The sequence below is a fragment of the Musca domestica genome, unplaced genomic scaffold (assembly GCF_030504385.1).
Source record: "Musca domestica strain aabys unplaced genomic scaffold, Musca_domestica.polishedcontigs.V.1.1 18, whole genome shotgun sequence".
Taxonomy (NCBI): domain Eukaryota; kingdom Metazoa; phylum Arthropoda; class Insecta; order Diptera; family Muscidae; genus Musca; species Musca domestica.
In genome coordinates, this window is record NW_026712238.1 from 1,762,945 (window position 1) to 1,907,123 (window position 144,179).

General features: G+C 33.6%; 1 protein-coding gene and 1 long non-coding RNA gene across 8 annotated transcripts; one reads left to right on the forward strand and one right to left on the reverse strand.

Moving 5' to 3' along the window:
- Nucleotides 1-7,126: 7,126 nt before the first annotated feature.
- LOC101901604 (BTB/POZ domain-containing protein 9) lies at nt 7,127-11,580 on the reverse strand. 2 transcript variants are annotated; one of them, XM_005190134.4, is made up of 5 exons: nt 11,106-11,578; nt 10,552-11,036; nt 10,381-10,488; nt 9,558-10,320; nt 7,127-7,748 (listed from the first exon to the last, which is right to left on the reverse strand). In XM_005190134.4, exons 1-5 carry the CDS (start codon nt 11,179-11,181, stop codon nt 7,255-7,257), a joined length of 1,926 nt encoding a protein of 641 aa, XP_005190191.2. In that variant the 5' UTR covers nt 11,182-11,578; the 3' UTR covers nt 7,127-7,254. The 2 variants fall into 2 exon arrangements, with proteins under 2 accessions (XP_005190191.2, XP_058976840.1); XM_059120857.1 differs by having other exon boundaries at nt 9,558-10,488; nt 11,106-11,580.
- A 2,291-nt stretch (nt 11,581-13,871) lies between these two features.
- LOC105262025 (protein yippee-like) lies at nt 13,872-90,427 on the forward strand. 6 transcript variants are annotated; one of them, XR_009341932.1, is made up of 6 exons: nt 13,872-14,156; nt 15,311-15,689; nt 74,639-74,908; nt 77,651-78,331; nt 83,311-83,481; nt 89,455-90,427. It is a non-coding gene; the product is annotated as a protein yippee-like (long non-coding RNA). The 6 variants fall into 6 exon arrangements; XR_009341931.1 differs by lacking the exon at nt 13,872-14,156 and adding an exon at nt 14,409-14,553; XR_009341933.1 differs by lacking the exon at nt 15,311-15,689.
- The last annotated feature ends 53,752 nt before the right edge of the window (nt 90,428-144,179 follow it).

Genomic DNA, 144,179 nt, shown 5'->3' on the forward strand with positions numbered 1-144,179 from the left:
AAAATTAAAAAAAATTATAATAATAAAAAATTAAAGGTTGAATAAAATCGGATGAAATTTTTGAAATTTTCTGAGGGAAGTACTAGAAAAAATGGAGCGATATTGTTAATTTTTTAACTTGACCTAAGTTTGATAATAATATTAAGATATAGCAACTTTGAACGAAATCGGAACGAAATCCCTTCGATACCTCATTATGCATATGTAATGAAAAGAGGGGGTCTTTTAGTTATAAAGGTCTAAAGAAAGTTCGCTATTACGATTTCTAAGGAACTGAGAGAACTATAAGACCATCTTGTTATATAAAATCAATGTGTTCTTTTTTGAAGACATCCAGATGATACTTCAGGAACACTTCAAAGCAAGCGATTTACTTTAGAACGAAGATTTCTCCTATAAATGGACAATAGTCTTTTTTCATAGAAGACCTATGAAATATCTTTTTATACCTTCAGCTTATCAATTGTGAAAACGTGAACTTCCGAAAATCTTGAAAATCTTAAGTTCCATTAAAATTTGGTTGGTGTAAACTTCGAATAACACAACATTTCTTAAACAGTGAGGAAAAGTCAAAAGTCGGGCGGGGCCGAATATGGGATAACCTACACCACTTTGCATATTTAGTAGAGCTTCCGTAACAAAAGAATTTATTTGAAGTAGATCATACCACCTCTCAACATTTGGTTTTAGAGCAGTTATAATTTGGCTTCAGAGCGGGAGAAAATCCAAGAGAAAAAATGGGAGAAATGTCCAATTCTGAATCGACTTTCACTAAATTTGATGTAGACATTTTAATCGTTTATACCAAATAACACTGCTATAGAGTGCATGATATCACTTCGAGAAGAATTATATTAAAAACAAGTAAAAAAAACATTAAGTTCGGCCGGGACAAACTTTTAATACCCTCCACCTTAGGGTAAAGGAAATATTAGAGCCCATTATGACCCACATATACCAATTTTTAGACATATTCATGGGAAAATGTGCCAAAAATCATCAAAATACAAAAACGTGGACCTATACATACAGCGTTTCGCCAAAAGAGCTAAAACCCATTAAGACCAACAAATACCAATTTCTATACAAATCCGTGAAAAAATGTGGCAAAAATCATCAAAATACCGAATATCGGGAGGTACTGTTATATAAGGGCTATACCATAATAATATAATTACAATGATTCGCCACACGAACTGGGACTCATTATGACCTACAACTACCAATTTTCAGAGAAATCCGTGAAAAATGTGTCATAAATCATCAAAATACCGAACATCGGGAAATACCGATATATGCGAACAATACCAAAACGTGGTCCTACACATACAATGTTTCGCCACATGAATTATGACCTACAAATACCAATTTTTAGACAAATCAGTGAAAAAAATGTGGCAAAAATCATCAAAATACCGAAAATCGGGAGGTACCGTTATATGGGGGCTATACCAAAGCGTACACCTATACATGCAATGTCTCGCCACACGAACTAGGACCCGTTATGACTTACAAATACCAATTTTCAGACAAATCCGCAAAAAAATGTGGCAAAAATCATCAAAATGCCGAATATACGGAGGTACCGTTATATGGGGGCTATACCAAAACGTGCTCCAATATATTTCATTTTCAATACCAACCATCCTAGACGCAATAAAAATTGTTCTGCTAATTTTTCTATTTTGGCGCTCTACGTCAAATAATGTGGGCTGTATCGTGATTGCAACAGACAGACGGTCATCGTTAAATCGACTTAGAATTTTATACTGATTATGAATATATATATACTTTAAGGATGTTACAAACAGAACGACAATATTAATATACCCTCCTTTCCAAGGTGGAGGGTATAAAAAATATGTATCGGAGCCGAGTTCCGCCAAATGGAAACGTACGTTCCGAAATTCGCTCAATTTGGACTGATATTAGCCATTATTTGCACAATAAATCTGAAATCGGATTAAGGATATATATGGGAGCTACATCCAAATCTTGGCCGTTCTCGATAAAATTTGGCAAAGGTGTTTCTGAGTTCTATAAAATATCTGGTACCAAATATCCTTGTTGTCGAATGCATATTACGAATATGAGGGACTTAAAAACCAAATCGGATGAAACATATATATGGAAGATATAGCTATATCTGGACCGATTTTTACAAAAAATTTAAGCACTAGTTTTCAGTCTGAATTCCGTCGAAAGTGCCAAAATCAGTCCATTTGGGCAGATATCAGCCATTTGGTGCACAAAAAATGTATTTCTATCCTGATCTGATATTTGGTACCAAAGATTATTGTTGTGGAGTGCATATTACGCATGTGAGAAACTTAAAACCTCAAATCGGTTGAAACATATATATGGGAGCTATAGCTATATCGGAACCGATTTTCTCCAAATTTGATGTAATTGCTTCTAGACTGAATTTGGTGGGATGTACCAAAATTCAGGTCATTAGGACTTATATTGACCATTTGGTGCACAATTAACCCAAATCGTGTAAAGATATATGGGAGCTATATCCAAATCCGAACCAATCTTAATAAAATTTGGCTGAAGTATTTCTAGGCTGGTACCAGATATCATTTTTGTCGAATGTATATTAAAAATGTGAGGGACTTAAACACGAAATCGGTGCACAATTTACCCGAAATCGGTTGAAGATATATGGGAGCTATATCTAAATCTGGAATCACCAATTTCAATAGGGTTCGTCCTTGGTACAAACAAATATGGTTTCCAAAATTTCATCTCAATCGGATAATAATTGCGACCTGCATTGTTGTTCACAAGAATACATGCACGGACGGGCGATCCTCAAAAGTAACTATGGGTCTATCTCGCTTCCTTTCCCATGTTACAAATAAATGCACAAAGACACAATACCCTCACCAAAATGTGGTGTAGGGTATCAATGTGTAGCAGTAGAGTTAAAATGACACATACGCCTATCAAATTTCTTAAATTCAAAGAAGATTTTAAAACGGGATCAATTGAAAATCTTTTAACTTAAAATTATGCGGCTTCTCTAAAACATTAAAGGCGTCAGAAGTTGACTTGTCTTCTTAAGAATTGTTATTCTTCAAATCAACATAAGCTTCGTCGTGCTTCAATGAACACGAATTCAATGCAAACACAGATAGACAGACGGACGGACAATGCATGGTGAACGAGAGGAATTGTGGTCTTATATGGCATACCCCATCCAGCTATGCAATCATTTCCAGCTATGGCATTCAACTTATCATCGTCCTTTTTGTTTTCGTTTTCCCTATATTTGAAGAAGGTATGCTGCTGGTAGTGGTGCAGATACGACCAGCTGGTCGTGTTCGGTGTTCAAATAGTAAATAATGGATGTTAGTCCATTGTGGCCTTGAAATTGATTTAGTCACATCCAGTCAGTGTGTGTGCGTTTGTTGAAGTTAAATGGAATCACGGAAGTTGAAGAGCGTAAAGAAATGGTACTTATTTGCAATGGTACAGGCAGTTTTGCGAGGATCGCAATTAAAGGGAATTGTTTTCAAAAAATTGATTTCAAAAAAATATATGGATAGATGTAGTAGAACTTACAGTGGAGACCTCTTGCGGCCTCTTTTTTTTAAATATTCACCAAATCTGGAAAAAGAAAATATAAAAAATAAGATTTCGTTAAAAATAATTCTCAAAATAATTTATATAAATTTTTAATGGCTATATTAGTTTTTTTTGGATTTAGTTAATCTGAATCACTCCAAGCACTTTTTACGAATTTTTTTCTAAACACTTAAAGGCTTATATTCTAGTTGTGTTGTCATTTTTCCAAATCCACTTTTCCCACCACCCTCGCATGCGAATGGAATAGCTTCGATTTCATTCCAAATCCGCAATGTTTACGAACGAAACCATTGTAGAAAGTAAGTTTGCCATTGTGATTGATTTAACCAATCACAAAAATAAACGGAAACGAGAAAACCTTAAGACAATTCAAGTTTTCCCCTGCTATCGAATGCAAACAGAAGACAGCAAATATGGCTATGGCCCAAAAGTCTCAAGGGATTGTTCACGCAGCCATGTGGCTAATGCCAATACAAAGCGATGTAATCGAAAAACTATTAAAGGATTTATGGTAAAGGATAAAGGCAATTTATGGCACAATTAATTAAGGCGAAGTGGTAACATTAATTCAATCAGAAGAAATATGAAATTTGAAAAAGAAAACAACTTTGAAATTGAAGAGTAGTTAAAATAGAACAATTAAAAAGCAGACAAGCCAAACGTTTAAAAACCTTCAAAAAATTCCATAATATGGGGGCTATACGACGACGTAGTCCTGCATATTTAATTTTTTGTCATGGGCTGTATCACCCATTAATATCTCCAAATACGAAATTTGAAACAATTCCGGTGACTAATGTCGTTGAAATCATCAAAATACCGAATATAGGAAGGTACCGATATATAGGGGCTAGATGAAGACGTGGACCTGCACAGACAATTTTCTGTCTTAAGCTGTAGTATCCATTACGAACTTCAAATACCAAATTTGAAAGAATTCCGGTGAAGAATGTCGCAAAAATCATCAAAATACGAAATATCGGGAGGCACCATTATATGGGGGCTATGCGAAGATATGGACCTGCACAGGCAATTTTCTGTCTTAGGCTGTAGTATCCCTTTCGAACTTCAAATACCAAATTTGAAACAATTCCGATGAATATTGTTGCTAAAATCATCAAAATACCGAAAATCGGGAGGTACCGTTATATGGAGGCAATACCAAAACGTGGACCTACATTTCCCATTTTCAATACCAACAGTCCTGCAAACATAATATACGTTTGAAAAAAATTTTATCAATCTACTTCAATTCGTTCGGAAGATAGAGTGATTTCCACAGGGGTAGGCGGATAGACGGACGGACATCGCAAAATCGACATAGAATTTTATGCTGATCAAGAATACATATGCTTTGTGGGGTCCAGAATGTATATTTCGAGGTGTTACAAACGGAATGACAAACTTTATATACCCTACATACTACGGTGGAGTGGACCGACATGTACCATTTACAAACCTAACCTGCCTACTGGCACATGTGTGCAAAATTTTAGCCTTCTATCTCAATTTGTTCGAAAGATAGCGTGACTACAACAGACGGACAGACAGCCGTATAGTTGCAGCTAAGTGAATCAGCCAATTTTTATGTTCGTCCTCAAAAAAAAAAAACAGCAGGAAGTTGTACCCACTGCGATTTGAGAAAATTCTGTTGTGGGTAAAATGATCAATTATCGGAATATCTTGCGGTAGCGTTGTATGTGTCCTATGCGAAAACGTGAAACTCTTCAGGCAGACATTATTTAAATGTCCATAATGAACCATCTACGTCGTCAGAATTGTTTTTGCCTTGGGTTGCTGCACCTCAGTTGACGGCATCCGCTTCACAGACACTGGCACTGACACTTGGTCTCCTTTGATGTTTCTGCCTTCGGCGAGATAGGTAAATGGGCAGATAAGACGCTGTTACATCCGCTCGCTAAAGCCTTATTTTCCGTTGACTCTGCCACATCCATATGCTGTATCACCACGTTTTCCGCTGTAATGGGTTTTGTTCATGAATTAACTGATGGGCTTGGCTGAGCCGGACTTCGATTTCTTCTTCTCTTTTCAATGATCTTTTTTGGTCCGGTCTCTTACGACACCACCTATACAGATGAGCAGGGATTTTCTGGTTTCATCACTGTTCTGCAAATCCAGTATCCAGTTTGTCGGAAGTTCCCTTAGTGTTGTGTTAGTGTATTTCCTCTCGAACTTCGTAACGAACTTCAATTTCGTCCTAACCTACAACTTCGTATCGACTACAATAATTTACTTCTCTCTGATATGCCTTTTTATACGTTGAGTCCATTTTATCAATGGACGTCACTTTGTCCTGCTTCCACCTAAATTGCATCCTGTCTTGATAGAGAGGGCTATTCAGATCGACTTGCTTGGGAGTCAACCCCTATCTTGAGGTCGAGACATGGACTATCGTAATATCCATTTCCTCTTCCCACTCATACGAAGGGCTTTCCCAAAAGTCTACAGGAATGCGGTCCTGACTTTGCCTTAACGATTCATATCCGCAAAAATTGTAGGACAAGATTTGATGGCGTCTTGTAACGCAACATCGGTAATTCGTTGAGATCCCTATGCATCAACGAAGCTACGTTAGAATACAGTCGGTATCCTCAATGCAAACATGTAACGGTAATGAGCACATGGTCATATAACACCCCAGCGTTAGGGAGTCCTCTTTATGTGGGGATAAGTATATAGGTTTGCCTATTTCAGGCCTGAGTCTAAGAATTATTGGTACTCGGGTAATTTAGCCGAGACTCTCCCCCCAGACCCGCTGACTGTCCACGACTGTTTATTCAATTCGCAACTACCCAGTATATCTACTGGAGCTTCCACTATCATGAATATTAGATTATAAGGACCATCGGGATATATTGTAAGTTTTATACAGAAAATTTGTTCGGGGCTACAACCTCTATATTCATTCAGGCAATTCAGCTGATTCTACTGAAAAAAATCATTTCAAACTACTATGAATACAATATTCTGATATTTTATGGAATTATTGCATTATTTTTATACAACACTAAAAATGTGTGTACTTCTTTATTGTTTTTTAGAGAAAAAAATTAAACCAATAACATCTAAATACTACCACTACTGAACTATCAAACCAAAATACTGTACACAAAAAAATTAACAAATACACAAATTTACATAATTTAAACATAACGACACAAACATACCTGCAACACAATTTCACATATGGTCTGTTCCAGAATCTGCAAGAATCTACCAATTTTCGGTTATCGTAGTAAAAAGTTTTATATTCTTTCAGTTCTAGAACAGATCAATAATTTTATAAAATGAACACTCTTAAATATTTTCCAAGTTAGTCTAATATTACCAATTGAATTGTATCACGATTGCAAAACATTCCGAACGTTTGGAATTTAATTTTATTTTCTTATTTTTGAGAAATACTTTTTTTACTATATTATCGTAACATATCACTGATTACACTTCAATTAGTACTACACTGTGACATATATATATATATATTAAATTGTGGTACCGTCTATTGCCCAAATATAATTTATGTTAATTTTTATTCGATTCGATTTTGTTTACAACGAATTATGTGCTATTATTATTATTTAGTGTATTATGAAAGAATGGGGTTGTATGTACTATGTGTAACAAATAAAATTAAATTACTTAAACATTATGCTGTCCGCCGGCAACATTGCCAAGTTGCACCAGGATATTATCCTCCACTTCTCTTAGCTGTACATTTGCTGGTGCTATGGCACGTAAATTATTAACACTTCGACGTGGTGTAGATGCCCTGCTACCCGCACTGGTACTCGCTTGATTATCATTCACAATTCGCAATTGTTCTTTTGCTTTCTCCTCCATCAGTTTTTGTTTTTCTTTTTCGGCTAATAAAAAATTTGGATCTTGCGATGGGCACTCCAAGTGGACACAATGGAAAATTTCATTGGCCGTATTGCGAGTACCGATAATGCGTATAAACACCACGGGTAGGGGATTGAAAGAGAAATTTTGCCAAGATCGAGCATGTTCGTTACGTTTATCGACGACCATAACCCAATCCTTTTGATTTACCGATGTTTCAATGTAAAAACTGTATGTACGATCGTCGCAGTCCCACAATAGCAGGCGCATTGAGCCAATGATGTAGGGTTGGCCTGAAATAAATAATAACAATTAGTTTGGGTAGACATTTTTCAAAATTTTATACAAGTTAAGAGAGTAGTATTCAAAAAGTAAGGAAAGAGTGGAGGAAGTACAGGATTATTATCTTTTCAAATAGCGGATTTTGTTTTTTTTTCTCCGTGACTATGACTAAATCGACATAGGGACATAACGGGGAAATAATTCTTATAAGGAAACTCAAAATATAGCAATTTTATCCATGAACAAGAAAATAAGCAGTAAGTTCGACCGTGCCGAACTTTGAATACCCTTCACCAATTTGAACGAATTTGGAAATTTTCAAAAAGAAAACAAAAAACAATACCGAATATAGCCGTTATATAAAAACAGCCGCTAAAAATTTTGTTAAAATCTTAAAAATACCGAATATAGCCGTTATATATACGAAGACGTGGATCTGAATAAAAATATTTGTCATAAACCGTTACAATATTGAAATCCGAACATAAAAAATCCGGTGAGTTATGTAGCTAAAATCATCAAAATACAGAATATAGGGAGGTACTAATATATGGGGCCTACACGAAGGCCCGGACCTGCATAGACAATTTTCTGTGATAGACTGCAGTTTTTTAGTTCTCAATACGAAATGTAAAACAACTCTGGTGAATAATGTCATCGGAATATTGGAATCTACCGTTATATGGAGGCTATACGATATCGTTGATCTATATGGACATTTCTCTTCCAAGGAGTAAAATGCTTGGGAAGAACTTCTAGTATGGATTTTTAGACAATTTCATTGAAAAATGTAGCTAAAATCATCAAAATACCGAATATAAAAAGGTATCGTAATATGGGGAATATACGATATCTTGGACATATAGACAATAATCTTCCAGTGGATAAAGTACTCAAAAGGAACTCCTTGTGTGGATTTTCAGAAAATTCCATTGGAAAATGTAGCTAAAATCATTAAAATACCGAATATCGGGGGGTAACATTGTATGGGAGATAAACGATATCGTGGACCGATATAACCCATCTTCGAACTTGACCTGCCGGCAGACAAAAGACTGAACTGTGCAAAATTTCAAAGACAGGAACTTTGTTCGTTTTGACTCTAGCGTGATAACAACAGACGGACAGACGGACGGACGGACAGGGCTAAATCTCTTAGAATTTTACGCTGATCAAGAATATGTATTTGTTATGTCTAAAATTTACAAACATAATGACGAACTTAATATACCCTCCATACTATGTATGGTGGAGGGTATAAAAAGGCGTGCTGGATTTCCAAATGTTCATCTCTTCAAGTCATAAAAATCTGATCGGAAAAGGAATATAGACTTGAGGATCGAAGCTAGAGGAAAAAATAAACATAGTATCAGTTACCCCATGAAAATATTTAGTCTCCCGATTGACGGAATTACCCTCTACAAACCGAAATCCAGTATCTTAAAAGACCAAGTTACCTCGTACACAAGCCAAAAGTCATAGATTTTTAAGAAAAACCATCGGTGGGGCACAGAGACTATGCCTCACAAATATCTGGGGGAAAGATAAGAAAACTCAAGAGATTTCAAAATCATCCCTAAAGAAAATTTGTCTGATTTTATCAGGTTTTTCTCTTCTGGTCATAAAAATCTGGTCGGAGAATGAATATAAAATTGAAAATCGAGGCTTACGGGTATAGAAGGATAGAAGCTATGACCTCATAAAAATATTTAGCCTCCCAATCTACTAATGCCGACGATCATTCCACTACAAACCGAAGATCTGGGTATTACTGACAATGGAAAAGGACTCAAAAATGATACGATGTGGTGATAACTTACCCAATCTCACTAAAATCTCTCCACTATCCAATTGGTGGCACGTATAGCCCGAATCCCAATCATAATCAGTGTAATTTCCATTAATTAGACAATTTCGCGTACGACTTACTCCATCCACGACCACAGCACTCATTTCTATGGTAGCCACATTTGCTGTCGGTGCCACAATGTCATTGATCACTTTGGGTAAATTTGTCGTATACATAGCCTCCAAGGCCACCACATGAAATAGTCGATTGACGGTATTATATGTGCCAACCAATTTTATATAACGCACAGGTCTGGCCGGGAAATATAGAAATTGCCATGATCGGCAATGATATTTTGAATAGTCTATAACACGATCCCACTGCGTTTGATTTGGCGATACTTCAATGAAATACGAATAGGCACGATTATCACGATCCCATAGCAATATTTTAATGTGATTTATAATGCAAATTGTTCCTAGTTCAACGACAATACCCGTTTCATTTGTATCCGATATGCAGTGGCGGGTATAACCCTTTTCCATATCATATGAAGTAACATCGCCGTTCAGTAGTTCGGCACGACACTCTCCCATAATGGTGCGTGATACAAATTTAGCTGTGGCAACATTTTCTTCGGGCCACAATGCAGCACGATATGGTAAATATTTCGATGTGTTTTGTTCTTCGATGGCATCCAAAAGTTTATCCGGATTTAGAATGCCAGATGGGCGGACCACGTGTAACAGGTCTTCCAGATTCATGAGAGGCAAACGGACGAACGAAACAACAGACTGCAGGGATACAAATAAAATATTGAAAATGTAGTTTGAAATTGTAATCCTTATACTAACCTTGATATCAACATTGGGATTGTGTTTGCACCAGTCCCATACGGCAATAAAAATCTGTACTTCTGGAGCGAAAAATGAATCACGACGCAGAACTTCTTCCAAAGATTCCTGTGATATAGAAGTATAAATTAGAATAAAATTGTTCAAATTTAAATCTCATTCCCCCCTTACCTTTGATAAACTCTTGAAAGAATCATGTTGCAAAATGTCGGCTGCATTGCGATCCATAAAGGTCAAACAAACCTTTGTCAACTTCTCCAGATTATACAAACGTGCTGCGTCCAAAATTGCACAAACATTTCCCAAGGCCAAATACTGGCGTAAATAATCCGATATGGATAACTCTAATTCCGATAAACCATATTGATTTGCCAAACCCAGGGTATCCAATATATTATCCTCGTCCATTTGAGCCAATGACATATGACCGGAATATATGTAGCGCAGTAAAGATTTGAAGGCTTCAACCGGTACTTTAAGATGTATTTCTGTTTGTGTGGACTCGGAAAGGCCACCGTAGAGAAGGGCCCGAAAATATTCACTACGAGCAGCCAGCATAACACGATGGGCTGGTAACCTTTGATTCTCTACAATAAAGCAAACATCGGAATAGTCTTCATTGAGGCATAGCTGGGACATTTGTGAGGAGAAAAGTTCTGCAAAATTAAGAGATAAATACACACTGCCATTAACAATTCACCATCCCAAGTTCACTAATAACTTACCTGTCAATTCTATTTCATCTGTTCTTGGCTTATTGGGTCGTATACCCGACATCTTTCGATGACTTTGACTGCTCATGGCTATTCTTTTATTTTTAAAAGATATTTTTTAACCAAAAATTTACATACGAAATATTTCTGGTATTCTCTATTTGTTATTGCTTTTTTTTGTGTGTCAATGAGTATTTTTAATTGTTTTCAATTTGTCTATGTATTTTTGTTTATCACTTTGCGCGTCGTCTTCTATGGTATACTTTTGATTGTTTAATGAGTTTTGCTTATTTTGGTATTCTCTCGATTTTGGTTTGCTCACATTTCCTTTTTTAGTTTGTTGTTGTAACAGAATTTATTGTTTATTGTCTTGCCATTTTCTTTTGTTTAAACAAAAACAAAAGAATTCGATGTTTTGCAACCACTTTCCGGCAGAATTTTTTACAGAATGAGATGGGTATCAGACAACGTAGCGGAATGATTTTTTCGACGGCGTAGGTTTATCTTGTATGTGTACTCTGCACACAAACACATTAACAACCACTGCACATGTACACATCAAAACACCGAGAGTTGCGAATGAAGGAAGAGACAACCCACCAAATACCCAGCATGTATAGAAAGTGGAAGAGGCAAAACGACGCAACAGCTGTTTTCTCAATTGGAATGGAAGCAGTGCAAATTGTTCTCTTCTTCTTCATTATACTAATACAAAAGTGATATCCGTTACACAAAATATATGTTCCAGTTACTTTCAAACTATAATGTAAAGGGATTATTAGTTTGAATCTCTTATTTGAAGAACAATCAGTCAACATTGCAGCTTTGTATAAAAACAACACCAATATTTTTTTATTTTTTAACATGGCACAAAAATTAACAAGGGGAGTCATAGAAAATTACAGTAATACAATTTTACGTTGTATGTAAAATAAGTGTTTTATTTAACACTTTTACAAATATTCAAAACAATTTTTTATATTATTCGAAATACTACACACAAAAAACAGCGTTTGTTCCAGCACGAAAACAAAAATTTTTAAACATTCCTAATCAGTGCGGAAACAAGAAGAAAAGCTGTCAAGTTTTCCCTGGCCGAACTTTATTTTCCCTCCGCCATTTTTAAGGAACTTGAAATTTTCAAAAAAAAAAAAAAAAAAATCCGTAAAAAATACATCTCAAATGATGAACCTTTTTCCATTATTATTTTTTTTTTCATAGTCTTTAGTACCTATTACGAACTTCAATTACGAAATTTGAAACAAATCTGGTGCATAATACCGCAAAATGTGGACCTGCATATGCAATATCTTGTTATAGGTTGTAGTACCCATTAGTAGGTACCGTTATATGGGGGTTAAGGACAACTATTTGTCATACATTGTAGTAGAATACTGTGGGGTGCCGTTGTATGGGGGCTATATGAAAACGTGGACCTACATGGCCCATTTTCGAACTTAACGCCAAAATACACATGTGTGCAATTCAATTCGTTCAAAATATAGCGTTATTGCAACAGACAGATGGACATCGCTAAATCGACTTAGAAATTTACGCTGATCGAAAACAAATATACTTTATTCGGATCTGACATGAGCATTTCGAGAAGTTATAAACGGAATGACAAAGATAATATACTTTCATAGTATGGTGGAGGGTATGAAAATTGGGGAAAATTTTCAAAACTACTTTTATAAGTTCTGGAACAGAACAACTTTGCATATGTTTTGGCAAAATGGGTAATTCATCTTGCAAAAAATAAATTGTTGGACAAATTGGAACTAATAAGGTCAAAGCCCGTACACGTCCCTCAGGAACAACAGAGATTATTGCTGATATATTTGTCCATTCTTTATCGTTTACTTGCAGATTATCTGCGAAGCCAAAGGTGTCTACCTTGTACAAATAATTACATAAAAATGTTCAAAAAATGGAACGAGAATTGAACCCCTGATTTAGAGTATGTCATTGTCATTATTGGTCTGTTCCAGAACTGCAGGAAAGTACAAGTTTTTAATACAATTACCGATTTTCCCTTTATGATATCGAAAAATTTGCAAGGCTAGTAGATTCTTGCAGGTTTCGGAATATAGCATATATTTTGTAAAAATATAAGCATTTTGTTATACATCTGCGTCGTACCCATTGTGTCAGAAATTATTTTCTTAATATTTCAATTTTATCACAAAATTTTGTTACTTAAAAAAATAGGTCGATTGAATATCCGGGAAACAAAAGAAAACCTCAGTAGGTTTATATATTAAAATCAAACACATTTGTTTTTGGTCTAAAGACACCTTTATATCAATTGAATAAAGTGGAAGTCATGCAGAAGAATACAGGTAGATGCATCAACGCGTGGGAGCATTGATATGTCAAAAAAAAATTGAAATGTTTTTTAAAATATAAGTAGATTTTTATATGTTTTCTTATTCTAAGTTAGAAGGAGGCTATTATAATTAGCGTTTTCCAAAAATTTTTGCAAATTAAAATAATTTTTCATTCAACATTTTCAATTCCAAAATTGGTTTGACAGTTCATTGTCCCAGCAGCTGTGTCGACGCGACTACCTATATTCCTCTACCATGGTGGAAGTCTAAAACAGAAATGAAAAACAATATTGGAGAAAAATCGATCTATGTGAACAGTTCCTATGTTTCCAAAAAGAAATTCCACCTGCTTGTTTTGCAAAAATTCCATTATCGATTGGTCAGAACTCGACCTACCTGTCCCTAATGTCATCAAAACAATAACACAAACAGTTACGAGATACACGGAGAGAGTGTGTCTTGTTTTTTTGTGTAGTTCTCATTGGTTGTGAAATAAGAAACAATTATTAAACGGAAAAAAGCCACAGATTAAAAAAAAAATAACAGAAATGAATGAAAATACCAATAATTTATGAAAAAATAAAATAAATCACGATGAGATGTGCAATATAAAAAGTTGAATGTCTTATGCTCAGAGAAAAACAATAGAGAGCATTTACATTAACAACACAATGCCGTTTAAATGTTAGTGTACGTGAAGCCGTCGCATCTTTTGGGAGGAAAAAATTAAAGGGTAAATTGTTATCTATGAATTTACTTAATAAAGGGGATTCTCTATTTGGAAAATCTCTGAAGTGTTCCTAACACCTTTACGATTGTATTCGGATTTTGAACCGGATGTAAATTACATTGTTTGCCACCTATTCTCCTGTGGAATAATAAAACAACGCCGTCGACATAGAAAACGAATGGCGCTAACGCCGACCTACTTTACATTTTCTTAACTGCGTAATTTTGTGTGTCAAACAAGAACAAAAATTGCAGTGCTATTTTGTTATGGATTGAAGCAATTGGAAAATTTAAATTCTTGTTCTAAATATTTAGAATACTGATTGGAAAATACAAAATAGATCATCTGATATCCGGAAAATCAAATTGACGGACACTAAAGAAGATTGTGGTTTGTTTTTGTACGTTTAAATGTGAAAAATCGAAGTGTTTACAATTATCTGGCAGAAAAAAAGAAAAACAACTTCGTATCTATGTCGTTAACATTTGTCGTTTTCCAATTCATTCTTGTTGTTTTTGTGTAAAAAGCAAAATAAAAAGTGCAATTTTGCTGGCATTTCACATAGTGCATTATTTCCTTCTGCCATGGGTGCCCTTCATCAACATTTGTTTGTGTTTTTTTGCTTTCGTATTGTTTGAGAGGTGGAGAGTGGGCGCAATTCGTGTGTGTTGCTTTTGCTCTAATGATTGTTGCTATTCTATTTGCTCAGTGAGAGTGTGTTTGTGTACGTCATTAAATGAAAGAGCGAACAAATAATTTTCTGCAGTATTTCGTATATTTGTGTTCTAGAGTTTGCTGCTTTGAAAAGCAAAATAAAAAAGAAGAATAATTTATAAACATTCATTGTTATTATCACCTATGAATTAGCCAGAAACAATAGTGCCTCCCCCCTTGGGACCACAAAGAAATTCAATGTGGTAGTTGTAATGTATCGTGTTAACGCCGTCATAGCTTTGTTTTTGCCAATTTTTTCTAAGTTTTTGTTTGGTATTTGCTTTTTGTTAATTATACTTTTCGTTCGATGCAGTGGGCCAAATCATATGCACCATATGCTGGTCCGTCCGTCCATTCGGTCAGGCAATACCTGGTGTATACCTTTCGCCAGCTGTGGCAGCAGCTAACCAATACACAATCATTATTATTTATATATATTATAGGGAAAATTGTTCAGGCATTGTCGATTACGCTAATTATTCAAATGTTTATTGCGGATATTAAAAGACAAGATACAAAACTGGCTTTTTTGCAAAGTTGAAATTTTATCTTGGTTGGAAAGGCAACAACAGCAACAAAAATATCACTAACATTCAACATTTAGAGATAAAAGAAAACAACAACAACAAAACCTTGTGTTTTATTTTTTTCTGTAAACCAACAAAGATACTAGCCACAGAAGGCCAAAACCAACAACACAAACCCTCTACCAACCAACCAATCAACCATCCAACAACAACAGCAGCAACCATAACAATTACCCAAACAACTGCAACAACAGCAGCAAACATTAGCAAAAAGAATCAGTTCAAGGTCTCGTTGGTAAGTTTTTATGTACATGCATACATACAAACACACCATCATGCATATATACATACATACATATTTAGTACATGACATTTTGGGAAGTGGGGGTCCATATAGTAAAACATTGTGTAAATGTATACAAACACGAGCAGATAGATAGATGGTGTCTATCTAAGAACCAACTTGGTTTCCAATATTTTGTTTATATCCTGCCAATTTTATGCTTGCAGATAAAATATTTAACAAATCGGGAAATATTTTTAGCAATATAAGGTAGCATCGTGAAGAAAATGAGTCAAAGCATTTGGTTTTTGGCATACATTCAATTTATGTGTTTTATAAATTTTGGTTTGTATTTGTGTTATTGAATAATGCAATGAGAATTTATACTATTGGCACATATGCAACCATTGGAGATACAAATTTGAAATTGTGTTTAAAATGTGTTCGGCAATTAAAATTTAATAACACCAAGTAAAATAAGTAAGCAAAGGCTACAGTCGAGCGGGGCCGACAGTTGAATACCCTACAACACTATAATAAACGATACAGTTTATATAGGCGGGATACTCGAAAGAATTCCACAAGATATTGTGACAAATAATAAAAGAAAACCATCATGTTTCGTTCTCTAATGTTCAAATAATAGCAACTTAAACTAATTTGCTCATTTCCAATTTATTGGTAGATGTTGCACTTAAATGGTCTCTGGAACCAATATTTCCCAAAGACCTATAATTTCTTAGGAGTGGCAAAAGATTAACATTTATTATTGGTTTTTGACTGAAACGCATCTATATGAGATACAGACATTTGACTATATTCCTTAATGAAATCAGCGTTAACGAAATAGTCAGAAGTGCGTCTTTCCTGTATTTGTGAATTCTCGAAAAAGTCTCTGGAATGGACATTTTCGTATTTTGTCTACAAAAGTTGGCAAACTATTTCACACATAGAATATTTTTGGATGGCCATCCAAAACTGCTTGGCTTTTGCAATGTCCGGTAACCCCCATTCAAATGTGCGTGAGGATCGGGCGATAATTACGACCTGCCGACAATTTTGCAGTTTTTTGGTCCATTTCAACCCCTAAATATATGGCGATCATCTCCAAAAAGAGTATGCTTCTATTCTGACCCTCATCTTATCCCCATGCAAAATTTCGTAAGGATCGGGCCATAAATGCGATCTGTATATGGTATCCTGATATCCTAATAACTTAGTTATGTTAGCTGTAGAAATATTAGCAAATGTTTAATTCAAAATGAAAATATGCCAAAAATATGACAAAATTGAAAAAATATGAGAAAATTTTACAAAATCAATATTTTCATCTTTAGAGAGATATTTTTATGCGATTTTTTAGACGTTTTTTCTTTCCTGCCAAGAGGCCATTCTGAATTAAACACAACTGTCGAAATCAGTTCAGCCGTTCTCGACATATAAGAGATCTTTCAAGCATATCTTCTTTGATAAACATATATATCGCACATATTTTGCTATATATCCGATTTGTTGGATGTTAACATCAATGTAAAGGTCAGAAGTAACCTTGTCATAACTTTGTGATTTCGCCGGGATTTAAAATATTCGCGGTTTAATGAAAAATTTTGAATTTTTTCAACACAAAATATATGGTCTATTTTACCCGCTAAATATTATCCGATGACCACCCAATTTGGTAGGCTTCTTTCCCGTCCTAAACTCTAGCTACATGCGAAATTCCGCGTCGATTGGTCTATAATTGCGACCTGTATAGCTACTGCAAAATCCGAAATTTTTTCAGTATTTGGTCCATTTCAACCCCTAAACATTTGGCGATCATCTCAAAAAGAAATAGGGTTCTATTCTGGCCCGACCCCGACCTCCATTCCAAATTTCGTGAAGATCGGGCCATAATTGCGACCTGTAGAGTGATTACAAATTAACATGGACAGACGGACAGACGGACGGATGGACATACATAGCTAGATCGACTCAGCTCGGCGAGCTAGGATGATCCATATATACTTTCCTATGTGGGAAACCAATATTTCGTGGTGTTACATAATTTTTGGCCCAATCAAACTTATAATACCCCCAACACATAGTGTTGTAGGGTATAAAAATTCAATAGGCAATGAACTGATAATATTTATCTTCCACTGAAAGAAAATAAAAACATTTGAATGTACCCATTCCAATTTATTTTTGCAATGCAGATCTGTGTCTTTTAAATGAATTCAGAAATTATTGTAAAATGTATTTGAAGTTCTCAAAAAAATTGAATATCAGGTGGTACCGTAACAACAAGGCTATTCCATTAGAATAAAAAATACCATACCAAATATAATATTTAAATATAAGAAAAATCGGAATCATCCCGAATGGGATTTGGGTTATAATAAAATTTGGACTGATTTTTGAAAGGTTTGTACGGAACAACTAATTCTTTGTAAAGTCCAAAGATCCAAATAAAACCCGTCAAAAACAGTGTCGTTATACAGGGTGAGATAAAACACTGCAAAAACGTCAAACGCCATATTTTTTACATTTATTTTTAATTTTTTTAATGAAAGCAAGCAGTCGGAAATAGCATCAAATTTTAGAATAAGTTTAGATTTGTTCGAATTTGTCACCTTTTGCACTAATTATGAACTTCAAACGGCCAATGAAAAACACGCTGCCCCAATGTTGCTCTGCGGTATTTTGTCCCATTCCCGGCGACACTTTGGTATAATTTTGGTGCCAACCTTGCTTTCCAAAATACTACAGACACAATAGTCCAACTGATTGGTAGCCGGAGATTTTGGTGGCCATTGTGCGCTGGAAATGAAGCGAGGAACCTCATTTTGTAACCATTCTTGGGCGGAGCGGGCTGAGTGCGATGATGTTGAGTCCTGTTGGACTGTCCAAGGTCTGCGGCCAAAATGTTTTCGTGCCCAAGGCTTTAATACATCCTCCAGAATATTTTCGCGATAATATTCGGCATTTATTCTGATGCCACGGTCGATTAATACGAGCGGAGAGCGACCATGGCGGCCCACACCATCATCATGGCCGGCGCTTGAGTTCTGGTGGCCAACCGAAGGTGCACATTTTCAGCTGACCTCTTTGGCAAGTAAACACGATCATTTTGTTTGTTTACAAACTGCTGGACAAAGGTTTTACCCCGAGTTCATTTTTCAATATTTACCGAATGGAATATTGTGATATGTTCAGTTCTCGAGCCATTTTTCAGCCACTGCGACGCGTGTTTCGATCAAGTCGCTTCTTTACTTTTCGTACCATTTCTGCTGAGGTTGTTGTTTTCTTCCGTCCACTTCCGTGACGTCGGGCTACGCTACAAGTATAACGGTAATGAGCGATGGTACGGGACACAAATGATTTATCCACATTTAAATGCTGGAGTTCTCTAATCATAGCCACTTGTGGGTTTCCAGCAAAATATAAATAATAACTTTTTTTTCTGGAAAATTCTCACCAAAATGATTTTGTACGTTTGTAAACAATATAATGAGCTTTCACTGGAATAATTTTAACAGTTGTCGGACGAGGGGCTTGGAAATGACAGCAGTCTGAAGTTGTTTGCAGTTTTTCATCTCACCCTGTATATATATTCATAATCAGCATAGAATTCTAAGCCGATATAACGATGTCCGTCTGTTTGTAGAAATCACGATACAGCCCACATTATTCGACATATGGCTTCAAATTTTGGCCAGGAAGTTTGGTAATGATAATGAGATATATCGGTCCACGTTTTGATATAACCGCCATATATCGGTACATTCCGATGTTGGGTATTTTGATGATTTTTGCTACATTTTTTAACGGATTTGTCTAAAAATTGGTATTTGTAGTTCGCAATGGTTTTAGCTTTGGTGGCGGAACATAGTACATATAGATAGGTCCACGTTTTGGTATATCCCCCATAAAACGGTACCTCCCGATTTTCGGTATTTTGATGATTTTTGCGACGTTTTTTCACGAAATTGTCTGAAAATTGGTATTTGTTGGTCATAAAGGGCTCTAGCTCCGGTAGCGCAAAATTATATAAAAGTAAAAAATTCGGCGCAATTGTTCTAAAAGGATTTCAAAAGCAAGAGCATATTAAAACTGAAAGGACAATTTCCCAACTTTATTTTAATTTTTAACGAAAATATATGCCTCAATCAACTTTAAACATAACGTTACAATTTTTTTTTAATTTGTTATCTTCCATCGCATCATTGCATTACTTTTTTGATATTGCATTTGACCTGGATATATTCTTCATATAATTAAATCATTGAATATTCAATTTTCAAATGAAAACATTATGCTACTTTTACCTTCATACGATCATCCATAACATGATCGTTGATCGCTGGAGAATAAATTATCATAACACTATCTCATTGCGATTACTAATAATAATTTCTTTGTTACCATTTTTGGAGGTTTTCTTGCTAAACCAGTTTAAGTTGGACAACCGTTACTCGGTTGATGAGGATAAGAACCAGTTGTTTATTTTTTTGCGCCAGCGTTCAAGTCAAGCTTTAATGTGTTTTTGTTTTGTTTGTTTTTTATTTGTTTATCTTTTACATTTATTTCGTATTCTATTGAAGTCGTTGCCTTGCCTTGTTGGCTATTCTTGGCGTTTGCTTGCTGCCATTTATTTTCGTTAGTTAAAAGAACTTTTATGGAATGTTTATTTTTTTCAGACCACATATCGTTTGAAGAATCACCTGGTACGTTATCACCTCATTTACAATTAGTATTCGATGTGCATTCGCTTGATTCTTTTTGTGAGCTGTTTTTTGGTTTCACATGCAAATTTTTTTCTTCGAGTGTTTTTTTAGCCATAAGCTTTTATTTTTATATTACCCGATGGCTACTAAAAAACTATATTGGCTTTTTAAATGCACTCAATTGAAATATCAGGATCTTTTGACAAATTGACAAACTAGACTGAATATGTAATTAAACTTATCTGCTACTTATTCATCCCTAGGGACACTAAATAAAACAAATGTGTTAGCTTTATCATATGTTCTTTTTAAAAACCTGTAAGAATCTACTCGCAATTTTTTCAATATCATAAATATGTTTGACAAAGTATATATACGGGCTGAGATAAAAAACTGCAACAAAGTCAAACGCAATAATTTTTACAATTTTTCTCAAATTTTATTGAATGAAAGCAAGAAATGTCGGAAATAGCATCAAATTTTAGAATAAGTTTAGATTTGTTCGAATTGATCACCTTTGGCGCGAAATATGGCCTTTAAACGTCCAATGAAACCGTCACACGCCGCCCGAATGTTGCTCTGCGGTATTTTGGCCCATTCTCGGCGAAGCGCTTGCTTGAGGTGATCGACTCTTTGGTATTTTTTAGTGCCAACTTTGTTTTTCAAAATTCTTCAGGCACGATTGTCCAACGGATTGGTATCCGGAGATTTTGGTGGCTATTGTGCGCTGGAAATGAAGCGAGGAACCTCATTTGGTAACCATACTTGGGTGGCGCGTGCTGAGTGCAATGGTGCTGAGTCCTGTTGGAATGTCCAAGGTCTGCGACCAAAATGTTTGCGTGCGCAAGGCTTTAATACACCCTCCAGAATATTTTCGCGATAATATTCGGCATTTATTCTGATACCACGGTCGAGTAATACGAGCGGAGAGCAAACATCGGCTGTTATGGCGGCTCTCACCATCACCATGGCGGGCGCTTGAGTTTTGGTGGCCAACCGAAGGTGCACATTTCAGCTGACCTCTTTGGCAAGTAAACACGATAATTTTGTTTGTTTACAAATTGCTGTACAACGAATGTTTTCTCATCGGAGAAAACCAAATTCGGCAGTTCACCACTTTCGGCCAAGCTGAGCCTATTTTCTTTCTGTTGCGGTGCAAGTTCTTGCACTTTTTGGTATTTAAATGGCTTTACCCCGATCTCATTTTCAATATTTGCCGAATGGAATATTGTGATATGTTCAGTTCACGAGCCATTTTTCGGCCACTACGACGCGGGTTTCGATCTAGTTGCTTCTTTACTTTTCAAACTATTTCTGCTGATGTTGCTGTTTTCTTCTGCCTCTTGCTTGACGTCGGGCTGCGCTACAAGTATCACAGTAACGAGTGATGGTACGAGACACAAAAGATTTATTCACATTTAAATGCTGGAGAGCTCTAACGAAGCCACTTTTGGTTTTCCAACCAAATATAAAGAAATCACACTATCACGCTTGAATTCCATCACGAATAACTTTTTTTCTGGAAAATTCTCACCAAAATGCTTTTGTACGCTTGTAAACAATATAATGACCTGTCAGTGGAATAATTTTAACAGCTGTCGGACGAGTGGCTTAGAAATGACAGCAGTCTGAAGTTGGTTGCAGTTTTTTCATCTCACCCTGTATTTTGCCATGATCAAATAGCGGTATTAAAAAACCACTAAAAGTACATCCACATTAAGGATGTTCTAATATTTCAATATGGAAAAATATATTCCACGAAAAAATATATCAAGGGTCTAAGTAGTAACGTCCGATCTTTTAAAAACAAAATTTCGACTTTTACACCAACAGCAAATAATTTTGATAATTATTTATTCCCCAGACATAGGCCACTTCTCCCACCACCCCCAAAAAGGAAAATAATTTTACTTATTTTGGCAGAGAATAGGTCAAAAACTTGGCGTGCGCCTTTACTGTCGTCAATATTTGTTTTGGTCTTTTTGCGCACTTTTGAAATAAAAAAATGAATAAGAAATATCAATTCGCACTTCGTGAGAGTATCGACTGCCACCAAAAACAAATGTTTATAACCCATCGAGAAAAAAGAAAAACAAAAAAAAAAAAGCGAAAAAACATAAACAAAAATTTTATAAACATAAACAAATGATAAGAAAACTCTCACCCAATTATAATGGTGGCTCGCTTTTTGGGGGAGCATTATCAACAATGTCGAGTCGTTTTGGCGTCGATGAGATACGCCACGTAGGAAGCCCCTCCCCCCTCCTTCGCATTAAGTAGTGTAAACAATAGAAAAGAAAATGAAACAAATGCTTTAGATACAAATAAATGTATGTCTGTGGGTACATATTTTTTATAATTTGCATGTTTTGATAATGACACGATTGTTGTATTTTGTTTTTTTTTTTTTTAATGTAGAAAGGTATTTGTTTGTGCATTAAAGCTGTTAAATGCTTTTAAATTCCATTGTAATTGCTTTTAGCCACTTCTAGGTCTATCAATCACATGCGAAAGCAAGAATTAAGACGCATTATGTTTTGTCGATCGGCTGTGAAATGATTGAAAGTGTGCGATAAAGAAAAGTACATTTGCCCCAAATTTTTGTTGTTGGCTGTGGCGTGTGTTCGATTTCTGTGGAGTTGATAATGTTGATGATGACTTGATTTGCCGTAGATTTCATGCAGTTAGATGAATTTGTATATGATTTACCAACATAGTATGGAGAGTATTTCTCTATTCCAGAACGAGCAAGAATCTACTAGTTTTGCAATTTTTATTGATATCATAAAAGGAAAATTGGTTATATGAATTCTTATAAAAGATTAATCTGTTGTGATTTAAATTTCAAATAAAATAAAATCCCAATAGCGCCTAAGTTTATTGTAAAACTTTTGTCTTCTTCTCTGACCTTATATAGGCATTGGAACCAACCTTATATTTAAATATCGTGTTCACAACCCATTGAAACCGATGTAGCCATTGTCAGTCTGTCTGCTGTGATCAATTTAGCATTGAAAAAACTTGAAATAAGTAGCGAATCAGTCGCATTGGCCATTCCAACAAGATTTGTTATTTGGAATTATCCTGTAGCATCTATAGTAATTTGGAAAGTAGAACCTACTCCGTTATTAAAAACTGGAATGATGCATTGAATTTTTTAAAATTAACTAGAAAAATCTGCTGCAACCCGAAATGTTTTAGAAAATGTAAATGGGTATTAAAGCCGGCCTTATCAATAATATCGTGCCGCTGCTAATTGGGTCCTTGGAGAAATCTTATCTTTGAGGTCCAAGTTTTACCTCGGTGGATACACCACGAAGAAGAGTTTCGAAAAGCTTTATTAGGATTCAGTCGCATTTCTAATATGAGATATGCGCAATTTTTTGGAAAATATGGAAATACGCGTGAGGTACCAGATATAGTGGACCGAAATATTCTACTTCATCTAGTACATATAAAATTTTGGTATGTGCAAAATTTATAGGAAATCGAACATTTATATCCAATTTTATACGAAATCTTAATTTCCGATGAATTATATATTCATATCAAATTTATGGTTAAGAGAAATATTTTTATGTAGCAAGTTGCATCGAATCGCCGACTTGTTTCGCAAGTTATAACAGATACAACCATTGGAAATGGTGACCCTTGGTGGGTAAGGTACCAGAAGGGGTTTGCTAGATATCTAGCATCTTGACAACTGATCTTGTGTTAGCAAAAAATGTTTGGATGTGTGAAATTATTAATCCTATGTGGGGGAAGTACCAGAAGAAGTTGGCCGGTATGCGCCATTTTCAGAGCAGATTTTGTGTTAGTAGAAATAATGGGATGTGTGAAATTTGAAGAGAACCAGATGCTTATTTAGGATCGTTTTGGTTATTCAAAATTTGGACCCTTAGTGGATGAGGTACCAAAAGAAATGGCCCGATCTCTATCATCTCTATAACAGATCTTGTTGTGAGAGAAATATGGAGATGTGCAAAGTCCGAATGAAGTCGAATGTTAATTTCGTGTTTTATGAGCTTCATGGATATTCAAAAAGTTGACCCTCTGTGGGGGATGTACCAGAAGGATTGGACCGATATATTCCATCTTCACAGCAGATCTTGTGTTAGTAGAAATAATGGGATGTGTGAAATATGAAGATCGTTTATGATCGTTTTGGTTATTCAAAATTTTCACCTTTTGTGGAGAGGTACCAGAATAAATGGTCCGATCTCTACCGTCTTCATAACAGATCCTGTGTCGATAGAAATATTCAGATGTGCCAAGTCCAAATGAAATCGGATGTTAGTGTCGTGTTTTATGAGCTTCATGGATATTTAAAATGAGGTACCAGAAGGAGTGGATATATTCCATCTTCACACCAAACCTTCTGTTAATAAAAATAATGTGATGTTTGTAATTTGTAGACAAACGGACACTTACATTACATTTTATAATGGTTATAATTATTCAAAATCTTGACCCTTTGTGGGGTAGTTCCTTGATGGAGTGGACCGCATCTGGGATTTGCAAAGTTGAAGCAAAATCGGATAATCCATTCTTTTTCTCTCCAGTAAATTATTTTCTTTGAAAATGGTGACATTTTGTGGGGGAGGTACCAGAAGGAGTGGACCAATATTGCCTATCTCCGAACTCGATCTAAGTTTGACAATAATATTACGATGTACCAAGTTTGGATAACATCGAGAGTTATCGTGCGCACCAGTCAGCCAGACGGACGAACATCTCTAGATCGCCTCCAAATGTCCTGAAAGGGATTTGCTCCAAAAAAACCTAGGGTCTAAAACCGTTATTTTGATGAGGTACGTTTTGGCCGTATGAAATTATATATGTACTCTTATTAGCCATATGACTGAGGGTATAATTAAATTAAAGCTCTTGCCAATTGCTCAATAACAATGTTATACCACGTTGTACTTTTTAGGACTTTTCGTTAACTTAAATGATCTGTTCCAGAACCTGCCAGAATCTACTAGTTTTGCAATTTTTTTGACATAATAAAGGGAAAATCGGTTATCGTTGTAAGAGCTTTTTAATTCTTTCAGTTTTGGAACAGACCTAAAGTACGAAGTTCCACATTCCAATGTTCCAGTTTGAACCAATTTCAATGCTGTGCCATGTTGTACCTTTTAGTACTTTTCGTACCCTGAAGTAAGAATTTCAAAATATCCCGCCTTATCCTACCTCCTTCATGCCTTAATGCAAGAGTAACGTGATTGACTTACTAACTGGCTGATTGACCTACTAAAGCATAGGTGACATGGTGAGGTACTGAAGGCTAAAATGTATCTTTTTTCGTACACTTTAAGTACACAAATCCCGCTTTATCCGTCAGTGATTCAGTATTTTCGCCTGTGCGTTTATGGGACAATCAGGCAGTCATAGAGCCAATCACTTGCCTCTTTTATTGATATCGGTTTTAAATAGATTTCATTTTCAATCTTAGAATTCAATATTTTTCGGTGATGGCAACTCTGGTGCCGAAGCAAACTAAAAGTTTATTGCTCTTTCTTTCAACTCATCTGTTATCTGTTTGTTTGCATTTATACGCTGGAGATTGGGTGTCTGTGTGTGTAAGTTTGTTTTTGATTTGCTAGTGTGTCGAGGGGATATTGGTTTTAAAAAAAATTATTGCGCTGGTCAGAATACTACAACAAAAACGACCTAGCAAAAACATTAAAAAAACTACAACAAATAAAAACAAAACAAAGCATAAAACAAGCAAGCATGCGAACAACAGACGGCCAAAGGTCTTTCCACTGACTCTTATCGAAGGGGGCCAGATGTACTGTGGCGGTTCTGGTGGCGACGTAGATACACATTTACTGCGTGTCTTTATCGAATATCAGCCATCAACAAAATGATGGATGCAAGTTTGTGAACATGGACAATATTTGGCGACTTGCATTTTCACCCCTGAGATGAGAAAAGTTCTTCAAATTTGTATTTTTCCAATTTTTATTAATTTTTAAGAAATATCTCGGAAACTTTCCAAATCCAGATTATTATGTCTATTGTGAAAATATATGTTTTTTTTTTTTTTATGGAAATCAAAAAATAAGGAAATCTGACTTCCCTTCTAGGGTCAATCAACCACTCGTTGCTTCTTATCCTCGTAACGCACATCCATAGATGGCTATACCTATATACTTATTTCCAATATGGTTAAATTCATTTACACCGCAAAACAGAGTGACTGAACCTCCAACCGAAAAAGTAAAAAAAAAACACAGCAACAACAACAGAATAACCAGCAGAGAAGAGCCACCAACCTGTTGTTGTTACTTCGTTTGTTGTGCTTTTTTGTTTTTTTTTTCTTTTCACGAAAGTTTATTGACATTATAATTCGGTAATTCTTGTATCACCGAAGAGAAGAACCAGACAGAGTGTACATATAAAAAAACATATATACATACGCTTCTTTTCCATTAAAAATTCGACCTAATTTTATTCTGATTTCCGTTTGTGGTTGGCGTGTTAAATGACTGATAATTGTGAATTTGCAAAATGCGCAATACGGGTTTAATCATCAGCAAAAATAAATGGAAGAAAGGATTCTAATGAACTCTTTTTTTATCTATTTATGTATGTGGGTATATATTTGTACATTTTGAAATTATACATTTATAAGGGGGAGATCAGTCCTTTACATAAAGGTAGATAAACTTACATTAAGGAAGGTAGTGGAATCAGGTATAGCATTGATCTGGGGTTATTTGAAGATGCAGCCATATTGAACTTAAGAATAACTTCACATTGATCAGATTTATTTGCAGAATAGAACATGTATCTAATTCGAATATGAAATGTAATTTTTGTGTAACAATATTAATGCTATTGACACGGCAAAAATGTACTTCATCGCAATATCCATCAAGAGTATCCAATTGTGATCAAACTTTGCACTTCCTGATATTCTTTTTAAAACTAGAACAATTTCGAGGATGTGTTATATCGACCTACTCCTTCCCCTTTTGGTACGCCAACAATTATAACCAGTAAGGAAAAGTCAAAAGTTTGGCGCGGCCGACTATATGATACCCTACACCACTATACATATTTAGTAGAGCTCCGTGACAAAATAATTTATTTGAAGTAGATCATACCCACCTATCAAAATTTGACTTTAGATCAGTTATAGTTTAATTTCAGAGGGAAAAAATATATGTGGGAGGCATATCCAATTCTGGATAGATGTTCACTAAATTTGACGGAGACAATTTAATCTTTTGTACCAAATAACATTGAGAAGTATTATATTAAAAAATATATATCGGAGCCGAGTTCCGAAATTCACTCCATTTGGGCTTATACTAGCCATTATTTGCACAATAAACCTGAAATCAGATTAACAACATATATGGGAGCTATATCCATATCTTAGCCGATTTCGATAAAATTTGGCAAAGGTATTAAAGCTGTCTGGTAGCAAATATCATTGTTGTCGAATGAATATTACGAATGAGAGAAACTTAAACACCAAATCAGATGAAACATATATATGGGAGCTAGGGCTATATCTGATCCGATTTTCACCAAATTTGATGTACTTGCTTCTAGATTGAATTCGGCCAGATGTGGCATAATTCAGGTCATTTGGACTTATATTGGTCATTTGGTGCACAATTAACCCAAAATCGGTTGAAAATATATGGGAGCTATATTAAAATCTGATCCGATTATCATCAATTTCAATAGGGTTCGTCCTGGGGCGAAATATACATTGTTTGGAAAATTTCATCTCAATCGGATAATAAATGCGATCTGCATTTTGTTCACAAGAATACATGGACAGACGGACTGACATGCATAAATCGACTCAAAAAGTGATCCTATGAAGATCCTAAATAACAATGAATCTCGCTTCCTTCCTCATATTACAAATAAATGCACAAGTACATAGTACCCTACCACTATGTGGTGTTGTATCGTATAAAAATTAGGTGTCTAGCAGAAAACGAATGGAGAACCCGATTTCGTTGAAACTTGGTACATCTTAATATTTTTGTCAGGCTTATATAAGGTTGCAATATGTATAACATTAGATAAATAGTTTGAGTAAACCAGATGCATAACCGCTATTTTCCCCATATCTCGTATTCAAATGTTTCTATAAACATCAGATATAAAATTAATAATTTTAAAAGAATTATAAATCTATATGTATAAAAACATAGTGAAATAACTGACTGATTGGCCGAGGATCAACGCCCAGACGACACGGCTGAAGGTAGACATATGCATGAGAGCCAGTCTTGGTGCGTAGACGTGTGATAAGGGTGGGTTTTTGGAAATTCGTACTAAAAGGATATGAAAAGTACTAAAAATGGAATACTCTGTATTGGAAAAACGGAATGAGATAGAATTCGGAAACTTGAAAAGAGAGTAACTGACGGAGTGCAAAATAAATGTACCTGATGGTTTTTGGAAATTCGAAATTTAAGGTTACGAAAAGTTCTAAAATAGAACCTCTAAAATGTTACCAATTTATATTATGTGAACGGATAGAGCTAATAACATGAAACTTGGTAGGAGAATCAAAATTGGAAACTAAGTTTGATGTATGAATATGGTTTGAGGAATGTGTACTAAGTGTGCGAACTTTACTAAATGGTACTAAATTTAGAACGGATGAAGCTGGAATTTTGAAATTTTATATTGAGGCATCTGTTAGTGGTAGGTTTGTGATAAAGAGGTGGTTTTGAAAAAGTGCACGAAAAATACTTAATTGTACTAACTTTGATACAGTTTGGTATTGGATTAACAGACGGGGCTTACATTTTTAAAATTTTATATATGGGTCATTGTGGTTGACCGGAGAGAGATACAATTCTTAAATATGTTATTTACATAACTGTTGGTATATAAGGTTAAGATTTGGAGATGGGTTTGGAAATGTGTTCTATATTTGAACGAAAAGTATTAAATGGTAATAAATTGGGTATTGGAGGTGGTTTGGAAATGTGTATTATACTTGTTCAAATTTGGCACTGAAAGAAAGGATAGAGCTGGAATCCCGCAATTTGATATTGAGGTCTCTAGTATTGAGATAAATGTGTACTATAATTGTACGAAAAGTACTAGATAATACTAAATTTGCGATTGGTGAAGAAATCCATCAATTTGATGTGGAGGTCACTGTTTGCATCTGAGTTTGAGATATGGAGATTGTTTTTAAAATACGTATTATAATTGTTCGAGAAGTACTAAATGCTACTAAATTTTGTATTGGGTGAAGGGATAAAGCTAAAATTCTGTAATTTGATATTGAAGTTCCCTTTCACGGTTGATTTCTAAGGTTTTCATATGGAGACGTTGTGAATAAGGATTTCCCTACTTTATAACCTTAATTCTTATACGAAATGTCAAGATGTTACCAAATTAAGTGCATTTTAGTAAATTTGATACACTTATTGTTTGAATTTCCCATCATCAGCGACCCTTAAGAATTCTAGCTGACCAATATAATGGGTAAAGTTCTTCGTACCTTTTAGAACTTTTAGTACACTTACACCAACATTGACTCTCATGCAAAGTTCCAAGATTTTGGCTTTAGCCGTTCCGTCTGGTCATTGATGAATCGGTCAGCCGCACATCACTCTAGTCGTTTATGTATAGATAGAAACGTTAAGTATTGGGTTTATTCTTAATGCGACCAAAATTAAAGAATATTTTTAGCAAATATTCACTTACCCTTGATTCTTGGTCCTTTTAAGGTACCTATTAAAAGAAAAAAAAAAACCATTAGATAAAGTAATTTTATTTTTATTATTCAAAAACAGTTTTATAAATGTGAATATTAATCAAAAACTAAAAAGCATGAGCCATATGAGCAAGGGCTCATCACTACTAAAATAATTGCCAATTTTTAAAAATTTATTTTTAGCAGTAAGTCGATATAATTGATTTCCCGAGAAAATCTGTTAATTTCCTCCCCATTTCATCCAAATTATTTCAAAATATTTTCGCAATTCCTACCAAATACCAAGTTTTTCTAAATTTTTTCTTCCATATGAAACCGAGTCAATTTCGTACATAAAGTCCCAAACAAATATTTACTATGGTAAATATCTTTAAGTTTTTGTAGCTTCTTTTTAAGAGTTTAAATTACCAAGATTTTTTTGTGTGATTCGTTCGTTCATATCACATTCACTTCTTTGTACTTGTGCTCTTACTCAACGTTATTATTACCTACAGTCTCTGTCTCGAAGTGTTGCGTTCTTTGTCTTTGTCTGTTGCGGATTACTTCCTAAAAAGAATCAGCAGAAATACTAAATTTGATATTTTACTTGATATCATCATCGCCGTCATCATCCGCGACATCAACATGTCGCCACATTACTGCTGCAAGATGATACAACATTGTTTTCTAACATTTTTATGGTGTCTTGTCTTGTAGTTTTATGCAGCTATTTTTTGTTTTTTTTTTTTTTTTTTTTTTTTTTTGGTTGGCTTGTTGTCGCTTATTTTGCTTTGATTTGTCGTTGGTTCTTTAAGCCATAATAAAACCCCATTTTGGTCTCATATTTGCACACTCACAGACCATGGAAATAATAAAGAAAAAACAAAAATTTGACGCCATAATAGAAACCCTCCTTTTGGGTAATAAGCACTGGACTCTTTTGAGTCATCGCCATTTTCGTCAACAGCAGCAGCAGCTATCAGTCAGCTGTATAAATATTTGAGCTTTGCGATATTATTTTTTTACACTGAAAACTGATTAGTGGACGAAATTGGATTCTCGTGTCACATAAAAGCAACAAATAATGTAACTTGGCATTTTCAAGGTTGCAAGGGGAGAATAAATATTGGATTGTATTTCCGAACGTAATTTATGCTGTGTTGTGGAAAGGGAAGAAATCGAAGACGAAAATGTATTTTTTCTCAGAAATACTAAAACCTTTGAGAAGGCAAAATTACAATATTTTATATAAACAATTTTTTCGGCGGAGTTTTGCACACGTTTAGGAGATAATCGAAAATATTTATTTTTTCGAGAATATCTTTTGAAAAGAATATTCTGAATTTAATTTTTTTTAATTATCTGATGGACAGAACATCATAGATTTTTATTAACATCTTTTGGGGAGATTTTCGTAGATTTTTATGACTTCCCTTTTTGGAGAGAATATAGACGATACATTTTTTGGAGAGAATATCGTGGATTCTATAAACATTTATTGGGGAGATTGTTATTGACTTTTATGAGCATCTATTGGAGAGGGTATTATGGGAGAGAGAACTTTTGGGAGAGTATTGTGGATTTTTATGAATATATAGTGCACTTTTATGAATAAGTTTTAGAGAGAATATCTCGATTTTTATGAATGTTGTTTGGAAATAATAAGGTGGAATTCACGAATGTCTTTTGGAGATAATATTGCTGACTTTACGACTAACTTTTCTAAAGAATATCTTGGATTTTTAAAATATATATTTTGAATCCTCATGAACATCTTTTGTTATCAAGTGTTGATTTTATAAATGTTTTTTGATAGAAACACCAACGATTTATAAATATTTTTTCCGAGAGAATATAATTCATTTTTCTATTCTATTTTCGTGGGAAATTTGTGGAATTTTATAAATATTTTTGGAGAAAATATCGTAAATAATCAGATTTAAATGTGGAGAGAATGTCGTGGATTTTTATGAAAATCTTTTGAATAGATTATGGTGGATTACATACATAACCTGGAATTTTGTGAATATGTTTCGACGAAAATTTCATGGCGTTTTATGAATATTTTTTGGAGCGAATAAGTTGGATGTTTTTAATTTTTGTTTGTTTTTATGAATATCGTTTGGTAGGAATATCGTGAATTGTTCTGATAATTTTTTGGAGAAGATATTATGAAATTTCAGGATCTTGGGGTGTCCATCCGTCTCTCTGTCTAGCTGGTGACACGATAACTCTCGAAGTTAGTATCCGATATGAAACACAGATCGAATTCGGAGATGGGAAATATTGGTCCAAAAAACTTCGCTCATCCTAGTATTTGTATAAGTGCTGGTTCAGGTGCGAAAATGGACCATATCGCTACACTCTATCAAGTCGCTTCTTTACTTTTCGAATCATTTTTGAAGATTTATACACATTTAAATGCTGGAGTGCTCTAACGATAGCCTCTTGTGGTTTTCCAGCCAAATATAAAGAAATCACACTATCACGCTTGAATTCCATCACGAATAATTTTTTTTCTGGAAAATTCTCATCAATATGCTTTTGTACGCTGTACGCTTGTAAACAATATAATGAGCTGTCATTGGAATAATTTCAACAGCTGTCGGACTAGGGGCTTAGAAATGGCAGCAGTTTGAAGTTGGTTTTCATTTTCATCTCACCCTGTATGTCTACCCTTTGGTATAGCCCCTCCTGATTTTCGATACGTTAGAGGTTTCTACCCCAATTTCCAACAAAATCAAGTGTAATTTGAAATTTTGGCTTCTCTCCCACGGAAATTTTTCAATGTAGGTCTACTGTACTATACAACCTCCTGAAACCTCCGGTATTTTAAATATTTATGTTTCAAATTTGACATTTCGGTTTCTCCGCGGGTAGTTTAATTCCTGGCATATATTACAATAAAATGCATTTTTTGGTCCAGTACCTCTCGCTTTGCGATATTTAAATATTTTAACCCCAATTTGAAATAAAATCAGCTGTATTTAAAAAAATAATCTATATGGGTATTGATTAATGATATCTCCAAATACAACACCATAATACATTGAAAAATCCCCTTAGGTCCAACACCGTTTTGATCGATTTCGTTTTTGAAATAATGTCATACAGTCCTGCCAACGATTTTACCTTTAGTTATTTGACCGTTGGAATTTGCAACCACATAGGTATTCAAAAAAATTTTACACAAAAGTTGTGGTCCATTTTACCCCCTAAATATTATCCGATTGCCATCCAAAATGTTAGGCTTCTACCCTGTCCTAAACTTTGACCTTATGCGAAACTCCGTGCCGATTGGTCCTTACTTGTGATCTGTAGAGCGAATACTGGACTGGAAAATTTCTCTAAACATTTTGCGATCATCTTCAAAAACCATAGGCTTCTATTTTGACCCTTACACAACCCTACAAGTGTCAATTATCTTCCGATCCCAATGCATGAGGATCAGAAGATAATTGACACTTGTATGTAATACTCACCACACGTAGTGTTGTAGGGTGCAATCAGGTGGATTATAATTGCTAACTGTAGCGTGATTACAAATGATCATGGATAGACAGACGGACGTACACATTCACTTTGGTTCAATCAAACTTACAAAACTCCCAACGCATAGTTTTGTAGGGTATAAAAAGTTCGTCCCGAACGTAACTTCGTTTTACATGTTTTTAGTATAAAGATGAATATTTAAAGACCTATACGCTTCGTGTTATGGGACACAATAAAATAGTAATGTTATATTTTGCAGCCACTGACCTTTGTATTTATTTTGAAATTATACAATAATTTTTTAATTGTTATTGCCAATATTTACCAATTTATTATTAAATTCAATTAATTTCCATTAAATTGTTTTGATAATTTCATTCAAAACATTTCCACACACACATAACTTGCATTTTATTTATATTGTTTCATTCACATCCGTTGTCTGTTAGTGATCACATCCTGCATATTACTTGTCTTCTGTATGTGCGTTATAGATACCAACAACAACAAAAAATCGACCCACGTAAATCATCATGTCTGATTGTTATATGCAAACAAACTTTTTGTTCTCTTCTCCCCCAACCCTCCCCAGACATTTGTTCGTTAAAAACTGTCTTCTTCCTATTTGTCCACATCCCGAATATATTTATATTTTTTGTTGTTGCTTCTGACAAACCAAACTAACAGTTGTTGCTGTTGTTGTTTTTACACGTTTCATAGTGTTTTGCGTGCTTCTGGTTTTTTATTGTTTTTTTCTTTTTTGATATGATCTGCGTAAGTGTAGTATACGTACGTAAATCCATTCATCCATCTATCTATCCATCCATCCATCCTCTATGTAGGTATGTTAATTTGTCTGTAATACAAAATTGGCTTAGAATATATAAATAGTTCCCCTATTGTGTGTGTTTGTTTGTGTGTTTTTCTTCGTTGTTAACATGACAACATTTGCTTTCTTTGTTCTTCTGCTGTTGCCGTTTGGTGAAATTCTTCGTTTTCTTCTTCTGACATGTTCCCCTTGAGGCAGAGCCAAGCTATTCCCGATTTGCATGTCATACAAAACTCATCTGCATCCGTGTATTGTGGCAGGCTAATAACCTTCGGTTAGGTTTGTCAGTTGTAGGTGGGTGGGGAATGAGTTATGACTCAATCCATTAACAGGTAATCGCACTTTTATGGGCAGAACGTTACTTTTACAAAGTTTTCCATTTCTAAAAAAATCAGATTTTAGAAAAATTTATAAAAATCTAGAGTTTTCTTCAGGGTCGATACGGTCATCAAACACATTTTTTTAAATTCTAATTCAAAGTATGTTCGAATGCTTCCTCAAAATATATTTTAAAAGCGAGACTTTGTCTATGAAGGTTTTCCGAAAAGCCAAAGTAATAATAATTTCTGAAAAAAAATCTAATCATGGCCTGATTTTTACCAGGGATTCGAGGAAAAATCCATAGTTTTTAACTCAGAAATCTTAAAAAAAAACTTGATAAATTAATTATTTTTCGTCAGAAGGTGTTTGAATATTTTTATTAAAAACCAACAAAGACCTTGTTGTTAAAACATTTATACATGCTCAGAATTTTTCAAAATTCTCTCGAATAGGAGAAGTACTTGGAAAATATAGTTTAATATCCACAATTTATGATCAGGATGGACACCGCTAGATTGACACCAAATGTTCTGAAACGGATATGCTTCATAGAAATGTTGTATATAAACCCGTTATGATGAGCCATGTTTTGGCCGACTTTTTTAAATCCATGATGTCTATGAAAAAAATTTTTTTTTTAAATCCACAGTTTATAATCAGGATGGACACCTCTAGATTGACACCAAATGTTCTGAAATGGATTTGGTCCAAAGATATTTTGGGTCTAAAACCGTTATTTCGATGAGGCACGTTTTTGCCGATACACTCTGTAGCCATATGGCTGAGGGTATGAAAACCCACGATTACCTGGTCCAGACTCAAACAAGTATTTTTAAAAATCGACCATTCTTGGTCAGGAGGTCCTAGGTAAATATTGTTAAAAATCCTTTTCTTTTTTAAATTCACGATTCTTAGCCAGGATGTCCCGAAAAGAAAATTACAAATCCATAATTTTTGGGCAGGAATTTCTTGAAAAATATTCTTTTTTTTAAATCCATGATTTATGGTCAAGAAATCCTCGGAAAAAATGTAAATCCACGATCCTTGGAAAAAATAATCCTTGAAATGGTTTTGTAAAATCCACGATTCTTGGCCAGGAAGTCCTTAAACAATATTTTTTAAAAATCCATGAATAAAATCCTTAAATTATATTTTCTTAAAATGCCCGATTCTTGGTCAGGATTTTTTTCTTTCACGGTTCTTGCCCAGGATGTCCCGGAAAAAAATTAAAAAATCTAAAATTTTTGGTATTTTTTAAAAAGCCATGATTCTTAGGATGTCTTTGAAAAGGATTTGTTTAATGTCCACAATTTATGGCCAAGTTATCTTCGAAAAAAATTTCCTTTAGAAAAGGATTCCTTGAAAAAAGGCTTTAAAAATCCACAATGTTTAAATCTAAGATCCTTGAAAAATGGTTTTAAAAAATCCACAATTCTTGGTTAGGAAGTCCTTGAAAAATATGTTTTAAAAATCCATAATTTCTAGTTAGGATGGCCTTAAAATATATTTTTTTAATCCAATATTCTCGGTCACGATGTGCATGAAAAATATGTTTAAAAATCCATGTTTTTGTGTCAGGAAATCTTTGAAAAGTATTTTTAAAAAATCCATAATTAGTGATCAGGAAGTCCTTTAAAATTATTTTTAAAAATCCTCGATTTCTGGTCAGGAAGTTCCTAAAAAATATATATTTGTTTTTAATTCGCGATTCTTGGAAGTCTTTGAAAAAGTATTTATAAAAATCTTTTCAGCTAGAAATCGTTTAAAATAGTTCTAAAAATCCCTGATTTTCCTTGAAAATTTGTTTTTAAGATCTACTATTCTTGTTCAAGAAGTTATTGGAAAGTATTTTTAAAGTTCCAATATTTTTGGTCAAGAAGTCTTTGAAAAATATTTCTAAAAATTGTCTAATTGATGAAATTTTTTTACAATAATCTACGACTTCGACTGGAATTTTCAGAAAATAATCTCTGAGAATACATTGAAAAAAAAAATACAATTATTGTTAAAGTAGATGTTTACTAACATTTTAAATTAAATTATCTACGATATTTAATCAGAAGTATTTGAAAAATATCTTTTAGAAATCCACGAATCTTGGCCAGGAACACAATACTGCTGTGACCTTTTATGGAGAATTCTCCAGAAGGAGCATGTGGAATTTTCAATTATCGCACCTGTCTTTTAAATAAAGGTTCGACTTTTGGAACTAGGCGTAGAGTGTAAGAACCCAATTTCAATGAGGCCATATCCAATGACATATACAAGTCGAGAGTAAAATATCACCATATTTCTAATACTGACATCCCTATCCCTACTAGTTTCACATCGTCTTTTTGCTGCTTCTAAAGACAATTTCCTCATTGTTTTGTTATGCCTTCATGTAAATGTTTACACAACGCAACAAATCATTGTTATGGAAATAATCGTACAAGCGCTGTCAGAATGCCTAATGTCAAAAGGTTATGAATGAGTTTGTATGTTGGATATAAAGGTGAAAGAGAATCGCATGAATAAGGTATAATAGAGTTTGACAACTTTTTTCGATAATGATGGATTGTCAAAATGCATGCTATTACTATTTTTGTTCTGGAAATATATTACACTGTTAAAGGTCAATAAGTTAAGTTATTAATTGTTATTATATTACGCAAAAAACAAATTTGGTAATAGGAAATAAAGCAATTAAAAAAACAGGTAAGTGAGGCCAGGCCTCCACCATATTGAAGGAACTTGAAACATTTCAAAAAAAAAAAAACTCTCAAGTAAAACTCGTTATATATACGAAGACGTGGTCCGGCATAATAATTTTTTGTCATAGGCTGTAGTACCGATTTCGAACTTCAAATACGAAACAATTCCGGTGAATAATGTCGCTTAAATCATCAAAATGCCGGATAAGGAGGTATCGTTATATGGGGCCTACTGGAGTTGGTTATCATAAAGTCACGCCACCCGAATTTTGTCCTTGCAGGTTATAAAGCTTTTTGAGAATGTATCGGTATTTTTATGAATATTTTTATGAATCTTTATGACTGAGATTATAGTGGATTTTTATTAGTTGCCACATATTTTTAAATTATCATATTTTTATTACTTATATTTATACGTATTTTATTGTTTTTTTTTTATTCTTTTTTAGATTTTTTACGAGGAGAGTAGGAGAATATGAAAACCTTTTTTGCGAGCTTTCGTAGATTTTTATAAACATGAATACATTTTAAGAGATTGTTATGAAATATTTTAGAAATTATCGATACTTTCTAAAAAATATTCAAAACAAGATTTTTGTAAGAATATCGAAAACTTTATTTGTGTGTAAGTACTTCTGGGAATTCAGTTTGAGTCGTATGATTTTTTGGGATGATTATACTATACTATATAATGATTATACCACGTAGTAGCCCAAAAAGTTAAAAAAATACGAATCTCATATTGAACGATGGGAAATCTCGATAAAGTTTGTTAATAGATAATATATAGAGAAGACTTAGGTCAGGAGCGAAAATAGGCAATATTGACCCACTCCTCTTTGTATTCCCTACACAAACGACTAAATTTTGAATAAAACGTGAAATCACTGTTCAATTTTCATCTAACTTAGACCATCCAATATCGGTCCAATCCTTGTTTATCTACCATAAAAAAGTATATAAAAACATCAAAATATCATATTGAGCAAAGGGAGCACCTGACGTTATTCCAGTTATGACATATGTCCGAATAAATACAGGGTGAGATAAAATAAAACTATAAAAAAGTCAAACGGCATAATTTTTACATTTTTTTTTAAAAAATTCCATTGAATGAAAACAAAATATGTCGGAAATAACATCAAATTTTAGAATAAGTTTAGATTTGTTCGAATTGGTCGCCTTTGGCACCAATTATGGCCTTCAATCGGCCAATGAAACCGTTACACGCTGCCCAAATGCTGCTCTGGGTATTTTGGCCCATTCCCGGCGAATCGCTTGCTTGAGGTGATCGACACTTAGGTTTTTTTTTAGTGCCAACCGGAGATTTTGGTGGCCATTGTGCTCTGGAAACCTCAGAAACCTCATTTGGTAACAATTTTTTGGTGGCGCGTGCTGAGCGCAATGTTTCTGAGTCCTGTTGGAATGTCCAAGGTCTGCGGCCAAAATGTTTGCGTGCCCAAGCCTTTAATACACCCTCCAGAATAATATTCGGCATTTATTCTGATGCCACGGTCGATTAATACGAGCGGAGAGCGACCATCGGCTGTTATGGCGGCCCACACCATCACCATGCTGGCGCTTGAGTTCTGGTGGCCAACCGATGGTGCACATTTTCAGCTGACCTCTTTGGCAAGTAAACACGATCATTTTGTTTGTTTACAAACTGCTGGACAACGAATGTTTTTTTTTTATCGGAGAAAATCAAATTCGGCAGTTCACCATTTTCGGCCAAGCGAAGCAACTCTTTAGCTCTTCTGAGTCTTTTTTCTTGCAGTTGCGGTGTAAGTTCTAGCAATTTTTGGAATTTCAATGGCTCATTTTTCAATATTTGCCGAATGGGAAATTGCGATATGTTCAGCTCACAAGCCATTTTTCGGCCTCTGCGGCGCGGGGTTCGATCAAGTCGCTTTTTTACTTTTCGCACCATTTCTGCTGATGTTGCTGTTTTCTTCCGTCCACTTCCTTGACGTCGGGCTACGCTACGAGTATCACGGTAACGGGCAATGGTACGAGACACAAAAGATTTATTCGCATTTAAATGCTGGGGTGCTCTAACGATAACCACTTGAGGTTTTCCAGCCAAAGGTAAAGAAATCACTGTAGCACGCTTGAATTCCATCACGAATAACTTTTGTTCTGGAAAATTCTCACCAAAATGCTTTTATACGCTTGCAAACAATTGAATGAGCTGTCACTGGAATAATTTTAACAGCTGTCAGACGAGTGGCTTAGAAATGACAGCAGTCTAAAGTTGGTTGCAGTTTTTTCATCTCACCCTTTATATAGACAATATTGTGCCATAGGAGATAGAATCCATTGCGAACTCTAAATACCGAATTTTAGTTATTCCATTAGAAACTGAGACTGAGATCGTCAAAATATCGAATATGGCAAGATAGAATTATATGCTTTGGGAAAACGTGGACCTAAGTATACAATATTGTGCCACAGGAGGTAAAATCCATTACAAATACCAAATTTTAAATTATTACGTTATAACATGTCGCTAAAATCATCAAAATTTCGAATATTGGTAGGAGAATATATATAGAAAATATATAGAAAAAATTCTGCCACATAAGGTAGATCCCATTACAAACTCTAAATACCGTACTTGAAACTATTTCGTTCGAAAGTGTGGCTAAAATCGTCAAAATACCCAATAAGGGGAGGTACAATTATATGGGGGTTATACGAAAACTTTGACTGATATAACATATTTTCGAACATGACCTGACTGCAGGCAAAAAAACAACTCTATGCAAAATTTGACGGACATGGCTAAATCAACTTAGAATTTATATTCATCAGAATTTATATCCAAAGTTATTATTTCTATGAGTTACAAACGGAATGACAAACTTAATATACTTATGTATGCGGAGGGTAAATAATATGTCGATAATTGCCTTAAAACATTTTGAAAAAATATTTAAAAAAATATATGATTATTTCCTTTCATGGTCTTTGAAAAACATTTTAAAGTTGTTTTTTCCTCATTCTCCATATGATTTTACGTACTTCCTTGAAAAATGCATACATTCTCTAAAAATTCTTTGTTTGTTCATATGTTTTAACTCTCTCCATGACCACTCCTGAATTACTTAATCTAATCCATCAACTGTGATTAATTCCTTTGTCTTCCTTTTGTCTTTCTTTTACATAAGGTTACACAAGCGACTGCCATTTCAATTTCCTTCTTTGTGTTTATGACATACCTTCTTTTTTTTCAAATCAGCGTTAACTTCCCTCCACATACACAGGCTCCGCACAAAGGAGTATTCACATGAAACTTTCCTCTATCATTATGCATTTGAGTGCATTCACTTTCTTTTGATGCTGCAAGAATGAATTACAAAACACCAACAACAACGACAAAAAAAAAAAACGAAAACCAAAAGAATATTTCTATTCAAAGCGTTTGCGCTTTCCAGCTCATTTCACTCGGCACCCACAACATTGCTTTCGTTCGCTCGTTCGTTCATCCTTTGGTATGGTCAGGTTCAAGTTCAATATACTCATAATATAAATGGTGGTGGTGGTGATGGCGGTGGCATCCGTCGCAGTTGCCGCCGCCGACGTTGGTGATAGTGTCGCCAAGTGTTGTTGATGGAAGCTACTGTATACATACATACTGTATGGGGTTTAATGTTAATGCTGCTCACGGCAAGCAGTGAAACCTAGAAAGATTGCATGTCCTTTTTTATTGCATTTTTCCCTCTGTTTTCTTTGTAACCACAAATAAGCTTATTTTTGCTTCTGTTCGACTGTTATGAACAAAGAAGTCTGTTTTACGATCTTCTTTTTTAGTATTGCACCATAAAAACTATGGTGAAGCAAATTGTAAGAGTTATGAATAAAGCGGATTTGTGTAGTATGCTTATGAAAATTGAAAATTTTATAGGCCCAGCGTTAATGTAAAAGGGGCTACATATTATTTAAAGGTTTTGCCGAAATAACAATGTAGACTCTATCGCTCTTTGGAGACAAAATTCGTTTAGGACATTTGGAATCGATTTCGATTTCACGAACTCAATGGAAGGGAGTAACCCACTTGATTCAAATTTGATACGTCTTAAAATTTTTGTTGAAATTCAAAAATGTTTTTTATTGATCCACTTCTCTTAGGAGGTGCCAGGTTATGTTCAATATTAAAAGGAATAATAATATTTATATCAGATAGCCATAATATTTATACGCGACTTAAGTCAAATCCAAAAATCGAAAATATAGTTCCTCTCCCCCAAAAAAGCCAAAATTTTAAAGCGTCATAACTTTCGTAAATTTTGAAATAAGTTTCGATATATTTGTTAATAATTTTGTGAATTGTATTATTTCTGTCAACACTGGATGTGGGGTGAAGTGTAAAGATTTTTAAAAATTCACGAAATTTACGATCATTGAATTAAAAAATATTTTTAAAAATCCACGAAATTTACGATCATTGACTTAAAAAATATTTTTAAAAATCCACGAAATTTACGATCATTGACTTAAAAAATATTTTTAAAAATCCACGAAATTTACGATCATTGACTTAAAAAATATTTTTAAAAATCCACGAAATTTGCGATCATTGACTTAAAAAATATTTTTAAAAATCCACGAAATTTACGATCATTGACTTAAAAAATATTTTTAAAAATCCACGAAATTTACGATCATTGACTTGAAAAATATTTTTAAAAATCCACGATTATTGACTTGAAAAAATATTTTTAAAAATCCACGATTATTGACTGAAAAAATATTTTTAAAAATCCACGATTATTGACTTGAAAAAATATTTTTAAAAATCCACGATTATTGACTTGAAAAAATATTTTTAAAAAATCCACGATTATTGTCTCAAAAAATATTTTTAAAAATCCACGATTATTGACTTGAAAAAATAGTTTTAAAAATCCACGATTATTGACTTGAAAAAATAGTTTTAAAAATCCACGATTATTGACTTGAAAAAATAGTTTTAAAAATCCACGATTATTGACTTGAAAAAAATTTTTAAAAATCCACGATTATTGACTTGAAAAAATATTTAAAAAAATCCACGATTATTGACTTGAAAAAATATTTAAAAAATCCACGATTATTGACTTGAAAAAATATTTTTAAAAATCCACGATTATTGACTTGAAAAAATATTTTTAAAAATCCACGATTATAGACTTGAAAAATATAAAAAATATTTTTAAAAAATCCACGATTAGTAACTTAAAAAATTATGCAAAAAAATCCACGATTATTACTTGAAAAAATATTTTTAAAAAATCCACAATTATTGCCTTGAAAAGTATTTTTACAAAATTAGCAATTGACTTGAAAAAAATATTTTTAAAAATTCAATATTATTGACTAGATTTTTTTTTAAATCCACGCCTTGATAGTCGTTGGAAAATTATCAAGAAATCTACTATTCTTGACTTGGACAACATATTTTAAGAAGTCCCCAATTTTTGATTTCCATTGATTTAGAAAAATATATTTAAAAAATCCATATTGACTTTATAATATATATTAAAAAATCCATGCTTCTTGACTTGGAAAACCAATTCTTCGTCTGTCAGATTCGCTCGTTTTTACACGCGAGTCAAACATGCTTCCAAGTAGGGGTGCCCCAAGAGTTCGTGTTTTGTACGAAGATAACCCTCCACTCGTTTGTTCGTTTAAAATGTCAAAATATGTAGAAGAGGGGGAACTTGCTAATTGTATTTACGTTATTTGCGAGTAAACTTTCAAAACGCCGATACACATGTGTCCTCGTTTTATACCCCCACCATTATATGCAGGGGTTTGTAACATCTCAAAATATCCGTTTTAAACGCCACAAAGTATATATATTTTTAATCAGCATACCATTCTTTGTCGATTCAGCCAAGTCTGCTCATCCGTCTGTAGAAATCGCTCCAGGAGACCGCTGGATTTTTGGTATTGAAAATGGGTCGTATGGGTCCACCTTTTGTTATAGCCTCCCATATAACTGTACAAAACGTTTAAAGTTATTTTCTTTGTTATATCCTCAGTCATATGGCTAAAGAGGTCATATATAGAGGGCTAAATCATTTCTCATCGAAATAATGGTTTTATGCCCAAGATCTCTTGTATGTCTAAACTTGGTACATCGTAATATTAATATAAAACTTAGATGGATTTTGGAAATGGACAATATTGGTCCACTCTTTCCGTACCTTCTCTACAAAAATCAATATTTCCAAAGAAAATAATTAACTTAGATAACAAGAAAATATCATCAGTGTTGATTCAGGTTCGAAAACTAACGCACCTCCCTCATAAAGGGTCACAATTTTCAATAGTAATGTCTCTTATAACTTGTGAAACAGGTCAGCGTTATTCCAATCAAACTTGGTATATTTAAATATTTCTTTCGACCAGAGATCTGATATGAATATGGAATTTACGGACCACTCCTTCTTATACCTCCCACATAAAAAGTTAAAAATTTAATAAAAATTATTGTCATAAAATTTAAAATAAATATTCGATTTTCGTTTTTTTTTCATCTCATTATTTTTTATCTATATTAGAAGAAGTGGTATACTTAAGTCCACTATTTCTGGTATCTCACGTACATTTAAACATTTTACAAATATCTCATATAAGGTGTAAGAAGTAGACGATATAGGTGTATTTTTTATATTAGTTTTATGTCAGATACGGCTCCTTTGGAACCGCCCCCATAAAGGGTCAATAGTTTGAATAATCATAATGCTAGTCAAAATATATTTAAATAAACGAACATTGGCTAAGGGTATATATCTGTCGGCAAAACCGACTGATACATTTTTTCCTGCTGTAGTCCAAATTTTATCTCGAATTTGCTGTAAATTAGCAGTTTATGTTCCCAGTATTTAGGAATCATCCGGGCATATAACTGTATGTATGGGTCTGAGTTTTGTTATAGTTCCCATATAACTGTGTCTCAAGATATCCGGTACTTTGATGTTTTTGTGTCACACATGAATTGATTCAAATTTGGTATTTGGAGTTCGTAATGGGTAATGCCTCGTATAGCAAAAAATTGCTTCTACAGGTCAACATCTATGCAGAGGAACCTCTACAGGTCCACATCTATGCACTTGATGGATTTCGCCTTACTTGTCACAAAAATTATTGAAAATTTGTAATTTGGAGTACGCAGAGGGTACTGCCTCCCATGACAATAAATCGCCTCATTATACAGAACCACGTCGTATTACGGTACCTTCCATATTCGGTATTATAGCTAAAATTTTCAACAGAATTATCTCAAGCTTGGTGTTTGAAGTTCGTAGAGGTCCCTTTTTCGTGTGGTCCCATATAACTATAATATTCGACATTTTTACATCAGCATTTTTGAGGGAAATTTTTTTATATTCGATGAGTTTCTTCCAAATGGTACGGATACGGACAAACGAGTTATTTTTATACCTTCCACCATTCTATGGTCATTCCGTTTGTAACTCCTCGAAATATTTATAATAGACCCTACAAAGTATATATATTATGGATCAGCGTGAAATTCTAAGACGATCTAGCTATGTCCGTTGTAATTGCGCTATCTTTCGAACGAATTGAGATAGAAGTCTTAAAATTTTGCATACATGCATAGTTTACCAGTAGGCAGGTAAAGTTCGTAAATGGGCCATGTCGGTCGTACATCCCCATATAACGGTACCTCCGTTATATGATTTCAGCAACGTTTCAAATTTCGTATTGGGAGATGTTAATGGTTACTAAAACATATGGGAAAAATCGTATGCAAGTCCAAGTCTTCGTGTAGCCCCATTATGAAGGTACCTCCCGATATTCGGTATTTTCATGAATTTAGCGACATTATTTACCGGAATTATTTCAAATTTCTTATTTTAAGTTCGTAATGGGTGCTGCAGCCTATGACAAAAATTTTTTATGGAGGTCCACGTCTTCGTATAGCCCCCATATGACAGTACCCCCCAATACTCGGTATTTAATGATTTGTGCGACATTGTTCAACGGAATTGTAACAAATTTCGTATTTAAAGTTCGTAAAGGGTACTACAGCCTATGACAAAAAAAATCGTATGTAGGTTCACGTTTTCGTATATCCCCCATATAACAGTACATCCCTATATTGGGTTTTTTGGTGATTTTAGCAACATTATTCACAGGAATTGTCTCAAATTTGGTATTTGAAGATCGCAATGGGTACTACGGCCTATGAAAAAATTTCGTAAGCAGGCCCACGTCCTCAAGTTTTTTTTTTTAATTTTTCAAGTTCCTTCCAGATGGTGGATGGCATTAAAAGTTGGGCCGGTCGAACTTAGCTGCTTTTTTTACTGGTTCTAATGAGTTTTTAGTGTTATTAAAAAATGATAGTTTGTCGGATAGTATTATGAGCTAAATATGAGAGATCTAGGTCGATCTCTTGAAAAGTTAAAGTGACTACCACAAACCGACAAAGAGCTGTCATGTCCAAATCGTCCTAAAATTTTAACCTGGTTAAGAATATCTAGTTTCCATAAGGTTTCAAATATTTCCGTGAAGTGCAAACCTTATACATATACCCTCCATTACATCACATATTATTCCTCTGGCTGAAAACAAAACTTCTGTCAATATTATCCCAGACCGTAAGAGCCTCACTCCATAACTCAAACATTTTTGCGCCATAAACTAAATTCAAACAGACAACAGACTGAGCAACGAACCCATCACAACACGATGAACGTTGTCTTTGTCAAACACAGCACAAAAATATACGCGATCCCCCTAACAGCAACACCGAAAAACGCCAAGCTCAGCAACTCCTTGTTTTGTTGTTGGTGATGGTAATGTTGATGACTTTGTCTCGTTGTTGTTAGCATTTTTGACGGGTGTTGCTGTTTACTTGCAGTTTATGTAGATTTCTGTTTTTTTTTTTTTTTTTGGTTGGGAATCTTGTCTTCTATTTTGGTTTGATGCAACAGTGAACCAGTTGCTAGATAAGCGAGCGAGAGAGGAGTCTGTGTTGTCTTTAAATTGTAATAGACAACAGCAGCAGATAAATTGCAAACAACTATAAATACAACACACAGCAACAGCATGTTGGCAAAAGGTACTTTAAACGCACTCGCACACACACACACACTAATGCCATAGAACATCAATATGTAACAGCACAGGGGAAAAATGGGACCGGACCAGCAACGTCATTGCTGTAATAGTACTAACACTTTTCCAAAAACGACATCGTCGGAAAACAATCCAACCGTACCGAAACGAACCAAACCAAACGACCATCAAGTAAACTCATTCCTCCATTACACCCAAGAAAACCAAAACGAACCGAACCAAACAAACAGAAAAAAAGAATGCCAAAGAAATCCAAACAGGCAACCAAGCAACTAAACAATCCAACACCAAAGTGGCATGAAGTGAAACAGTTCACTTCGAGACGTTCTGGTGTGCAGTCATCGTCGTCGTTGTCATCATTGCCGTCTTAGGACCGACCTCGCGACCAATTTGATGTTTTTCTTTTCAATTAAGACCAGAGCAGATACCAAATGATGCGGATATTCGCGAATTCGCCAGGTTCCAAACACACGTAACATTATCGTCAAAATTGTAAATGTAGTTTCGTGTTGTCAGTCTAGAATCTCGTGAGTGTTTGTTGTTGTTGTTGTACACAATTTAATTGTCAGTGATTTACGGTGTTTCGAATTTGATATTTGCCAATTCACGGAATAAAACGATTAACTTGTCATTTACCCTGTCTGTCCACTAGACGGCTAGTTAGACAGTCGGCCAGCCAGCAACAGCATTGTTAATGCTCAGATCGATTAGAGATCTCTCAACACGAAATATTAAAAATCCATTATCGATTTTCGCTTAATTGAATGCGTAAGTTTCCATCGTAAATAGATTTTGTAATCATATTTTTAGAAACTTGTCTTCTAACTAGTATTTGTATAACCTCCGATATTACATGGGGGTATATTAATATTATCGGTCAGTTTGCAACAGCACAAATTATTCTAAGCAGACCTTTCACTTTGAAAAGGAGGGTATATTAACTTTGTCACTCCGTTTGTAACATCCCTAAATATTAGTCGTAGACCCCATAAAGTATATATATATTCATGATCAGCATAAAATCCTGTCCTGTGATCAGTATAAAGTTTGTCCGTCTGTCTATCTATTATCACGATACAGGTCACATCATTTGACGTAGAGCTTTTTTAGGCACAAGAATTTGTCTAGGATGGTTGCTATTGAAAATGAAATATATCGGTCCACATTTCGGTATAGCCCCCATATAACAGTACCTTCCGATATTCGATATTTTGATGATTTTTGCCACATTTTTCCACGGATTTGTCTAAAAATGGTGTTTGTAGTTCGTGAAGGGTTCTAGCTCCGGTAGCGCATCATTACGTATAGCCTCGTGTTTGTATGGCCCCTATATAACAGTACTTTCCGATATTCTATATTTTGATTATTTTCGCCACATTTTTGCACGGATTTGTCTGAAAATTGATATTTGTAGGTAAAAATGGGTTCTAACTGTGGTGGCGGAACATTGTAAGTATAGATCTACGTTTTCGTATAGCTTTCATATAATAGTATCATCCGATATTCGATATTTTGATGATTTTTGCCATATTTTTCCACGGATTTGTGTAAAAATCGGCATTTGTAGTTCGTAATGGTTCTAGCTGTGGTGGCGGGACATTGTAAGTATAGGCCCACGTTTTCGTATAGTCCACGTATAACAATACCTTTTGATATTCGATATTTTGACGATTTTTGCCATATTTTTTCACGACTTTGTCTAAAAATCGGCATTTGTAGTTCGTAATGGGTTTTAGCTCCGGTGGAGGAATATTGTATGTATAAGTGCACGTATATTAGGTATTTTAATGATTTGTGCAACACGTATTTGTCTAAAAATCGGCATTTGTAGTTCGTAATGGGTTCTAGTTCCGGTGGAGGAACATGTATGTATTGGTCCACGTTTTTGTATAGCCCCCATATAACAGCATTTTCCAAGAATTTGTCTAAATTCGGTTGTAGCTCCGGTGGCAGAACGTTTTCCCATAGCGCATATATAACGGCATCCATCTATATTCGGTATTTTGATAATCCTAGTCACATTTACCCACGAAATTGTCTCAAATTTGGCATTTAAGAAAACGGCACGACCGGACATTTGATGATTTGATTGATTTTTATACCCTACACCACATAGTAATAAGGGTATTATGTCTTTGTGCATTTGTATGTAATATTTTTGAGGATCTTCATAAAATCACTTTCTGAGTCGATTTATGCATGTCAGTCCGTCTGTCCGGGCAGGTCGCATTTATTATCTGATTAAGAAGAGATTTTACAAACAATATTTGTTTGGCCCAATGACGAACCCTATTGTAATTGGTGAGAATCGGTTCAGATTTGGATATATCTCCCATATATATCTTTAAAGGATTTCGGGTTAATTGTGCACCAAGTGTCCAATATCACTCCAAATGACCTGAATTTTGGTAGATCCGACCGAATTCAGTCTAGAAGAAAGTACAGCCCAGAAACACCTCTACCAAATTGTTTCAAGATAGGTTTAGATTTGGATAAAGCTACCATATATACATTTTCAACCGATTTCGGGATAATTGTGAACCAAGTGGCCAATATCAGTTCAAATGACCAGAATTTTGGCACATACGACTGAATTCTGTCTAGAAGCAAGTAAACCAAATTTAGAGAAAATCAGTTCAGATATGGCTATAGCTCCTATATATATGTTTCATCCGAATTGATGTTTAAGTCCATCACATTCGTAATATACAACCCAAAATAATGATATTTGCTGCCAGATATCAAATACAGCCCAGAAACACCTCTGCTAAATTGTATCAAAATCGGTTCAGATTTGGATATAGCTCCCATATATACATCTTTAACCGATTTCGTGATAATTGTGCACCAAGTGACCAATATCAGTTCAAATGACCTGAATTTTGGCACATCCGACCGGATTCAGTCTAGAAGCTAGTACATCAAATTTAGCTATAGCTCCCATATACATGTTTCATCCGATTTGATGTTTAAGTCCCTCACATTCGTAATATGCATTCGACACCAATGATATTTAGTACCAGATATCTTATAGAGCTTGGAAATGCCTTTGCCAAATTTTATCGAGATCGGTTAAGATTTGGATATAGCTCCCATATATATTCTTAATCAGATTTCAGGTTTATTGTGCAAATAATTGCTAATATCTGCCCAAATTGAGCGAATTTCGGGACGTACGTTTCCATTTGGCGGAACTCGGCTCCCATATATGTTATTTTTATATAATCCTTCTCGAAGTGATATCATGCACTCTAAGCAGTGTTATTTCGTATAACAGATAAAAATGTCTCCGTCAAATTTAGTGAAAATCGATTCAGAATTGGATATGCCTCCCCTCTGAAACCAAATTATAACTGCTCTAAAGCCAAATGCAGATAGGTGGTATGATCTGCTTAAAATAAATAATTTTGTTACGGGAGCTCTACTAAATATGCGTAGTTGTGTAGGGTATCATATTGTAGGCCTCGGCCGACTTTTGACTTTTCCTTAGTGGTTTTTGTTGAAATTCTTACAATAACTCCCAAGAATACAGAAAGTACAGATTTTTGTACTATTAGTATTTAGTGATCGCGAATGCTACAGTCTATATTCACACATTCGTATCCCCACCCACACAACACCTCTGTCTTTTTCCATATCTTTTAAGTTGCATGCATTTGTCGTGTGTGTTGACTACACCATTGTCTTTATTTGCTGTTGATATTAACTTAATTCCAATTATCCTACAATGTTGGGAAATTAACTGGCTTTCTTTTAGAAGAGTGCAATGACCTTACTCCTTCGTTGGCTCGTTCGTTCGTTCAACACAATGCACATGACAACTTTGTGTTAATTTGTAATTGTCTTTCATGTCAATTTCACAGCAATAAATATTCATTTATTTTAACGGTTACTTGAAAAAAAAAGAAACCAAGAGAATCAAATGGTGAACAGATGCAATCAACCGTCCATTTGGTGGCTTTCCGGCATGTGATCGTTGATATTAAACAAATGAAAGAAATGAACTAATATTTTGAATTCAATTCGATTGCGAAATATTTCCAATAAACAATATTGAACATGAAATATATTGTATATATTTAAAATTGCCCAATTGTCGGAACGTTTCTTCTGTGTAATAGTGACCCGTGGCATTCCAGAAATATTTTTGAAGTGGATATTTTTGATTTAGTTTTATTTGAGGAAAGTAAATTAAATGCACATGCCCTGCAAAAGAAATGTCGTAAAATGATGGGTTTTGTGCCGGTTTTTGTGCAACATTAAGAAATGATCATATATACCTGCCTATTTTCCTTCCCCAGAGATATTTAGCTTTAGATTTCTGTTCTAATATACAGGGTGAGATAAAAAAAACTGCATTAAATTTTATTTAATGAAAGCAAAAAAAAGTCGGAAATAGCATCAACTTTTTGACTAAGTTAAGATTTGTTCGAATTGGTCACTTTTGGCACGAATTATGACCTTCAAACGGCCAATGAAACCGTCTGCGGTATTTTGAGCCATTACCGGCGAAGCGCTTGCTTGAGGTGATCGACACTTTGGTATTTTTTAGTGCCAACAGTGCCTTCCAAAATACTCCAGACACAATAGTCCAACGGATTGGTATCCGGAGATTTTGGTGGCCATTGTACGCTGTAGCAAGGAACCTCATTTTGCAACCATTCTTCGGTGGCGCGTGCAGAGTGCGATGGTGTAGAGTCATGTTGGAATGTCCAAGGTCTGCGGCAAAAATGTTTGCGTGCCCAAGGCTTTAATACATCCTACAGAATATTTTCGCTATAATATTTGGTATTTATTCTGATACTACGGTCGATTAATACGAGCGGGAAGCTACTATCGGCTGTTATGGCGGCCCACACCATTACCATGGCCGGCGCTTGAGTTCTGGTGGCCAACTGAAGGTGGACATTTTCAGCTGACCTCTTTGGCAATTAACACGATCATTTTGTTTGTTTACAAACTGCTGGACAACGAATGTTTTCTCGTCGGAGAAAAGCAAATTCGGCAGTTTGCCACTTTCGGCCAAGCAAAGCAACTCTTTAGCTCTTTTGAGTCTATTTTCTTTCTGTTGCGGTGTAAGTTCTTGCACTTTTTGTAATTCAATGACTTTACCCCGAGCTTATTTTTCAATATTTGCCGAATGGAATATTGCGATATGTTCAGATCACGAGCCATTTTTCGGCCAATGCGATGCGGGTTTTGATCAAGTCGCTTCTTTACTTTTCGAACCATTTCTGCTGATGTTGCTGTTATCTTCCGTCCACTTCCTTGACGTCAACCTACGCAACCTGTATCACGGTAACGAGCAATGGTGTTCACATTTAAATGCTGGAGTGCTCTAACGATAGCCACTTGTGATCACAACACACACTTGATTTCCATGTCGAATAACTCTTTTTTTTGGAAAATTCTCACCAAAATGCTTTTGTACGCTTGTGAACAATATAATGAGCTGTCACTGGAATAATTTTGAGAGCTGTCGGACGATTGGCTTAGAAATGACTGCAGTCTGAAGTTGGTTGCAGTTTTATCATCTCACCCGTATATATGCCTATTTTTCTTCAGTAGTTTTCGATATCTCTTCGAAATATGTAGTATAAATAATTTGTTTGTTTTCATCGTTTCACTTGATTTACATTTGAATTGAGCTCTGTTTTTTTTTGCAAACTACAATCATCTGTTGTCGTAATAATAAAATTTTTGCAAAAAAAAAATATGTGAATACCCTTCTGTGTGTGTCACACACATTTATTCCAGTCATTATCCCCTGGACATAGAAATCATTGCCCTGTTGTTGATGATGATGGTGTGGCAGAGAATTAAATATTTCTGCTGCTGTCTATCTTCTACAGCAACAAATGTGTCGATGACTGATGTTGTTATTCGCACGTTTTGTTCTTTTCCCGTTGCCGTTACGATAATGATGATAGACGGTTTGGGTGTTAGCTCAGGCCTATGCTCTGCTGGTGATGAATGAATAGATAATTCCATTTGAATCGAAAAAAACAAGACGAAAATCATACGCAAGTGGTTCTATTAACACCCTAGCCAAATTCAGTGGCGGTGGTGAAGTTAAGAAAAATAATTATATGGACGAAACCTATAAGTCATATAATCAATCTTATTAATTATCGCTATGACGGAAATCTTTCTCATATTTTGCCAAAAAAAAAAAAAAAACTGTAATCCGATTCTATTTTTAACTCAGTGATATTGTACCTTTATATATTTGCCAAGTCCAAACTATGCACAGTGGTTCAGAATCCTTTTTTATGGAAAGAGATATTAATGTATTAAAAACCTTTTCTTTATTTAATAGGGTCATTTTTGATAGCTATATAGAAATTCCCAAAAAAAAAAAATATAAATAAAAGCATAACATTCAAAATAATTCAAGAAATAGTTACTTTAATTAAAAGTCCTTTGAATTTAAAGTTTGAAGATTATTTCATGCAACTATTGACTGCAACTGCGCCTTAAAGCGTCCATCCGCTTGATCTAATTTTAAATACTCTTTCCAACATATCGGTCAGTATCTCAAGAATAATTGATTCAATGTTGTCTTGCAATGCGTCAATTGAAGCGGTCTCGTCTATATGGACATGAGGTTTAACATAGTCGGACAAAAAAATTTTCTAAATGCGTTAAATCCCGCAAACTAAGCGGCTGACTATTTGATACCCTACAGCACCATGTAAATATACATGAGCTACCGTAAATAAAGAATTTATTTGAAGTAGATCATACCAGCTATCAACATTTCGCTTTAGAGCAGTTATAGTTAGGTTTAAGAGGGAACTAATATATGGGAGCCTATCCAATTCTGAATCGTTTTGACGGACACATTTTAATCTTTGCAACATTGCTATAGAGTGCATGATATCACCTCAAGAAGAATTTTATTAAAAAAATATATATCGGAGCCGAATTCCACAAAATGGAAACGCACGTCCTGAAATTCACTCCTTTTGGGCTGATATTAGCCATTATTTGCACAATAAACTTGAAATCGGATTAAGGATATACATGGGAGCTATATCCAAATCTTAGCCGATCTCGATAAAATTTGACAAATGTATTTTCGAGCTCTATAAGATATCTGATACAAAATATCATTGTTGTCGAATGTATATTACGAATGTGAGGGACTTAAACATCAAATCGGATGAAACATTTATATGGGAGCTATAGCTATATCTGAACCGATTTTCCCAAAACTTGCTCAAAGACCGAATTCGGTCGGATGTGCCAAAATGCAGGTCATTTGGGTTGATATTTGCCATTTGATGCACAATTAACCCGAAATCGGTTGAAGATATATATGGGAGCTGTATACAGATCTCATCCGATCTTGATAACATCTGACAGGGGTATTTCTGGACTGTATCTGACATCTGGTAACAAATATCATTGTTGTCGAATGCATATTACGAATATGAGGGACTTTAAAACCAAATCGGATGAAACATATATATGGGAGCTATAGCTATATCTGAACAGATTTTCACCAAATTTGATGTATTTGTTTCTATACTAAAGTCGGTCGGATGTGCCAAAATTCAGGCCATTTGGATTGATATTGGCCAGTTGGTGCACAATTAACACGAAATCGGTTAAAGATATATATGGGAGCTATATCTAAAACAGATTGGATAATCGCTAATTTTAATTGGGCTTGTCCTTGGGCCAAACAAATATTGTTTCCAAAATTTCATCTCAATCGGATGATAAATGCGATCTGCATTTTGTTCACAAGAATACTTGTACAGACGGACGGACGGACTGACATGCATAAATCGACTCAGAAAGTGATTCTATGAAGATCCTCAAAAGTAACTATGGGTGTATCTCGCTTCCTTCTCCATGTTACAAGCAAATGCACAATGGCGTAATAATTAATGAAAAACAGATACGAATTTAGTAATCCAGAATGCGTAAAATCTGCTAAATATACATCATACGAACATAGTTACAGTAGAACTTCTCTAGTATACACCTGACTATTTTTGTAAAATAGAGATGTTGACATTTCCCCCCTCAATGAATATATCTTCAAAGAGTCTCTCTATAACATCGTAGCTCACTAAACATCGCCATTGGTATTTCATGGAATAATAAAATTAATAATAATGATTAAAAAGTGCACACAAACTTTGCCGCATATTGTTTGCAATAAACAGATAATTTCGTGAATGATCTGAAAACCCCGCAATGACGTTGGTGAGAAAAACAATGAAAAATTCCCATGAATTTCACCTCTGGGTAAAATTGTTTAGCAGGAAAATTATAAAGGAAAACACAGAATTTGTTACTAATGAAAACAAAGAAGAAAAAAAAAACACGAATGGCATTTGCAAACATTTGATATGTAGACGTTATACACTACGAGTCTGTCAGTCTGCGACCGCTAACAATGTTAATGGTTCATTAACATACATGATATGAGTGTCTATAATTAAAATAATATTAACATAATTTTTTGCTACTATAACAAAAAATGTTTTAGGAATTAAAATTTCGTGATTCATGTGGAATTTATTTCAGATTTGTTTTATACCTGATTTTATTAACACATATACAACTCCATTACTTCTACATTTTTCTTTGTGGGCGTTAACATTCTCCCCATGAGTTTCCATTTAAAGTTTTCACTTTTGTTTTAATTTTGTTTCTTATAAAAAAACACAAAATATATTTATTACGCCGCACACAACAATATTATCTATACAAACTTTTGACCTACACTGTTTTTGCGAAAAAGTATCTCAAAAACTCACAAACACACACACACACTCGCATAGAAATATAAACAATGCAAAACAATTGTTGTGTTTCTGAAAGATATTGACTCTCGTGTCGTCGTTTGTTTTGTTTTTTTGCCCCCCAAACAGCTGTTGCTTGCGTTCGACGTCGCTGTTGCTGCTATTGTTGTTGCTGTAGATTTTTTATTTATGTTTTGTTATGTTTTTTTTCTGCTTTTGGTGAATATGGGTTGTTTGGTAGGTTATTTGCCTGTTACGACAACAAACGTTTAATGAACTCTTCTTGTTGGGGAATCTCGCGCTCTCTCTCTCTCTCTCTCTTTATTCTCACGGAAATGAGAATATTTTAAGCTGTAGGGTTGCCAAGGGCCTTGGGAAATTTGTTTACTTTTTAAGAAATTATAAATAGGTACTAAATGAATATTTATTTCAAGTCAATTTTGAACCGACAACACTAACTCAGAAAAATTGTCGTAATTAATAACAAAAAAAGTTTGGTGATTAACTATAGAGGCTAATTGATTTTTTAATTCATTAAAAAAGAATAAAGTGTAATTTTTGAAGAGCCAAAGGAAAGTTCTTAAAAAAATAAAAATTAGAGCCAGTGAAGAAAGTCTTTGCATATTAAATAGAGCTTTGCATAACAAATAAAAGTTCTTATGGCGAATTTGTGATCATTAAATCATACCAACTATAACTCTGTTATAATTTAAAGTCCAAAGGAACTAATATATGAAAGGAATATTCTGCTCTGATTCGATTTCTACTAAATTTGCCGAGGCATTTGTTCCTTTTCAATTCGGGCTTATATTACTCACTTGGAGCACAATTAACTCGAAATCGGATAAATATATATATATATATATGACAGCTATATCTAAATCTGAACCGATCTGGATAAAATGTAGCAAAGGCATTTCTGAGCTGTAGTTGATATATTTCCCCGAATATCATTGTTATGGAGGGCATATTATGACTGTGGGGGACAAACATAACAAATCAGGTGAACAATATTTATGGGAGCTATAGCTATACCGATTTCAACAAATTTGACATATTTCATTCTAGGCTCAATTTAATCGTAACTCCATCCCATTGGGATAATATCACACGTTTGGTGCACAATAAAAGGCAAATCGGACGAAGATATATATGGGAGCTATATCTAAATTTTGACCGATTTTCTCCAATTTCAATAGGGTTTGTCCAGCAAATGACTTGTGGAAAATTTCATCTGGATAGGGCAGAAAAAGCCTATTGTACGGAAGGGCCGTCATAAATCGACTCGGAGCGTGATTCTAGATAATCAAAAGGAACTATGGGTTCATCTCGTTTCCTTTTTCCACTTTGTGGTGTAGGGTATAAAAATGTGTAACGTAGTTTTCTCTATGGCTGGGGTAACCCAGTCGCTGCCAGGACCTAATAAACCTTATAAAAAGAGTAGAATTCTATATTTCCTGGGGGTAAAAATTAATTTAAATACTAAATTACAATCTAATCGTGATTAAATGTGATATTGTGGATTTATTAGGCGAATTGGCTTCAAATATACTCGATATTTCAATATATAGCTGTTCAGGTGCAATTGATGATTGGAAGTTCGATGTTTACAACGGTAGGGAATGCTGGTGTTGCGATTCGATTTCTTGACGATTTGTAGATAAACGTCGGGTGTCCGGGAATTACGATGATGATGTTCAGGTTGTTGATTGGAAGATGATCAGGAAGTCAGATAAGTGGACGTTGGGTGTTCGGATATTGCGATGAAGATGTTCGGATTGTAGAAGACTTAAAGATAATCGGGAACTCTGATGAATTGACGTCGGGTATATGGGGATTACGATGATGATGTTCAGGTTGTAGATTAGAAGATATTCGAGAACTCTGATGAATGGACGTCGGATGTCAGGGGTTTACGATGATAATCTTCGGCTTGTAGACGATTGGAAGATAGTCGACAACTCTAATGGATAGACGTCGGCTGTCCAGGGATTGCCACCATCATGTTCGGACTACAAATGACTGCTGCTTGCGTTGTTATCTTGAACTCTGGCGAAAATCATTCGGTTCACAGCTGTTCGGATCGTGTACGATGATTAATTGATCGGGAACTCGTATCGGAGCTCGAAGGTTAGTTACTTAGGTTATGCTACGGTATACGACTACCTCTACGTTACTACTCTAGATTTCGGTTGGAACTGAGAGACTCAGACTCGCTGTCCCAACTGAAGCTAAAGCGTCAATTGAAGCACGCTAGTGTGTATAGACATAAGCTTTAAAATAACCCCACAAAAAAATAGTCTAATCTTCAACGAACTCGCCTCTCGATAAGTCCATATTTACGCGAGCTGTGTGACACCATTTTGTTAATGGCAAATGTGATGCAAGCCAAACTTTTGCTTTTTCACCACAAAAAAAAAAAAATGGATATCAACCCACGGTAGCGCTCATTCATTCACATCTACATTACCATTCGCAATATCTTTGGAGAAGTATGGCCTAATGACCACACCCGACCATAAATCACACCAAATTGTGACAATTTCCGGATGCATTGGTAGCTTTTGCTTCTGCCTGATCTTCTCTCCAAAATCAACAATTTTCTTATTTACGTACACATAGAATAATAGATGAGGTTCGACGCAATGAAAGAAGCACCCGAAGAACTTTCTGGAGAGCATGCATTTTGATAACGAAATTCAATGATTTGCAATCGTTGTTCGATTGTAAGACGATTCATGGTTAAATGATAGACCAAACTGAAGATGTTTGACAGTGAAGCAAAACACGCTTTTGCCAAAAAAAAAGTTAATAGCTATAAAATCAGCCTTTATATGCATTATGGGGTGGGTCTGCTATAAATACTTAGAGTTTTTTTCAAAATATGTCGGAGAGTATTCAATTAACCACTACAAGTCATTTTTAGTAGCTTTCATCTAAAGTTCATCAGGTCCCAAAAAGGCCTACCAACATTTACATTACAACCACAATAATTTCTTCTTTACGGAACCGTGTGAAAGAAACACTTCAAGTCGCCACTCTTGCCATTTGAGGTTTTGTAAACAAATCACGGCTGTCTGCATGAAATGCGTATTATCCCCCCGCCGACAACCACATTATATCGTTTAAAAGAAATTACATTTTTTTTTGCAGCAGCTACATTTTACTTATTGCCCTCAAAAAGAAATATTTTGCGGTTCTTTGCCTTCTTGTTTTCTTTTTTTTCGTTTTTTGTCTGTGCGAAGGAACATTAAAAATGGAGACTTCCACTGTTTTATTTGCCACAACACTTTGTGGTTAAAATGTTTACCAGCAGCAATTAAAATAACTGCAAGGGCATGACGACTATACCCGTAGATGGAGGATGATGATGGTTGGTGTGGCCAAGCATCGATATTTACATAGAAAAACATGTAGCCATAGTCGGCCAGACATTGCATTTCATCAATTTTTATTGGTGAAAGACTCATCGCCTTTGTTCGCCGACTGGAGTATTCATTTTTTGTAGGCAAATTATATTTATTTACTTTTCATACAATTTAAACATAAAAAGATGAATGTTGCTAAGGTGAATGAATGGCCTTCGTAAAAAATGGTCATTATCTGCAATATCCCTTTCATCTGCATATTGATCACAAACATAATTTTTATTGCCTTAGCCTTATGATTAATAAAAATAATAATTGTAATATTTTTGTTAAACTTAAATCTATACAGAATTTTCCCCAAACAAAATTAAAAATTTTCAGAAACAAAAACATACAAAACGTAGTTCAGATGCAAACATCAATATCAGCCCACACCTTCTGCAAACTTACTCCCCGCTTTATACCACCTGTTCAGTTTTTATACCCTCCACCATACATATGGAGGGTATATTAAGTTCGTCATTCCGTTTGTAACTCATCGAAATAATAATTCTAGACTCAACAAAGTGTATATATTCTAGATCGTCGTAAATTTCTAATACTATTAAGCCCTGTCCGTACGTCTGATGTAATCATGCTGAGTCAAAACGAATAAAGATAGGAAACTAAAATGTTGCACAGATCTGTCTTTTGTCTGCAGGCAGCTCAAGTATCAGTCCACGATATCGTATATCCCCCATATAACTGCACCGGTTATATTCGGTATTTTGATGATTTTAGCCACGTTTTTTAATAGAATTTTCTGAAATTCTACACAACGAGTTCCATGTGAGTGTTTTACCTCCTGAAAGAGAATTTTCTATATAGGTCCACGATATTGAATCGGTATCGGTATTTTTATGATTTTAGTCACATTTTTAAATGGAATAGTCTGAAAATCTACACAATTCTGAAAATCCACAACTTTACCCCCTGGAAGAGAGTTGTCTATATAGGTCTACGTTTTAGTATAGCACTGATATAACACTACTCCAGAGATATTCGGTATTTACAGGATTTTTCGCTACTTTATTCACTGGAATTGCGTCAAATATCGTATTTGAAGTTCGTAATGGGTACTGCAACCTATGGCGGAAAATTGTCTATATTAGCGACATTATTCCCCGGAATTTCGTATTCGAAATTCAGAATCGTTATTACAGCCTGTGACAAAAAATTAATTGTCCAGCAACACGTCTACCTATAGACTATATTTGAGGGGTCTTTTTCGACGGATTTTTTTTAATTTTCAAGTTCCTTTCGCCAAATCTCAAACACAGATTGTAACTCTATTCCTGCATCCAATACCAAATATAGTACCCAATATCAAATTTAGTACTTTTCGTACAAATATAGGATGCATTTCCATACCACAGCCAAATCTCACACAAATATATCAGCAGTAATCTAAATATAAAAGTTCAGAATTTTATCTCTATCCCTTCACCCAATACCAAATTTAGTACCATTTTGCACATTTCGTACAAATATAGTTCACATTTCCAAAACTACCTCCGTATATTAATTCCAAATACAAACAGAGATTTTAATAATACATTTCTAGCTCTATTTCTTCACCCTATACCAAATTTAGTACAATTGGTACTTTCCGTACAATTAAAGTACACATTTCCGAAAACACCTCCACAAGTCCAGATTACATATGAATCTGACTCTAAAATCGAATTGCACTTTTCAAGCACTATCTTTTTACTCACCAAATATGGTACTATTTAGATACCAAATTTAGTACCATTAAGTACGTATTTCCAAAACCACCTCCAAATCTCAATCTCAATAATGTCAAATTTAAGATTTGAAGCAGTATCTGTTTACACAATACCAAATTTAGTACCAATTAGTACTTTTCGCACGTTTACTGAACGCATTTCCAAAGCCAACTCTTAATCTTGACTCTACCCAAATTAGATAACCTGATTAATTATGTTTATTAAAAAAAAAAAATTGTTTTTTTTTTTTTTTTTTTTTTTTTTTTTCTTTCTTTTATTTATTTATTCGTCGACTTGCGATTAAGAGGATGGAACTAAGACTAACTTTTACATTTTTAATTTACTTATTCTACAGGTATTATTTGTTAATTAATTATTGCAGTGTTAGCATAAGTTTATTTTAAATGAAATTTGATTAACACACTTTTGTAAATAATTGTATACTCAGCTCCAGACAGTTTTAACTGGAAAAATAAAATAAAGTCAAACTAAAGAATGTCAAATTCACTTATGCTTACAGTGCAATAATTGTACACGTTTTATTGGCTAATTGTTTCCAAGAACTTATCAATTTTATCAGGGGTAGTATGATTATACGTAACTACTCCCCCCTTTAGACTAGAATTCTCCTGAATTCTTTTATTTAATTTTACAGTTATATATTTATGTTTTGTTATGATTATGAAAATTAAAATAATTATTACAATTACTATAGAAATATTACATACATATGTTATTTTAGTGTGGTATTTTAATTTTCCGATATTTCTTACATTGTATTGATGTTCTTTTTCAATTTGTTCGAACGATATCTTATGTTTAAAATTTTGAGTTTTGTTTGTATTTTCAATTATTTGTCTTTCTTTTGTAATTTCTGCAATATTTGAAAAATAATAATCTTTTATCCTAACTGAACAATTATTAAAATTAATTAAATAATTTCCATTTAACAAAATTTTTTCAAAGTTACAAGTTTGATTTACAGTCGTGTTTATTGCATTTTTAATTATAATTGTGTCTATATCTAACTGTATAATTTCAAAGTCTTTATTTTTTATCAATTGACAATTATTCTTTATTAAACAATGATGACTTAACTTTAAATCTTTTAAATGTTTATTCTCTTCAAATTTATAAGTTTTATTTTGAAATTCAAAAAATCTTTCCATATTAGATTCTATTTCATTATTTTCATTATCTGGTATTGGTACAATAAATCTTAATTTTACTGTTATAAATTGTTTAGGTATTTTTATTCCAAACACAAGATAAGAGTTGTTAAGAAATGTTGTTCCAAACTGAATATATTTAAGTTTGTTATAATCTATTTCATATTTTCTTATTTCTCTACTTGTTAAAATACTTGGGTGTACAATCCCGTATTTTGCAGAAATTACGTTGTCTTGCAAATGCTCTATCTTATTCTTAATTAATTGTATATTAGTCAATTGTTCTAAGTATAAACTTTTATTATTTTCTTCCTCTAAAAATTTGTTTATAGAGTTTAATTCTTGTTCTATTTTCTTTCTATCATTCTTAATTACCATCTTTAAATGACTTAAAGTTATATTGAAATAATCATTAATTACAATCTGTTGATTATTATTTTCCTTAATTTCATTAATATTAAGAAGATGTTCTTGTATGTTCCGTCTGTCTTCATCGTCCATCGTCCCAAATAACCATTTGGTCATACTTCCTATACCGTTAATTAGTCCACGTCTTTTTCTATTTTGTTTGGGTATCAACGTCATTAATTTATTTCTGGCATCTAATAGTTCTAACTCAAGTAATTCTTTGTTTTCGATTTTCATTAGAATAATGTTATCTGTTATGTCATCTAAAATTGTTTCAATTTCGTGAAGATTGATTATATGTAAAATTATGTCCGATTCATTAACAATTTTCTGATTTCCCATGCAAATGTCCATATATCCTCTTTGTTCTGTCAGAAATTTTGTAGTAATTATCCCTCTAGTCTGTGGTATCCATATTAGTATCATCAGTATTGTCCAAATCCGCAAATTTCAAAGGTCTTTTAATATTGCACGGATGTATTCGCTCCAGTTTTGTCTTTTTATATTTCGGTTGTTCCTTATGTCGGATGGCCTTATAATTTTTTATAAACCCTTCTTTTCTATTTTCCTTATAATCTTCTCTAGAGTTATTTATTTTATCTATTATTTTTCTTTTACTGTCCTCTAAATACTTTCTAACTTTATTTTCATCCATTTTTCCTTGTTGAACCTCTTTAGGAGTACATTTAATAGTTGAGTGATATCGTTCGTTGTAATTTCTAATTGATCTCTGAATTAATTGTTTCACCGGTATTTCCTTATTTGCTTTATACATTATCCTAAACTTTTCCGCAATTGTGTTGTGAAATCGTTCTATGTCGGCGTTTCCCGTGTGACTATTAGGTTTGGTCAGATGCAATTCTATATTTTCATTGTCTAAGAATTCCTTTAGTCTAGTGGCTTTAAATTCATTATCGGCTATTATTTTCCTTGGCTTCCCTACCTTTGTAAAATGATCATCTAATTGCTCCATTATTGTTAAATGATTTCTATCATTCAATGGATACGCTGCACCGAATTTAGAAAATTTATCAATTATTGTCAAAAAATGAAATCTTTTAATCACATATGTGTCAATATGTATTATTTCGTTTTTCGTCGACGGTGTTTCTGTGTATGAGAATTTCAATTTAATTGGATTTCTATCATATTTTATCTCCTGACAAACTTCACATTGATTTATAACTAATTGAATTAGTTCCATTAATCTTGGGTAATAAATTTTATTTTTTATTTGGTTATAGGTTTCCTGTATGCCCGAGTGCATACTTTCTTTTACATGATATAATGATATCTGTTTCACCGCCTCCACTTCTGTTTCTATATCTTGAGCCCTGATAGTGCATTTAATAAATTCCACTTGTTTCTCATTAGAGTACATTTCTATTAGTTTTTCCTGAACAGTATTATAGCTTCTCTCCGATACTTCCGAAAATATACCTATTTTTCCTTTGGTAATATACTTTCTAAATATTTCCCCCATTTCGTGAAAATCACTTTCCGCTATGAAAATTATCCTTTTATTATGTAAATGTTTTATTTCCTGAACTTTATCATTTGTAAGTATAATCTGTGTCCTGTACTTATTCACTATTTCTTCTTTTATAAAGAAATGATCTTGTAAATTTTCATCAGCTGAATGAATTGTAATCATTGATACATCATCATCATCCTCAATATTATTTATTATTCTCAATTCTGAATTATTCTCCGAATTTTGTACCTTATCTGAAATGGTATCATCTTCATTATCTTTCTCAATTCTACTTAGAAAATCTGCCACCTTGTTTTCCTTGCCTTTTATGTATTCTATATTAAAATCGTATTCTCCTAATTTCAAAAACCATCGCTGGTGCCTGGGTGACATGTCTTTCCCTCTATATTTTGTGTGTAAAAATCTGATGGGTTGGTGATCCGTAAGTATTTTAAATTTTCGACCATAGAGGTATGGTCTCAAATAATTAACGCTCCATAATATTGCTAGAAATTCTTTGTCCGTTGCCGAATAATTTCTTTCGTGATTGTTAAGCGTTCTTGATGCAAAACAAATTGGATGTCCCTCCTGTGACAGGACAGCACCGATTGCGTAATTCGACGCATCTGTAGTTAATGTAAATTGTCTTTCATAATTTGGGTATCTTAAAATTGGATGAGAGCTAATTAAAGATTTTAATTTTTCAAAAGCTTCTATGTATGTAGGGTCCCTTAAATTTATTTTTACACCTTTCTTTAAGTATTTTGTTATTGGCTGTGCGACTTTAGCATAATCTCTCACAAATTTTCTATAATATCCCGTTAATCCCAGGAAACTTTTGATTTGTTTTTCTGTTTTAGGTAAATCTAATTCTTGAATAACCTTAATTTTATTGGGGTTTGGTTTTAGTCCTTCCTTTGTCAGAATATGCCCCAAAAATTCTGTCTCTCTTTTCATGAAATTACATTTGTCGATTTGTATTTTTAAATTTGCCCGTTCCAATACCGTGAAAATGTCCGTTATGGCTTTAACGTGTTCCTTAAGAGAAGTACTAAAAATAAGTATATCGTCCAGATAAACTACACATGTTTTATTAATGAAATCTCTTAGTGTTTCATTCATTAATCGTTGGAATGTCGCTGGGGCATTTTTTAACCCAAACGGCATTCTTATGAATTCATATAATCCGTGAGGTGTCACAAAAGCTGTTTTCTCTCTGTCCTGTTCTCTTATTAGAATTTGATGGTATCCCTTAGCTAGATCCAAGGTAGTAAAATATTGTGCTCGTCCTAGTTTATCTAAAATTGAATCTATGTTCGGTAGTGGATATTTATCATCGATCGTCACTTCATTAAGCTTCCTATAATCTACCACTAATCTATATTTACGCTCTCCAGAATTATCTATTTTCTTGGGTACTACTATTAATGGGCTTGAATATCTTGAACAACTTTTCCTAATTATGCCCTGTTCCTCCATTTCCCTGATCTGTCGTCGTACTTCTTCTTCATGTTGTGGCGGATATCTGTATAATTTGGAATTTATCTGTTCATTTGTTGTCGTTCTTATTTCATGTTTTATTGTCATTGTACTTGTCAATTGGTCCCCTTCTTTAAAAAATATTTTGTCGAATCTTCTTAAAATTCTCGTAACTTCTAAATGCTCCTCTGCATTTAAATGATTCAACTGAATTCTGTCCAAGTCAACTTCCAGTTTTTCCAATGAACATATTTCCAAATCCTTATATGGATTAATTAAAAATTTTGTAATCTTGTTATTAAATGTTATGTGTCCGTCTATTAAATTTATCATCGTGTTAAAATGGTTTAGTAAATCAACTCCTATAATAAAATTGTACTTTCTTCCTTTTAACTCTTGCATTTTCCACTTAATTTTTGTATAATTTGGTAAGTTAAATTCCATAGGTGCGTCAGTTATAACTTCAAATTTAATTATGTCCTTCCTAGTTATGGTGCTAAATTCTATAGGTTGTTTTAGTAAAACTCGTTCAAAATCTTTTACCTTACTGTCAATCAGGCTTAAGTTTGCGCCTGTATCAATCAAAGCTTTATATTTCCTTTTATTAATCGTAATGGTTATGGTAGGTAAACAATCGGAGGTTGTTTCCGAAAAAAATTATTTTGTCTTTGGTCTTGTCCGTTATCCTGATGTAAATTTGGTTCAGAGTTTCCTACTACTCGATAATTATCTACTTCTATATTGTCTATTTCCATAGGTTCCTGCTGGTCTTGCCTAGGTTGATTCAAGCGATTTTGGCTGAAATTTGGCCTAGGGTTTCCTACCTGTTGCTGAAACCTTCTGAAATTTCCCGACATATTATTATAGTTACTTTGTTGGACTCTATACTGTCCTGAATGATTAAAATTTCCATTTTGATTCCTATTATTATAGTTATTATTATAACTGTTATTTTGTTGGACTCTATACTGTCCTGAATGATTAAAGTTTCTATTCCTATTATAGTTATCGTTATTATTATTATTATAGGTTTTATTATTATCATTATTATTTCGTTCTTGTCTAATATCCGACCTAAAATTATTTTGTCCTAACCAATTCCGTTGATTATATCCCTGGTTATTACTGTTAATCTGCGGATTAAAATTATTCCTATTTTGCGACCGATTTTGTCTAAATGTTACGTCGTCTTTAGTCCTAAACTTCCTATATTCTGGCCTAATGCATGTGTCTTCAAATCTCCTTCTTGTCAATATTTTTAATATATCATTAATGTTTCTTTCTTCGTAAATTTTGTCTAACAGTGTACCTTGTGTCATTTCCTTAACTGTATTTACTAAAAGACTGTCCACGTTTGATAAGTCAATATAGTGGTCATTTCGGTAATAAACTATTAACTCATCTGCCTTATATTTTAGATTCTGCAACTCTATTATTAATTCACTTACCGAATTTACTTTTAAGTTGGCTATCATCCTATATATATTGTGTGGTTCCACGTTCGGTCTATACCTTAGTTTTAAAGTCTCCTTGATTAGTTGCCAGTTGTCCGGTGTGGGTATGTTTATTATGACGTCTTTAGCTTGTCCCTGGATTATTTTATAGAATATTGTTCTTATGGCCTCCTTCTTAATATTTTCATCTTGTATAGTTGACAGCAAGTACTCAGTGCTACTAAAAAAGCTGTTCACCGTTACTTCTCCGGTGCCGGTGAAAATGGGTAGATGATTTATCGTTTTTAAAATGTTGTCTTTTGCATTATTTGATTGTGTATCATATAACACCGGGTTACGCTGTTGTTGTTGTAGTTCTTGTGTTTGCTGTTGCAATTCTAGATATGCTTGGCGTAACCGTTCCAATTGTTGATCCTTTCTGGCTAGTTCTTCTGCCACATTTACGGATGCGATGTGAGCTTGTTCCTCCATTCTTCTTCGTTTGTCGAAGACTTTTTGCCTTTGCGAATACACTTTTAAAAGAAAAAAAAAAGGATTGACTTCCTTTATCTAGTGGTGTCCACTTAACTTAAATGTTCACTGCACTATTGTTTATTTTAGTGGTGTTCAATTTTTTGAATTATTCACTGCACTATTGTTTATTTTAGTGGTGTTCAATTTTTTGAATTATTCACTGCACTATTGTTTATTTTAGTGGTGTTTAATTTTTTTTTTTTTTTTAATTATTCACTGCACTAATGTTTATTTTATAATCCTGGAGGGTCCCGTAGGATTCGCAGAATTTATTTAATTATTTATAATTTAGGTACGTTTCACTGGATCCTTTTTAATTCCTAAAGGATCCTACCGACTGCGCCAATTAGATAACCTGATTAATTATGTTTATTAAAAAAAAAAAATTGTTTTTTTTTTTTTTTTTTTTTTTTTTTTTTTCTTTCTTTTATTTATTTATTCGTCGACTTGCGATTAAGAGGATGGAACTAAGACTAACTTTTACATTTTTAATTTACTTATTCTACAGGTATTATTTGTTAATTAATTATTGCAGTGTTAGCATAAGTTTATTTTAAATGAAATTTGATTAACACACTTTTGTAAATAATTGTATACTCAGCTCCAGACAGTTTTAACTGGAAAAATAAAATAAAGTCAAACTAAAGAATGTCAAATTCACTTATGCTTACAGTGCAATAATTGTACACGTTTTATTGGCTAATTGTTTCCAAGAACTTATCAATTTTATCAGGGGTAGTATGATTATACGTAACTCCCATGGTACAATGAAGAGAAGGTAGGCCAACTTTGAAAAAATTGCAAGTATAGAGATCTACCTGTTTGGCTTGTAATGTCAGAATTAGTATCAAAACAATAAAAAATCAAACAACTTGTTGCATTTATTTTGAATAAATAATTGAAAAATGCGATATCTGAATGAAAGGTCAACACTTCTTTTCAAAATCATGTACTATATATTATTTCGCTACAAAAACTCTAGATTTTGTCGATGCATACGTTGAAATAAACATTTTGAAAACACCCGAATTTGAATATTTTCTGGACAATTTTTTTGTTATTGAAAAGAAAACACACACATAAACATATAAAGATGACATATTAAGCCAAGAAAATAAAAAAATTAAAATCATATGTTATCATAGCCCTACCTTGATATCATTGTACCATGACTCTACCAATTCTACTAAAACCAAATTTTACTAAAACCAATTAGTACAATTCTAGTCCAAATTTTCAAAAACCCAGCCTTATATTACCCCTTCCCACCAACATTGACACACATGCAAAACTTTCAAGACCCTAGCTTCAGCCGTTTCTCCTGGACGTTGATGAATTAGTCAGTCAGTCACTCATTTTTAACTGGTTTAGAAGATGAGCGTAAAATCCTAGTGGACTTAGCCACATATGTTCGCCCATCTTTTGAATTCACGATAAAACGTATAGCTTTGAAATTTTGCACAGGCATTGATATTGTTCCAAGGATGAATGAATGGTATTGAAAATAGGCCTACGTTTAGGTATAGCCTATATAGCGCCTCCTGATTATGGGTATTTTAGTGTAAGCTTCGCCCCAAATTTCCAACTAAATCAGGTATTTCAGGTTCACTGTGTATTGGTTAATCCTTCACGAAAAATATTCAATACCCGTATATGTCCCATTTAACTGAACACAAAATTTAGGATATTGTTTAAATTCGAATTGGGTGCACTTTAAAGAAATGAAGATGAAATATTATTTACAAAAAATAATTCATCTAAAACTCGTAATCATTAGAATTTCTATCACACCATCCCCTCATTGTTGTAATATGTAATTAACATTGAACACTCGCACAAAAAGGTAAAACATTGTCACTATTATGACGGTTTCTTCAATTCAAATTATCCGCCATTTCGGTCTTGATCACAGGCGGCTAATGCTGTCAATCTCCCTCAATATTCATAAATTTCAATCAGATATCCACAATAGTCGATTGTCAATCTTGTTGTGGCAGGTTTATAGTTTTCCCCGGGATCTTGTGTTTCTACCCCCTCGCTCCATTTATGTACTTTGAACTGTTTAATAATGCAACAAACATATTTCTGTCAAACGACATAGCAAAAAAAGCTGAATATAATGTTCTGTCTTTGTTCTGTTTTTGCTTTCAATTATCAATGAATTCAATCTTGAAAAAAAGCATTTATCACACTCTGAACATTGAAAGCATATCAACTACACAATAGCGCTGACATCCATGCGTTTTTGTCCGTTACATTTGCGATTGGAGTGGACTATCGCCAATGAATTTTAAATGCATTTGATTTTGTTTTCTGTTCTATTGCCTCTTAACAACATGTGTCAATCGATTATGGCCACAATTGAATTCAACAAAGTTATGGTGATTGTTGTTAATATGATTATTTTTTTTTTCATCAATATGTATATTTTCTATTCTTTTTTGAGAAATTGAAATGACCTTGGAAAATATGTTATGCGGGCATCGTTTTGAAGCTCTCTTGTGAATCAATCAATTTTATAGACAAATTGAATTCAAGATAAGTTAGTATCAGTATTTAGATTGTATAACCCATTACAAGGTAATGTAAACAAACTGCATTTTACATTACTAGTAGATTGAAAACAATTGGGCTTTCCTTAATAAATCTCAAAGCAATAGATCTTTTTTTCATTACAAAGTAATTAGTAAGGGTTGCATAGAAAGTTTGTGTCCCATTAGAAAAGGTTGTGAGTTGGAGACTCAGCGACAGCAAATGAAGGAAAAAGCAAGTAAAAAAGTATCAGTCCGTTTTGTCTTGTTTCGCAAGTTATGACATATATAAGTATTGGGAATTGTGACCCTTTGTGATTGAGGTACCAGAAGGGTTTGGCAGATATCTATCGTTTTCACAACAGATTTTGTCTTAGCAAAAATGTTTGGATGTGTGAAACAGAGGGCTGCAACGAGTATGCAAAAATTTAAGCATACTCGGTTTCTTACATGATTTTTGTTGATGCAGTCGTTTAGTTTGATCTGAATGAAATGACCGTTTTCGCTTTTGATCGAATCGAACGCTCAGTTTGAATCACTTCACTCACAATCAAACATGAGCGTTCGAGACGGTTTGATGTGTTCAGCAACATGAGTTGATCGAACACATGAATGTAAATGAGCAATCACAACCGTGATTGCCTTCTTTGAATCGAGTTCAGCGTCATTGTTTATTCAACCATTTAATCAAGTTGGGACAGTTTATTTTGACTTTTTTATTATTTGAAATGGAAGAATATTGTGATAGTGCGACCGAAATTATTGCAAGTAGAAACTACACAGGTGAAGGTAAATCTTGACCAATATTGTAAAATAAAAAAATATTTAAACATTTGTAGTTTTCTAAATACCAATGGTGTGTTTCTTTATTAAAAAATTTAATTTTGTTTTTTTTTTTTAAATAAGGTACTGAAGTCTAGCATACCAAAAACACAAATAAAATGAAAAATTGTATGCTTATTAAATATAATTTGTACCAATTTCTTTAATGGGGACATCTTTTAGTTATGAAATCCTTAGTAAAATTACAATCATGATTTCGCTCAAATTCGAACATTTGTGTTTTAATCAAATCAAATCACTCACTTAACTAGGATAAATAAAACCGATCAGACTCATCATAGATGATCGACCAGTTATGAACAATTCAACATAAGTTCGTAAACAAATAACTCACATGAGCTGTTTGAATGCGATCATAAAAATTCGATCAATACATGTTTGATCACAACTTTTTCGTTTGGCTTGAGTAACTCGAATGAACATGTTGCATCTGACCGACTGATTGAGTTTGATTGTATTTCCACTGTGTGTGATCAAGCCTACTCAATCATACTCATTGCAGCCCTCTGGTGTGAAATTTGGAGAGATGGATAATTATTTCGGGTTTTTTAAAATTTTGAACCCTTTGTGGGGTGGTACCAGAAGGACTGCGCCGATATATCCCATTTCCACAGCAAAACTTGTGTAAGTAAAGATAATGTGTGTAAAACTTGAGGAGATCCGGATGCTTATTTCAGCTTTTTTGATCGTTTTGGTTATTCAAATTTTGACCCTTTGTGGGAGAAGTACCAAAAGAAATGCTCCGACCTCTACCATCTTTATAGCAGTTTTTGTTTTGATGGAAGTATTGAGATGTACCAAGTCTGAATAGAATCGTATGTTAATTTCACGTTTTATGAGTTTCATGGATACCCACAATTTTGACCCTCTGTGGAGGAGGTACTAGAAGGAGTGGATCGATACATTTCATCTTCACACCAGACCTTGGGATAATAGAAAAACTGGGATGTGTGAAATATGAAGAGAATTGGATGCTTATTTCGGATTTTATAATCGTGTTGGTTATTCACAACTTTGAACATTGGTGGGAGAGGAACCAGAAGGAATGGTCCAATCACAACCATCTTTATAACAGATTTTGTGGCGATAAAAATATTGAGATGAGCCAAGTCTGAATGAAGTACTAAGTTAATTTCGCGTTTAATGAGCATCATGGATACACAACATTTTGATCGTTTGTGGGGGAGGTACCAGAAGGAGTGGACCGATACATTCCATCTGTACACCAGACCTTGGGTTAACAAAAATATTGTGATGTGTGAATTAAGACAATCGGAAGCTTACATCACATTTTATAAGAGTTATAATTTTTCAAATTTTTGAACCTTTGTGAGGTACTTGATGGAGTGGACCGATATTGACCATTTTCGCACCTGACTTAGCACTGATGCAAATATTAGAATTTGCAAAATATATTAATATATGGGGAGGTACCAGAAGGAGTGAACCGGTTTGCCCATCTCCGAACAAAAATATGACGATATACCAAGTTTGGATCAAATAGGATACTCCCTTCGTGAGTTATCGTGCGCACCAGCCAGACAGACAGATAGACGGATCGACTCCAAATGTCCAGAAATGGACCTAGGGTCTAAAACCGTTATCTCGAAGAGGCACGTTTTGGCTGTATCAAATGTTATATACCCTCTCTAGCCATATGGCTGAGGGTATAATCAATCAATTATTTATTTTCATCACATGAAGGTCTATTTAATACCACCAATAGACCGTCATGCTCATCCACTGTTACGAATATTAATTTTTGTCTAACGACTTGTATACGCATCTGTCATCGGCATCTTTACGCAAAATCTACGCTTTTGTGGAGGAGGTACCAGATCAAATTCAAGATTATTTAAGCTTTAAGTTTCTCAAAAAAAAAAAAAAAAAAAAAAAAAAAAAAACAAGTAAAGATGTAGGCTTGAAAAATCCGCTCTATAATGTTTTTTTTTTTGCCTCTTTTACTTGTTGCTGACACAATTTCAATATTTATAAATACTATATTTGAACATTTGGTAATAATCCTATACAAATATGCCACTATCTACACCAAAAGTAATATGCAATTCAACGTTATATCAGTTGAAAGATAAATGGCACTTTCATTTCATTTTACCCCAGCACTATCGCTAGTGGTTCCATATTGCCCAAGTATGAGACCGCACCAGCATAATAAATATTGGTAAACGCTTTCGCCCCTCAATATTGTCGTTCACCGTTAATAGTGCATTATTTACAATCCTTTGTTCCACTTTTTATGGTAGTTTTGTTGTCAGTGATGGTTTCCATTAATGTCTCCTTTCCTCTCTCTCTCTTCACCTTCTCACGTTGTCTTTTTAAGTATTTCACCAAAATGTCGTGAATTGTTGATAATGAAGCTGTTGAAAAGCTGTTGCGTCTGCTGTTGCTGCCGTCTGGTTTTGTTGTGATGGTGGTGGTGGTTCCACTTTTTTGCATTTGACTCTTCTCCTTTTTTCCAATCAATTGATTTTAATACGGGCGAATGACTGAATATACTCCAAATAATAAAAAAAAATAAAAAACTGCAAATCCAATTATAAACAATCTTATTGTATTTATGTGTGTAATTTTATACATCCAATGTTTATGGGGAGTGTGTGTGTGTGTTTTGAATGCACATTGCAAAAAAATAATATAAAATGCACTGGGGCAACACTATCTCTGTTGGGGATCCATGTCATTTTGCGATTAAATGCACGCTGAACAATGTCTTATTGGCGTGGCTATTTATTTTCTTGCCAAACATAATAATCACCCGACACTATCGTACAGATTAAGTGCAGGCTTTGTGAATGAGATAAAACGATTTGTTCGAATTATATTTGTAAAGAACGTGAAATGAATTTTTCATTAAAAACGTGCGACTGCAAACTATAGTCGCCGCATTTTATGTGGAAACGTTTCGAATTTCTATAAGGAGTTTTTCGTTGTTAGTTCTGAATGCTATGATTTTTTTAACGAAACATTTTTGGCTGGCTCACTATCTCAAATGTAAAATACACTTGTAAAATATTATTAAAATTCTTAAATTACCAAAAAGTAGGGTAGTTCCGATAATGAGTTCAATACAAAAACCATGCAATGGTTGCAATTTATATAGAATCTGCACGAGATCGTGAACCTATATATGCAATTTTTATCGAGAGGAACTGGTACCTAATGTGAACTCCAAATTTTAATAATTCTATCGTCAAATGTGGCCTCAGTCATCCAAGTTCCGAAAATAGATTGGCATGGGCATATGTATGGGGTCTTGGGAACGGGGAACTTTTTTCGGATAGAGGTGTTGGTATCAAATGCAAAAACAAACTATTTATTTGTAAATTGCATCTGAAATATTAAAAATGCCTCAAATCGGCAAGTATTTTCGTGATTGGTTTAAATGATTGAAAATATATATTTATGGGGTCTAAAAAGATCATTTGAAGGGGTTACGAAATTCCTTAAAAAAATTTCGTAACGTGTAGACAAATGTAAATTTAACCTAAGTCACAATCCAAGCGAATTTTTCTCGAGTTCAGAAAGCGTGATAGAGTGAAAGAAAGGGAATGAAAGTGAGAGAAGAGAGAGTAAAAAGTAAAAAAGAAGGTAGAAAAATATAGGGCATTTTAAACCAAGTTTAAAGGTATCAGACGGTTTGAGAACAGGTTGGATATACCCATCCCATATTGACCCTTTGTGGAGAAGGCACAAAAAGTATTGCAAGAAAAGTTCCATATTCACACTAGATATTATGTTACAGGATGTAAAGCATTTAAAAGAAGTATTGGTGAATTATTTAGCGTTATTTTTACCGTTTGTGGGGAGGTATAAAATATATATTTTTGCAGAAAATTGGTGACATGATGCGTATGTTGTAAGAGTTATAATTATTAAATATGATCCAGATCCAGAATTGTTAAAAATATTGTGAGGTGACAAGTTTGGAAAGAATCGGATGCTCATTTCGCATTTTATGAGGGGTCTGTACTATCAAATCTCTCGGTTAAACTGCTTAAGAAATGCCAACTAGTTTTTAATAGCGCTTGAGGGTAATAACAGATGCTACTTCATTGAAAAATTCTTCCACCTACGAGTATATGTTTGAGAAGAACAGAAAGTCTAGTGCTGAGAATAGTTCTCAAATTACTGTCATTTTTATCCTCTAATCCTGCCCAACACAAAAATACTGCTACCTCCTTCCCTTGTATCCCCATTTTCGTTCTTGTAATATAGTGTAATTATCATAGCAACAAATAAAAATGAAACCTTTTTTGCCTTCTTCTCCTGTTTTTTTTCTTTGCTTATCTTTCAAATATTGACAAATGTAATCTCTTTGTCTTTCTGTGTCATTATATTTCAGGAAATTCAATATATATGTATATAGTCAACAACACACAACAACAACAACGGTGATAGAGCGAACGAACGAACCAACGACTGTGAAGTGTTTCAGTTCATTGTTTGGTTTTCACCGTATTTGTCTATAAAAGAAGGAAGAGGAGCAGCCAAGGCAAAATAGATTGCACATCAGCGTATTTTCGCAAAGAAATAATAACAAGAAAGAAACAAAAACTACAACAGAACTGCAACGCCACCGCAATTGGTGGGGACCCAAACAAATGACGAGAAGGTAAGAAAATACGTATATAGGTAGGTTAGGTATAAACGAAATTATAATCGGTTTTTGCATTTGCAAAATAGAAAAAAATAATAAAAAAAAAACAAAAGGCGAAATTCTCATTATCGTATCACGGTGTAATGGTCACACATTGTGTGCGGAAAATATGTGAATTTTAATAGACATATAAATAATAGTGAAGGGATTATAAATATAATATTCGTACAGATAGTTAGATGGATTCGAAACATTTCAGTAGATCACCTATTTTCAAACTTGAAATAAGGGTTTCTTTAGGATTCTACACTTGAAGTATTTGATAGACCTGAGAGTAAAAATCCATGGGATCCAAACGGTATTAGACACAAATAGATGGCCCAATTTGGCAGAAGCCTCTCTATGTACCAATATGCATATTAAAACATACAAATATAGGACACATTTCCAAACCACCCCCATATCTCAAATATGGATACCATCAGTAATCTAAATATCAAATTTCGGAATTTTATATCTATCAGTTTACACAATATTCATTCAGTACTTTTCGTACAATTATGGTACACATTTCCGAAACCACCTGCATATACCCAGGCTACACATGAATTTCGACCCTTATGCCAATTTTCAAGCACTATTTGTTGGCCAAACACCAATTGTACCAAATATAGGACGCATTTCCAAACCACCTCCAAACACAGATTTCATCAGAATTCTAAATATCAAATTTCAAATTTTTTCTCTATCCCTTCACCCAATAGTAAAAATATAGTACCGTGCAAATTGGTACTACACTTATATATACATTTCCGAAACCACCTCCATGGTGAGATAGAAAACTGCAACAAAGTCAAACGGCATTTTTTTACATCTTTTTTTTAATTTTATTGAATAAAAGCAAAAAATGTCGAAAATAGCATCAAATTTTAGAATAAGTATAGATTTGTTCGAATTGGTCACCTTTGGCACGAATTATGGGCTTCAAACGGCCAATGACACCGTCACACGCTGCCCGAATTTTGTCTGCGGTATTTTGGTGCATTCCCGGCGAAGTGCTTGCTTGAGGTGATCGACACTTCGGTATTTTTTAGTGGCAACCTTGCTTTTCAAAATACTCCAGACGCAATAGTCCAACGGATTGGTATCCGGAGATTTTGGTGGCCAATGTGCACTGGAAATGAAGCGAGGAACCTTATTTTGTAATCATTCTTGGTGTTGAGTGCGGCCATAATGTTTGCGTGCCCAAGGCTTTAATACACCCTCCAGAATATTTTCCCGATAACTTTCGGCATTTATTCTGATGCCACGGTCTATTAATACGAGCGGAGACCGACCATCGGCTGTTATGGCGGCCCACACCCTCACCATGGCCGGCGCTTGAGTTCTGGTGGCCAACCGAAAGTGCACATTTTTAGCTGACCTCTTTGACAAGTAAACACGATCATTTTGTTTGTTTACAAACTGCAAGACAACGAATGTTTTCTCATCGGAGAAAAACCAAATTCGGCAGTTCTTTCGGCCAAGCGAAGCAACTCTTTAGCTCTTTTGAGTCTATTTTCTTTCTGTTGCGGTGTAAGTTCTTGCACTTTTTGGAATTTCAATGGCCTTACCCCGAGCTCATTTTTCAATATTTGCCTAATGGAATATTGCGATATGTTCGGCTCACAAGCCATTTTTCGGCCACTGCTGCGCGGGTTTCGATCAAGTCGCTTCTTTACTTTTTGAACCATTTCAGCTGATGTTTCTGTTTTCTTCCGTCCACTTCCTTGACGTCGGGCTACTCTACCTGCATCACGATAACGAGTTATGGTACGAGACACAAAAGATTTATTCACATTTAAATGCTGGAGTGCTCTAACGATAGCCACTTGTGGTTTTCCAGCTAAATACAAAGAAATCACACTATCACGCTTGAATTCCATCACGAATAACTTCTCACTAAAATGCTTTTGTACGATTGTAAACATTATAATGAGCTGTCACTGGAACAATTTTAACAGCTGTCGGACGATTGGCTTAGAAATGACAGCAGCCTGAAGTTGATTGCAGGTTTTTCATCTCAGCTAAAAGCGCTAACTACAGTAGAACTCCAATTATCCGAATCACAAAAAATTGTCCAAAAAAAGTCTAAGTGCGCTATATTCTTCCCCCCGCCAAGGCAGTGTTTGCGCGTCAAGTCTTGACTTCGCGGGGGGAAGTCAGTGTAGGCACAACGGCAAGTTAAGACAACTTCCAGCGCATTGCAATCACGGCGCACCTGTCATTGTTTGTTTTTATTAGCCAGTATATATTTGAAACATGTGAAAATTTCATGTTTCTTTCATTTAATTCAATAAAAATATCAAAACGTAGCTTTTATTCTCTCCAATGCCAATTTTTAAAAAAAAAAAAATCCGATTATCCGAATATTTGATTATCCGAATGGGTTTCGGTCCCCATTAATTCGGATAATTGGAGTTCTACTGTACTCATTCGAATTAGTAGCTATTTTTCAAGACTCCTACCATTTTCTGATGATTTTAGAATAAAGTTACATTGGCAGCAGCTGATATCTTCTTTTTACAGTTGGGAATGTAGGTCCTCGCCTAAATAAAAACATTTTGAGATCAAAGTGGGCTCATAAATCGTATTATTTCAAAATGCAGACAATTATTTTGGAATCAAAATTTATTATATAACATTGTCCATCTTTTTTATTTATTTAAATTATATAGCTTTTAAAATTTAACAAAATCGTTATTGTTTCCCTTTCAGATTCTAATGAGTTCTCTTCATTTGTGGAAATAAACTGGACCTTTGACAGACATCAAATGCAGACGCTTGGATAGCCTGTCAAATAAGAACGTTGTAGTTGGTTGGTACTGAAATAAAGGATAATTAAACCAAACTATAATTAAGACTTGTCCAAATCCAATTATCGTCGGCGAATGCACTCCAACTATCCACGCCGGAGAGTAGCGCGCTAAATTGTAAACAAGTTCCAAGTGGACACAAAGAACTTCAATGAATTTTAGTAGTTTGAAAACAAAGAGGATACGTGATTACATGTTTCCCATGTCTCGTTGTATTTATTGAAAGCTGAAGGATATCAACCGGAAAGTGTTTATCAACAACAACAACAAGAACCTCTACAGGAAAATTGCTTCCTTTGTTTGGTCATTTTGAAAAAACCAAACAAAAACCTCAAATACAGTTCGCTGTGGCTTTTTTTTCGGTTTTGCTCTGGAGAGCAGCAGATAACAAACAAAAAGCAAATAGCGACAGTCTGTCTGGCTGGCTGGACAGCGTCTAGTTGCATCAATCTAAACTAAAGTGATATTCAACAACGTCAACACAAAGTGACATCGATTAAAGGTGTAGTGAGAGTGAGTGTGGGAGAGTGGAAATTGCAGAGTGTGGCTGTGTTTGACACAAAAACGCATACAACAAAAAGAGGTAACTAGCAAGTGGGTGCAGCTATTTTTTTTTTTTTAATAATTGTTATCTAGGGAGTGGAATAGAAAAAAAAAACAGAGTGAAACACAGGACGCGAAACAAAAGTCACTTTGATTGCCGCGAGCAATGATTAACAAATTGTGAAGGTATTTGCCGTTGGAGAGTAGCGATATCAGGCAACGATAAAAGGGGGAAGGTACTAGTAAGCAACCTCAACATCTGTTAAAATAGTGAGTAATACGGTTGGACATGGTTATTTCAATTAACTGGGGTATTAAATACCATATGGGAGGATGTTTTTTTCTTGGATGTTTTTTCTGCGGAGGGTCTCATTAAAAATAAATAATGTAAACGTGAGGCTCTGATTTCTTTACGAGCTTCAACTTTTTTGCTGGTAGGAGTAGATCATTGGACTTAGAGTACTCAGATTCTGAGGCTCTGAGCTTAAACGCTTTTTCTGTGAAAATGGGTTAGGAAAGTTGGATAGGTTTCTTTTTATGGTAAAAATGTTTAGATTTTGAAAACATAATTTGTTCATCATTACAAGTATTCAAAGTTTGTAATTTTTTTTTTTTGGATAGAAAAAAAAACTATTCAGACTCTGATTTTTTAATAGAATTAAGTGGTCTGATCGTGATACTCTATTATTTATCAAAAATTTTAGAGCCTATTAACATTATTAATTTTTTCTATCGAAAAAATCCTACAATCAGAATTCGATATTTTTTTTAGAAAAAATCAAACGCCATAATTTTTATTTTTTGTAAATTTATTGAATGAGAGCAAAAATTTCGGAAATGCCATCAAATTTTAGAATTAATTTAGATTAGTTCGAATTTGTCACCTTTAGCACGACTTATGGCCTTCATCCGGCCAATGAAAACGTCACACGATGCCCGAATGTTGCTCTGCGGTATTTTGGCCCACTCTCGGCGAATCGCTTGCTTGAGGTGATCGACACTTTGGTTTCTTTTAGTGCCAACCTTGCTTTCTGAAATACTCCAGACACAATAGTCCAACGGATTGGTATCCGGTGATTTTAGTAGCCATTGTGCAGTGGAAATGAAACGAGGAACCTAATTTTGTAACCATTTTTGGGTAGCGCGTGCTTTCGCGATAATATTCGGCATTTATTCTGATGCAACGGTCGATCATCACGAGCGCAGAGCAACCATCGGCTGTTATGGCGGCCCACACCATCACCATGGCCGGCGCTTGAGTTCTGGTGGCCAACCGAAGGTGCACATTTTCAGCTGACCTCTTTGGCAAGTAAACGCGATCATTTTGTTTGTTTACAAACTGCTGGACAAGGAATGTGTTCTCATCGGAGAAAACCAAATTCGTCAGTGTACCACTTTCGGCCAAGCGAAGAAACTCTTCAGCTCTTTTAAGTCTATTTTCTTTCTGTTGTGGTGTGTTCTTGCACATTTTGGAAGTTCAATGACTTTACCCCGAGCTCATTTTTCAATATTTGCCGAATGGAATATTGCGATATGTTCAGCTCACGAGCCATTTTTCGGCCGCTGCGACGCGGGTTTCGGTCAAGTTGCTTCTTTACTTTTCGAACCATTTCTGCTGATGTTGCTTCCGTCCACTTCTATGACGTCGTGCTACGCTACCAGTATCACTGTAACGACCGATGGTACGAGACACAAAAGATTTATTCACATTTAAATGCTGGAGTGCTCCAACGATAACCACGATAAACTTTTCTCACTTTTTTCTGGAAAATTCTCACCAAAATGCTTTTGTATGCTTGTAAACAATGTAATGAGCTGTTACTGGAATAATTTTAACAGCTGTCGGACGAGTGGCTTAGAAATGACAGCAGTCTGAAGTTGGTTGCAGTTTTTTCATCTCACCCTGTGTGTATGTTTTTATGTTAAGAATTGTTAAGATTTTGAACGCATATTTTTCCATCATCGAATGTAGCCGTTATATAAGAGACTATACGACGGCGTGGACATGCAAAGGCAACTTTTGTCATAAGCGATTAAAATATTCAAATGCGAAACTTGGAAATAAAATGTGTAAAAACATTGGTTTACATAGCTGGTGTTGGAAAATCCCAAGCCCAAAACTCGATTGAAAAGAATCAAATTAAAAAAAAAACGTTTGTTCGTGAAGCCCGTGGGGACATCTTAGAAGGGGAAATTCATAGATAAAAGCAAAAGGTACCAAATCTAGAAACTTTGGCTCCCGAAATTAATTGTTAAACTAAAATCTCCTGACCTGAGAAAAATAATCTATAATTTAGTATATATTTATATGGATGTCCATAACTTCCCTTTTTTGAGGTTTTTATAAAAAATGCGATTCCAAAAAATCGATAATTTAGGTAAACCTCCCGAACCGTTTTAAACAACCTCATCGTATCCACCAGTTGGATGGGTAGATCCATTAGCTTTCAAATATTATTTGTTTATCTCTGTTTTTACATACGGATCTAACCTGAATTTTCGGTGGACTCGGATTTTCGGGTCAAATACCCGAGTGTCTGGGACCGTTCCCAATAGACATTACTTTTGAAGAAACAGGGTATTAATACCTATCTCTGGAAAAAAGTGTAAAAAATCCGATATTTTAGAGTTATTCCTCCAAAGGCTCTATTATTTAGATCTGGGTCTAACTCGGTTCTTCGACACGGGTTTTCGGGTCAAATATCCGGGTTTCCGGGACCTTACCTCAAGAAAAATTTATTTTCAGGAAACAGGGTATAAATACCTATCTCTGGAAAAAAGTTTAAAAAATCCGAGAGTTTTTACTAGCCTAGAGTTATTCCTCCAAAGGTTCTCTTTCTGATCTAAGTCGGTATATATTTCATAGAAATCATAATTACAGAAGAAGGAGCAAACCTATCTTCTAAATACAATTTTTTTTCTTTTGGTGCCCCTGTTCTGTCAAACTATATACAGAGGTCTTATAGATCCGGGTCTAATCTGGTTCATGGACCTGGGATTTCGGGAAAAATGTTCCTGGTATCCGGCACCGTTCCCCATAAAAAATGACTTTCCCGGAATCAGGGAAATAAATTTAAGAAAAAAAATCCGGCAGTTTTTACTGGACTACAATTGGTTCTCCTTCAGATCTAAGGATGTATGGTTACCTTTCATAGAAATAATTTTAAGATTTCATTTTTATTTTGAATCCTATTCTTTGGAAATAACCTCTACGTGCCTTAACCATGTTCGACTGTAAAAAATTAGTAATCAAAATAAACAAAGATAGACTAGCACAATTACACTATGTGTGTGTGCGTGCATGTGTTACCAGATCAAAGTATAAAGAAAACCAAATTACAAAAAACCAGAAAAAAATCAGCAACAATTTAAACGTAATAAAATATAATTAAAAAACACATACACAAGACCATTGAAAAAAAAAGAACGTGCTAAACAAAAAACAGCTGTTGACGACGACAAGGAAGAGAAGAACATTAACGACATTTGTTCGCTCGCTCGCTTGCTGGCCTGCTTGTATTCATTCTAATGACTGGTTTTGTTATTCTGGAGTATCTAACCTTACGAACGACCATCAACCTCACCAAGACCGCTGATACCGCGACAGCAGCCCCACCGCTCTCTTCCTGTCGAATCCTTGGTCTTTGTTAAAAAACGCTGGATGGCTGTTTGGTTGGTTGGCGAGGTGTTGTTGTTGTTTATACATACCCCCAATGCCTGTTTGTTGACTCCAACAGCAGCAGCAGCAGCAGCTGTTGTTGTCGTGATCCCCTTTTCTTTTGCAATTGCATTCACCAACCAGCCAAGCGTTGTGCATTTTCCCCCTTCCAACCGAAAGAAAAAAAATATAATCTCAAAGAAAACAGCTTGAACACAAACAGTCATTGCCGCTGCTGCCGCCGCCGCGGGTTTGCATGGCTCTTTATTTGTTTGTTTGTGTGGTGGGAACAACAGAGCGCGCAAGAGAGAGCCATGCAGCCAGTCAGTTATTCATACGGTCACACAATGCTCAGGCAATTTACAAAACAGCTACGACGATTCAGTCCAATACTGCCATCATAGTCGTCATACTGCCACTGCTGCAAATGCATGCGTTTCAGTTCTGTTTCTTCGGTTTCCAACGTATACGAGGTTGACTTCTTTTTTTTTCGAAAAGTCACAGCTTGTTTTTCCGGCAAAGTGAATGTTGTGAACGAATACGAAAATTCGATTTTGCTGCGAATTCTGGTTGATATCTACTCCCAATACGTCGCGCTCCATTCCGCGCACAAATTGTTGTTGTTGTCTATCCATTTTACGGTCTCTCTGTCTGTCCGCCTTGTCTGCTGGTGGATATCTTTTCTTTGTGTCTGTCGGTCGTTCGGTCGTGGTGCAGTCAGCCAAACAAACAGCTAGCGAGCCAGCCATCCGTGTGGTGTATGCAACAACATTTCATTCTCGTGTGACTCTTTGGAACGTTTAGTTGTGGTTTCTCCAGAGTGGTAGAAGAGCTGATAGCCCACCAGCTGTCTGCCTAACTTAATAAAAAAATCAAAAAAAGAAGAAAAAAAAAACAAGCAAATGAACTGAGTGACTGACTGATTGGTTTTTGCTCTAATTATTTTTGCGCGGAAGACTGTTTTTGCTGTGAATTGAAATAATAATAAAAACAACAAAAAAATATTTGAAAAATCGCAACAAATCGTAGTCGACGAAGAAACCAAAAACTCGACTATTTTTTAAAGAAATAAATCCAACCACAATTTGTGGCAAAAAATAAAACAACAACAACTAAAGTAGTTCAAAACGATCTGCAACTTTATCGCGTGTGTTGTGTTTTCTAAACAAATAAATTGTTGCTAGATTTTTTTTGTGAATTTACATTCAAAAAAAAAAAAAATTCGAACTTTGAAGTAAGTGCTGTTGTCTTCAATATTATTTTTTATTTTTAATTTCATTCAAATGTCATGATTTTTGTGTTAATTTGAATTTTTTTCCTTAAATTAAATGTGCCTTTTTTCTCTCTCTCGTTATTTTTAGATTGAAACGAAATTTTTAAACGGTCATCTTGTGTAAACAAATCTGTCGAAAATTGTATACAATCAATACGACGACACACAGAAGAGCAAAACAAAAATTTAAAACCGCCAACAAAGAAAGAGGAAGCATTTTGCCCCCAAAAAGATTCAACAACAAAAAATCAAACAAAGAGTAAGTAAATGCCGCTGCTGATGCTATTGTTGTGGTGGTCTGGTAATGCTATTGCAACAAGTAACATAAGTGAACAAAAAAACGCTACAAATTTGAATATCGGATTTGGAGGGGGATTTTCCCAAATTAAATGAATAGATGCAAATTCAATAAGATATTGATTGCAGATTTAAATATTTTCCTGATATTGATATTTGCATTTCAAATTTCAAGTCGAGGAACAATTGACAATCTAGGAACGATACACCTCTGGGTTTCCAAAGGGAGATCAAATTCTATTGAATGATTCGAACTCGGTTTTAATCTACATATATCTTCATTCGGACCTATTATTAAGTCGATAATACTATTAATCGTGAAGATTTTGAAGCCTCTGCTCAGTATGATTTTTATACATTCAACCATAAGATGACATTACGTTTGCAACACCTCGAAATATTCCTCGGAGACACCATAAAACGCGTATATTCGTAAACAGCATAAAATTCTATGTCGTTTTAATGAAGTCCGTCCGTCCGTTTGCCTGTGGAAATCAGTACAAATAAATTATGTTAGGCAAAAATGTTTGCATTACATTGATCTACAGCCTAATATTTATGTACATCCTGATTTGCGGTATTTGGAAATTATACCAATTTCAAACCAATTTCCAATCATATCAGGTGTAATTTTCATACCCTCCAGCACATATATAGTATGGAGGGTATATTATCGAAATCGAAATACAAATTTTAGACATAAAAATATATATATTCTTGATCAGCGTAATATTCTTAGACGTCCGTCCGTCCTTCTATCTGTTGTAATCACTCTAGAGTCAAAACAAATAAAGATAGGAAGCTAAATTTTTGCACAGATCAGTTTCGGTCCAAGATATCGTATAGCCCCCATATAACTGTACCCCTCGATATTAGGTATTTTGACGATTGTAGCCTAATATGACATAAAATTGCGTAGGTAGGCCCACGTCTTCGTATAGCCTCCATATAACAATACCTCCCAATATTCGATATTTTCATGATTTTAGGGACATTCTTGACCGGAGTTGTTGCAAGTTTCGTATTTAGAATTCGTAATGGGTACTACAGCCTATGACATAAAATTGCGTATGCAGGTCCATGTATACGTATAGCCCCCCATATAACGGTACCTTCCGATAGTCGGCATTTTAATGATTTCAGCCACATTATACACCGGAATCGTTTCAAATTTCGTATTGGAAGATCTTGATGGGTACTACAACCTATGGCAAAACATTTCGTATGCAGGTCAACGTCTTCGTATAGCCTCCATATGACGGTACCTCCCGATACTCGGTATTTTCATAATTTTTGCGACATTATTCACCGAAACTGTAACTAATTTCGTATTTAAAGTTCGTAATGGGTACTACAGCCTATGACAAAAAAATTTCGTATGCAGGTTGACATTTTCATATATTCCTCATGTAACGGTACCTCCGATAATAGATATTTTAATCATTTTAGCGACATTATTCACTGGAACTGGAAGTTCGTAATGGGTGCTACAGCCTGTGACAAAAAATTTCGGAAGCAGGTCCATGTCTTCGAATAGTTTTCATAGAAATTGAAAGGAGTATACGATGTGGAAGTTATTTGACCCATTTAATATTTATGCCTGACTAAGAAAAATACACGAAAATCAATGAAATAATCCCTCAATATGGCTACAAAATTTTGAACGATCATAACTTTTAAAATCATTTCCCTAGGCCTAGACTGAATGTGGTTTGTATAAATCCACTTCTTCAAAGTTAAACAAGTAAAAAAACAGCTAAGTTCGGCAAGGCTACTACTACTACTCGTTTTCGGATTTTTTTTTTTTTTGAAATTTTTTGAAGTTCCTTCCAAATATTGGAGGGTATTAAAAGTTCGGCCTTTCCGAGCTTAGCTGTTTTTTTTACTTATTTAAATAAATTATGTTAGGCAACTTTGAAGAAGTGGATTTATACAAGCCACATTCAGACCATCTCCGGACTAGGTACTAAATCTGCCTTAAATTTCCTAAAATGGATTTCGTCTGAAGAAACATGGGATTTAGAGCCGTTATTTCAATGAGTCACATATTCCCCCTCTCTGTAGCCAAAATGCTGATGATGTAGAAATTTGTGTAATAATTTCTGGGTATCGAAATTGAAAGCTCAGCGTTTTGAGCACAATCTTTCTCTGTTTCTTTACTTTTATTTATTAACTCCATAAGGTCGAGTATATATTAATTTCGGCATAAAGTGTGGCGAATCTCATGCCTGCTGATATTAAATATTTTATCCACAATTTTGATATTTTGATTATGTAATTTGACATTTTGGCATCACAGAAAGTGGAATTTTTACCTGCAAAATAATTGAAAAAGTCCTAATATTTGTTATGGCTTCCATATAACAATTACTTAACTTACTTGGATTTTTTAGCATTTTTCGGTATTTTTTTACAAATTTGGAACAATTTCTTATTTTACTTAAATTTGAAAAATTTTACCCACATTTGACAATCTCATCTCACAAATGTGCTTTGAAAACTCCCAATTTAAAGATTACACGCAAGCTATGGTATTTTGATGCTTCTAGAAAGTGTAGATCTGGTCTTATCACACATTTAATGGTATCTCAACATAGTCTGAGAACTTATGTAGCTTTTTTCAACCAATTTGATAATAGTTTATGGATTTCTCATTGTGAATGGTACGGGTTCGTCCTAATTTGCTTCTTTTTCTTTGTAAAATATTTTTCAATTTTTACAAAAAAAAAAAAAAAAAAAAAAAAAACTATAATCGATTACACTGATAAATGGGAATGTGCCATGTGCAAATTATTTGTTAATTGCAATTTAATGAGAGAAGTGGAGAATTTGAAAACGCATTTAATTGTATTATCGTCATTACTTAGCATTATAAATTCACACAAAAGTTATTTGCAAACCATCAGAAAGTTATAATTGGAAATCTGTATATATGTTTATAAAGTTGATTATTGTTGAGCACTCATAAAGAGTTTAATTCCCCTAACTGATAAGATTAAGTATTTAGAAATTAGACTTTTGTTTGAGTGGACAGACAATAGATCAACATCAGACTTGAGGTAAAATATTATTTATATTTTTTAAAATTTGTCATAATTTTTTTTTAATCCTATAGTTTCAAAATATCCGCATGGTGTTAAAAGGAGTTAAGGTGGTCCACAAAAAAATATAGAGTATAATCTATTTTGCCTAATTTATTTATAGCAATTTACGGATTATTTAAAAAAAAACGATTCTTTATTGCCTATAACTTAAAATGAAATATATTCCCTAAATAAATCATATGACTTCATGTTATATATAAAAAAACGTTTTTTTTTTTTGAGGTCGTGACTACCTGTTTGTCTTACTCTAGGGCAGTAAAAAGGCTTATTATTTGGTGATACATTAGATATTTTTATAAAACTGATTAAACTGAAGTCATGTAAAGTGAATCATTTTCCTATTTTCTTCATCTCTAATCCATAAAGCATATTTAGTAATGGTCATAGAAAACAATGACGGTACCTTTTGACGCACCATTCAGCTACTGCTTAAAATCTAAAAATAGTTTTTAGAATGATATTTTTTTTTTTTGAAAAAAGAATCTATCTAGGCCGTACATCAAAGACCCTTAATAACAATGTTTTTCCAAAAGATTTATTGCATAGAAAAACCTTGACTAGTCTTTTGCAATTAAATTGGAAAATTATCGGATCAATATTAATTTGTTAATTTTTGCAAACATTATTATCAGTGACACATGAATATATTGAAAATCGGGATGTAGTAATAAACAAAATTTACCTCAATTCTTTAGAATACTTAAAGAGTAAATATACACACCTGGACTTTTGTTGTTACAAAATAGTCAGACTGAATTTCATTATTGTTGTTTTTATTAAAAAAAGTTTGTGTATTAGTGGAGAAAATTATTTTCCAAGGGATAAGGCAGGGAGGAGCCGCTTTTGGGGGCTATACGAAGGCATGTCACAGGAAGTAATACCCATTGCGAACTCCATTGAAAATGTACCAAATATAGGGAGAGATCGTTATGTGGGACAGACAGATGTATACCCCCAGCCTTGAGTTATAATTATTCTAACTGTTGACCCTTTATAGGGGAAGTTCAGAAGCACTTGGCCAATATTGTCCATTTCGATTAATTACATATTCACATCAGATTTTTGACTAAGGGAAATATTTGGATATAGCAAGTTGTATTGAATCGCCGACATATTTAGCATGTTATGACAGATATGAGTATTGGAAATTGTGACCCTTTGTGGTTGAGGTACCAGAACGGGTTGACAGACATCTTTTATCTTCACAACTGATTTTGCGTTAACAGAAATGTTTGGATGTGTGAAATTTGAAGAGAGTTGGAGGCTCATTTCGAGTTTTTTGTTTTTCAAAATTTTGAACCCATTTTGGGGGAAGCACCAGAAGGAGCGCGAGTAAAAATAATGGCATGTGTAAAATTTGATGAGAATCGGATGCTTATTTCGGATTTTATGATCGTTTTGGTTATTCAAAATTTGGCTCTTCGTGGGGAGGAACCAGAAGAAATTGTCCGATCTCTACCATCTTTATTACAGATTTGGTGCTGATAGAAATATGTAGATTTGCCAAGTCTGAATGGAATCGGATTTAAATTCGTGTTTTAGGAGCTTCATGGATACTCAAAATATTGACCCGTTTTGAGGGAGGTACCAGAAAGAGTGGACCGATATATCCCATCTTCGCAGCAGATCTTGTATTAGTAAAAATAATGGCATGAATGAAATTTGATGAGAACTGGATGTTTATTTCGGATTTTATAATCGTTTTCATTATTCAAAATTTGGCTCTTCGTGGGGAGGGACCAGAAGAAATGATCCGATCTCTACCATCTTTATAACAGATTTTGTGTTGATTGTACCAAGTGTGAGATGTACCAAGTCTGAATGGAATCGGATGCAAATTTCGCGTTTTACGAGCTTTTTGGATATTCAAATTTTGACCCTTTGTGGGGGAGCTACCAGAAGGAGTGGTTCACACTAGACCTTGTGGTTCACACCAGACCTTGTTTTAATAAAAATATTATGATGTGTGTAATTTGAAGACAATCGGACACTTACATCACATTTAATAAGAGTTATAATTATTCACAATTTTGACCCTTTGTAGGGAAGGTACTGGATGGAGTGGACCGATATTGCCCATCTCCTAACTCGATCTAAGTTTAATAATAATATTACGATGTAACGAGCTTGGAATAAATCGGATACTCCCTTTGGCAGTTGTCGTGCGCAGAAGACAGAATAGACGGGCGGACTGACATTGCTAGATCGACTCTAAATGTCCTGAAACGGATTTGATCCAAAAAGACCTAGGTCCTAAAACTGTTATTTCGATGAAGCGAGTTTTGGTCGCATCAAATGATATATGCCCTCTGTAGCCACATGGCTGAGGGTATACAAGTATGTACTTGTTTCTGGCTAAAATTTAGTTCTTCTTTTACCTACTGAATTTTTAAAACCATGCTTTTGGGCCTATGAAAACTTCAAATACTTGTAATTTGGCCCCTATTGTTATGCGTTTTCTCAATGTGTGAATTTAGTAGTTCGATTATTCCTTTGAGGGTTTGGACATATTTTTTCCACAACTCACTTTTTATGTAGCTGATTTGACATAATAATCGTAAATCCCCTTATTTTTCTCCTCATACGCCGAGTTTGTCACTAATTTTGGTTGCTCTTGAAATTAGATTTGGACATCTTTTTTCCACAACTCCCTATAGGTCCAACAATTTTATGTAGAAGATTTGACATACTTTCTGTCATAAGTCCCCCTAAGTTTCAAGATTTGATATACATTTTCCCCATTCGCCGAGTTTGTCACTTATTTTTGTTGCTCTTGACATTACCTTTTTGAATTTTTCATAAATTATCTAATATTTGTTTCTTATTTACAGCTTTACAACAAACTACAAACCAACAACACACCTCTCTCTTTCTCTCTTAAAAATGGTGAAAACATTTCAAGCCTATTTACCGTCCACAAATCGGACCTATTCATGTGTTCATTGCCGAGCTCATTTGGCCTCACACGATGAGCTTATCTCAAAATCATTTCAGGGTAGTCAAGGACCAGCATACCTCTTTAATTCCGTGGTCAATGTCGGCTGTGGCCAGACGGAAGAAAGGGTACTGTTAACCGGCCTACACGCCGTGGCCGATATTTACTGTGAATGCTGTAAAACTCCGCTGGGTTGGAAGTACGAGCATGCCTACGAGTCGAGTCAAAAGTATAAAGAAGGCAAATATATAATCGAACTGGCCCATATGATCAAGGAGAACGGTTGGGATTGAACAATGGCGTCAGCGATAGCAGTGAACGTTTATCGAATGTCGAATGTTCTGTAAAATGTATGGAAGGCAGCAGCAACAGCATCAGCAACAGCAGCAATGGATGAACGCAACAGCAAAAGAAGGAAATGCAGATACATTATTGCTAAGACTAAGAACAAGAATAACAAAACAAAAACAAAATAACAACGATGGGACGTGATAAACGACGGCCGGCAATGTTGCGCACTGGTTCGGGGAGATATAGTGGCTGGGAGTTTAGTATTATAAAAAACAAACTCATTAAAAACAACAACAACGCCATATACCTACATGATCAACATTTCTAAATCAACAACAACATCAACATCCACCACAATATAGCAAAAGAAAATGTAACAGCAACTTAACATATTAAAGCGCCAGCGGAAAAATAGTTACAACAAGTAAATAGTTTAAATGTAAACACAGCAAGAAAAACGTACATACCTATATAATAGATACATATACACCTACATAAATCATACTGCGAGTAGGCTGATCAACTGGAGTGATAGCAAATTAAGTGAACAAAAAACCAGTAAGGAAAGCTCAAAAGTCGGGCGGGGCCGACTATATGATACCCTACACCACTATGCATATTTAGTAGAGCTCTCGTAAAAAGGTTTATACAGGGCATTTCAGAGCTCTATGAGATATTTGGTACAAAATCTATCTAATTCTATCGTGCATTTTACGAACTATAGCTATATCTGAACCGATTTTCACCAAGTTTGATGTATTTGATTCTAGGCTGAATTCGGTCAGATTTGCCAAAACCCAGGACATTTGGGCTGATATTGGACATTTGGTGCGCAATCAACACGAAATTGGATGAATATATATATAGGAGGTATATCCAAATCTGAACCGATATTTGTAAAACGGAAAAAGAAGATATTTCTTGGCTGCATCTGATACCAAATATTATTCTTGTATCGTACATTTTTCGAATTTGAGGGACTTAAAGTACAAATCGGATGAAAGGTATATATAGGAGCTATAGCTGTATCCGACCGATTTTCACTAAATTTGATGTACCAATATTAGCCATTTGCTGCACATTTAATCCGAAATCGGATGAAGATATATTTGGTAGCTATAGCTATATCTGAAACGACTTTTACTAAAATTGGTGTCCTTGCTTCTAGGCTGAATTTGGCCAGATATGCCAAAATTCATGCCATTTCGGTTGATATTGGCCATTTGTTGCACAATTAACTCGAAATCGAATGAAGATACATATGGGTGCTATATCCAAATCTGAACAGATTTTGAGAAAATTAAAAGCGACTACTTTTGGGCTTTATCTGATATCTGGTACCAAATATAATTCCTGTGAAGAGTATGCTATGCTATACTATATCCAAATCTGAACAGATTTTTATAAAATCAAAATCGACTATTTTTGGGCTTTATCTGATATCTGGTACCAAATATCATTCCTGTGAAGAGTATATTACGAATGTAAGGGACTTAAAGAGCAAATCGGATGAAACATATATACGGAGCTAGATCTATATCTGAACCGATTTTTACTAAAATGTGTGTACTTGCTTATATTCTGGTTTCGGTCGGATTTGCCAAAATTCATGCCATTTGGGCTGATATTGGCCATTTGATGCACAATTAACACGAAATCGGATGAAGATATATATGGGAGGCATATCCAAATCGGAACAGATTTTAATAAAATTAAAATCAACTATTTTTGGGCTTTATCTGATAACTGGTACCAAATATCATTTCTGTGGAGTGCATATTACGAATGTGAGGGATTTAAAGACGAAATCGGATGAAACATATATATGGGAGCTATAGCTATATCTGAACCGATTTTTACTAAAATTGGTGTACTTGCTTCTATGCTGGTTTCGGTCGGATTTGCCAAAATTGATGCTATTACGGCCATTTGGTGGTCAATAACCCGAAATCGGATGAAGATATATATGGGAGCTATATCCAAATCTGAACCGATTTCGATAAAATTTAAAACAGCTATTCCTGTGCTCCATCTAATACCTGGTACCAAATATCACGGTTGTGGAGTGAACATTACGAATGTAAGGGACTAAAACACTAAATCGGATGAAACATATATATGGTTGCTATATCTGTATTTGAACCGATTTTCACTAAATTTGATATACTTGCTTCTAGGCTGAATTTGGTCCGATGTACTAAAATTCAGTCCATTTGGACTTATATCGGCCATTTGATGCACAATTAACCCGAAATCGGATGAAGATATATATGGGAGCTATATCCAAATCTGAACCGATTTCGATAACATTACAAACAGCTATTTCTGGGCTGTACCTTATATCTGGTACCAAATATCACGGTTGTGGAGTGAACATTACGAATGTAAGGGACTAAAACACTAAATCGGATGAAACATATATATGCTTGCTATATCTATATCTGAACCGATTTTCACTAAATTTGATATACTTGCTTCTAGGCTGAATTTGGTCCGATGTACTAAAATTCAGTCCATTTGGGCTTATATCGGCCATTTGGAGCACAATTAACCCGAAATCGGATGAAGATATATATGGGAGCTATATCCAAATCTGAACCGATTTTCTCCAAATTTGTTGTATTTACTTTAAGGCTAATCTCGGTCACATGTGCCAAAATTCGGGCCATTTGGGCTGATATTGGCCATTTGGTGGTCAATTAACCCGAAATCGGATGAAGATATATATGGGAGCTATATCCAAATCTGAACCGATTTCGATAAAATTTAAAACAGCTATTTCTGTGCTCCACCTAATACCTGGTACCAAATATCACGGTTGTGGAGTGCATAGTAGGAATGTGAGGGACTTAAAGATCAAATCGGATGAAAGATATATATGGGAGCTATAGCTATATCTGAACCGATTTTCTCCAAATTTGATATACTTGCTTCTAGGCCGAACCCGGTTGGGTGTGCCAAAATTCAGGTAATTTGGACTGATAGTGGACATTTGGTGCTCATTTAACCCGAAATCGGATGAAGATATATATGGGAGCTATATCTAAATTTGATCCGATTCTCACCAATTTCAATAGGGTTCGTCCTTGGGCCAAAAAAATATTGTTTGGAAAATTTCATCTCAATCGGATAATAAATGCGACCTGCATTTTGTTCACAAGAATACATGGACAGACGGACGGACGGACGGACGGACGGACGGACGGACGGACGGACGGACGGACGGACGGACGGACGGACAGACGGACGGACATGCATAAATCGACTCAGAAAGTGATTCTATGAAGGTTCTCAAAAGTAACTATGGGTCTATCTCGTTTCCTTCTCCATGTTACAAACAAATGCACAAAGACATAATACCCTTACCACTATGTGGTGTAGGGTATAAAAAAGAAAAAAAATAGAAATCAGCAGCACTGGTCTATTTATTTTGGTGTCTGGACACAACAATAGCAGCAATTAGTGTTGATACGACATTAGGCCTTTGTTGCTAAGAATGAATGGAAATTCGAAGCAGTGCAAAGTTTAATTGTCGTTCTTTCTGCCGCCCGACAGCCAGTCAGCCTTCCAGCCTGCTTTTTGAAGGAGTTCATTATATGTAATGTTTTGGTTTTTTATTTCATTTGGTTTTACAAAAGTGCGTTTATAGTTTATATAGATGCATATGATTATTATTATAAGTATGTAGTTATATGTTTTTTTTTTTTTCAATTGAATTAGAAATCATATGAAATTCAGTGAAACAGTGAACAATTTTTTTCGCTGCTCAGCAAAATTTGAAGGAGAAAAAAGGAAAAATATTGCACGAAGGAAAAAAAAATGGCGGAAAGTTATAAAAAACACAATAAAATATAGAATGTAAATCGAAATTTGTAATGTGGAATATTTTCTAATGAAAATGACAGCTAAATTTGAACAAAAAACAAATGCAGATTTTTAGAATTTTTGCTGATAATTAAACGATCAAGGCCTGCATATGGTCGGACAGCAAGACCATCTGATAACCAAGTTTGCTGCCAAAATCATAATTGTGATTGAAATTTAAAAAAAAAGTTTGTTGTCAACAGTTGCCTTCTTGGCCCATCTTATGTAGGCTATATACCCACCTTATGTAGACCTTGAACTTAGAGGTCTATATCTATGGAATATTCTGGCAATTAGTCAATATTTTCTGAACAAGTTTTTATTCAGACAATCAAATGAAAAACTTCCCTTAATAAAGGATTGATATGTGAATATTTTTTATACCACAAGGTGGTCAGGGTATTATATCTTTGTGCATTTGCTTGTAACAGGCAAAAGGAAACGAGATAGACCCATAGTTGCTTCTGATTATCTGCATAGAGTCTGAGTCGATTTATGCATGTCCGTCCGTCCGTCTGTCCATGTATCCTTGTAAACAAAGTACAGCTGAAATTTTTCACAAGTCATTTATTTGACCCAAGGACGAACCCTATTGAAATCGGAGATAATCGGCCAAAAATTAGATGTAGGTCTCATATATATCTTCGTACAATTTGCCTTTTATTGTGCACCAGACGTGTAATATTAGCCCAAATAGTATAAAATTTTGCTCATACCACCAAATTAGGCCTGAAAATGTATAACAAATTTTATCGAAATCGACTCAGATATAGCTATAGCTCCCACATATATTCTTCATCCGATTTGTTATTTTTGTCGTCCGTAACCGTAATATGCCCTCTGTAACAACGATATTTGGGCGTTTTGCTAAATTTTATGAAAATCGGTTCAGATTGGATATAGCTCTCATGAAAATCTTCATCCGATTTGCCTATAAATGTGCGCCAAACTTGTAATATCTGCCCAAGTAGTATAACATTTTTCACATACGACCAAATTAGGCTTGAAAATAAGTATACCAAATTTGAGCGAAATTGGTTCAGACGTAGCTATAGCTCCCATATATATTGTCCATCCGATTTGTTATTTTTGTCATCCGTAGCCGTAATATGCACTCTGTAACAACGATATTTGGGGAAATATATAAAATACAGCTCAGAAATACCTTTGCTAAATATTATGAAAATCGGTTCAGAAAAAATTAGGCCTGAAAATAAGTATATCAAATTTGATCGGAATCGGCTCATATATAGCTTTAGCTCCCATATATATTTTTCATCTAATATGCAATCCGTAACAACGATATTCGGGGAAATATATCAAATACAGCTCAGAAATACCTTTGCTAAATTTTATCGAGATCTGTTCAGATTTGTGTATAGCTTCCATGTATAATTTAATTCTCACAAATTCCCCATAACAACTTTTATTTGTTATGTGAAGCTCTACTAAATATGTAAAGTGGTGTAGGGTATTATAAAGTCGGCCATGCTCGACTTAGAATCTTTATTTACTGGTTAATTTTCCAATTGTCCTTGGATAGCATCGATTTCAATTCTAAATGGTTTTTCTTTAATAATTCAAAAAAGTTTTAAAAAAATGCACATAAGTCTCACGACACAATATACATATGTAGATATGACAATTTTTAAATGAAATATTCCATTGATGAAATATTCCAATTATCTTCCACAACAATATTCCTTATTATTTCCTTTCTCCAGCAATGTTATAATTGAAAAAAAGAATTGTTCACTGTTCCATACTACATGCAGTGAGTGCTAGATAATTATAAAATTAATTATGCAAAATGTGTAAACAATTATAATAATTAATTTGTTAATGTATCCTATGTAAATAACAAAAAATTTACACTTGTCCACATGCCAATCAAAAAACATTGACCACCCATCAAAATCATTGACCCACCAAATGTAGGACAACACCAATTGAATAGAAAGAAAAACACATAAACCAATTTTATCCAGATAAAATTATTTTGTTTTGAAAATCACAAACTCTCTGTCTCTAGATCTCCCCCCGCATAGAGCACGAAAACACAATATTGGAAAAAAATTCAAAATTCAAACACTTGAAAATTTCCAACTGTTTCCTCATATAATTCTTGTTTGGACCAACAAAAAACAACAACACCCGTACATACATTTCTTCTTCAGAACTCGCCTGCAAAAATAACAATTGAGAACGAAAACGCTTAAGGCATACACAATCGTTTCATATTGAGCAATTTCATGCTAAACAACGTTAAGAGTTATGCTTTAAAGCCGGAATTTCCTCCATTAAAACTTGGCCGTTTTTGCGTTTTTCCAACACCCCAACCTTCAAAAATGGTTAAAAGTTTTAAATATATTAAAATCTGAGTTTGTATTAACACCATCACCACCACCACAACGCATTACACGAAATACTCGCTTTGTCCTATTCTTCTTCATCATATATAAAACATAAATGATCGAAACCATCATTCAAAGAATAATGTTTCTATTTTACGTTTCATGAAAATTTATAGACTTTCTATATGTGTTTCTTTAGATTTTAAATAAATGTAAAAACTCTTATACTACTAGTTGGTCATAATTTTATAGCGTGTTAGTTAGCTTGGTTTGTTGTGAGTTTTGTTGAATGTAAAGAGAACACAGTGCACGGAGTTTCAATTCATTCCATCAATCAATCATCCATCAAGATCTAAAACAGTATTCAAACTAGTTTTAAAAACACACACGTTCATATCATTAGCTCAACATTAGGTGACAAATAATTGGTAAATTAAGATCTTCACTTTCATTTGAATTCTCTATTAAGATCTTTTATAACAAAGGCTTGAAATCTGAACCATCTGTTTAAGTTATTCGAAAAAATATGTATATGTATGTCCTGCTTCTCATGTAACTGTCAGGACTTAGGTAATTTGAAAATTTTACTTTTCTCTAAATACCATTAAGGTTGTTTTCGATTGATATGCTATTTTCCCACATTTACGGACCCTATTGCTCTTCCTGGGAAGAAGTTGTTCCATTACAAACGCGGAAAATCTAAATCATCCATTTAAGTAACTCCAGAGATGTTCATAGCTCACTAAATATATGTCGGTATGACCTGTTTATTTTAATCGAATTCTAAAACGTAGAAAAACAATTAAGGTATTTTAATAGTTCCTATCCCGGTCTAATTTTTTTAAGCTTGCTGCCAGTTAATATACCTTTTCTCCCACACTTTTTGAGCCGTAATCGAATTCCTAATTAAGGGTTTTAAAAGTTTATGGGATTAGACGAATGAAAATGTTTTATACAAACGCTATAGTCGTGCAGGCCGACCATGTGATACCCTACAACACTATAGTATGTTAAAAGCCCTCTTAGGTCAAAATCCATTTTGTCAGATTTCGTTTTCGAAATAATGCCATTCAGCCCCGCGCAAATGTTACGTTTGTTTTTTTGACCGAGGTAACTTTCCCTATATATACGTTCTCTGTCGTGCTGATAGGCATTCATAACAATTTCACACGAAAGGTGTGGTCCATTTTACCGCTTAATATAATCCAATGTTTATCCAAAATGCTGGATCTCTGCCCTGTCCTCATGCAAAAATTCGTGTCGATAGGTTTCGAGGCTAATTGGAAATTCCCGTATTTTCTTACATTACAGTTAGGGTCTATTTCGCCCGCTAAATATTGTCCGATTACCATCCAAATTGGTAGGCTTCTACCTCTGACTCCGTCGTCGATTGGTCTATAATTATGGCCTGTAGAGCAGCTGCTAAGTTTTGGTCCATTTCAACACCCAATATATTTTGAGACCATCTCCAAGGCCAATAAGCTTCTAGTCTGACCTTAACTCCACCTCCATTTTCGATTTCGTGAGGATCGGGTCATAATTGCGACCTGTACGTGATTACAAATTAACATGGACAGGCGGACATACATAGCTAGATCGTCTCAGCTCGGCGTGATAGGAAGATCAATATATAGTTTCCGGGATCAATATTTCGAGGTTTGACATTATTTTTGACCCAATCAAACTTATAATACCCCCAATAAGTAGTGTTATAGGGTATAATAAAAATACCATAATTTCTTGGATATTGCATTCTCTTTTTATACCCTCCATCGTACATAGGATGGAGAGTATATTAAGCTTGCCATTCCGTTTGTAACATCCCGAAATATACATTTTAGATCCCCCAGCATAAAATTCTTTGTCCGTTCGACTGTGGAAATCACTCTAGCTTCCGAATGAAATGAAGTAGGTTGACGTACACGTTTTCCAATAGCCCCCATATATAACAGAACATTCCCCTATTCGGTATTTTGAAGATTTTAGCCACAGTTTCTAACGCAATAGTTTCAAATCTGGAATTAAGAGTTCATAATGGATACTACTTCCTGTGGCAGAACATTGTCTATACAGGTCCACGTTTTCATATATTCCCCATATAATTGTACCTCCCGATATACGCTATTTAGACAATTTAAGCCAAATTTTCTAACGGAATAATTTGAAATTCGGTACTTAGACTTCATAACTGGTTATATTTCCTGTGGCAGAATATTGTCTCTATAGGTCTAATTTTTCGCATAGCCCATATTTAATAGTGCCTCCAAAATTCGCTATTTTTGATTTCAGCCACCTTTTCTAACGGAAAAATTTTAAAAATCTGTACTTCAGAATTAGAATTCACAATTCACAGGTCCATGTTTTCGTATAGCCCCCATATAAAGGTACTTCCCGACAATTTAAACATTTTCTAATGGAATTACTTAAAATTCGGTTTTTGGATTTTGTAAAGAGTTTTGCTCCTGTAGCCGAGAAATTTCAATTCGGTATTTGGATTTCTTAAATGGGTTTTCTCCCGTAGCCGAACAATTTCTATATCAGGTCAACGTTCTTCTATAGCCCCCATTCTTATTTTCCAAATGGCACAAGGTATAACAAGTTCGCCCCGGTCGAACTATTTTGTTTATTTCAAAACTCAAGCCATGCCATTTCATTATTTCGTTTCGTTTGTTTTTTTTTTTTTTTTCATTTAACAAAACTCACAAAGTTTCAAATAAATTTACAAAATCATAACATGACCCAAACCACTACCATCCAAATGACGACAAACATTCATAAAATACATTAAATAAATAAAACTACAACATCAAAATCAACAACAACAACGTAGATATTTTTATCAATTAACTTAGTAGTTTATTAATAATTAAATTAACAGAAAATTAAAGAAAAAAAAAAGAAAATATGAAATTGAAAATTAGTTAAAACAAATTTTTAAGAAATATATATTTAAGCAAAATAAATTCTTATAATTATTAATACAGAGAAAAAGAGAAATAATTAAGTTTAAATAGCAAACAATTAAAGCAGCAGTCTGTAAATTTATCAAAAAACGAAAAACCCTATGATAGATTGTGAATTAGAAATGAATAAGTTTTGGATTTGTTTTTGGTAGACAAAAGAAAAAAAACACCTAAATGTGTATGCGGTGTGTTAAACAAAATTGAGAGAAGGAAAAAGAAACAGAAATGTACTTACCACGAAAAATGACAGCAAGAAAAACCCAAGCTGGAAAACAAAACAAAAAAACCACAATGAAAGGCTTTGAAAGTCAAAGAAAATGAAATAAAAATTAACAAAAAAAAAAACTGCTTGCGAGCAGCATTTATTGGAAAATGAAAATGTATTCTAAATGTGTGAATAGAAAACTAAGCTAAATTTTAAGTTTAAGGTTAAAAATTAATATAACCTACAAAAAAATATCACCACTCATATACATACCCACACACACATAAGGAAAAAAAAAAGAAAACTGAAAACTCCATGGACTTAGTTGTGATATTTAGAAATACAAAAACAAAAAAATTAAAGATAACAAAAAGAAAAAAAAATACAAAACAAAATTGTTTGCAATTTTCCTATTACTAATTTTTCGAATAGAATTTATTCATAGAATTTTTGATCTCATTATATATACAATACTAAATACTATTTTTTGGTTTAAGTTTTTGCTCCTCCTAAATTAAGAATTTTCTAAATAAAAAATTATAAAAACAAAAACAAAATCTAAAATTTCTTTTCAATTCTCATCTTTATTATTTCATAACCAAAACACATGCTATTTTGAGGAACCATAATGGCAAGATTCGGGCTTGAGTTTATTACCACTCAAGACCATATGCAGGTCATTATGGATCCTTCACTCATTAGTTTTTAACCTTAAACTTTAATTTAATTTAAAACAACAGCAACAAAAAGTATTTTTGAAGAAAAAAAAATCTAAAATGTGATGCACAGAAGGAACAAAAAAAAAATCCAAGTCTAAACAGACTGCTGAGTTAAATTTATAAGAAATTAATATAAATTAAAAGAAAAAATGTCAATCTAACCACGCAAGAAAACTGAACGAAAATACAATACCATCTAAAAAAATAATAATAACATTTTATTGTGATTATATGCAAAGAACTTATTATCATTTATTTTTATTATTAATTGTTAAGTTCTTCTATAAATATTAGATTTTCACTTTCACATACAATATCAATATTCCTTAAGAAAATAATAATATTCCATATAAATATATTTTAGAAAACAAGAAATAAATACATATATATATTTTAATTTTAATATATAATTATTTTTATTTCTTTTGTCTATATTATATATAAAAAACCATAGCTTTTTTTAGAGAATGGTATAAATGGTATTATCTTCGTGGTTTAGATATAAATAAACGATAAAAGAAATATTTAAAGAAAATGGAAAGCATTATAACTGCCAAGAACTTAAAAAGTGTTTAATGTTCTCAAAAAGAAAAAAATTAAGAAAGAAATAAAAAAATATTAGTTAAACAATTAATTAATGCAAATTAAACTTATAGCAAATAAACAATATCAAAATAATTTTGAATTATTCTTTTCTTCTGTTTATTTTGTAATAGAACGTGCAATTTTCAAAGGCAAGTCGTAAAAATTCCTTGAAAATGACAACAAAAACAAATGGAATATAAACTCCAGTTGCCATCACCAAAGGATAAAGTAAAAAAATTATGAAGATTTTGTCAAAAAAATACCGTTATATGAGGGCTATATGAAGTGACACAAAATTTTCTGTCATATGCTGTAGTGTCCATTACGAACCTCAAATAACAAATTTGAAACATTTCCGGTGAATAATGTTGTTTAAATTTCCCAAGTACCGAAAATAGGGAGGAACCATTATATGGACCTCTATGGCCATTTTTCAATACCAAAAGTTCTGCAGACATGATATAAATTTGTGTAAAATTTTATCAACCTTCTTTATTTCTTTCGGAAGCTAGAGTGATTTTCACAGACGGGCGGACATCGCTAAATCAATATAGAATTTTATGCTGATCAATAATATACTTTGTGGGGTCTAAAATGTATATTTCAAGGTGTTACAAACGGAATGACAAACTTAATATACCCTCCATACTATGGTTGAGGGTATAACAAGTAAAAAAGCAGTAAGTTCGGCTGAGCCGAACTTTGAATAACCTCCACCATTAGGGACGAATTAGGAAATTTCTAAAAAATTAAAATCCATTAAAAATTCGGCTAAAATCTTAAAAATACCGAATATCAGAAGGTGCCGATATATGGGAGATATACGATATTGTGGACCTATATGGGAAATTCAGGGGATAAACTACCCACACAGAACTCCTTGTGTGCAATTTCAGACAATTCCATTAAAAAATGTGGCTGAAATCATCAAAATACCGAATATTGGGGGGGAGGGTACCGTTATATGGGGGATATACGATATCGTGGACCTATATAGATAATTCTCTTCCAGGGGATAAAGTACTCACAAGGAACTCCTTGTGTGGATTTTCAGACAATTCCATTAGAAAATGTGGCGAAAATCATAAAAAAAAACCTAATATCGGAAGGTGCCGTTATATGGGGACCTATATAAACAATTCTCTTCTAGGGGATGAAATACTCACACGGAACTTCTTGTGTGAATTTTCAGACAATTCCGTTGAAAAATGAGGCTAAAGTCATCTAAATACCGAATATCGGGGGGTACCGTTAAATGGTTGCTATACGATTTCGTGGTCCTATATAGATAATTCTCTTCCAGGGGATAAAGTACTTACAAGGAACTCCTTGTGTGTTTTTTCAGACAATTCCATTGAAAAATGTGGCTAAAATCCTAAAAATACCGAATATCGGAAGGTGCCGTTATATATGGGGTATATACGACATTGAGGATCTATATAGACAATTCTCTTCCAGGCGATAAATTACTCGCAAAGTACTCCTTGTGTGAATTTTCAGACAATTCCGTTGTGGCTACAATCATCAAAATACCCAATATCGGGGGTACCGTTATATGGGGGCTATACGACATCGTGGACCGATATGGCCCATCTTTGAATTTCACCTGCCTGTAGACAAAAGACAGATCTACGCAAAATTTTAGCTTCCTATCTTAATTCGTTTTAACTGTAGCGTGATTACCGCAGACGGACGGACGGATAGGGCTAAATCTAAATCTAAGTCTAAGAATTTATCGCTGTACTTTCTTGGGTCTAAAATTATTATTTCGATGAGTTTCAAACGGAATGATGAACTTAAAATACCCTCAATACTATGTATGGTGGAGGGTATAAAAAAGACCTCTGCCCTTTCAGTCACAATAAATAGTTTAAGTTATTTAGACCCAAGGTGTTCAACTGAAGTTGAGGTCTTTTTTTATTGATCTAAGTATAAGGATTTAAATTGGTTCTATGTATTGAAAGGACGTGAAATGAGCGGTACTCGAACTATTTGTCCATATTAAAGACAAAATAAAAGATTGTTTAAGATTTAAGTATTAAATGTATGTCGTAGGTTATTTAACACTTTGAGGAAGTATCTCAACTCAATCCCTGTGACGGTACCATGCGGTACCTCTATGTCATATGTACTTTCGGTAAAATCAAACTCAGAACGCTGACGAACCCAATCGTACCATAAGGTACCACTTTCAGTCATATGCATTTTTATTGAAGAAATCGACAGGTCTACATTTGTGGGCGGGAAACGTTTGATAAAAAATCGATTGCAAATGTTTCCACAATGAATGGATTAATTATGTAACCAACACTTTGCACAGGTACGATTAAAAAAATCCCACGATTAAAAATTAATTCCAATAAATTTGGGAAAAGAAAACTTTCAGATACAATAGAAATTCTTAACGTTCAGTTAAATCATTCCACCATAAAGATTTACTGGTTAATAACAATGTGATTTATCTATGACGATAAAATGCTAACAAAAGCTTTAAACAAACCCCACAATAGTCAGAAATTAATTGTAGCAATTATAAAACAATGCGCGATTCATAAAAATCATAATATGAAACTCAAAAAAAAAAAAAAAAAAAAATCACATTAAAATGCATTATCTTTTTGATTTCGTGTCAGATGGAAATTATTGTTGAAAACAAAACTATGCAAAATGTTGAGAATTATGGAACAAAGCAGTCTATTCCCTCTGGGCTTTTCCGCATACTTGATTTAATTAAATCGGAATTAACTACATAATTATAAAATTGTTAAGTGTTGCGGAAATTTCACCGAACAGATAGAATTATGCTATACCATAGGGTGGTAATTTTGGTGTTAATTTTGTCATTCCCTTTGTAACATCTTGAAATATTTATCGTAGATTATATGAACTTGATCTTGAATCTAGAATAGAGGGATTGCCTTCATTTAACGTTCGTCAAAGAAAATCGGATTCACGTTGAAATCAAAATACATATTATGTATAATGGATTTGCAATTTTAGAGTCATCAGTAGGATGAAACCTGATATTTTGAAATATCAGAATTTAAGCCAGCATTTAAAATAACTCTATAATATTAATAAATATGATGTTGCTTTTATTTTCCACGCCGAGGGAGTTGGCGTTTTTTTTAGGTACATAAAAAGACATTTTTCTCCTCATGGCACCAAAGTGGTATTTTGCATTCAAAAAGGGCTAATTACCTAGACATCGGTGGTTCCCCTTTAGAGATACTTTCTAATATTTGATATTTCCAAGGATTCTACCCAAGTAGTTTAGAGATACTTTCTAATATTTGATATTTCCAAGGATTCTACCCAAGTATCCAACCGATTTGACTATAACTCAGATCATTAAAATCTTCTTGGATGTAATTTTTGGGGGCATAAAACGAAAACATTTTCAATGGAAAACAAACATTCATTAAAAAATTGATGGTGCCAAAGAAGTATATATTTTTTCCAGCATTTAGATGGTCTTGGGAAATGTAAAACTATTTACATCAATGTCGGCACAAGGTTTACAAGAAAATCAATTTCCAGGAAATTACCCGAAACAGAAATCTGTTTACATCGACTGTTTGTGTTGATAGTTATATTGGGATGTGAGGAATTTGAAGAGAATGGGATGCAAATTTCGCATTTTAAAAGAGTTATAATTATTTAAAATGTTGACCAGTTGTGGGGGAGGTACCGAAAGGAGTTGTCCGATTCATAGGAGTTGTCACATTCACGCATAATCTTGTATTGATAGAGACATTGGAATGTGAGAAATTTGAAGAGAATCGGATGCATATTTCGCATTTTAATAGAGCTATAATTATTTAAAATTTTAACCCTTTGTGGGGGAGGTAGATGATGGAGTGAGCCGATATCGTCCATTTTCGCGTCTGTCCTAGCACTGTTAAATATTGTGATTTGCAGAGTTTATGCAAAATTAGATGATATTTTCTTGTAAAAGGGTAAATTATTTTCTGAAAATTTTCACCGTTTGTGGGGGAGGTACAAGAAGGAGTGGGCCAATATTATCCATATCCGAACTCGTTCTAAGTTTGACAAAAATATTACGATGTACCAAGCTTTGATCAAATCGGATGTACCAAGTTGGGATCAAATCGGATCTAGATCGACTCTAAATGTCCTGAAGCGGATTTGGTCCAAAGAGATCTAAGGTCAAAACTGTTATTTCGATAAGACACGTTTTAGCCTATCAAATGTAGTCATATGACTGAGGGCATTAACCAGACAATCCAGTTTTTATATCAGTTCATTTACTTTTTTCGTCTAGGAGTAAAAGCTTATTTCCCCTAATGATCTACTGTCGAAAATTTGTTTATGTTTCTAAAAAGAAAATTTGTTTTTTTTTTAAATGATTGCCCCCTTGGTTTTGGAGGTGCCGTGTCGGTGTCCGAACAAAATCCACACGGGCATAATCCCACAATTGCAATTATGGGGATTGTGTCCAGTTTGTTTTTGGTTATAACTGCTTCCGAAACGAACACATTTCCCATGGGGAGTATGACCGTTTGCTGTGTGGTCTACTTACAAAAATAATTAATTTTAGAAATCTTTGATTCACGGTAGCCAGTGCGGGACATACTCAGGAAAAAAGTCTACTTGCAAAAATTATGAAATTTAGGTGCAGGACATACCCAGTGGAGAAAATATAAATTTGTTTGCAATTCCTATAATAATCCCATTATAATAGGAATTGAGTCCGAAACTTTCTGGGGATTGTGACCGAACCCCCATAATGGAATGGGGATTATGTCCAAGAAATATGGTCATAAACCCCACAAAATAGCGATATTACCCCCATAATAATGGATATGTCCAAAGACTTTCTCTTCTGGGTATGTCCGGCACCGGCTAACGCGAACACAAATTTACTACATTTAATAATTTTTGTAAGTAATCCCCACAACAATCGGCCATACTCTGACTTTATTATGGGGATTATGATCGGTCGTAATCCTCATAATTGCAATGGAGATTATGACCACGGAGATTATGTCCGAATGCCGGTTTTGAATTTCTCATTTTATATAAAAGTCTAAATGGTGGTGGCGGAAATACCAACCTAATCCGCCAAAGGTTAGGTGATGCCGCAATGCTCGAAATATTGGTTCTAGACCCAAGATTTTACATATTTATCTTCCTATCTCGCCGAACTGGGTCAATTTAGCTATGTGTGTCCGTCTGTCCATTTTCATTTGCAATTACGCTACAGGTCTCAATAATGACGCAAAGCTCACAAAATTTTGCGTTGAGTCAGGGATAGACAAGACAAGAGATTTTTCTGATTTTGTAGTCTGTCAGGTCATAATTATATACAAATTCGCGCATAACTTTAAAACAGCGAAGAAGCGCACATGTTGGGACCGACACAGCAAAGCGGTAGGTGTTGGAGTCGCTGCAATTTTTTTATAATATTACTGTCCAATAGCCGGTCCGTGATGTCCAAAATTTCAATTAGATTTGGTAGTACTCGGTTTGTAGATAAAAACCACAAAAACTTTTATATAACATTGACCGTAGAGCTTTGACAATTTATAGAGAGATTTGGACCAATAATCGGTTTAAAAATACACCATGTCGGTCCATTTTTTGGTATGTCTGCATAAGGAAAACCCAAATTTTAAGTATTTTTTTAAGTTTTGTTAAGTAGTCACCAGCGTTAACTAAACTTTCTATTTTTGCAATGTAACACAGCAGACACAGATATCAAAGAAATTCTCATTCGATATTTCTTTTCTTGCTATATTTTTGACAATGTACTCACTCATTTGAAGTACATCCTTCAAATATTTTTCTCAAAATAAAATACCTTCGCTTTATCTTTAAATATTTTGAATTTCCAAAACAATTTAAAAACTCATTTGAAAATAATAATTTTCACATGACAAACGAAACAGAAAACAAACAATATTTGCTCAACAGTTTTTTTTATCTTATCATCGAGTAATCAAATACGAATTCCGGAATATTGTTTATATTTGACAAATGATTACAGGAAATATTAATGACCTTAACATTATATTTATATCAAAACAAACACTCAGATAAGACAAAAATAAGCCACAACAGCAATAATAACAAAAAATTGCACGTTTCTATGAAAAGTATGAATAAACAATGAACTACTAACCAAAAAAGGTAATAATTCAAAGAAATTCTAAAATGTCTTCAAATGCAAAAAACAAAAATATCATAAAAACACAACATGAATATGACTCAATACAGAGAATATTTAGTTTGATTTCAAAAGTTTTACTACAAATGAATAATTTTAATTACAGAAAATGTCCTTAAAGAAAATATATTTTTATTTCCATTTTAAATCACACAATGACATTAAATATTTACATGTATTTAAATATTTACAATTCAATGTTTTTCATTGACTTGAAAGTAGTTACACTGTGCAACAATATGACTGTCTTCAGAAATTTTTAGGATGGGAATGACGATATTGCGAGTTATCGATGAAATACAAAGGATTATATTTGATGTGTAAAGAAAAAATTCTCAGAGTAAAAATTACTCAGGAATATGTACTGGGAAAAATTTCTTTGTCGTGTAAAATTATTTCAAAAGCTATCGAACGATGTTCAGAAAAATTGAGGAACTATAGAGCTGTTGTTATCTCTTGGTACCTTTCACACAAAAGGTCAACATTTTCAAAGAAAATAATTTCCCTCATCAAAAGGGGAAAGGATAATCCAATGTTGATTCAACTTCGTCGACTGAAAATGGGATATAGCGGACTTCTCTTGTTTCTTTTTATTGTTACTGCCCATTTCCATCTTGGTGGCTTCGTCAATAGGCAGAATTGTCGAAATTGGTGTGAAGAAAATCTTTGAGTGATTCACAAGAAGAAAATACATCCCCAACATGTGTTACTTCGTGTTTTGGAGAGCAGAATTGGCCGCTTAGATCGTGCGATTCAACACCTCGTTTTTTATACCCTCCACCATAGTATGGAGGGTATATTAAGTTTGTCATTCCGTTTGTAACACCTCGAAATATACATTTTAGACCTCACAAAGTATATATATTCTTGATTAGGATAAGATTCTATGTCGATTTAGCGATGTCCGTCCGTCTGTTGAAATCACTCTAGCTTTCGAACAAATTGAAGTAGATCGATAAAATTTTAACCAAATGTATATTATGTCTGCAGAACTTTTCGTACTGAAAATGGGTTATGTAGGTTTACGTTTTGGAATAGCCCCCATATAACGGTACCTCTCGATATTCGGTATTTTGATGATTTTAGCGACAATATTCATCGGAATTGTTTCAAATTTGACATTTGAAGTTCGAAATGGATACTACAGCCTATGACGGGAGATTGTCTGTGCTGGTCCACGTCTTCGTATAGGCCCCATATAACAGTACCCCGTCCCCATATATTCGGTATTTTGATGATTTTAGCTACATTATTCACCAATTTTTTTAAGTTTCGCATTCGAATATTGGCAAAAGTATAGTTCTAATATAACAGCTACTTTCGGTGTTTTTTAGATTTTAACAGAATTTTTAACGGATTTAATTGTTTTAGAGAATTACCAAATTCGCCAAACGGTGGTGGAGAGTGGAGTGTTCGGCCGAGCCGAACTTACAGCTTTTTACCTAGTTTTTATACCCTACACCACAAGGTGGTCAGGGTATTATGTATTTGTGCATTTGTTTGTAACAGGCAAAAGGAAACGAGATAGACCCATAGTTCCTTTTGATGATCTGCATAGAATCACATTCTGAGTCGATTTATGCATGTCCGTCTGTCCATGTATTTTTGCAAACAAAGTACAGTTCGCATTTATTGCCCTAACCAGATGAAATTTTGCACAAATCATTTGTTTGGCCCAAGGACGAACCCTATTGAAATCGGTCAAAATGTAGATATAGTTCCCATATATATCTTCGTCCGTTTTGCCTTTTATTGTGCACCAAACGTGTAATATCAGTCCGAATAGTATAGAATTTTGCAGGTACGATCAGATTGGACTTTAATATAAGTATGCCAAATTTGATCGAAATCGGTTCAGATATAGCTATAGCTCCCATATATATAACACAACAATATTTGGGGAAATATATCAAATGCAGCTCAAAAATACCTTTGCTAAATTTTATCGAGATCGGTTCAGATTTGGATACAGCTCCCATATATAACTTCGTCCGATTTACGTTTTATTGTGAACCAAACGTAATATTTGTCCAAATGGGATGGAATTTGGCACATGCGACTGAATCGAGTCTAGAAGGTAGTATGCCAAATTTGGTGAAGATCGGTTTAGATATAGCTATAGCTCCCATATATATTGTTCATCCGATTTGTTAAAATTGTTCCCCACAGCCATGATATACATTCCTGACAACGATATTCAGGGAAACATATCAAATACAGCTCATATCAAATATCTTTGGCAAATTTTATCGAGATCGTTTCAGATTTGGATATAACTCCCATTATATTTTATCCGATTTCAAGTTAATTGTGCACCAAATGAGCAATAAAAGCCCGAATTGAAAAGATACAAACGCTTCGGCATATTTAGTCCTTTCAACTTTAAATTATAATTATAATCATAGCTTGTATGATGTATGATGATTGTTATGTGAAGCCCTACTAAATATGCAAAGTGGTGTAAGGTATCAGAAACTTTAAAACTTTCTTTACTGTTTTTTGTTTGCTGATTTGACCCGAAATATAATCCAATCATTCCTAAAATTAATATGCTTCTTTAAAGGTGTCACCTAAATCATTTCTTGTAACAAGGGTTTTGGTATGTTAGGTCTTTGTCCATCATTTAGATGTATTAGAAACTTTTATGTCAAATTTACGTTATATATTTCTATTGGTTCTTAAATAAAAAAAAAAAACATGTTGTACAGTGTAATTAACGCTTGAACACATACAAAATCTATAAAACAAATTAAATCTTTAAATCTACATAAATGGTATTCTGGGCATCAAAATGCAGTTTCGTCTTAAAGCCCCCAACCAAAAACCAGGAAAAAAAAACAAAAAATACTTAAAAAAACCAACATATTTTTTTCTTAACACTCAAAAGCTATATCAAAGATGATAATAGTTCTGTCTCTCTATATATGTATACAGCCATAGTTACGAAAATATACATACACAAATATATATTGAATAATGAATGTAATCTAAAGCAGAACTTATATCTATTATAAACAATTTATTAAAAGAAGGCAAATAGAACAGAATAAAATAAATTGTAAAAATATCAAAAAATAATGTCTATTTTCTCTACGCTGATCTGAATGAATGTGAATATTTAAAAAGACCTTAAGTGAAAATAACAAAACAAACAACTTGTCATTGCAAAAATACAACTTTAGGAACAAAACTAAAAGTAACAATAAAGTGCAACCAGTAACCAATCAACCCACTTCTTTCATACTTTACATCAATACACAAACGTACACACACACCTGTGAAAACAAACCAATAAATTACACACACACAAAAGAAACCAATTAAAACAATAATGAAAATCCAATCATGATCGTCTAAAGTACATATAATACAAAGAAGTAATCACCTAGAGAACAGCAAACAATACCTACAAATATATACATACAAACATACATATGTAATTGAATACAATACATGCACATGCATTACTATAAATATGCATTCATACAAACAAATTAATTCATATACACACATAAAGTAATTCATAATTTTATATACAATACATACATATACACACATAGGTTTTATTATTTACATATTTATCTATATACATACATATTTTATTAATTTTAAATCGATAGCGACATCTACATCACATATATTATATACTAAGTTTTAACATCGCTATATATCATCTGTGTACACTCAAAGATTGGTCTAAATTCTAATAATTTTAAGTCCTGGTCCTTGTGACAAGGACTAATTGTTTTGAAAACGGACAACAACACATTTATAGAAATAATAATTTTATGAAAGTTTTAAAATTGGACCAACCAAACAGTTCATACATCTATGTCTATATGTTTTAGTCGTCATCTATCATTTTAACGAAGATAATTTAATAAAAATATATATTTGTAACCTTAAGGAAACCCCTTGTCGCCGTAAGAGCAAAGTGATATAAATTATAAATTAATTAAAAAAAGAGAAATAAATAAAACTGAAATAAAGAAAATCTAAAAATTGTATTGTTTTATTGAATTGACAAAGAAAGGATAAAAGTCGGATGGGTCGACTTCGTTATGACTTAAACCAATGTAGGAGACCTTCCTGTAATAATTGTTTGTCTGTATTGGGAATTTGTATGAAGTTAATCTGATCAACTGAATGTCTATTAAGGCTTATGTGCGATTAAACTTGGAAATCGGATGGACCATACATATACTCATTTACTCAAAGAATGCGTTATCTGAGCTATCAATTTCTATTTTACTACAAATATTACTTAATCTTTCTATCGAGTTTTTATGTTGATACCCGGCTTGATCATTCACACAAATCGGATGGAAAGGATGGTATATTGTTTGTAAGACCTCTTAGTATTCGTTTATAGACCTCGTAAATTATATATATTCATGATCAGCACAAAATTCAATGTCGATTTAACGATGTCCGTCTGACTCTCCATCTCTCTGTTGAAATCACGATACAGCTCACATTATTTGACGTAGAGCCTAAAAATTTGGCACAATAGTTTTGTGTCCAGGAAGGTTTGTACTGAACATGAAATATATCGGTCCACGACATATAACGTTACCTCCCGATTTTCGCTATTTTGATAATTTTAGACACTTCTAGCTGTAGTGGCGGAACATTGTACATATAGGTCCTCGATTTCGTAAAGCCTCATATCGTATAGCTCCCTATATTCGGTATTTTGATGGTTTTACCCACATTTTTCTACGGATTTGTTTAAAAATTGATATTTATAGTTCGAAATGGGTTCTAGCTCCGGTGGCAGAACATTGTCCATATTGGTCACATTTACCCTTGAAATTATGTAAAATTTGGTATTTAAGACTCGCAATAGATTACAATATTTGTAGTATAAAATTGTTTATATATGCCCCCGTTTTAATATGGCCCACATTAACGTCTCCAATCACTCTCCTATCAATCTTACAGGAGTTTGAAGAGGAACACTTTTGAATCCAGATACTTTTGCATAAAAATGTTTTCTTTATACAATAGTGGAGGGTATTAGAAATTCGGTCCGGCCGAACTTAGTGTATTTTTTATTTGCTTTAATTCGCTTTTCTAAAAACTGATTTTTTGAGATGTGAAACTCTTTGTATAAATGAGCGACCTGAAGAGATCTCCACTAAATTTGATAGAGATATTTCTAGGATGCATGCGATCTCTCGTACCGAATCTAGAGTTAATATTTTGACTTTGAATATGCGAAAACATGTAATCTAATAAAAAAATGTATCTGAACCATTAGTGTGATACAGTGTTTTGTAAAATCATTAAAATCATAAATATATGGAGGATAGACAACTAGCTGAACCCAGTGAGCTTTGATACCCTTTTTTGATTTAATACGCAATCAAAATTATATATGTGAATATTTTGTGTGTTAAAATAAAACTAATTCAGTAATTTTAATATGTATTTATTGTAATGTTTTAGGCTATACAATATTTTTTGTTTTTCCTTCAGGAGCGCATACGAACAAATTTCTCGGTCTATCAATGCGTGAACATGGCAGATATGGCTAACCATGAGAAAAGCAGGAACATGCCAAATTTTGTCCGCATACATGAAGAGTTTGTCCTTGGAATTTATTATTTGCCATAGCTAATGTCAAGCGTTCAGAGAACTGCATTCTTTTAAAGTTGTACAGAATTTCTGCTGCTAGTAGACTGATTTGAGGTATCAATACAACTAAGCCTATACTTCCCCCTAATAATCGTATCCTCAAATAAATTGTTGTGTAGCCTCAATTAAATACACGAAATTGGCCGAAAATTTATAAAGGATCTACGTCCAAATCTGAACAAATTTCAATTAAATTTGACGAATTTGTTCAACAACACATTACAAATTTCATTGAAATTGGATATATATATATATATATATATATATATATATATATATATATATATATATATATATATATATATATATATATATATATATATATATATATATATATATATGTATATAAAAATCTGAACAGATCTTACTAAAATTTGCCAGAGGTATTTTCAAGCATTGCATATTACGCATGTGAGGGAATTTAACACCAAATCAGATAAAATATACATATGGAATCTATAGCTATATCTGAACCGATTTCCACAAAATTTTGGGCTAGTATTACACATTTGGTGCACATTAAAAGGTAAATCGGGCGAAGATATATTTGGGAGCTACATCTAAATTTTGACCAATGATCTCCAATTTCAATAGTGATCGTCCTTGGATCAAACAAATGTTTTCTGCAAAGTTTCGTCTTGACCGGGCGATAAATGCGACCTGCACTTTGTTTACAAAAATACATGGACAGGTATGGAAATTGCGGTTGAATGGACATTTCGTTATTTTTCATACAAAAATTAATATCCAATGTTATCCGATGACCATCCAAATTAGTATTGGTCGATTACTCTATAATTGTGTTCTGTTTATTTTAAAACCTTAATATTTTGTAAAGAACTCCAAAATTTAGAGGATTCTATTCTTCCACAACCTAAATCTCATTTTGTGAGAACTGCGTCGTAATTGTACCCTGTAGAGTGACTACAAATTAATATGGACATACGGACCCATAAAGCTGGATCAACTCAGTTTGGCGAGGTAGAAGATCGAATGGTGGGAAAAGCAACAATTATTCGAGATGTTTCAAACTTTTTGTTTCAATCAAACTTATGATAACCTCATTGTAGGGTATACATTTTGCTAAAAAAATCTAATCTATCATGAATATATAATGACCCTTATTTTGAACTGAATTTTCTTCAAGAATGAGCTTTGATACACGTATTGGGCCTAAAATTCAATCACTGCAACACATCTACAAGCACTGATATTCGATTTCTAAAACTGAATTTAATTTCCAACTCAGACGTTCAGGAGCCACACAATGCCCATCAATGAAATCTAATTAATTGAATTACAATATAAAATTCATTACAAAATAATAAAAACAAAACTCAATTAAATATACGACGTACGTGATATTAAATGCGTCGCCAACAATTTTCTTTACGAGAAATTGCAAAATGTGTCTAAACCTCATTTATTAATATAATTATATTAACAACTTGTTATCAGTTACTGACCTAAACAACAGCAATTGTTTTTGTTTAAAACTGTTTGTTGATGGATGGATGGATGAATGAATGAATGTGCGCAGAAAAAAAACCCGTTGAATTCTAGGACGTTCCATAATTGCACCTGTCGACTGAGGTTGTCGCTTATCAGGCTTATAACACCGTTATAGTTTGGAGATAAATCAAAAAAATGAATTATAATGTTTATATCGTTAACTGCATGGAAAAGGTTTTAATGAGTTGGCCTGTTCCCAAAATTTGTAGCGCATTTAAAAATAACGGGTGTAGACTTATCGACTAGAAATTATAAATCGGTCGAAGGGATCGCTTCACAATTTCAATATAAACATTTCGAGCAATGACAGAAAATTCCATTTATTAGATATATTTTATTCAAAACCGCGGACTATTGTTTTTAAAGGAATTTTAGTCATGATCTATATTTATTAATTTATTTTCGTCTTTTCATGTAAAACTAATTATCGCTCTGCATATTTCCCTATATCGTCTATTGCAACTTTAATAGCTTTCTCAGAAATTTACCATTTTTTTCATTTTGCAAAATTATTTCCAAGTACTTAACAATGGCACAATGAATTAAATCAATATTGATGAGCGTTGTTTATGTTTATATTTCCTATACAAATATCAATTTAATCTCACTCTTAGCTATACACACAGTACGTGTAATAAATACAAACATACATACACATTTACATGTGTACACACAACAAAACTCACGTGTCAATTATGATGACTGTCGATAATATTCGCACCCATAGTTTTATATTTGTATTTACTGAGAATTTTGTTTTTATTGTAGGGTTTTTGATATTGTACCATATAATAATATTGAAAGAAATACAGTTGTGTGTAGATAAATAGCATTTTACTGGCACTATGTGTATAGAAAGAAACTTGATATGTTATAATAAGATATATTTGTGAAATGTTTTTGGGATTTAAAAAACGTTTAGAAGTAACAATTGGTTCGCCGTCAGATACATGAATTTATATCCGCACACGTATTAGCCGTAACCATGTGCGATATCGATAGTAAGGTCTGAGCTTTGCTTAAGATATGCAAAGTTTGGATAAAATCGTGGACTTTACTAATTTTATATGCAAGTTATGGTTTATGTGATAAGTACTGGGGAAATTGTCCCGATTCGTCCAAATTTCACACTGAGATATTGAACTAACAAAATAGGCCCAAATATTGGGTACTAATTTCATATTTTTCGAGAGGAAGTATATATCAAAATTTTTTATTTTAAGAAAGTTTTACATTTATAAAACAAGTAAGCAAAGGCTACAGTCGAGCGGGGTCGACCGTTGAATACCCTACAACACTATAATAAACGATACAGTTTATATAGGCGAGATACTCGAAAGAATTCCACAAGGTATTGTGACAAAGAATAAAAGAAAACCATCAGGTTTCGTTCTCTAATTTTCGAATAATAGCAACTTTAACTAATTTGCTCATTTCCAATTTATTGGTAGATGTTGCACGTAAATGGTCTTCCTAGATCTGGAACCAATATTTCCCAAAGACCTATAACCTCTCAGAAGTGGCAAAAGATTAACATTTATTATTGGTTTTTGACTGCAACGCATCTATATGAGATACAGACATTTGACTATATTCTTCAGAAAATCAGCGTTAACGAAATAGTCAGAAGTGCGTCTTTCCTGTATTTGTGAATTCTCCAAAAAGTCACTGGAATGGACATTTTCCTATTTTGTCTACAAAAGTTGGCAAACTCCTTCACACATTGAATATTTTTTGATGGCCATCCGAAACTGCTTGGCTTTTGCAATGTGCGGTAACCCCCATTCAAATGTGCGTGATGATCGGGCGATAATTACAACCCGTTTTTTTTTTGCAGTTTTTTGGTCCATTTCAACCCCTAAATATATGGCGATCATCTCCAAAAAGAGTAGGCTTCTAGTCTGACCCTCATCTTATCCCCATGCAAAATTTCATAAGGATCGGGCCATAAATGAGATCTGTATATGATATCCTGATATCCTAACTACTTAGTTTTGTTAGCTGTAGAAATATTACCAAATGTTTAATTCAAAATGAAAATATGCCAAAAATATGACAAAATTGAAAAAATATGAGAAAATTTTACAAAATCAATATTTTTATCTTTAGAGAGATATTTTTATGCGATTTTTTTAGACGTTTTTTTCTTTCCTGCCAAGAGGCCATTCTGAATTAATGAGAACTGTCGAAATCAGTTCAGCCGTTCTCGACATATAAGAGATCTTTCAAGCATATCTCCTTTGATAGACATATATATCGCACATATTTTGCTATATATCCGTTTTGTTGGATGTTAACATCAATGTAAAGATCAGGAGTAACCTTGTCATGGTTTTGTGATTTCACCGGAATTTAAAATATTCACGGTTTAACGAAAAATTTTGATTTTTTCAACACAAAAGATATGGTCTATTTTACCCGCTAAATATTATCCGACGACCACCCAAATTAGTAGGCTTCTTCCCCGCCCTAAACTCTATCTATATGCGAAATTTCTATAATTGCGACCTGTATAGCTACTGCAAAATCCGACATTTTTTCAGTATTTGGACCATTTTAACCCCTAAACATTTGGCGATCATCTCCAAAAGCAATAGGGTTCTATTCTGGTCCAAGCCCCACCTACGTTCTAAATTTCGTGAAGATCGGGCCATAATTGCGACCTGTAGAGTGATTACAAATTAACATGGACAGACGGACAGACGGACGGACGGACATACATAGCTAGATCGACTCAGCTCGGCGAGCTAGGAAGATCCATATATACTTTCCTATGTGGGAAACCAATATTTCGAGGTGTTACATAATTTTTGGCCTAATCAAACTTATAATACCCCCAACATATAGTGTTGTAGGGTATAATGATCGCTCCTGACTAAACATATTGGACAATAATTTCACATTTATTAAGTTATTATAAAATTTTATTGTGCAAAAAAGTATATCGATCATGCCTGAACTCTGATTTTATTATTTTTTAATTTTATTGCTAAAGAGAAGATTTAATCGATTTTCATAACTAACATTAGTCTAATATAAATATATAGGTTTTATCCAAACCGAATGCTTGTTTTAATTTATGGAATATCTAATTTTTTAAAAACAAGTTAAAAAGTATCGGTTGATTTTGCCGACATCACCTTATTTTAATTTGAACTCATTTTTACGTTCGAATGAGCCGAAAAATTCAATATTCACATCAGATGTCTGGTAGACAGAAATATTAGAATATATTTTTTTTGAATAGGATCGCTGACTTATTTCCCTCCTTTGTGGAGGAGGTACCTGTAGGAGTAGGCCAATATCTATAATTTTCACAACAGAAATAGCTCGTCGTGAAATATGAAGGGAAGCGGATGCGATGCTTATTTCGCATTTAATACAGATATAAAAATTCAAAATTTTGACTCCTTGTGGGGTAGGTGCCAGAATGAGTGAGCCGATAAATCCCACATTTACATCAAATCTTGCATTATAAAAAATTAGAGAGAATCGGATGCTTATTTCGCATATAGATATATAAATATTCAAAATTTTGAACCGTAGTGTGGAGGTACTAAAAGGAGTAGTCCGACATAATCCTTTTTCACAACAGATCTTGTGTTGATAGAAATATTATATCGGATGCTCATTTAGCGCTTCATGGCTATTTAAAATGTTAATCCGTTGTGGAGGTATTTGTGGAGATACTAGAAGGAGTGCATCGATATATCCCGTCTTCATATCAGATTTTTTGTTGGTGAAAAAATTTGTTGGAATGAGTAAAATTGTATTTTAAATTTTATAAGAGTTAGCATTATTTGAAGTTTTGACACTTTGGGGGGAGGTACTTGATGGAGTGGTCCAATTTCACACCTGACCTAGCACTGGCAAAAATATTGGGATTTGCAAAGTTTGAGCAAATTCTGATGCCACGGTCGATTAATACGAGCCGACAGCGACCATCGGCTTTTATGGCGGCCCACACCATCACTATGGCCGGCGCTTGAGTTCTGTTGGCCAGCCGAAGGTGCATATTTTCAGCTGACCTCTTTGGCAAGTAAACACGATCATTTTGTTTGTTTACCAACTGCTGGACAACGAATGTTTTCTCATCGGAGAAAGCCAAATTTGGCAGTTCACCACTTTTTTTCTTTTGCGGTATAAGTTCTTGAACCTTTTGGAATTTCAATAGCTTTAGCCCAAGCTCATTTTTCAATATTTGCGGATTGGAATATTGCGATATGTTCAGCTCTCGAGCCATTTTTCGGCCACTGCGACGCGGGTTTCGATCAAGTCACTTTTTTACTTTTCGAACCATTTCTGCTGATTTTGCTGTTTTCTTCCGTCCACTTCCTTGACGTCGGGCTATCATCACGGTAACGAGCGATGGTGCGAGACACAATAGATTTATTCACATTTAAATGATGGAGTGCTCTAATAATAGCCACTTGTGGGTTTCCAGCCAAATATAAAGAAATCACACTATCACGCTTGAATTCCATCACGAATAACTTTTTTTTCTGGAAAATTCTCACTAAAATGCTTTTGTACGCTTGTAAACAATTTAATGAGCTGTCACTGGAATAATTTTAACAGCTGTCGGGCGAGTGGATTAGAATTGCCAGCAGTCTGAGGTTGGTTGCAGTTTTTTCATCTCACCCTGTATGCTAAATTTAGTACCATTTAGTACTTTTCGTACATCTGTTGTACACATTTTCAGGAAATCCTCTTTTATTTCCAAATTTTGACATTCCACCTTTTCTATTTACCCAAAACGAAATGGTGCAAAATTTTGTAACATTTGTAAACCGAACTTGGTTTTCATACCAAATTTCTTACCTTTATCCAAATTCAGTGCATTTCAGTACTTTTGCTACACTTTTTGTTAGAATTTCCATAGAACTATTGGTTCATCAATCCTACACAATATCAAAGACCTTAATTCCAAATTTCAGATTTCCTGATCTATTTCTAAATACCAAATTTAATACAATTTGGTACTTTTTAGTACACTGACGAAATAAATATTATTTTATGACCGTCTCCAATTTGCAACCATATCGGTGAAGCCAGTATTGACACATAAATACGACTTTCTTTTAAATATAAACATTTATTTGTTTGTTGGATAAATTTTCTAAGCTTGGACAAATTTCGTAGAATTTTTTCAATTATTATTAACTACTTTTTGTATTCATATGTTTTCAATCACCAGTGTATGTAAATATTTATTTATATGTAAATACATGTACCAATGTGTGTGTTAACCTATTATATTGTTGTTTACACGCACAATGTATTCATGAGTTATTCTTTGTAGCTTGTATTTGAACGTTAGATTAAATTGCTTTTGAAAAAAAAAATATATCAGTGGGTCAAAAACTTTCAACGCACACAATCAATGGATATGTTTATTTAAAAAATAAAAAAAAAAATAACAATAATAAAATATCTACGATAATGGTGTATTATCTATCAACAAAAAGTAACACAATAAAAACTGAAATTGCACATTGTGGTTGTTTGCGCGTATATTCCTCTTTGTATTTTTCGACAACAAGATAAAAAGTTTGTTTGTGAAAAATATTATCATTTGAATACGTACGTACGTATAGGTCAGGGTAGAATTTTTAATGTAAACATAATTGAATGTGGTAGGGGAGAATGTTTTTTTGTAAAATGTTTTTTTTTTGATTGTCTCGGAATATAGGCGATAGTCTGGAAATAGAAGGAAGATAGGATCGATTGGGTTGTAAAATGATACAATAAAATGGTAAGCTAGAACTACCAACTAATTGCAATTGTTTTCTAAGTGAGCCGGACTGTAAAGTTTTTGTATGTATTTATTGCTATGAAAAATAAAAACAATATATTTTGAAAATCAATTATTGGAGGAAAGCATTGGCATTGGCATTGAAAGATTGAACATTTTTTAAAGAAAATCCAGACATTTCATTCATTTTTCGCGTTATTTTACTCATTTTAGAAATGAGGAAAAATTCAAAATAAATCAATTTGTTGCATATATTTTTTTAATATATCTGACAGGAAGCTTACATAGCCTCACGGTTGTATTTCTGTAGTGTTACGAGTCTGTTCAACCTCATTATTATATCATTACTAAAATGATGGAAAACTACACATTATTTATAAAAGTGTTGAGTTTTCGAAGTTTAGGTCAAGCTTTTCATAAAGAAACTACATTTAGCAATACAAGTTGAAAACAATTACAAAATTAAAAAACAATTACAATTCAAAAATAAAAAAAATGTAGGACATGACGCAAAAACTAAGTAGTTGTTTTATATAGCGACAAAATAATAATTGAATTATAAAAAGTGTATTTTATTAAAATGGAAAATAAATAAGGATCAACAATTGAAAAAAACAAGTAAGAAAAGGCTATAGTCGAGCGGGGCCGACTATGTTATACCCTACAACACTACAATATGTTAGAAGCCCCCTTATGTCCAAATCCATGTTGGAAGATTTCGCTTTTGAAGTTAGGATTTTGACTAGGAACATTTGCCCAACATTTACGCATTTCGTCGTGGTGTTAGTTGTTGTGGTCCATTTTACAGCTAAATATAATCCAGTGGTCATTCAAAATGCTAGAATTCTTCCCTGTCCTTAACTCTCTTCACAGGCGTGTCGATTGGCTTCAATTGTGTAATCGGTAAAACATTTCTGGTTTTGGTTAATTTGGCCCTAAATATTTTGCAATCTTCTCCAAAAGAAAGAACCCCTCTGTATCTCCAAATTTAGACTAATCTATATGATTTGCTTGTCTACGATATTTGGCTATATTCGTAAACGAAATCAGCATAAAAAATCCAGAAATTCGCCTTTTGTGTATTTCGGATATAATGCTGGTATTTTTTCACACAAAATTAGTGGTACATTGTACCCGCTGTCCTAACTCTTACTTTTCGTGTCCTTTGGTTTCTATTTGTGACCTTTATAACGCCTGCAAAATCAGGAAAATTTTTAGTTGTTGGTCCATTTCAACCCCCTAATATATTGTGGACATCTTTGAAAACAATAGGCCTAGCCCTGCTGAGCCCAACTCTACCCTTGTGAAAATTTCCGTGACGATCGGACGATATTTGCAATACTTATATAATATCCCCAACCTGTGTTGTAAGGTGAAAAAATAATACAAAATATTATAAGTCAAATTGAACAAATCGCATGAGATAAAAAATATGACAGAATAAAACAATGCCAAAAAAAAAAAAAAAATAATAAAATAAAAAATGTCACAAAATACTACAAAATCTATATTAACATCATTATTGTTACCTTTTTATGCGATTTTTTTAGATTTTATACTTTTATGTCAAGAGGGCATTCTGAATTGACAAAATTTGTCAAAATCGGTCCAGCCATTCTTGATATACTTATAAGCATTCTAACTAACATTCCCTTCCTTTGTATATACACATTGTATATATTTCGCTATATATAACCGATATATTTACTATCGGCATCTACCTAACGGTCAAAATTGACCTGTTCGTCTATTTGTGATTTCGCCAGGATTAAAAATATTCGCGGTTTAGTTAAAATGTTCTTTTTTCATTTGTTTTTTTTTTTTTGATTATATTTGTGGCCTGTATAGTAACAGCAAAATCAGACCTTAATCTCCATTTTCAATTTCGTGAGGATCGGGCCATAATTGCAACCTGTAGCTTGATTACAAATTAACATGGACAGACGGAAGGACGAAATAGATAGCTAGATCGACACAGCTCGGCGAGATGGGAAGATCCATACATAGTTTCCTATGTCGGGGACAAATATTTCGAGGTATTACATAATTTTTAGGCCAATCAAACTTATAATTCTTCTATTGTGTTGATTGAAGTGGGTTCGTCTCTATAGACATGAGCTTTAAATAGTCTAAAGGTCTTAAATCTCAACATCTCATTCCGGTTCCGATCTGATATCTCAACTTTACCATGACAATTTTAAATATTTACCACATTATGGGGTAAATATTTAAAATTGCCATGCAACATCTTGGTCGTGGAAATTATGATCGTGTAGGATTGTCAAATTTTATACACAAAATTGCATTTTTTTTCTGTAGATAGGTTTTGAAAATGGACAATGTGGCCACATCCAAAAAGTTATAGTTTTCAAAATTTAAATTTTCTGAAAAGCCTCATATGGTCCCATATTGCATCCTTTTGTTACTCATAGTCGCATTTGACTGTATCAAAGAGGTCCATCTAGTGAGAAACCACATTACTTGTTATCAAGAGATCGTAAACGACCCTCCTAAAAGTATGCTTTGAATAAACTTTCATTACGAAATAGTATTTGATTTATCCAATAGATGGCTTTTTCTCATTTTAATTTCTTTTGCTTTATTCAAAAGAATTGACCAACACTGATAAGTTCGCAGACACAACAACAGACCAAAGAAAGGACAGAAGTCGGGCGGACTGACTATTTGCTACCATACAATACCAATTTAAAATAAGTCATTTTGAAAAAAAGTACACCAATTGACAGTTGTAGCGTTTTACCAAAAATAATCCTCGTATTGTTATCAATAACATTGAAGAAGGCACTATACACCAAAAATGTTCCAAGGAATCCTTCTCCGAAATTTTAAAAATGTCCGCCTCTATTAAGGATATTTTGCGATGTAAGCTTTCGAAAGCAGGCCCCACTTTCACAATCTGCGGCATTTTCGTTGTAATTATTGGAATATACTTTTTATACAAATATAAATGTCAAAAATATGGACTCATTATAAATTAAATTGAATTTTTTTACACATATTTTTTTTTAATTTTTGCTTCTAAAATTCTGTTGATGACTCTAATTTAAAATTATAATTTTATGAGAAAAAATTCAACTATTAACAAGTAAAAAGCTCCAAGTTTAAGATAATTCTGTTGAAAACGTGGCTAAACATGCCAAGTCTTGGAAGCTACATGCAATTTTGTTCGAAAATATGGCTAAAACAGTAAAATGTGTACCTATATGGACCATTTTGAACACCAACAAGTAAAAAGGCAGCTAAGTTCGGCCGGGCCGAACTTTTAATACCACCATTTCGAAGGCACTTGAAAATTGAAAAAAAAATCCGAAAACTACCACTTACGAACTTCAAATACGAAATTCGTTACAAAAAAAAAAAAACATGAAAAATACGGAGTATCGGGAGGTACCGTCATATGGGGGCTATACGAAGACGTGGACCTACATACAAAAATTGTCATAGGCTGTAGTACCCATTATGATTTTCAAATACGAAATTTGAAATAATTCCGGTAAATAATGTCGCTAAAATCATGAAAATACCGAATATCGGGAGGTAGCGTTATATGGGGGCTATTCGAAGATCTGGATCTGCATACAACATTTTTTGCCGTAGGCTGTAGTACCCATTACAAACCTCAAATACGATATTTAACAGTTATACAGTTATATGGAGACTATACGAAAACGTGGACCGATGTTGTCCATTTTCTAACATAACCTGCCTACTGGTAAACTATGTATGTATGCAAAATTCTCAATTCGTTTGAAAGATAGCGTGATTCCAATAGACAGACGGACATCGTTAGATCGTCTCAGAATTTTTTTTATTATGAATATTTCGAGGAGTTACAAACGGATGACAAAGTTACTGTATCCTCTATAGAATCGTGAAGGTTATAACAATTTTAAATTTTTTTTAAAAGTGTTATTTCGAGGAGTTACAAACTGCATGAGAAACTTTATATAGTATGATGGATGGTATGAAAAGGAAAATTGTTTCTTCTTTCGAAACAAAACTACATATTACTTTGACATATTCGGTGGTGAAGTAGACTTTCGTATTCCAAAGTAAAGTTGTTCTATCTTGATATACGTACTTCAAAGAAAATTTAGGATTTTTTGAGTTGAAATAAATAAAAAATAAATTAAAAAAAAAATTTAAAATGTTTACTTTTCGTTCGCAATAACTTTTGTGTCCTCATACAGAAAGATGCCTATAATGATCTGTTTCTAATAACCGTTTACCTTTGAATTGTAATTTTCCAATAACAAATTTAATTCTTTGGGTTCATATCTCATACCATAATGGTCATCATATACATCTATAGGAATGGCCTTGCTATTCAATGCAAACAACTTTCCATTTCATGAATAGTTAAACGGCTTTTTACATTTTTGCATAAAACATGCAATTACCAGCCCCCCAATGACCTACAAAATCATGTTATTGAAATGGAAAACATTAACGCATTTGCGTCTATAATAATTTCGAAAAATTATAATAATTTTTTAATTATATTATCGTTATGATGGTAAACGCATTAATAATTATTTATTTCTAAATTAATTTTAATGTTGGCCGGCCGCCGTTAAAAATGCCAATATCTATCCCTAAGTGAATTTAATACAATTTAAATATATTTATAACTAAAGTGAGCGTAATTAGATCACATTAAAATGTTATCACCTCGTTATTCGGGGATAAAAAGGCAAAATTCCATTATAGATGGATGACATACACACGCACATACAAAAATGAATGTTATATGGTATATACAGATAATCATACTAATTCTACAAGTGTAAATATTTTCAATTTGTGTGGGATAAGCATTTTCGAATAGCATGACATAATGAGCGTAATTACATTTTAGTGGTTATTATTTACGAAAGATAATAATAACAATTTTTAAATAGGCGGCATAAACAAAATATTTTGTAGGGGAAAACAAAGGAACATTTTGTTGATGCGAATTGAAATAACGAAGGAGGGATTAGGGGAGAAAATAAGGGATTTTATTTCAAGGAAATGTGCAACTTAGATTTTATACATTTTCAAATAGTCCTATATCTGGCTATGCGATTCGAAGTTGCAACACATTTATATATATTAAGAGTAACTAGTTCAACGGTTTTTATTGTGTTAATATCATACTGTTAAAATAAAATTGTGATTCTTAAAAAATGGAAAATAATTGATTTTACATTACACAAAATTGTATCGAAGAAAATTTTTACTTACCATAGAGGATATTTAATTTTCACTTCAAAATTGTTTTTTATGAATGCTTCAAAGCTGTAATTGCTTTGTTATACCAAAAATCAACATTTTGATATGAACTTTTCAATTTTTCATACATTTTTTGTTGGAGGTTTTCTTTTTTGATGCGGATTAACACTACACTATTCAACCCGGGATAAACATCAAATATTAATAACGTTAATAAAGTGTAAAATCTACAATCGCATTTTTAAGATGACCAACTACCATTTTTAAGTTGATATTATTTATTTATAGGCGCACATCGTAAATATATTATTCTTCTTCTTTCTTTAAAGTGTAAACACTATTAAGATGACACACCAATACACAAACCGAAAATACACGATGAACACGCACAAATTAATTATGACTTTAAAACTATTCTCAATCTGCAATAACAACAACACGAGAGATCATTGAAATACGATTGTCTTTCTCTCATCATACACGGACATGACACGAGCCCATCGGCAATTGGAGCCTAACAAGAAATTTCACAAAATGTATGCTTTTTCACTGATTATAACAAAGAACATTAAATTTATTAAAGAACATTATTTTTAGCTTAACAATATTTCAAAGTTTTTTGCGATTTCCGACTTAAATAACTTTAAATTTGAATATTTTTGTTAAACGACTACAAATCGCGACCGGCCGGTGTTAAAATTAATGACAACTGAAGGAAGGAGCAATTTGGCGAAAACAGTGTTGTCAATGTTCAAAGAGGGAACACGGTGTAATTAGAGTCAACAGGTATAAAAATCGCAAAACAGGTGAGCAAATGAACTAAACTGTAAAATAAATTGTTGGATTATTTTTGTGGAATTTTTGTGGAAAAATATATTGATTTATATAAATTAGTTAAATGTATGTTTTTTAGAAATTATTTTATTTTTTAAGAGATATTTAAAATTCTTTTTATTATTCTTTTTACATTATTAAAAGGCAAATATTATAAATATTAAATTATTATTAGATTCTTCTTTACTTTTCAAGCCAAACACTTTGGCATTTTTACACCAATACACGAAGAAATAGTAACACCATAGAGTCACTCAGGGCTAGTGAAGTCACTCGACTTCGAAAACAATTTATTCATTTTTCTGCTATTTAAATTCTATATTTTTATATTTCACGACATATTTGGATAATGTAAAAGTAAACAAAGTCACTGTTTCGTTTTTAATTGATAAATAATAAAGAATCATAAAAATATTCAATATTTTGTATTTTGAGAGAATTGAGTGAGTCTACTGAACCTCTCTCACAGCATGAACGACATCTATTGAAGCACTTTTTTCGAAGATAACAGATGAGACAACTTTTTAGTCTATACCTAATTTGTCTATGGTAACACGATGAATGCGCACAAATTAATTTTGACTCTCAAACTATTCTCTATCTGCAATAACAGCAACAACAACAACACGAGAGATCATTGAAATACGATTGTCTTTCTCTCATCTTACACGGGCATGACACGAAGCCAACGCGAACTGGAGCCCAACACAAAATTCACAAAATTTATGATTTTTCACTGATTATAACATAAAACTTTTAATTTTTTATATAACTTTGTTGCTTATGTTTAGCTTAACAATATTATAAACTTTTTTGCGATTTTCGACTTAAAATAAATTTAAATTTGAATATTTTTGTCAAACGATTACAAGTTGCGACCGACCGGTGTTAAAATTAACGTCAACTAAAGGAAGAAACGATTTGGTGAAAACTGTGTTGTCAATGTTCAAAGAGGAAACTCGTTGAAATAAGGAGTAATTGGAGTTAATCGGTAACTGGAGCCCAACACAAAATTTATTCACTGATTATAACAAAAACATTAAATTTTTTATATAACTTTGTTGCTTATGTTTAAGCTTAACAATATTATAAACTTTTTTGCGATTTCCAACTTAAAATAACTTTAAATTTGAATATTTTTGTCAAAAAGTGTAAACACTGACAAGACACCAATTTTTTATTATTATAGGATTATTGCTTGTGGAATTTTTTGGGAAAATGTATTGTTTTATATGAATTAGTTAAATATATGTCTTTTTAGAAATGTTCTACCAGTTTTTTTGACGCTTTAAAACAACAATGCCAACATCTTAAATATCAAATTATTCTTATTAGATTTTTCTTAAGTTTCAAGCTCAACACTGGCATTTGTCCTTTCATTAAAGTGTAAACACTGTTAAGTCAAGATACCAACACCCGAACCGACAATAACACCGATGAATACGCAAAAATTAACTATGACACTTAAACTATTCTCTGTCTGCAATAACAGCAACAACAACAACACGAGAGATCATTTAAAGATGATTGCCTTTCTCCCATATGCATAGACAAGACACGAAGCCAACGGCATTAGAAGCTCATTACACAAAATTTATGATTTTTTACTAATATTAACATAAAACACTAAAATTTTTTAAAAACTTTGTTTTTCGTATTTAATGTGATAATTTTTTAAACATCTTTTGTGATTTCTGACCGAACATAACATTAAATTTGAATATTTTTGTTAAACGATTACCATTTGCGACCGGCCGGTGTTAAAATTAATGTCAACTAAAGAAAGGAGCAATTGGGTGAAAACAGTGTTGTCAATGTTCAATAAGGTAACTAGTTGAAATAAGAATAAAAGGAGTGACGGTTATGAAAATCGCAACAAAGATGTGTAAATAAATACAACTATAAAATAAAATGCTGGCTTAAATAATGTTTTTTAAATTACTTTTGTGGTATTCTTTTTTGGGAAACACTAAACACCTTTTCTTGAATCAGCAATGTATTTTACCATTATATTTTGGCTAACAATGTTTGGAGTTGCACAAAAGTGATGCGAAATATGATCGAAAATTGTTAAGAAAATATGAAAAGGAAGAATAAAAAAATCAGTGGGAGGTAAAAAACTAGAAATTTACATTTTAACCCAATATTTTAAGATTGCTTTTTCATCTCTCCGGATTCCTACGTCACACAGAGAACTTTTTGGTACTTTTGACAACTAATACATGAAGTCAGTAATATTCATTTTGTAAATGCGACATAAATGAGTTAAATATGTGCTTTTATACAATGTACATATATTCTTTAAAACCAAATGACCTACTATATTTTTGTCGCTTTTCAAAAAGTTGCGAGATATATGCAATAAATAGTCAGAAATGTGGCTTATTTCTACACTAATATATGCTATGAACCATACCCATTAAACATTCGAAGCTTGTGAAGTCTTTAGGAACTGTTTAGGTTTTTTGGTCAAATTTTCAATCGGTTTTTTATAAACTGTCCCAATAGGTAGAAATCATTCTGTCCATGTGGATCCAAGATAGGATATTGACTTGTATTTGGATAAATTTAGCAAATGTTTTCATCGGAATTGCTTAAAAATTGTAATTTGAAATACCTTCACCACCTTCTCTAGGGAAAATGTTCTATAGGCGCCCACGTTTTCGTACAGCAAGCCCCCCCACACAATTCGGGATTTTGAAGATTTAAGTCACGTTTTTTCATTTTTCCATATAATGAAAACTAGAAAACCAAAAAAGTATTGCTGCCTCGGTTACGCATTTTTTCATGTACTATTTTAGTTCCTTAAAATATTTTTCAAATTAAAACTAGTTGTATTTAATTTTAAATAATTCGTACTGTTAACGTCTAAAGTCTGCTATTTAGTACTTTTACTAATCTGCTTTACCTCCGTATTGTAACATAGAAACAAGTATTGTTTTTTTTATATACTTGCTTTATATTTCTTTAGCCAACAACATATTTTCCAATTGGCTTGTAATGCAGAAATATAACACCCAATTTAAAATTTTAGGCGCAAAATGGATCAAAAATCTTTGTAAATTACATCCCAGGGCTAAAACGTAAACGTAGTATTACTGTTTTGCTTTTATAACATCTTACTAAGTTGACAACAATGTTCTCTTCATTTTGCTCCTTCCTTTAGTTTAATCGAATTTTTACACCGGTCAGTCGTGATTTGTCTCCGTAAAACGAAATTATTGTAATTCAAAAAAATATTTATTAAAAAAGTATAAAATAAGTATGAGATCTAGTTGCTTCATTCATAAGTAACAATGTTATTGCAATATTTATGTGTTGCTAGCTAGTTGCTTCATTCATAAGTAACAATGTTATTGCAATATTTATGTGTTTTAGTGTTAAAATTTGTGCAAAATATGTTTTTTTTTTCTATAATAAACTCCAAGCACAGTTTTGCTTTTTTGTTATTTCGTGTCCACTTCTTCGTGTCTAATGAGAGAGCGGCCACAATCGTTCGTTCATAAATTGCTATTTTTGTTGTTATTTCCTGTGTGCAAAAGAGTGATCTCTAGTTCGTTATTTTTTGTGCAAATTCGGTTTATGTTGTGGCGCTTTGCGTCTTTTGTGAGACAAGTGTCAAATAAGGTGATGTGTTTACTTGAATCTTATTAGATTCGTTTGTGATTTCCTCTTGTTTTTCGGTTTGTTTTTTCGGAGTTAGAATATAAAATCACGTTTAAAAGATCTGTGTACGTAAATTTCATTGCAGGTAAATGTAGGCAATGTGTAATTATTATTATTGGTGTAAATTCAATTTCTAATACAATTGTCAAAAAGTGAAAAAAATATTATAATATTTTTGCTGCTTGCTTCGCGTTTCGAAATAATAAAAACGGGATCGTTCGCTGATTTAAAATTTTTGTAAATGTAAATATGAAAATTGAATAGCGCGATATTGTTCCTGACAAATTCAAAGAAAAATTTTTAACATCGCAACTTCAATAATGCAGCATGATGGAACACAAGTGCAACGCAAGCGGTAATGACAAGATAACCAATATGATGCTGTTGGAGTTGAACCTACGAGAAAAAATCGTTAAATGTGTAAGTTTTAACAATTTTTGTTTTTAAATCATTTGTTGCGTTTGATAGTTATGCAAGTTGGACTTAAACTTTTGACTTCTCTGTAAGTTAAAAAAATCTTGAAAAATATATAAAAAATCCTTGGAAATGGAGGATGATAACCTATAGCAAATTATTAAATCTTGACCTGAAATTCCTTTAAAAATCATTCTTCAAAACAAACATATTAAAAGTAAAAAATGTATCCAAATCGTAAATTTTGTTTTATTATACGAGATTACATTTTTTTAAAAATTTCAAATTTGTTTGGAACATGTGAAATTTTATGGAGGTACAAAAGGAACTACACTTTTAAATTCAAACAAAGTGCTAGTCAAACAAGTGCTAAACCCAAAAAGAGAAAAATAATCCATCATAAATGGTCGTATTGGGGACATACGGGTTAAATGACAAATAATGTTGTTTTCCCAATATCAGCTATTTTTGTATTTACCGTCAAATAATATTTGGTGGTCAGACTGTGACAAAGAAATATTTGACACTTTTCGCCTAATATTTGTCTAATATGACCCCACTCCAACGCTCGGCTTTGTTAGCGGTCACATATGCGCTTTGCCGCAGATACATATTAGTTATTTTGCCCTAAAAGTTCCCCTCGAAATAACACCTGATTATTCAACTTACTTATTTGCGATCTATGCAGTGTTCTGTCATAGTCTGCCTACACATTTATGTTAAAGTAATCTACTATAATTTATTTTGATGAAAATGTACGTTAATTTCATTTTGCTCAAAAAGTGTGTAAACGTGGTATTAGTGTTTTATGTTGATTACTTTTTACCAAATTGACAGCACTGTTCTCTTCATTTTGCTCCTTTCTTCAGTTGCATTAAATTTTTACACCGGTTAGTCGCGAATCGTAATCGTTAAGCTTAAATATTAATATAAAAGGAAATATATATTCGAAAGTGATAAAATAAGTGTAAATTATTGTTGCTTTATTCATAAATAAAAAAAATTATTGCAATATTTAAGTGTTTTCCTGTTGAAATTTATGCATTTTCTATTTTTTTTCACACACACTTTTGCTGTTTTGCCTTTTGTGTTATTTCGTGCATCTAGTTCGTGTCTAATGAGAGAGCGGCCACCATTGTTCGTTCATACGTTCTCATTACTTGTTGTTATTTCCTGTGTGCAATAAAAGAGTGATCTCTCGTTCGTTGTTTTTGTGCGAATTCGGTTCGTGTAGTGGAGCGATGTGGATTTTGTTAGACAAGTGTCACATAAGGTGGTTTGTTTACTTGAATATTAGTAGATTCGTTTGTGGTTTCCTTTTGTTGTTCTGTGTCATTGAACCGCGTGTGTGTGGCTATTAAAGTAGATCATTGTTTTTGCCTAGAATAATCAAGGGTTAGAATATAAAATCTCGTTTAAAAGATCTGCAGAAGTAAATTTCATTGTAGTTAAATATAAGCAAAGTGTAATTATTTTTTTCGTTGTAAATTGTTTTCCGTCAAAAAGTGAAAAAAATGTATAATAACTTTTTACTGTTTGCTTCAGAATGGTATTTTCCGTGAACGTTTTTGGTTTTTCGAAATAATAAAAACGGGATCAAATGCTGATTTGAATTTGTTGCAAATGTAAATTGTAAGTTAAAAATTGAAAGTTAAATGCCGCGATATTGTTTTCGACAATTTTGAAAGCAAAAAATCTCAAATCTCAACTTATGAAGTATAGAGCACGAGCGCAAAACATGCAAATAGCTAGTGACAAATATTCGCGTTCTGGGCCAGTGTCGCGTAAGATTGTTTATTAACGTGCATTTCGCATGTGTTTACTACAAAAATGTCTAAACAGAACTGACGTTAGGGGCCAATCTTAAAATTTATAGCATTTTCTGATGGGAGGATTACTTTTGTGCCACCTGTGAGGTTTAAAATTTACATTTCGAGATAGTACAAACGGAATGACAAACTTAATATACCCTCCATACTATGGTGGAGGATATAAAGTAGAACGACTATTTGTTTGAACTTATTTAGTATTATTAAGACCTTCTATTACATGTCCATGTAAAAATAAGGGGTTGGGATGTCATTAGAAGGTTGTTACCCATTATTTAGTAATGCGTTTTTAGTTTATGCATTACATAGCATTTGGTAATGAAGGGTATGAAATGATCAGTACTTTCCGCGAAACACCACTTAACAATTTAACTAATTAACTCACATAACGCCAAAACAAAATAAAAACAAAAACATTTTAAATTAATTCTCATATCAGTTTCAATTACCCACTGACTTTAGATGTAACCACAAACTATTCGTATTAAGCTCCCTACAGGACACGGATGGTTAACGTGACGAAATCATTAACCTTTTAACAATTGTAATCATTTGCCCGCTATTCATCAAGGACATAATGTTGTTGAAATTGGATATACGTTAATTGTGGTGAACTTTGATTGTGTTCAACTGAACTCAAAAAAGCTATTGATTCCATTTGCGGTCGCTTTGAAATGAATGTTAATTGTTCGACAACAAAAAAGAATATAAGTCAATTTTTTTTATTTACCCATTAATTATTTTATGTTAAAAAGTTAAGCAAATATGTATTTACATGTATTGGGTAGCGCTGAATAAATAAAATTGAAAATAAATAAAGGTAAATAAAAAAATTAATTTAATTATATCATTCCGTTACGTTTTGTGGTCATTTTTTTGTTCTTATCTTTGAAATGAAAAATTATTTGTAATGAGTTGATTAATTTATTACTGCAGAGTTCGCAATGCTAGTTAAATAACTTGTAGACAAATAATGAGTTTCAATACATTAATTTCATCAATGTTATTTTTTGGTAATCAGTTATATCAAATGATAGGAAAATAATAGAAAATGGTATATGTGCAAGAAAACCTATTTAGTTAAAGATGCAGTGGTTGTATATTTGGTTTACCAACATTGTTTTTAGCTCAGAAGTAGATTAGTACAGTGTGACCTAACTTTTCTTGCAGGGTGAGATAAAAAAATGCAACAAAGTCAAACGCCATAATTTTTACATTTTTTAAAATTTTGTTGAATGAAAGGAAAAAACGTCGGCGAAGCGCATGCTTGAGATGATCGACACTTTTGTATTTTTTAGTGCCAACCTTGCTTTCCAAATTATTACAGACACAATAGTCCAACGGATAGGTATCCGGAGTTTTTGGTGGCCATTGTGTTCTGGAAATGAAGCGAGGAACTTCATTTTGTAACCATTCTTGGGTGGCACGTACTGAAAGTTGCTGAGTCCTGTTGGAATGTCCAATGTCTGCGGCCAAAATGTTTGCGTGCCCAAGGCTTTAATACAATCTTTAGAATATTTTGGCGAATCGATATTCGGCATTTATTCCGATGCCACGGTCGATTATTACGAGCGGATAGCGACCATCGGTTGTTATGGCGGCTCAAACCAACACCATGGCCGGCGCTTGAGTTCTGGTGGCCAACCAAATGTGCACATTTTCAGCTGACCTCTTTGGCAAGTAAATACGATAATTTTGTTTGTTTACAAACTGCTGGATAACGAATGTTATCTCATCGGAGAAAACCAAATTCGGCAGTTCACCACTTTCGGCCAAGCAAAACAACTCTTTACCTCTTTGGGGTCTATTTTCTTTCTGTTCTGTAAGTTCCTGCACTTTTTGGAATTTCAATGGCTTTGTCCCGAGCTCATTTTTCAATATTTGCCGAAGTAAAAGCAAGTACATCAGAATTGGTGAAAATCGGTTCAGATATAGCTATAGATCCCACATATATGTTTCATCGGATTTAGGTTTTTAAGTCTCTCACATGAGTAATATGCACTCCAATCTTTGGTACCAGATATCAGATACAACTCAGAAATACCTCTGTCAAATTATATCGAGATCGGATCTGATTTGGATATAGCTTCCATATACAGGGTGAGATAAAAAACTGCAACGAATTCAAACGCCGTAATTTTTATTTATTTTTTTTTTAATTTTATTAAATGAAAGCAAAACATGTCGGAAATAGCATCAAATTTTGGAATAAGTTTAGATTTGTTCGAATTGTTTACCTTTGGCACGAATTATGGCCTTCAAACGGCCAATGAAACCGTCACTCGCTGCCCGAATGTTGCTCTGCGGTACTTTGGCCCATTCCCGGCGTAGCGCTTGGAGGTGATCGACACTTTGGTATTTTTTAGTGCCAACCTTGTTTTCAAAATTCTGGACAACGAATGTTTTCTCATCGGAGAAAATCATATTCGGCAGTTCACCACTTTCGGCTATGCGAAGCCACTCTTTAGCTCTTTTGGGTCTATTTTCTTTCTGTTGCGGTATAAGTTCTTGCACTTTTTTGAATTTCAATGGGTAAAGCCAGCTCATTTTTCAATATTTGCCGAATGGAATATTACGATATGTTCAGCTCACGAGCCATTTTCGGCCACTTCGACTCGGGATTCGATCAAGTCGCTTCTTTACTCTTCGAACCATTTCTACTGATGTTACTGTTTTCTTCCGTCCACTTTCCTGACGTCGGGCTACGCTACCAGTATCACGGTGACGAGCGATGGTACTAGACATAGAAGATTTGTTCACATATAAACGCTGGAGTGCTCTAGCGATAGCCACTTGTGGTACTCCAGCCAAATATAAAGAAATCACACTATCCCGCTTGAATTCCATCACGAATAACTTTTTTTCTGGAAAATTCTCACCAAAATGCTAAACAATATAATGAGCAGTCACTGGAGTAACAGCTGAAGTTGGTTGTGATAACTTATTTCTACTTAGTTTATTGGTAATTAATAGCTGGCATTATTTTCGGTCTACTGTTTGGCAGAGAGTATGTTGTTGTCATTACTTGTAGTGACAAAGGTAGCTCACGCCCTTAACAATTATTTGCTGGGAAACGGTTAATTCCATTCAAAAAATGGGCGTTGAACAATTTAAAATTAAAGAAAATAAATCTCACATTTTCTGACAATTTAAATTATTTTGCATTAACTAATAAATTTTTTATTATTCATATTTGCATTTATGACACTAAAGAAATTATGTACATATATTTACTCTTGTTAAAAAACATAAATGTTATGAATTAATTTCCTGTAATGCGTGTAAAACAATTCCGTATTGCAATGTGTTGACATTTTTTTAACAAATAAAACTTTTTAACGATCATAAATTACACGGACAATTAATCTTTTAAGGTTTAATCTTGTTTGTTAAACAATGACGGCTACCACTACTACTTCCACTGACTGATGCCATGGCTATTAAATTGTTTTAATAAAATCAATTATAGAACAAATTAATAATAATATTATATTCACATTCACATCGTGACTATATGTAAATTAGTTAATGATATGTTAATCGCATAATGTACAACTGTTGAAGTTAATTTGAGTGAAGATTAAAAAGAGAAAAGGGATTTCCTGGAGGGGAATTGAGTTTTGCAGTGTTTTTTTTTTTATTGTTATAACTCTTTGAATATTGACATTCCATCGTTTTTAGTAGGACATAATATACTGTCTTTGTGAATTCGTTTGTAATATAGAGAAGTAAGGTCTATAGTTCCTTTTGATGATCTGCATAGTTCCCCATCCGTGTGTTCATGTATTTTTGCCAAACAAAGTACAGGTCGCATTTATTGCCTGCTCGAGATGCAATTTTGTACAAACCATTAGTTTGGCCCAAGGACGTACCATATTGAAATCGGTGTTAATTGTTCAAAAATTAGATATAGCTCCCATATATATCTTCGTCTGATTTTTCTACTGTGTGTCAAATGTGTAATATTAGCCGAAATAGAATGACATTTGGCCCATATAAACAAATTCAGCCTGGAAGAAAAGAGTAAAATTTTGTGAAAATCGGTTCGGATATAGCTGTATATATTTTATTCATACAATTTGTTATTTTAGCCTTCCACAGCTGTAATATGTATTCTATAAAAACAATATTCGGGAAACTCCCAATATAAACGTTTATTTGTTACGTATAGCTTTGCTAAATATGCATAGTGGTGTATTGTATTATATAGTGGGCCCGTCGTCTCTATACTGATTTATAAATGGCTACAACTCTATACCACAGTTCATTTGCTTATTATCAAATGTTGACTTCTTATCCACAAATCCAAAAATCCACATTAGATAGTTTTAATTTTTTTAAAGTTCAGTTTCATTGTCTAATAGTCCTGATAGTCCTCAGATACTTAAAAATCCACGCCTATTGGTCCTTTAAAGTTTTTCATTAAAAATCCACATTTATTGTATATTTTTTTAAATCCGCTTTTTTATTTTACGAAAATCAAAGTTCATTGCCTAAAAATTCTTTGAAAAATATTTTGTAAAAATCTCCGTTTTTCTTTGAAAATATATTTTATAAAAATTCTTATCCATGAAATAATATTTCATAAAAATCCACGTACATTGCCTGGAAAGTCCTTAAAAAATATTTTATAAAAATTCTCGTCCTTGAAAGATATTTTATAAATATTCTTATCCATGAAAAAATATTTTATAAAAGTCTACGTTCATTATCCTGATAGTCCTTGAACAAATATTTTATACTCGTCCCTTAAAAAAATATTTTATAAAAATCCTCGCCTAGTATTCTGATAGTCCTTTAAGAAATATTTTATAGAAATACTTATTCTTAAAAATATATTTTATAAAAATCCGCGTGTTCTGACAAGCCTTGAAATAATAAAAGTCCTAAAAAATATTTTTTAAAAATCCAAGACTATTGCTCCGATTGTTCTAAAAAAAATTTGGTAAAATTCAAAAAAAAAAAAAAAAACACTTAAAAAATATTTTTAATTGTCCTGGTAATCCTTAAAAAAGTGTGTTATAAAATTTCCCACTCAGTGCCCAGGTAGTCTTTGAAAATATTTTCATAAAAATACAGGTTCATTGCTCTCTTTCCTAGACATCGACAGTGAACTAAATTTAGTGCTATTTAGTACTTTTTGAACAATTTTAGCACACATTTCCCAAAACCACCTCAATATCTCATTTCCAGTCACCAACAGAGACCTCAATATAAAATTTGAGGATTCCAGTCCGATCCCTTCACCCAAAAACCGAATTAAACACCATTTAGTACTTTTCGTACAAATAAAGGAGGCATTTCCAAACCACCTTCAAATCTCAAACACAGATACCATCATTAATATAAACATCAAATTTCAGAATTTTATCCGTATTCCTTCACCCAATACCAAATTGGGTGATGGTTTATTTAATCCACAAATTAGTGCTATATCGTACTTTTCGAAAAAATGTTAGTACACATTTCCAAAACCACCTCCTCATCTCAATTCCTGATACCAACAGAGACCTCAATATCATATTACAGGATTCAAGCCCTTCCCTTTACCCAATACCAAATTTAGTACTTTTCGTACAAATATAAGACGCATTTCCAAACCACCGCCAATTCTCAAACATAGATACCATCAGTAATATAAATATCAAATTTCAAAATTTTATGTTTCTTCCCCAATACAAAAAATAATACCATTCAGTACTTTTCGTACAATTATAGCAGGCATTTCCGAAACCACCTCCATTTAATTTGTACCAAATTTAGTACACATATCCCAATCCTACACTCCGCCAGTAATGTTAATTTCAAATTTTAGGATTCCAGCTCCATTCGTTACTCCAAATTGAACTGTACTATATTAGTACCGTTTGTTACTTTTCGCATGAGTACACATTTCCAAAACTACCTCCTTACATCGACTCTACACCCCCACCTTAATTCCCATTCTAAATTTCAAGTTTTCATCTTTAACCGTTCATTGGTTTCAAATGTAGTACATTTTAGAACTTTTCGTACACGTTTAGTGCGAATTTCCAAAAAACCCCTTTGGTGCAGCTATCATACACTCCATCAGTAACCCTAATTCCAAACTTAAGAGTTCAAGCTCTACAGCTTCCTGAAATAAAGGGGTGCCATATTTAGGACTTTTTAATACTTTTCGTACTATTCTATTACGAATTTCCAAAAACCCAGCCAGTCTTCGAAAATTGGTAAATACCTTGTAAATATCTGTCCGACCACCTTCAGACACATTTGCATTGTTCAATTGTTCTTAAATATTTCTTATATATCTCCTAATGAGTTACTAATTAAGGACTTTGTTGTGAAGCATTTTCAAATACCCATTTTGACTTCTCCTACATCCTGAATCTCATCTATCTAAAACTCACGTACTCCAACGTTAAATATCACATTTGAGATTTCAAGTTTTGTAAAACTAATTTTCCTTCCAACCATAGAAACCCCATCCAAAGGAGAAAAAAATTATTCCTCTTAGCAATGAGAAAACGGAAATCTTTTAAAACATTTAAAATCTTCAACTAAATGAGATGTGTGTCATTAAATACAGGATGGACGCAAGGCGATGAGTGTGTGTGAGCATTACATTTACACACATACAGATGCAACGTGTTTGACTTGGATGTTCCTTTGAGGAAACTTTTGTGCTTAACAGTAGTTTTATTTCTTTTATTTTTTTTTGGCTACATCCAACGACCAAAGCTTCCCCTGTGTCGCACGCTCCAACAAGAATTTACCACACAACGTTGACATTTTGGCCTTGTACGAATGTCACCACTTTGCTGGAGGTTGGCTGGCTGTTACACATTAATGACAACGATTCGTTTAGAAAATTACGAGCACCTATTAAGAATTGCTACTGTCGTCTGCTAACCCTAGGGGCGAATATATGCTGTTGCAAATTATAGTTATCGCACAAAAATGTTTTAAATGTGCACAATGGGACTTTTTCTGAGATGAAATAATAAATTATGTATTCTACAATGAGGTAATGGAAACTAAAATCAGAATTTCAAATCACTTCCTAAATATGAGATATATTCTTGATTATCCATTTCAGACATTTCTTAATTTTCAAAAAAATGTTTTTTTTTTTTCATTTTTTCCTAGCCATTGTTCGCGCACTCACACGCCATGATTTCATAAAATTCCCTATTTTCTAATGGCTTAATGTTATGGCAGCAACTTTCAAGTTGAAGATTTCGTTGTCGACAACGTTGCTGTAGTTTTGAGTTGTCTTTCAGCTGCGTTTAAAGTGCGGATATTCACGCCTTTTAGTTTTCAAGTTTTTGGCATAAACGCACGCACGCACATGTGCCGTGTCATAAAATGAAATATGAAAAATTAAAATATTTTCAACAAGTTTTTCTTTTTTTCGCCTTCTTATACAAGCAATTAGTACTTTCCACTAACGTGTTCAGCAACATTATCGCAATACAGTGGTATAACGTTTGAAAATTTCCCAAAAAAGTAATGGTTTATTGATCGCCCAGAGTTCAGCAGGAAACTAAATAAGATCCAATAAACCAGTAAAAAAGCAGCTAAATTCGAACTCTTCACACTCTCAACCATTTAAAATAAATTGCGATAATTTTCAAAATTCTGAATATTATTACTTTTATATTAGGCTATACGAATAACAGACAATTATCTGCCATAGAAAGTGGTGTCGTTTACGAAATCCAAACACCAAGTTTAATTCTGTTTAGAAGTTTAGCTGAAATGATCAAAATAGCGGTTACTGGGACCTATCGTTATATGGCGGATACACGAATTTTCGGCAGTGCTGCGGACTCCAAATTCCGTATTTAAAATAATTCTGGTGAAAAAATGTGTCTAAAATCAAAATACAAAAAATTTGTAGGTACAGTTATATGGGAGCGGTACACCTTTTACGATCTTCCTGGTTATCAAAATTTTAATATTTTGTGAGGGAGGTACCAGACAGAGTGGTCCGACTTATCTTGGGTAAAAATATTAGAATGTGCAAAATTTGAAGACAACCGATTCATATTTCACATTTTATAATAGTTATCATTTTTCAAAATGTTGACCCTTTGTGGGCGAGGTTCTTGATGGAGTGGACTGATATTCATTTTAGCATCTGAGCTAGCACTCATAAAAAAATTGCAAATTATTACCATGAAAAAATTAAATTATTTACCATGACAATTTTTACCTTTTGTGGGGGAGTAGCCGGAAGGAGTTGACCGATCTTGCCGATATTGCCAAGCTCCGAACTCTATATATGTTTGATAATAATAATAGGGGGTAACAAGTTTGAAAAAATCTTCGTTCATTGCGACGTTAGTCCTTAAACAACAATTAAAAAAATCAGTATCATTTTTAATGTGATTTTTATTAATAAATCAACGTCTGGTTGATTGTTGTTCTGGTAGTCTATGAAAAATATTTTTATACCCTCCACCATACTATGGAGGGTATATTAACTTTGTCATTCCGTTTGTAACTCCTCGAAATACTCATATCAGACCCAACAAAGTATATATATATTCTTGATCAGCGTAAAATTCTAAGTCGATTTAGCGATGTCCGTCTGTCTGTCTGTCCGTCTGTCTGTCTGTCTGTCCGTCTGTATGTTGTAATCACGCTATCTTTCGAATGAATTGAGATAGATGGCTAAAATTTTGCACACATTTTTCCAGTAGGCAGGTTAAGTTCGTAAATGGGCCATGTAGGTCCACGTTTTCATATAGCCCCCATATAACGGTACCTCCCTATATTAGGTATTTTGATGATTTTAGGGACATTTTTCACCGGCATTGTTTCAAATTTGGTATTTGAAGTTCAAAATGGATACTACACCCTAAGACAGAAAATTGTCTGTGCAGGTCCACGTCTTCGTATAGCCCCCATATAACGGTACCTCCCTATATTCGGTATTTTGATGATTTTAGCGACATTATTCACAGGAATTGTTTCAAAATTGGTATTTGAAGTTCGTAATGAATACTACAGTCTAAATAGAAAATTGTCTGTGTAAGTTCATGTCTTCGTATAGCCCCATATAACGGTACCTCCCGATATTCGGTATTTTGATGATTTTAACGACATTATTCACGGGAATTGTTTCAAATTTGGTATTTGAAGTTCGTTATAGGAACTACAGTCTGTGACAGAAAATTGTCTGTGCGGGTCCAGGTATTCGTATAGGCCCCTTATATCAGTACCTCCCTATATTCGGTATTTTCATGATTTTAACGCCATTATTCACGGGAATTGTTTCAAATTTGGTACTTGAAGCTCAAAATGGATACTACACCCTAAGACAGAAAATTGTCTGTGCAGGTCCACGTCTTCGTATAGCCCCCATATAATGGTACCTCCCTATATTCGGTATTTTGATGATTTTAGCGACATTATTCACCGGAATTGTTTGAAAATTGGTATTTGAAGTTCGTAATGAATACTACAGTCTGTGACAGAAAAATGTCTGTGCGGGTCCAGGTCTTCGTATAGGCCCCATATATCAGTACCTCCCCATATTCGGTATTTTGACGATTTTAGGTACGATACCCACCGAAATTATTTGAAATTTGGTATTTGAAGTTCGTAATGGATGCTACAGCCTGTGACAGAAAACTGTCTATGCTGGTCTAGGTCTTTGCACAGCTCCAATTTAAAGGCACCTCCTTATATACGATATTTTGATGATTTTAGCTACATTATTCACCGTTTATTTCAAGTTTCCAATTTGAATATGGTAATGACTTATGACAAACAATGCCTATGTATGTCCACGTCGTATAGACCCCAATATGACGGCTATATTCGGTATTTTTAAAATTTTAACAGAATTTTTTAAGAATTTTGATTTTTAAAAATTTCCAAATTCGTTGCAAATGGTGGAGGGTATTAAAAGTTCGGCCCGGCCGAACTTAGAGCTTTTTAACTTGTTTTTAATTCCCCGCGTTTTGCTCTGATAGACTGATGCAAATATTGCAATGGGCGAGGTGTTTACCAAATCGAACACTACCTTCTATTTGTGTATTGGTTATGACGTTTGTGGGAAGGTTTCAGAAGAAGCCACCAATTTCAATTTTCTCATCTGACTTAAAATGCTTCTGAAATCTAGGACAACTGCTCTTATAGATTTCGAAAAAATATTCTTTACAAGTCCACGTTTATTGCTCTGAAAGACTTTGAAGGGGTATAAACTAAAACAAAGGAAAAAATGTTCGATTATTTAAAAGTATTTTGACCGGAAAAGTCCACGCATTTTCACTGTGCAACGGCTGTACAACTAATAACAATTCAAAATTCTATTCATTATATTTTTGTGAATGTTGAAGTTTGAAATTTTGTTAGAATTTCATATATAATTTAGGAATTATTCTTGTTTCTACTTTTCCACGACTTGCGCGAACACAGCTGTTCAACATACAAATACTCACCCATACACACACACATGCACACCACCCACAGTAAAAATTTCAAAAACTTCAACATTGACGTTTCTTTGCAAAGAAACAGAAAAAGGCTGTGCCTTTCAAGTAAGGTTTTCATTTTCATTTGTAAAACATTTTCCGCTTTTTGTTTTCTCTCTCCGCTCGAGTGTTGGCAGTAAAATTCAAATGTTAGTTTGTACGAAGTTAGTACTTGGAAGCCTGGGCAACATCATGGCAAATACAAGTCTTGGCTTTAGTGGGTGTAATATTCAAGCAATGAAAAAGAGCGATTTTTTTTTTAAATTATACATGGAATGCGATTATTGTATTAACACGGAGCGTTGTTGCTTGCCCGTCCACTTCTCGTCCTTCAAGCGCAATTCCGAAAAAGGGTACGTTTAATATTCTTGCTCTTGTGTAGTTTTAGAATTATGCAATTCACTGGCCATGAAAATCATTTGTTTTTGAAGAGTTTGCATTTCTTTGGCTATTCTCTAGGGTTTGTATTGGCCATTTCAATGTGAGTTTTAAGTTCGTCGTAGCTGCTGAATGTGTAGTAGCTGGAATCTACTTGTACTTGGTTATGTTGGTAGTGGTTGGTAACTTATAGACAAATATTGTTAACACTCACACACACACACACACTTTTCTACATTACTTGTTCGCCCAACTAAGCCATTCCGTACATTTAATTATATTTTGCCAGCATTAAATTAACGTTCTTGCAATAGTTGCATATTTAAATGTTTAGCCAAGTTATTTTATATTCTGTGAGTTTTTTTTTGGTGTTTGCTTTATTTTAAATATTTTATGAGTTAATGCTAATGCTGAATATTTTCTACTTAATTCATAACTCGTGTTTAAATATTCAAATTGCAAACTTAGCATTCCGAATTATAATTTAGTATTTTTCTCAAGAATGCTAATGTTATTTGTACGAAGTGCCAGGTATGCACAGTGGTATTGATTTAAAAAGGAAATTTAGCAGGTTTTCTTTGGAGTATGAGTGGTATAATGTTTTGATGCAAATATTGCAATGTGCGAAGTTTTTACCAAATGAATACTCCTTGCTATCTCTGTATTGATTATGACGTTTGTGGCTAATTTCCATTTTTTCATCTGACTTAAAATGTTCATGAAATCTCTCAGACATTCCTTAAAAACTATTTAAAAAATCCATGCTTATTGCTCTGATAGTCCTTAAAAACTATTTAAAAAATCCACGCTTATTGCTCTGATAGTCCTTAAAAACTATTTAAAAAATCCACGCTTATTGCTCTGATAGTCCTTAAAAACTATTTAAAAAATCCACGCTTATTGCTCTGATAGTCCTTAAAACTATTTAAAAAATCCATGCTTATTGCTCTGATAGTCCTTAAAAACTATTTAAAAAATCCACGCTTATTGCTCTGATAGTCCTTAAAACTATTTAAAAAATCCATGCTTATTGCTCTGATAGTCCTTAAAAACTATTTAAAAAATCCACGCTTATTGCTCTGATAGTCCTTAAAAACTATTTAAAAAATCCACGCTTATTGCTCTGATAGTCCTTAAAACTATTTAAAAAATCCATTCTTATTGCTCTGATAGTCCTTAAAAACTATTTAAAAAATCCACGCTTATTGCTCTGATAGTCCTTAAAACTATTTAAAAAATCCATGCTTATTGCTCTGATAGTCCTTAAAAACTATTTAAAAAATCCACGCTTATTGCTCTGATAGTCCTTAAAAACTATTTAAAAAATCCACGCTTATTGCTCTGATAGTCCTTAAAAACTATTTAAAAAATCCATGCTTATTGCTCTGATAGTCCTTAAAAACTATTTAAAAAATCCACGCTTATTGCTCTGATAGTCCTTAAAAACTATTTAAAAAATCCATGCTTATTGCTCTGATAGTCCTTAAAAACTATTTAAAAAATCCATGCTTATTGCTCTGATAGTCCTTAAATACCATTTAAAAAATTCCACACTTATTGCTTTGATAGTCCTTAAAAACTATTTAAAAAATCGACGCTTATTGCTCGGATAGTCCTTAAAAACTATTTAAAAAATTCACGCTTATTGCTCTGATAGTCCTTAAAACACATTTAAAAAAATACACGCTTATTGCTCTGATAGTCCTTAAAAACCATTTAAA

Coding starts and splice junctions, on each gene's coding strand:
- LOC101901604 (XM_059120857.1), bottom strand. CDS start 11,181: ATGAGCAGTCAAAGTCATCGAAAGATGTCGGGTATACGACCCAATAAG. Junction 10,489..10,551: donor CTTTCAAGAGTTTATCAAAG/GTAAGGGGGGAA, acceptor TCTATATCACAG/GAATCTTTGGAAGAAGTTCT. Junction 7,749..9,557: donor AGAGATTTTAGTGAGATTGG/GTAAGTTATCAC, acceptor TATTTATTTCAG/GCCAACCCTACATCATTGGC.